Source organism: Artibeus jamaicensis, unplaced genomic scaffold (genome assembly GCF_021234435.1).
Source record: "Artibeus jamaicensis isolate MK-2021 breed Jamaican fruit bat unplaced genomic scaffold, CSHL_Jam_final contig_887, whole genome shotgun sequence".
NCBI lineage: Eukaryota > Metazoa > Chordata > Mammalia > Chiroptera > Phyllostomidae > Artibeus > Artibeus jamaicensis.
The window spans coordinates 836,741-939,399 of record NW_026522003.1 but is presented as its reverse complement, the minus strand read 5'-3'; the positions used below and the strand labels follow the sequence as shown (position 1 = coordinate 939,399).

The following is a 102,659-nucleotide window of genomic DNA, read 5'->3' as shown; positions in this document are numbered from 1 at the left end:
CTGTACGTGGGGGCGGGTCAGAGAGAGGCCACCCAGGTCACTGGTTTGTGATGCTGTGTGTGGGGGCGGGGTCAGAGAGGGACAATAGCGGTCCCCTCTGCTGCTTCCCACCGCTGGGGCCTGAGTGGTCCGTCTCACTGCTCGCTCCTTCACTGGTTTATCTGCACGTGAATGTGTGACTGCGGTCAGCCCTCAGTGTGTCCACCACCTTGCGCCCTCAGTGGGTCCACCCGCTGCTACTCCACACCTGGGATCTGCCCACGCCTGCTGGCACACCTGGGTCACGCGCCCAGATTGGTCTGGTGGATCTTTCCTGCCCGACCCTACTCTGCTGCTGGCTCTGCCCCTCTTATCGGTTTGGCTGAAGGGTTCATTGTTGTCAGACTTCCGTATAGTTCAATTTTCTGTGGTTTGGCTGCATTTTTGTTGCTAAAACTTTGTTGTTTTTAAACTTGGTTGTGCAAGAAGGTGCAGTGCTTCCACCTACGCCTCCATCTTGGCGGAAGTCTAATTATTGTATTATTTTCCATACAACTGTACACCTTCTTTGGTCCCACCTGTATATACTCAGCTTTAGAGTTGAAGTTTTTGCTCCCTCAGGGTTTAAGCCAGGGCTAGTGGTATATACCAGGACCTTCTCAATCATGACTATTACAAGGCTGCAATGGGCAGCAGCAGGGAGGCAGTGGAGAGGTCATTCTCTCATAATCCAAAATAATTTAATTAGATTAAATTGACTGGGAAGAATTTGTACTTGTTTGGCTTGAAAGCCAGGCAGGAACTGGCTGTGGTAATTTAGTATCTGACCCTGGAGGATTCAGTCATTCTGAGCAGAATCAAAGACATATTTAGTTCTGGAGTACAGGCTGATACCTCCCTCTTTTCTGTGGATTTCACTCTAAAGCTTTAGAAGATGGAGTGGACTGGATTGGGGGAATGAAAGAAAGAAAGAGGCTGACAATTTGGAAAAGGACAGCTCCCACGTTTAGCAACGCCGTAACACTCCCAGTTCTTCCAGGGACTAATGCTGAAGAGGGGGAATTCATTCTATCTTCCTCAATGCAGAAATGTTAATTCCGCGTGATTGGCAGAAATCCTCTCTCCCTAATGGCTCAGACATTAGGAGAACTGACCAGAGGCACATTTACCCTCTAGAAAATGAAGATGAGTTTCATAGACCATTTCCAAAAGCACTGGAGGAGCCCCAGCAATGCATTAACATGGTCATAGGTTTTTGTAAAATTTGAAAAAAATACTTAAACTGCAATTGAGGCAGGAAAGTTAGCCCAGGGAGCAAAAGCCTCGAAATTCTAGCCTCCCTCCCCTTCTCCATCTTGGCTGGAAAATTGCAGATGTCATCTTCACTGACCAGCTGTTTCCCCGCTTCCCCTCCCCCATTTCCTATAATTGAGAGGACAAAAAAAATCCATATCTGGAGAGGAGGGACAAGAAACCAAGGACCATCCTTGCCCACATTTAATGAAAACCTCCTATCAAGACCCCACTGGGTCATCCCATTCTCCGAGATTGCCCACTCTCATTTCTTGAGTACGTACTATCACTTTACTAAAATTGCTATACTTTGCTAAATCATCACACTCTTGAGTTTTTTCTTGTTCCCTGACACGAACCGAGACCCTGCTATCAGGCTGAGGCCACCCTTGGCCTCCTGGGTGCCTCCTGGCATCACAACTGGTTAAGATCGATGTCTCTTTCCTTTCTGACTTTCCTTCCATCACACTCTATTCTGTCAGGAATAAGTAGAAGGGCCTTGGGCATTTGGGGATTAGCTAGGGAAATTGAATTAGGGATACATTTAGCTTGGGTTTTGTAGGTACACATCTGTGATTTGCAATGACTTCTATGATTAAATAGTAGGTATAGTGTTATGGGTTGCACTGTGTCCTCCTCCAAAAAAATTCTTACATTAAAGTCCTAACTCCCAGAATCTAAGAATATAACTGTTTTTAGAGATAAGGTCTATAAAGAAATAATTAAGTTAAAATGAGGTTTTAGGGTGAGTCCTAATCCAACATGACTGGTGTCCTTACGATAATAGGAAATTTGGACACTGACATACACACAGGAAAGACCATGTGAAGACATAGCAAGAGAATGGCTACCATAAGCCAAGGAGAGAGGAACCTCCAGATGAAACCAGCTCTGCTGACACCTTGATCTGACTTCTAGCTTCTAGTGCTGGGAGAGAATTTCTGTTGTTTAAGCCACCAGTCTAGTATTTTGTTAAGGCAGCCCTAGAAAACTAATACACATATATACAGTAGCTTCCCAGAATACTCCCTAATGTCAACTATTTAGAGCCTATCAGGTCCTTGAATAACATGTGGTTCAACATCATTTTGTTGTAACATTGGTGAGGTGACATTGGAACTGAACTCTTGTTTACACATATATCAGTAAGCCTATGGTAAACTTGGTTTCATTATATCTTGTTTCTTTAAAGTTGCAGCACCTATCAACACATTAAGTGGGCTTACTGTATATGACATCAGTTACTTCACATTCGAAATGCTCCAAAATCTTATACCACATATACCAAAGAAATTTGATAGTTTTTTCCGAGTCTGACAAAAACCTTAAAAATTATGTCATTATCATTTACAAGGTGTGCTGAAATATTCCTGTGCTATCGATTTTAAAAAGGAATCATGTAGCCCTGGTTGGTGTGGCTCAGTGGGTTGAGATGGGAGCCGGCCTGCAAACCATCAGGTCGCTGGTTTGATTCTCAGTCAGGGCACATGCCTGGGTTGTGGGTCAGGTTCCCTGGTGCAGGGCTCACAAGAGGAAACCACACATTGATGTTTATATCCCTATCTTTCTCCCTCCATTCCTCACAGTCTAAAAATAAAATCTTTTTTAAAAAGTGATCATGTAGAAGACAATTACATTTCTCCACTCTTTATAGAAAACATTAAATACAATCATATGAAAATGTGATTAAAGAGTGTTCAGCCAAAAACAAAACTGTAGGAAAAAATAGGTTTGCCAGGCAGATACATTTTTAAATGTATTTTTAAAGTTTGTGTTACTGTGCTGTTTCTTAGCTTTTTTAAAATTGTAATTTGTTCATCTTTTCTCATTCTAGAATATATTATTTTGTGCCTAACATACTTATTTTCCTTTAAAAAAGCCCCAAAGGCCCTGGTCAAGTGGCTTGGTTAGAGTGTCCTCCCATACACCAAAAGTCTTCGGGTTTGATCCCCACACAGGACACACACCTGGGTTGCCAGTTTGATCCCTGGTTGGGGCATGTGTGGGAGGCACCTGATCCATGTTTCTCTCTCTCCCCTTTCCTTTCTCTCTAAAATCAATAAATATATCCTCAGGTGAGGATTAAAAAATAATATAAAATTAATCAAAAAGCCCCAAAGTTGTTTGCTTAAGGAACCCCAAAAGTTGGATCTACCCCGAGATTAACTAATGGGAATGAGTGAGTTTCTGCCCTATTTAGGAACCCTGCCACATTCTGGGCCCTGTCTCCCAGGAAATACCAGAGTTAAGGGCTGACCCACTGGAACTGCAAATACTGAGGGTTTGGGATAGCAAACGCTGAAATGAATGAGTATGTGGAAGAAAGGATTCAGACTGACTTACTGCCAAACTAAAATGTAAGAAGTCTGGAAAGACATTTGGGCCATGGAGGAACTGTAGGCAATAACCCCTGGAAAACATCTACTTACCTCTCCTTGGATGTCTGCTCCTCATGCTGACTCCTCTTCAGCATCTGTAAGTACTGAACAGTGGATACTCTGCAGTGACATCGCAACTTGGCTATTATGATGTAATGAAGAGGCATCTGATTCTTCTCAGGCTAGGGCTCCCTTACTGTGAATATTGTCTCAGTTTGTGCGTAATTGGATTCTTCTATCATTCAGATGATGTGGGAGTCAATACTGTTGGAAGTTGACCCTTTTCAAGGATGCTTCCCTTTAATATCTATTTCTATTGCTCCATTCTGGATTAGACAAAGGTCCTTGCTTTTCCTTACTGTCATATTTCTCATCTTTGGCTTTAGGGTTACCCTTGATAGGGAAAACTGCTTTGTTCTTCTCTCCAGTGCTTGGGGAGCATAATGTAATTTAGATGGCCCCTTTAAGAAAGAATAGCCCTCATCCAAGGGGAAACACAGGACTTATACTCAAGCTGTTCTCTTTAACTGCAACAGCAACTGCTGTTAGGTGCCAGGGAACTGAAGTACTGGGCCCTGATAACTTTCCCTACCTTTATGCTCCCTACCCCAAATCATGGTGGGAGTGTATTGGTATCATACACCTGGGTGGCTGTTGGGGACCACTTTGTGGGTATCAGAGACTATAGCCCTGCATGGCCAAGGCCTTGAAAGAGGCCTGTAAGTCTCGACCGGAATGTTGGGAATGCTGGAGGCAGGCATGACCCGATACTAGTACCAAGGGTTCCAGTGTGAGATCAGGCCTGAAGAATGCATTACACTCTTTGAGGCCTACCTTGCTTTGTATAGCCCTGTTGCCATGAATCAGATATCTAAATCCAAAGCAGGACAGAACTCCTAACCTCATGAATCAAGCCTTAATAATCATCTGGCGTCAGCATGTCTAACAGACCCTGACCTAAAGCAGATCTTCTGTTTCTTCAGTTGCCATCTACAGATAATGTCTGTTTTCTATAACTATAACCTCAGGGCATTGATAAGCTGTGCCTGCATGCTGGACACCCCTACACATACCAATCTCAATAAAAGCTGTTTTGGAGAAGGGCTGGGGGCATTCTCCACTACAGGAAATCACCACCCCCTTCCCCACTGGCACAGATTGTATCTGAGATGACTCATTTTATCCTCACCTGGGAGGACTACTCAGGATGGAATTCCCCACAGGTGGCCCAACGCCTTCCCACCCAACTTTTGCATAGCCGGAGGACTTCAGTAGGCAGGGAATAGGACTTTTTAAAAAAATGAGATGATCAGAAATTGGGAATGGGGGAGGATCTTGCCTCTGAGTCTCTTGTCATCCTCAGCGCCGCCCCCAGAAAAAACCCACCACCAAAGAACAGTATCTCTCAATAACCGATGATATTTTTTTTTATATTTCAACTTTATTTAAAACACGAGGTCTTTTATCTGGAAGGGAAGGCTGGTGCAAGAAGCAGCCAACAGTGAGGCGCGCTACTAGTGGGTTTGGGGCCCGGTGAATAGGGCTGCACTATGAAGAGACTGAGGAGGCTCTGGGACGGCCTGATAACAGTGGTTTGCAGGGGGATTCACATAGCAAACTTTCCTGTCCAGGTTAGCTATTCAATGGGTGGACTATTCAATCATTGTAGCAACTTTACTTTTCTTTACCAATATTACCAAACGAAGTGCCAAGGCTGGGAACAGAGAAAAAACTTAAGTCTCTTGTTTCTCCTTATGGCTAGATAGGAAAAGGGATAGAAAGTAGTAGCAGAAAATGAAACATTTTTAATGTTATATCCCTTGCCATGAAAAACTGACTTACGGGAACTAGTGTAAAGGACACATGCACAAAAACTAAGGGGGGTGGAAATGGGAGGGAGGTGGGGAGCATGGGGGGAGGGGCTGGGATGGGAGTAAAAGACAGAAAACTAATTGAACAATTAATTAACTAATTAATTAAAAACAAATCATATATAAGAAAAAATAAGTCAAATGACTTTTTCAGATAAACAAAAAACATACAGGAACAACAACAAAAAAACTGTGGGTCTGATTGTGCAGAGGCCTGTTTCATAGCCTGGACATGAGTTGTGGTTAGGAGGCCTGGGTTTAAGCTGTCTTGAGCTGTACTAAAGAAAATTCTCTGCCCCTTCTCATCGCTGGATCTACATCCCTATCTGTACAGGAGCCTGGACCCAATGATCTCTAAAGGTAAGTCTTTTTTCAGGTCTGATTCTATGACCTGTGCATTGCAAGGATCCAGAAGAGCTCCAGAGAAACAGGAATTAGAAGCACAGCATGTGAAAGTTAAGATTGGAAGTTGAGAAATTAGGGCTTGTTATGAAGAGAAATGCTCAGGTACACTAAAACAAACAAAGAACAAGGAAGGCTATTAGTCATCTGAGGTGTGGATGAGAGGAAGGGGCAACAGTGTACCTACTGAGTTGCTTCAAGGATCCAAGCCCCTGATTATGCTAATAGTTTCCCTACAGCACTTCCCAGTCCACAGCTGACTTGTTATCCTGTTAATGGCTCCCATTCATAGTTATCAGCCATTAGAGGAGAGTCCCCTCCACAATGCCTAACACTCCTAGTGTTTCCTAAGTCAGATTAGGCTATCAGCTTACTTCCAGGTCCTGGGGCATCTCTATAGGGAAAGAACCAGGAGACTCATGTGTTGGGACTATAAAGCTGAGAGTGGAGGCATAATTGAGCCACAGTACTTCTTTCAGGGAAAGGTTCCCTGCCCCCAATCAGCTTGCATTTATCCACTAATACCAGGGCTCTCAGAGAGGGCCCAAGCACAGAGCATCCAGCAATTGTCTCAGGGATCCCTGTAGCAGAAAATTTAGACAACAAGGCTAGTGGGGAGAGTGTTAAGGGGAGTGGCACACCAATAGGCATGAAGGGCTGGCTAGGACCAGGGAATCCAACTGTATGGGTTCAAATGGGTTTCAAGTTCTCTAGCAGGCAGGTGGTTTGGTCCCTTGCTGATCTTGCAGAACTGGGACGTTGGTACAGGAGGTAGCAGTAGCTCCTGGGAGGAGATTAAGCTTGGGACCCTCAGTGTTTTCCTTTCTCCAAGCTAGTTCAGGAGACTGGGAGGATGGGAAGTTAGAATACAATTAGAAACTGTCCCCCTACCCAATCCTGCTTAGACAGGCTATATGGCAAGGTTTTTGTTTTATTTTTTTAATCTTCACCTGAGGATGGATACATTCATTAATCTTAGAGAGAAGGGATGAATGTATATGTGTGTGTGTGTGTGTGTGTGTGTGTGCACACGCGCGTGCCGTGTATGGGGGCGGTGGGAAGGAGGGAGAGGGAAGCACCAATGGGAAACATCCATCGATTGCCTCCCATACCCACCCTGACAAGGGACTGAAACTGCAACTCAGGTATATGTCCCGAGAATCAAATCTGCGACCTCTCAGGGCATGGGGACGATGCTCCAAGCAAGTGAGCCATACCAGCCAGGGCTAATTTTGTTTTTAAGGAAACAAATATATCGTGGTTACTCAGAGGCTCTAGCAGGGGTGTTCAACCTTTTGGGGTCTCTGGGCCACACATTAAACACACAAACACTAATGAAAACTGATGAGCCAAAAAAAAGGGTTTAAGTAAATTTACGATTTTGTGTTGGGCTGCATTCATAGCCATCCCAGGCCTAGAGACTTCCTGGGTTCACAATCCGAGCTCTGCCATTTACTAGCTATGTGATCTTGAACAAATTACTTAGTTTTTCTGAGCTGTTTCCTCATCTCTACAACAGGGATAATATTACTCAACTCATATGGTTTTGAGGATTATAATGCATTCAAAACACCTGATTTTAGTGGCTAAGTAAAGAAATGTGAGCTATTACAACTGTTAATATAACATAACAGTAACACAAACACATTAAGCAAGAGATGAACTTCGATCCACTCCCCCTCTCCATTATCCTTCCTTGGGCTCTTCATTGATAACTATTAAATGCATGGCGTGGTGGCTTCCAGTCGTCTCTCTCTTCACCCCACTGGAACTTTGACCTGAAGGTGATCCTTAAGATGCACAAAATTGTTTTCTTCACCACATAAGGATGGTGTTCATACGGGCATTTATTGTTTGAGGAAAGACTGAGTTCCTCTCTTTCAGCCACCCTTCTTCAAAAGATTAAGGCTTTGGACAGGAGAAGCATGGTAAAAAAAACCCATACTGTATTCCAAATAGTGTATATGGGTATATGTGCATGCACTCTCTCTCACTCACTAAGGAAGAGGAGATTCTGAAAATTTTCCTTTGAGAAATCACTAACAGAAAGGGGGTGGGGTGCTGGTTACCTGGGAGCTCCTTGTTCATCTCCCTCAGAAACTGCTTTCCCCTCTTTTCCCTTCTAGAAGACTGTCAGGAAGGAGCCTGAGGGAGGAAAGTGGATCAACCATGGTCTTGTAAAAAAGAAGAGGGAAAAGGAGGAAGAAGGAATAGCAGACAAACAAAGATGAAGGACAATGGAAATACGAGAAAATGAAGGTAAATACTACACATTCTAAATTAAAAATATAAGTGATGAGGGACAACAAACAAGAAAAGCAAAGAGCTATGGAACAGGGTAAGAGGAAAAGAAAAACAACTGGCAGCGGTTAATCTGCAGGAGAAACACAGGAACGTGAATGGGTGAGTCCAGCTTCCCCATTTCACCCGTTCAGGATATGGAGCAGATTGCCATCTTCTGGTGCCATTCAATTTTCAAGCTTTAAAAAAAAAAAAAATCCTCACCCAGGGATATGTTTATTGATTTTAGAAAGGGAGAAACATTGATATGAGAAACAGCAATTGGTGACCTCTTGAACTTGACCCAGCCAGGAATCAAACCTGCATGGTAGGTTTGTGCTCTGACCAGGAATTAAACTCACAACCTTTTGGTGTACAGGACGATACTCTTAAACAATTGAGCCACTCGGCCAGGGCTAATTTTCAAGTTGCTTTGATTCTTGATTTGAAATGTTTTCTTATACCCATAATTCTTTACTATCAAGACAAACCCCAACATCGTTTCCTTTCATCTTTGGGACTCCCCAGCATCATTTTCTCCAAGAGAGATGCACCTCTTCAAAGCTGTCTCAGAGAACCCAGGCTGGGACCAGAGCAAAAAGCAAGGACAGAGAACGGGTTGTGGTTTGAGAGAGGCCTGAATACCGAGGTTGTGGGCTGTGAAGGACCTATCCTCAGCTCCAACCAGACACGAGGACTGCTGTGTTCTGAACTGTAGCACTCCAACTGTAGGTTGGAGAATGTGGCTTCTAATCTGCACTGCACCACTCACAGAGGGCAAGAAGGGTCATAAGAGATCACCCAATGCAAATCCAATTTCCCCAAGAGGAAACTGGGCCCCAGAGAGGTGAAGGAACCTGCCCTAAGTTATACAGCTAGCCAGTGCCTTCCTTGTCTCCTGAAGCAGATTCAGACTAGTGATTCTTGTGACTTACTGTCCCTTAACAAGTCCCACCCATAAAGTGCTTAAAGGTCATTAGAAGGCACCCCAAAAAGGTAAACTTGGCATTTCCCTGGAAGCCCCTGAGTGTACACACCCTTTAGGCGCTGCATTATTTGGCTATGAGAATAAGCCTGGAGTTGATTTTGCCTTCATTTTAACTCCCAAGGGCTGCCAGGAGTCCGGAGGAAGGATCTCTGATTGCTACCTGCCATCACTCCCCAGCCAGTTCTCAGAGAATGAAGCCAGGGACAACAAGGGGTGACAATGAAATCTTGTCAAAATGCCAGGGACTAGGGAGCAACGGCCAAGTTCCTGGGACTCTAGCAAGGCAATCATGGCAGAGCTAAAACTAGGATGGGCAGGGCTTGGATACCTGAGGTGGCAAAGCTAGGTAACAAAAAGGGATGCACCTGCAATCGAAATGACGTCAACTGCGGTGGACTGCTAATTCACACAAAATACCCCCTCAATGGAGAAGTATCTTAACCTTTCTACTAAGCCCAATGAACCTTCTCCCAGTGCCCACTCACGTAAAGAGAATGTCACCATCACCCCCATTCTTTTGCTAGTTTCTAATCCTTTCAAGGCCCTTCCCGGCCTCCTTCCCTTATGCCTTGGTTTCTTTCACTCACACTCAACTGGTGTTTTCCACCCTAGCTTCCCGACCTTAATTGATCCCACCCACTTCCACTCGGTTTCTCCCGTTCCTCCACCCGTTCCTCCTCCCCAAATCTTCGGGCTCCTCCAGTCCGCGAGTGCTTTTGGTAATTTCGCAGTCGGCCGCAGGCGTCTCAGATAAAGTGGATCCAGCTCTGCTGCTCCGGGATTCCGCCACGGCCCGGGTGCTCGGGTCCACGCAGGGAATAGTCACGGCCTTCGTTGTTGTCCCAGAACTCCTGGCCGGTCACGCGGTAGCGCAAAGCGAAAAGCAGGGCTCCGCCAATCGGCGGTGCGGGCAGACGGAAAGCAAAGCGGTCGGCGCGTGGCGGGGGCGGGGCCGGGCCAGCGTAGGCTGCGGGCGCCTCGCGTTGGCTCCGCCAGCCGTCTGAGCTCCAGCGTACGCTCACCCGCTTCTCGTAGGCCAAGTCCAGCACGCGCGCGCTCCCGGCCACGCCCAGCGGGCCGGCCTCGGCGCGTTCCAGGCAGATTCGCTGCGCTTGCAAACGGGCAGCGAAGCCGGGTTCGCTGGCAGGATCCAGGGCAGCGCGCGCCTCCTGGAAACCAAAAAGGGAGAGGGAGGACAGAGTTCGGTACACCTGAAAGCACAGGCAGGGGGCGGGGTCGAAGCAAGGAACTGGACCTATCTGAGCCGTATCTCAGGGTCTGGGCCCAGTGCTGCCCGAACTGCGAAAGTAACCTAGAGCCCCTCAACAAAAGGAAAGTGCAAGAGCAAGCCCTGGGTTGAGGGTTAAGATGGGTATTCCTTGATAGATGGACACCCCCACGCCTGCAGCGGCAGAGATGGGGAGGTCCCAGGGAAGGGGCGTGCCTCTGCTTCCTACCTGGAGGCCGCGAGCACGCGGCTGGCAAGGTGCAAAGTGGCGGAGGGCGTCCCTCTGTAGCTGGATTTGCACGTGGCGAGGCACCCGGGGCAGCTCTCCGGGGCAGAAGCGGCGCACGGCGGCTAGCTCTAGCCCCAACGCGTCGGCGAAACGCACTCTTTTGCGGGTGTCGGGACTGCAGCTTCGGGGCACCTGGGCCCTGCCGCCTCCCGCAGGTGCAGAGCGAGCCCGGCGCCCCCGACTGGAAGCTTGAGCGCGGGATCGGGCCCCGAGGCGTGTCCCGGCCTCTGCTGGCCCCTTCTCCGGCTCCTCCTCCAGGCTGGGCCGCTGACTGCGGTAGTAGGCACGCTCCGTCAGTGCGGCAATGAAGCTCAGGTTGCGGGGGATGTCGGTGCGCTGGGGGCGCTCTCGAGACATGGCACGTCCGCCCCGCAGCGCCGCCGGGTTGCCTTGGCTCCCAATGGCCAGCCTGCCGGGCGTTGTCCCCACAGAGGCAGCCAGCTCCGCTTTTGCCGACCCTTGCGGTTGCGTCCTCTCCTTGCAGTCACCTCCAGGATCCTCCACTTTCCGTAGCTCTACCTCGGTTCTGTGACTACCTTTCCCTCCCTCTGGCTGTCATCTCCCAGAAGTCAGACGATCACCTCTCTTGCGAGCTGTTTGCTCTAAGCGTGCGCTCAGCTTCACACACCCTCGGGTCTCTAGGCCTTAGAGGCCCTGATCGCCGCCGCCGCGCCCCCCCCCCCCCACAGCCCTGACAGGTGGCTCCCTATCCTCTCTTCGCTGCTGCTGCAGCAGCAGCTGCTGCTGCTGCTGCTGCTGGTGGTACTGGTGCAGCACCAGGGGGCGGGGACTCCACCCCTTCGGTCCTAAGTGAGACCACTTTGCCATTTTTTTTTTTTAAACTGTCTCAGTCTTGCTGAAAGAGTTAACACGGGAGGTAAAGAGTAACGTTTCTTTTTCTTGCAGTGGAAGGTCCAAAATACCCAGTGTGTGACTTTTTCTTAAGGGCTTATCTTTTTCTTTTCTGAACCCTAGCCTCCAGGTTTGGGAGCAGGGTAGCCGGTGGGTAGAAAGAAGGAAAGGTAATGAAAACCGGGTAGAGTCCCAAATAGAAGCTGAAATGTGCTCACAAGAATGCGTGACCATTGGAAAGAGTTCTGAACTGAGAGTTGTGGAAAGACAGCTTCTGGTCTCACCTCTGGTGCTATTTAGCTGCATGACCTTGAGCAAGGCACTTCTCTGTACCTGAGTTTTTTCATCTGTAAAAAAAAAAAGTGGATTAGAGTTCGGATTTCTAACAGGACTGTAAGCCCTTTGATGACCATGGCTGCGTCAGATTCATAGTTTCTTCACATACTAGGCTCTCAAATTACTGAATAAATAAGCAAACCCCTTTCTTGGAGTTGGGACTGTAGGGTTCTAGTTCCAGTGGGAACTTCCAAAAAGGGCACAGAACTGGCGTTTTTCTTCATTTTTTTTTCTGTTAGAAAAACATGTCAAGTTTTATTTAGTTTTTCCCCAGCTTATCTACTTATCTTACATATAGCACTTACAATGTGCTATGGCTGTAAGAGTTTAAAAACATTAACTCATAGCTATCATAGGAGCAGAGTATTATTACGGATGGCTATTTTACAAATGAGAAAAATGGACGGAGAGAAGAGCTAGGACTCTTGCCCAGGATCACATAGGTAATAACTGGGGAGCTTGGATGAGAACCTCAGCAGTCTGGCTCTAGAGTGCACTCTCTTGTATAAGATTATATAGGATTAAAATGCTTAGTTGTAATATAGTTAACATCTTTAGAAATGGAGACTCTTAGAATAGAAATGGAATCTCTAAATTTAAAGCAGCAGGAGAGTGTAACTGTAACATCCCAAGTGACCAAATTGGAAATAAACAGTGGACATATACTATCTTACTATTGTACAATTCATTCCTGTTTGCATTTTAACTCCAGCAGTGCTGTTGTATTAAGCACAGCAATGCTATTTAGCCAGACTAATTTTTAAAGTGACACTGAGATTTGCTTTCTTATTTAATATATGTATATATAAATCCATGGACAACTTTTTTTCATATTTTGCTGTAAAATAATGTTCTACTAACTTGTTTTACTGTCAACTAATTTGATTCTTTTTAAAGATTTTACCAATTTTTAGAAGAATGGAGGGAGAGAAATATGAATGTGTGTTTGTCTCTCAAATGCTCCTTACTGGGGACTTGGCCCATAACCCAGGCATGTGCCCTAGACTGGAACTCAAACCAGTGACCCTATGGTTCAAAGGCCAGTGCTCAGTCCATTGAACCATCCCAGCCAGGGCCAGTCAACCCGTTTAAAATGGTCTTCCTTGCTCTGGTGAAATATATCATTAATGGAATAAATAACTGCAAGGTTATCCTACATGGCCCGAGGTTTTCTGATAAAAGCTCTCTTGCCTTGTCTACAGTTTGAGCTTCCATTCCTTGGCTGTGTAGTGTTAGTTTGAGAAGATTCTTGAGGTACAGAGCTTTGGGCCTCGTATAATTCGTGCTGGTCCAGCAGCTCTGTTCTCTTGGCTGCTCAGACTGACACTGAACCTTTATTCCAAACAAGCCTTTGTTTCTTCGCCATCTACTGCAGTTATTTTCAAACATCTGACTGGGCCTGCTCAGTAACTGGTCAGAGGCATGGAGTGATTCATTCATTCAATCAACATTTACTGAGAGTCTGTTAGTTTTTGAGGACATAAAAGTAAATAAAATTCATTTCCTGCTCTCAAAGAGCTTACAAATAAATGGGCAGCAGACAGAAATATATTTGGATCCTGAAACTTAAGAACGTTTTCATATTAAGCACATGTTTTAGAAGAAGTCAGGATTGCAAATGAAGGACTAGACTAGGTTATTCTTAAAAGAAGGAAGCAACCTTGCTGGTAGCAGGTGAATGATCAGCCCAAGAGCAAAGAAGCAATGAGGGTGGTTGAAAGGATACAGTTATAAAGGAGTAGAATAAGCTGTGCATTGGGAATACTGGGAGAACTGAGTTGGGGCTTACAAACGGTATGGAATCAGTTTGGACTTGTAAATAGCATGATAACAGCATTGATGACCTGCAGTGAAGCGGGACCTCGAAGCAATACAGTGTTGAGACAAGCTTTCAAGTCAGAATTAGATTGAGTCCCAGTTGTTCAGTAAATGACTTAACCTCTCCAAGCCTCGCTTTCCCATTCATCGAATGAGGATAAAACAAAGTAAGGACTGGTGTGAGGATAAAATAATCACACAAATAAAGAAAGCACTTAGCATCTAGTAAGTCTTCAAAATGTGTTAGTTGTTACTATTATTGTTACAGAAAAGACCTTGCTTGTCCAGTGGCCATAGGGGGCAGATGGGAATACCAAGGCTTGGTCTAAAGGGAGAAGGAAATGGAACCAGGAAAGGAGAATTGGGCTACCTCGTTCTGGTTTTTGGTTGGAGATCTCTCCAAATGGAGCAGAAGGAAGCGTGAGCTGCAAGACTGGGTGGGCCCATCGGGATTGCCAGAGAGCGTGGTCAGGTGGCTTTACATCCTGTAAACTGCCTGGTGTAAATGTACTGCCATGTATAAATAATATACACACATAAATATGAACATAAATGTAATCTGAAAGGATAAACATCAATCTTGATTGGCAACCTCCAGGAAGGAAGGAGGAATTGTGGGAGGGGCCCAGGGAGGGAGACTGAGGACTTGTATTTTTTTTCTCTATACCTCTATACTGTTTGACTTTCTCATAATCAAAATAACTTCATGTGTTGGGTAAAAAGAATTAAAAAAGAAAACCAATCTGATTACAAAAAGAAGAAACGAAAGGTTAGTTACCTGCAGAAATTCTTTGCGATCCAAGTTCTGGCTCCCCGATGCCTAGCTAAAGCTCCAGCCCACAGACCACTAGGAGAAAGGTCCTGGAAAAAAGAGGAAGTGAAATGTGTGGTGTCCATGTTCTGCCTGTCATTCTCACAGGGAGAGGCACCTGGCAGGTAAGTAGTTCCCACTGGTACGGGAACTGCTTCTCTTTTCCAGGTACCCACTCCAAGGCCAGAAAAGTTCAACAAGTGTGTGGAACATCAGAGACTTCTGCAAATGCTGAATTTGCTCTGAGGTTTGCTGAGGCCCAGGCTGCTTCTCTGGGCAGCTTCCAGGGTCAGGACCCAGGCCAGCCCTCGGTGCCTTCTCCGCCTTGCTCCTCTTGGCCTCCAGCAACCCTCTCTTCCCCAGTTGTGGCCCTTCCCAAGCTTGCGTCCCAGCCCCGCCTCTCTCTCTGGACGCATCTCTGGGCCCCATCATCACCAGGCGCCGGGCCCTCCCTCCCGCCCCCCCCTTCTCCTCCCTCCCTCCCTCCCTCTTTCCTTCCCTCCCTTCCTCTCTCTCTCCCTCCCTCCCAGCTCCTGCACCAGGAAACGGCCTGGATCCCGGCAGCGCGCCTGACCCGTGAGATCCCTAACCTGGCAGGCGGGAGGGATTGGAGACTAGCTGAGGGTGGGGGTGAGGGAGGAGCTGGGCCTTTGGGCTGCACTAGAGGGGAGCCGGGAGTAGAGATGGTCGGTAGAAAGCCCTTGGCCCTTGGTTTCCCGTGAGGACAGTCATTAAACATGGATTCGGCCACACAGCTGGTAGAGCGTTGGGGGCAGGGGCCCGGTCCTGGGAGCTGCAACCCCAGCCTTTCTCAGCCCAGACCCTGATCCCTGCCTGGCCTTCTTTGCCTGCCTAGCTCAGATCTCCTCCTCCCCTTCCCAGGGCTCCACGCTGGCCAAGAGGATGAAAGGCTCCGGCCGGGGGCTCCTCGCCACCAGCGCTGGGTCCTAAGAGCTGCCATCCAGGCTGGGTGAGTGTGCCCTTCCTTCTCTGTCCCTGGCAACCCTTTGCTTCCCCCCCCCCCACCTTTCCCTTCAGCCCCTATCTCCTCCCCCATCTTGTACCTCTGCTAGCGTCTTCGCATCTTATCTCTGGGGAGGTCCTAAGCCTCTTCTCTTGCCAAAAGGTGTGCACTGTGCAGAGGGGGTTTGTAGGGGTGTCATAGAACTGTTGTTGTCTTATTATGAGAAAAACCTAAAGTAGTTTTAAATTTACCTGTTTACATTTAATTCAGCATATTACAAATTTAATGGCCAGCCCCCTCATACCCTCACATAACTTAATTTTCTTGTTCTTGCCTCTCCCTGCCTAGTGGCCTCTGAGCGTTCTCTCCCACTTCCCTGTCTCACTGGGTTGGCCAAACCTGAAATGCCCCATCCTGGGTCTCTGACCATGTTATATTCATGCCAGTCTTTCATCCTTGACTGTTACAGCCGCCCGGATGGCGACCCCAGCCTCGGCCCCAGACACCCGGGCTCTAGTGGCAGACTTTGTAGGCTATAAGCTGAGGCAAAAGGGTTATGTTTGCGGAGCCGGCCCTGGGGAGGGCCCAGCAGCTGACCCGTTGCACCAAGCCATGCGGGCAGCTGGAGATGAGTTTGAGACCCGCTTCCGTCGAACCTTCTCTGATCTGGCGGCTCAGCTGCATGTGACCCCGGGCTCAGCCCAGCAACGCTTCACCCAGGTCTCTGATGAACTCTTCCAAGGGGGCCCCAACTGGGGCCGCCTTGTGGCCTTCTTTGTCTTTGGAGCTGCTCTGTGTGCTGAGAGTGTCAACAAGGAGATGGAGCCACTTGTGGGACAAGTGCAGGAGTGGATGGTGGCCTACCTGGAGACACGGCTGGCAGACTGGATCCACAGCAGTGGGGGCTGGGTAAGAAGCTTCTCAATTGCTGCTCTGCACATCCCTCTGCAAAGCTGGTCTCCAAGGGAAGGGGGGCTTTGGCTGAGAATGAATGAGGCATGGGGGCTGAGACTACCTATGTGGGTGGAATCAGGTGCCTGCTCTGTGGGCATCATGCTGGACTCTGCACTCCAGGGCTGCCATGCAGTCATCACTGGATGGGCTCATGGTCTAAAGCAGAGGTCAGAATCCACACTACCTATGGGAGTGCCAACAGGGAAGTGGCATCCAGTTGTCAGGAACATTTTACACTTGAGTATGTGGCATGGGGGCAGGAATCAGGGGTGGGTGGAGGTCAGGCAAGCCTTAGCAAAGGGTGTCTGTTCTGAGCAGCATTTTTAGCCAAGCAAAGGAAGGGATTCACTCTAGGCAGGGAAGGCAGATGAGCCAGGTGCTCATGGTGGGTGAGGGGGGATTGCAGCCAGTCGTGGCCGGAGAGGGGCTAGGTGTGGGCTAGTGCTTGCAATGGATGGTACTGGAACACTTCCTTTCCTCTTTTCTCTGCTCTTTCCTCTCCTGATATCCCTTTCTCCTTCTTTCTCTCCTACTTCCCTTCTCTCCCACAGGCGGAGTTCACAGCTCTATACGGGGACGGGGCCCTGGAGGAGGCTCGGCGCCTGCGGGAGGGGAACTGGGCCTCAGTGAGGACAGTGCTGACAGGGGCCGTGGCACTGGGGGCCCTGGTAACTGTAGGGGCCTTTTTTGCTAGCAAGTGAGAAAGTCCAAGGCCAGGTGGGGATAGGTGTGGCTGGAGGACAGGCGAGCAGGAACAGAACAGAGAAATGCCCTGGAAAGAAGTGGGGTGAATGGATGGATTGGTATGGAGCAGGGATGGGAAGGGGCAGGGATAGTGTGTGAGGGAGCTGAGTGTGCCAGGCATGCAGCTGGAAGAGTGAGTGAACTGGAGACCTTGGGGAATGTATTAGGAAAGTCAGGGGGTCAGGAGATGGAGTCATTCCCAGATTGGGGGGAGGTGGGAGGAATCATGCCTCTAGGTATAGGCACAGGAAATTAGCTGGAGCTCCGTGTGCAGCCCTGAAGAAGGTGGACTTGCATAAGGGGTTGGCGTCTCCATTGGATGAGTGGATTTGGGGGAAAACACAGAAGGCACATGCTTTTGAATGGAAGCTTGGATTCTCGGGTGATAGGGAGAGGTGGCGGTGACAATGGGCTGCTTGGATGTGCGTGTGCATGTGCACGCGTGCTCATGTGCATGCTGGGCTGCTTGTCTAATCTGGTGGCAGTGGGAGTCTTTAACGAGAAAACATTCCCTCTTGCAGTGGCAAGAACAAGGGGCAGTTCTCTGCTTTCCTCCCAACCCCCTCCTCCCTCCTCCTCTTGTCCTGGTGCCTCAAGGCTGAGGGAGAAACACTGTATCCAGGTGAGGGCTTTGGGCACTTCTCTGCAGAAAATCATTAGTAGGGTTTTGGAGAGAAGAGCAGTTCTGTAGCTGGCCTTGTTCTTTCACGGTCCTCCTTCCTTGTGCATCACGCACTTGCTGCTGCCTCCTGGGCTCTGGCAGAAAGGCAGGGCTGTTGAGCCTGCAGTGGGTAGAAGCTCTGGTAGCTGGACTTGCCTGCTGCCTTCTTCTCCCACTGAAGCACACTGGTGCCTAAAGTGTTCCCTATCTCTGGGACCTTCTGTACCCAAACTTAAACTCTAAATTGGAGCTCTAATTTTCCTTTTGAGTGTGGACGTAAATGCTGATCTAGAATACAGTGTGAGTCCTGCACTATGTCTTAGTGAGACTGTTGATGCCTTGAGAGGAACATTCCAGCTCTGAACCCCATGGGTGTGAGGGTGACATGTATTCCATGACTGGCCTGTTCCGTGTGGTGGGCTTTGGTGCTGCTTTATCAAGAGTCAGATGTATGGGTTCTAGAATACCTACCATGATCCGGAAGCATTTATGTTTTCATTGAAGCCACGCTGTTTGCATGGGTGTTACTTCTCTGTATCTCAGAGTCTGCGAATGTTAACCTTAGAGCTCACAGTCCTCTAGAACAGATTCAGATTACAGCTTTTCTTTTGAGAAAGAAATGATTTCACTCCAAATGCATGCCCTGAGCCAGACCTCACTGCTGCACTTTCTAAGGTGCTAAAATTGCTGCTCTCCAATGCTGACTTCTTCAGACAGTGCTCTAGAACCCTGCCCTTGATCATGAGCACTGATCAGCTTAGTTAGACCATGGTTGACTCTTCTTGGAGATTTTTCACTTGGTCCCAGAAGGTGGCAACATAGTTGTACTCACTAGAATGTGGGACCTAAATTGGCCTCAGGTGTTTAGCCCAGACTTTTGTGCTTGAGAGAGGGCTGCACTTTTTAATGGTATTTACGGGGGAGGTGGTAGGCTGCATGTGCCACTTGGTCTGTCATGAGTGAGTATGCTGATACTGGAAACTCAGAGCTGCTCTGTGGCAGGCAGTTGGGGTGGGGGTGGGGGGGTCTCTGACTTGCTCAGGACAAACTAGGCCAGTGGTTTTCAATCTGCTTGGCAGATCCCCAGTTTCCTAGGGGTTGCCTCAGGAGTCCTAGGGGGAGATGAAGGTAAAGGGGGGGGTGCTGAGCAGGCTGGGCTACTTGCCCTCAAGCAGAACAGCTCTCGTTGTAGCTGTCTTTATATCGGGGTTCAGGGTAAGATTTTATTTGCATTAAGGGGATTGCTGCTGAAAAAAGTTGGAAAACCACTGACTAGACCATCAGCTCCAAATTGGAGCCTGTGCTCTCCCAGGTTTGGGGCAGACTCATCACCCTACCCTCTACCACAGGACGCCTATCCCTGTTAGCTCTTCTAGGGGGCCTTTAGCAAACAGGGCGGCAGGGACCACAGTTACCGAAATGCCCTGCTCTGAGGCCTTCACACCTGGGTGGAAGAAGGGGCTGTTTTCTGAAAGTGTAAGGGGCTTAGTCTGGATTCCTGGAAGCATAGCTTAGATGGGACCACAGTGGGCTGTTTTGAACTATCCTGCCCTTGTTAGCTTGAGGGGCAATGGAAACCCCCGAGACTCTTCCATCAGGGAAAAGTAGAGACTCTCTTCTAGAGCCATATAGTTCCTTGGGATTAGCTCTTGGCCAGGAAGGCTGAGTATGGCTCCCAATTTTTATATCCATTTCCTTTAAAACAAAAAAAGGTAAATATATCTAATTGCCAGTTTTCAGCAATTTAATAGGTGGAGAGGGTGTTTCCTTCTCTCCAGAGCCCAAAGGGACAAATAGGGACATGCTTAGGCCAAGGAAGGAGCAGAAGTAGGGCAACTGGGTCCTGTGATTATTAAGCCCACCCCCCACTTATTCTAGGGCATACACTATTTTACTTTTTTAAATCATAAAATGGCGGGAGAACAGATTTGGTTAGTTTAGAAGAAAAGAAAAAGCTCTATAAATATAAATATATATTCCTGTATTTTTATTTAATAATTTATAAATACCAAGTTCATTTGACTTTTATTTTTGTGTAATATGTAATGGTCGTATTAAAAATAAATAAATGAATAAATGAACAAATAAATAAATAAATAAATAAAGCCCAGAAGTTTAATGAGAAGCACTGAACAGGATTTGTGACTTCTACACTGTATAGCTTGGGGTCAGGATATTTCTTGATCCAATCATCTCTTCTTGCCCTTGTTAAAGGCGAGAATTAAGAGTAATAGAGATTTTGGAAGGTGTTGAGATTAAAAAAAGAAACTCAGAATTGTTCTCCTACCCCTGCCCCCAACCTCAGCCAAATGCCCAAAGCCAAGAACTCCATCTGAGGCAGCCCAAGCCTTAAGAGGGTGTGTGTGTGTGGTACTTTGGGATGGTCGCAAAGAAGAGCCAAAAGAAAATGAACCAAAAATCTTTGTGTGATGATAATCAAGTCCCCAGTCATGGTGTCACCTCTAATCAGAAGTGTGATAATGAGCATATCTCCTCACTACACTCTGCTGCCTACTTCAGACTTAAAATAAGTCTGGCAAAAATGGAGTCCCTGCTTCCTTTCTTGGTCCCCTGAGACATTTGGTTTCAGATATTTTAATGCAAACTGCTAAGTTGGATGGAAATTACAGGAATTATTCAGCCCATCCTTCTGTAGCTCTAGTCTAGGACCACATCAAAATGATGTCTGACAAAAATAGTGATCCTAATTTTAAATTACAATCAGGAATTTTCTACTCTTTCTATAATCCAGTACAATAAAATGGCATTTGGGTTTATGCATTAAATTGCAGTGAGAAATATACTGCTTAGAGGAATCCAGGGTTGTGTTTCCATTCTCTAAAAAAATATACAGGGCAGGCCATCTTAAAATCCAAGAGTGGCTTAATGAACATAGCACTAGGGGAAAGGGGATTTAGATGCTCTTAGTAGTTAATATCAGGCTGTAAGAGCTAATGCATTTATCTCCACCGTCCTTTTATTGGTTTAATGACTGATTGATTGATATTTGCCAAAAAGCATTTGCAACATCTAGAATATTCAAAAGACAAAACAGGAAAATACAGATTTTTTAAAGTAGGGAAAAATTGAAATATTACAATAAAATGAAAGCAAAATAAAAATTAATGCACAGAAAGGAATTCTATAAGCAGTTTTTCCAAATACTAAAGTTTGGTGAATTCAGTTCTGACTTCTTGGAAGCTAAAGCAAATGAGAAAACATAATGAAATTCACGTACCTCTTAGGATTTATAAAAGCCTATCAATTCCCAAGATGGGGAAAGTTTTGTGGCTCTTCTGAGAAGACACTGAGTGATATAGAGGACACCACCATCTATAATACCTGAGAGGAAATACATTGAGTTTTGCACCATTTTTTCTTATAGAAACACCAAGTGGGGCTTCAGTAGGTGCTAAGCTAGTTCTATCAGGATCATCTCAGTTTAGCTCAAGTATGCTCTGTGTTGCTATAGTTTAACATAGGGCTAAATTTTAGACTATCTAAATGGGCAAATGGATTGTTTATCCTTCAGAGAGTTTTCTGTAAATGTTATTTCCCCAAATGACACTTTTGATAAAAGTTAAGTAATAGTTAACATTTTTAGCAAATTGATGGATTGTAGATATTTTGTGTTTTTACTTAAGACCACATCCTTTGAAAGCTTTCAAAGCTGCCTTAAATGTGGATACAGGCAAAATATAAATAACAGTATTTTAAAAATTAACCAAAAACCTAATAAGATGAAATGCTATACAGTTATTCATTCAGTCATTCATGCAGCAAACATTTAAGCATCTTCTGTGTGCTAAGCACAGTTGTAGTCACTGAGTTAAAGAGAACAAAGAGGCACAGATTTCTGCCTTCATGATACTTACATTCTAGTAAGAGAAATAATAAATGTCATAGTATTCACTAACATAACATTTCATGTTAGGTGACAAATGCTATGAAGAAAAATAATTCATTAGCAAAGGATTGGAAGATATACGTATATATAGATTTCAACGTATAGTAGAGTGGTCAGTGAAGGCCTCATTTCTTTAAAAAGATTTTATTTTTAGAGAGAGGGTAAGGGAGGGAGAAAGAGGGAGACAAACATTAATGTGTTAGAGATACATTGATAGGCTGCCTGTTGCATGCCCCGAACTGGGGACCTGGCCTGCAACCCAGTCACGTGCCCTGACTGGGAATGGAACCCACAACCTTTCAGTTCAAAGGCTGGCACTCAATCCACTGAGCCACACCAGCCAGGGCAGCCCTCATTTCTAAGGTAACTTTTACGTAAAGTCTTGGAAAATGAAATTGGAAAAATATTTTTATTGATGTGGAGAGATGTTTCCATATCTTATTAGATAAAAATAGATTAGAAAATAATATATAAATCCCCCCCAATAAATAAATAAATAAATAAATAAATAAATAAATAAATAAATAAATAAATGTGTGCCTGTGGCTCTACGTATTTTTGTGTTGAAAATTTCAGGAAGGGTACTAAGTATACATCGAAATGTTGGTAGTGATTATCTCAGGATGATGATTTTATGGGTGATTTTGCTTTATTCTTTTTGCTTTATTACTATTTTCTGATTTTTTGATAAGGAATACATATCTCTGGTATAGTATATTAAATCACGTGTTTCAGGTACAAAGATTTTAACCAAGCAGAATGAAAATTAAGCAGTGCAACAGAGGTTCCTTCTCATTTAAATGGCTACCCTACATCCATACAGTGGCAGACCGTAGGGAGTTAAAGTAGGTAGGGCCAGAATTTGATTAGAAAGAATTGGAGTCTGCTCCAAAATAGAGTGAATAAATGGGCTTCAAGGTTTTGTATCTATCCACACCATCCCATATCAATATAATGCAAGCCACATATGTGGTTTTACATTTTACAGTAACCTCATAAAAAAGCAAAAAGAAAAAAAAAGATAAAATTATTTTATTTTAATTTTTTAAAGATTTTATTTATTTATTTTTACAGAGGGGAAGGGAAGGAGAAAGAGAGGGAGAGAAACATCAATGTGTGGTTGCCCCTCACATGTCCTAACGGGGGACCTGGCCCACACAAACCAGGCAAGTGCCCTGACTGGGAATTGAACTGGTGACCCCTTGGTTCACAGGCTGGTGCTCAAACCACCGACCCACACCAGCCATGGCGCAACTAATTTTAATAATATTTTATTTAACTTAATATATAATTTTAACCTATAATTAGTATTAAACACGTTATTTTACAGTTGTTTTTTCATACTAAGTCATTGAAATCTGGTGTATATTTGATACTTCCAGCACGTAATTTGGATTACTCGTTTGAAGTGCTCAGTAGCAATATGTGACTACCATATTAAACAGTGCAGTTCTAGATTATAGAGAATTATTGTAGTCAGTAAAAATTTCAAAGCAGGAGTCAAAAACAGGCATGAAACTACCAAGAAGCCAAATATTTATGTTCAGTGGGAAAACTGTTCTTTTCTGGACAAAACTGGAGATGCCCTCATCCATGTTATTGATTTAATTCTTTTCTCAACTGCACTGACCATTCACTTCTATTAACACATTTTTTATTCTAGGGCACATCACCGACTTTCAGTTTTCCCAAATTTCCACAGCGTCTGTTGACAGGTTATAACTGAAGGAAAATTACACTGAGATGGGTGAACCTCACATCACTACACACTAATTTTAAAAAATTCATTCTCAGAGGGAAACATCTCTTTCATGTTCTCTATACATCAATAACAGGCAAGATACTACATCAGATTATTACAGAGGATGATTCATTCAGTTAGCACTTACTGAGCATGCTGTGGTAGGCAATGGGCAAATATCAGTAGGATGGTGTCCATGCCTTCTAATAGGGTAGTATCTTTACAAGTCACCATTCAAACATCTTTTTAAATGTGTTTGTAAAAATAATCATGCTTATAAGAGTAAGTTTGGAAGTTGGAAGTATTTTTTAAAATTTAAATAAAAATAACATGGAAAAATTGTAGAACATAGAAAATTATAAAGAAGATCAATCATAATCCTACTACCCAGAGAGAACCACTACATTTTGGCATATTTCTTTCCCATTTTTATCCATGCTTATATTTATGATCATACTGTATACATAAGGTCATACTCCTCCTCAAATATTTTTCCAGTTTTTAGATTATTTCTTTCAAACTGATCATAAGATATACAATTACTAACATTTTAAAAGCTTTAGGTACATGATGCCAAAGATGAGACTCTAGTGGTTCTTGTTCCTTCCCCCTCCCATGTCCAGGTTTTTTTTTTCTTAAAGAAGATATAATTGTTTTAATCATTCTTTCTATATAATTTTATATTCTAGTTTTTGGACTAACAACTTTTTTGCATGTTACCACACACTATGTATAAACCTTTTAACAGATGCATAATCTTTTTCCCCCAATTTCAGCATCATACATAATGTAATCTTTGTGTTTTAAAACAGACCTTACAGTAATTTCTATCAATCTGAGCTTTGACAGATGGCTTTGGCCCTGGCTGGTGTGACTCAGTGGATTGAGCGCAGGCCTGTGAACCCAAAGGGTCACCTGTTTGATTCCCAGTCAGGGCACATGCCTGGGTTGCAGGCCAGATTCCCAGTTCAGGATGCGCAAGAGGCAACCACATACTGATGTTTCTCTCTCTCTCTTCTTCCTTCCCTTCTCTCTCTCTAAAAATAAATAAAATATTTTAAAAAAAGAATCTTTAAAAAAAAGTTGGCTTTGAATTCCCTGTCCACTTCTAATTAGTTCCATGACTTAGGCAACTTACTTCACTTTTTCCTCAACCCTAAAAAAGGTTATGGTTTTAGAAATACTTCATAGGGTTGCAAGGAGATAATATAGTAAGGAGGCTTAAATAGTGCCTGTTACAAAATCAAGTGCTCAACAAACTTAGGATTCAAGGCATTTTTTAAAAATCACATTTTCCTTAATTGGTTTGCTTAAACTACATTCCAATAAAATATCCAAATCTTGATTATAGTAAAAAGATTTTTCTGCCCTGACTAGTGTGGCTCAGTTCATTGAGCAGCTTTCCTCAAAGTTCAAGGACGCTGGCTTCATTCCAGTCAGGGCATATGCGTGGGTTGCAGTTCCGTCCCACGTAAGGGCGGGTAGGAGAAGCAACCAAACGATGTTCCTCTCCTCCTATCTAAAAATATAAAAATATTTGTTATTTATATTTTTTAAAAAACTTTTAAAATCTTAAAAGTTTTTTTCTTTCAACGAACCCACAACCTTTTGGAGCTTGTCTTCCGTGCTCAATTTAGCTCTTCCAGACCACTGAAGCTGTCTGATGAAGTAATTTTCAGTGAAATTTTAAGCGGCTGTGACTTGGCACCAAATTCCCCTGTTCCTGAAGTAAGGATTTGTGAGAAAAAGTGAGGGTGAGGGGGGAAGAACAGGTTTACTGAGAAGCTTTTGGATTTGCAAATAGGGATCTCCTGTAATCCAAATCCCTCTGCTCCACCCATGCACATCCTGTTGGCCTTGTTTAACCATTTAGTTGGACTCGTGTTAATCTGGCTCAAACCATAGCATGGTTTGGCTACAATCACCCTCTTGCAGACGTAGCACCGCCGTTCGTTCCTTTTTAATAAATGCATAGAATCACTACTAAAACAAGGCAAGCCTGCTTTCCAGGAGTAGGTATTATTGGTATCTTCGAGTACAATGGTGTGCTGGGAACCTGACTATAGAAACTCCTCTGGAATCAGAAGGAGGGCTTGGGGGCTGAGAAAGCACTGAAGATGACGGGTGGTATCCAGGTCCCCAGTCAATGCATCCTTTGCTCAGCAAACATTATTGGACACTTAACTATATCTAGGCACATTGCCCCACAGTGGAGATGCAAATATAAATAGGATCCAGCAGCCTCTTACCTCCAAGCTCTCACAACCTAGTTAGGAGATGCAGCACAAAATGATTAAGCGCACAGTGAAGTAGGCCCACTTATCACGGGAGAGGAAGGGAGGCTAGTAGAAGGCTTTTCAAGAGAGGTGATGCTGAAGTTTGCGACGTCTTGTTGAAGGGGGACTGCATGTAAAGAGGCAGTGATGGGTGCAGGTACACTCTCGAACGAGTGCGGAAGTAACATTTGCAAAGTAGCCTAGTCCTGAGGTCTCTAAGCCACAGTAAGGAGTTTTGAGACTAACTGGACAGCAAACTCAGTCTGGGAGTGGTGTATGGACTGGAGGGGCAACGTTGGATGCTGAGAGACCCATTAAGGGGCCCTAGCAAACGATCCAAGCAAGAGAAGGAACATGCGCAGAGGGGGGCACGCGCAGAGGGCTTGGAAAAATATACCTCTGTAGGAAGAACGTACAGGATTCGTGCCTGGTAGCTCAGGAATGAGGATTCCTTCCTGCTTTCTGGTTTGGAAGACCCGGTGGGTGGTAGTACCAATAACTTGAATGGGAAAAGTAAGCTTCTTCCCGGGGAGCTCCATTCGGGACGCTCCATTTCCAGCAACCTACCATCTACTGGTTCTTCTCTGGTTAGGAGAACAGTTTCCAGAAACCGCCGTTATGTTTCTGGCTTCTGCTTTCCAACAGCTCACCAGTTGGCAACCAGTAGTATCAAGATGGCGGCCACCTTGACACTAGTCATGTGACCTCGGTTTTCCCTTGCTATAAGCCCGGCAGGCTGTCGGGGGGCAAGGTTCAACTGTCACAAAAACGTCAATCCTTCACGAGCCAATCGACATCTGAGACTGGACCACTGCAGCAAGGCAATCGGAAGATTGGTCTAGTCAACGGCCAATCACGGAGTGTCATATACTTCGCGGACCCGCCCTTAGACAAGAGAAATAGGATTGTCGTCACAGCGCGGCGGTATTGTTACCTAAGGACTTGAGAAGAGGTGGGACGTGGTTGATTGACAGGCCGACTTCACCTATCGGGATCTAAGAATTTGGCGCAATATTCCCGCCTCAGGGGAGGGGTCTTATTTGATTGCCAGGTAATATTCCCCAATGAAGTCCTAGCTCATGGTGACGGGCAGGCTGCTTGACTAATGAGTCGTTGGCGTAGCCCGCGCAGCTCTCCAATCGCTGGGCGGCGGGCCCCAGTCTGAGCGGCGATGGCGGCGGCGGCGGCGGCGGCAGCGGCAGCGGGGGCTGCGGGCGGTCGGGGCTCCGGGCCGGGGCGGCGGCGCCATCTTGTGCCCGGGGCCGGTGGGGAGGCCGGGGAGGGGGCCCCGGGGGGCGCAGGGGACTACGGGAACGGCCTGGAGTCTGAGGAACTGGAGCCTGAGGAGCTGCTGCTTGAACCCGAGCCGGAGCCCGAGCCTGAAGAGGAGCCGCCCCGGCCCCGCGCCCCACCGGGAGCTTCGGGCCCCGGGCCTGGCTCGGGAGTCCCTGGCAGTCAGGAGGAGGAGGAGGAGTCGGGACTGGTCGAGGGTGACCCGGGGGACGGCGCCATTGAAGACCCGGTGAGGGAAGGAGGGCGAACGAGCTGGGCGCCAACCGGCCGGGTCACGGGAGGCCCGGAGCTCAGGCTAGCGGGAGGCAGGCGGGGGTGCGGGTGGGCGGGGAATAACGTGGCTGGGGCCGGGCCTGGATCCTCGACCGCCTGGGGAGGCCCAGCGGGGTTGATTCGGGCATCATGGGTGTCTAGCGTTCTACAGAAGGTAGCTTGCATTTTTTCTCACAATGATCCTCGCATGGTGTGAGGGAAATGGTCGAGCATGGCTGGGGCCGCACGCGGTGCGAGTGCAGGGGCAGAGCCCCTGCGGTAGTTCCTCTTAAGCTCTTCTCCATACCTCCCCCGCTCATTGTAGGAGCTGGAAGCGATCAAAGCTCGAGTCAGGGAAATGGAGGAAGAAGCGGAAAAGCTAAAGGAGCTACAGAACGAGGTAGAGAAGCAGATGAATATGAGTCCACCTCCAGGCAATGGTGAGTAACTGGCGGTTGCACGCAGAGCCAGGGTAGCGGGATTGGAAGAGTCGTGGGAGCACGGGTTATATGGGATTAGGTGCTTGGACCTTGGAGCTGCTTGTCTGAGCAATTACTGGTCGGGTGCCGCGGTCATAATCCATTGTGTAGTCAGTCCTCTGACCTTTGTGAGACAGAGCAACGTTTTGGTGAGGTAGTCTTGTGCCTCCCTTTGTTCGTGTTATAAAAATGTTTCTCTTTGTTCTTAGTCTATATCCTTTGTAGAGATTGCCAGCTGGCATTTGACCTTCAAGTCTAATAGTTCTTCCTTAAGTTGAAGACCCTTAGTTAGAAGTCCTGAGAGAAACTGCCCAGCTGCAGAGGGTTCCCCTTTAATGTAGAAATGTCAGGTTTCAGCCCACTTAATTGTGTTCACTTTTCAAATCATTTCAACCGAAGCTATTCAGTAGGGACTTGATTTGGGAAGGGATTTCGGTATTGTTTTTTTCTTTCCTTTTTAAAATGTATTAATCTGCTTAATTTGTTTTAATTAGTATCTACTGTATGCTAAACACTATTCTAGGTAATGGTGACTGTTTCTTATTTTTCCCCCAAGCTGGTCCAGTGATCATGTCTATTGAGGAGAAGATGGAGGCTGATGCCCGTTCCATCTATGTTGGCAATGTATGTACTAGGGCCCAGATTGGGGTTGGTGGAAGCTCTTATTTCAAGGGATTATTTAACAGGAGTCTTGAAAGGGTATCTCTAGAATAGGTGGTGGATTTGGGATGTGAAGGGATGGTTGGGAGGAAGTGAAAGTTAATGGTAATCAGCAGAGGCTCTGGGTTTGGAAAGAAAAAAGATATTATTTCCTTAGAGAACCAGATTTGGTGTGCCTTAGTCTATACGATGTGGGTGGCCTAGCCCAAAGGCTAAGCAGGGTATCTGTTAAGGTAGGAGTTTGTCCAGTATCTTTAAAATGTACCCCCCCCCACATACATGTATATACCCCCACAGGTGGACTATGGTGCAACAGCAGAAGAGCTGGAAGCTCACTTTCATGGCTGTGGTTCAGTTAACCGTGTTACCATACTCTGTGACAAATTTAGTGGCCATCCCAAAGGGTAAGTATGGAAGTAAGTTGAAGTTATATTAATCACAGTTTAAGAACAAATTTTTCATATTGAGCTCCTAGTTCACTTGGTATCTAAAACAAGTTGTCTTTGTCTTTTAAAATAAGGCATTAACATTGATACACAGGGCTAGGCAAAAGTCGGTTTACAGTGGGTTATATGAAAAAACATAAGAATAAACTATTTCATGTACTCGCAACTGTAAACCTACTTTTGCTCAACCCTGCATATCAGGGGTTGCACAAAAATGCTTTCAGAGGCCAGACAAAACACAGATGAAGTCTAGGAATAGATTTCAGGGAAGGGGCAGCTTTCATTTGGCCCTGCCTGGTTCTGTCACATGGAAATTTAGTCCCCATATATCCTGTTTTATTATTTTCCAAGAGTAGCTGGAAATTAAAAGTTTTTCATTAACAACATTTTTGGGACCACGAATTTAAAACGTGAACACATTGTACTTAAAGCATGTCTGCAAGTTGGGTTTGACCTGTGAGCTACTGTTTGTAATCTCAAGTAGCTAAAGTGACACTTTTTCCAGGTTTGCATATATAGAGTTTTCAGACAAAGAGTCGGTGAGGACTTCCCTGGCCTTAGATGAGTCCCTATTTAGAGGAAGACAAATCAAGGTAAGCTTCGTGCTCGTTGCTGTTTTCGGTTCTATGTAAATTCTCCAGGTTGACTAAAGTTCTGTTGTATATCCCTCACTCACAGGTGATCCCCAAACGAACCAACAGACCAGGCATCAGCACAACAGACCGAGGTTTCCCACGAGCCAGATACCGTGCCCGGACCACTAACTACAACAGTTCCCGATCTCGATTCTACAGTGGTTTTAACAGCAGGCCCCGGGGGCGCGTCTACAGGTCAGGATAGATGGGCTGCTCCTCTCCCCCGCCTCCCATGAGCCCTATATGCTTCCTTCTCTCCTGATCTGAGGAATCTCCCTCCCTAACCCTCCCCTTGGTCTCCAGGGACTTGGTCTTCTGCCTGTGCAGGGTGAGGAAGGTAGTTGCAGGCCAGGAGGCCAATCTCGACATCTTTTTCTGGAGCAGGAATTGGTGATAAGGGCTGGATCTCTCCACTCTGTTCTGAGAGATGCTTCTTTTTCAGCCTTATTTTCCTTGAGAGTTGGTGGCAGTGAATGTGTTTACACAGGTCTGGAAGAAGAGGGCCTCAGAGCAGTGAAAGTGCTGCTTGGACATTTTTTACTTTTCCTAGAGTTAGCAGGGGGTTGACATTTGAGTATCCCTTGGAAGAATATTAGAGACTAGTAGATCATTCTTATCAGCCAGGTGGGAGGATATTGAGATAATTTACTCTTTCACTGAGTCAGTCTTTTGCAGGGTTTCTTTTCTCACTAAGCCTAGTATGCTGTCCGTGTTGTTGCTTTGCCTTATTTCTGTGTCTTTTTTTTTTTTTAAATAGGTAAGTTAGGCATGTAGACCTGGGATTTTTATGATATTTACCTATTTGCTCCCAGGAGTTAGGGTATGTTGATGAGGGCCTAGGGTTTAAGAGCTGTAAAGAATTGAAAACTGTACACAATGAGTCCTTTTTCTTGCCCCATTGTCTCAGATGTACTTCTCTATTGCCACTGTTTGGGGAAGTGTTTTGTTAATTCCACCCCCTCCTCCCGTTTGCTGGCTGTTGTCACTGTTTCTGGGATCGAGGGGTCAGTTTTAGGACACTTGGAAACTTCTTGCCCGTTCCCTTCACAGTAACTGGGGCGAGGGCCCATGGGGAGGGGCTTGTACTGAACTATCTAGTGATCATGTTAACACCTAACTCTCCTTCTTTCTTCCAGGGGCCGGGCTAGAGCGACTTCATGGTATTCCCCTTACTAAAAAAAAATGTGTATTAGGAGGAGAGAGAGGAAAAAAAGAGGAAAGAAGGAAAAAAAAAGAATTAAAAAAAAAAAAGAAAAACAGAAGATGACCTTGATGGAAAAAATATTTAAAAAAAAAAAAAGATATACTGTGGAAGGGGGGAGAATTCCATAACTAACTGCTGAGGAGGGACCTGCTTTGGGGAGTAGGGGAAGGCCCAGGGAGTGGGGCAGGGGGCTGCTCATTCACTCTGGGGATTCGCCATGGACTCGACTCAACTGCGCAAGCTGCTCCCCCTGTTTCCCTGTCCCACTTCACCCCTTTGGGGGCTGCTCAAGGGTAGGTGGGCATGGATGGTAGGAGGGTTTTGGTTTTGGTTTTTGTTTTTTTACCCAGGGCTCTGGAAGGACACCAAACTGTTCTGCTTGTTACCTTCCCTCCATCTTCTCCCTCACTTTCACAGTACCCTCCTGCCTGCTCCTGTCCTGCCAGGTCAACCACCCGCCCCGCCCCTCTTTTCTGGCTCCCTGTTCCTCCAGATTGCCTGGTGATCTATTTTGTTTCCTTTTGTGTTTCTTTTTCTGTTTTGAGTGTCTTTCTTTGCAGGTTTCTGTAGCCGGAAGATCTCCGTTCCGCTCCCAGCGGCTCCAGTGTAAATTCCCCTATCCCCTGGGGGAATGCACTACCTTGTTTTGGGGGGTTTGGGGCGTTTTTTTTGTTTTTTAGTTTTTTTTTCTTTGCCTTCCCCCCCCCCCTTTTATTTGGAGGGAATGGGAGGAAGTGGGCACAGGGAGGTGGGAGGTGGATTTTGTTTATTTTTTTAGCTCATTTCCAGCGGGTGGGAGTTTTTTAAAAATATGTGTCATGAATAAAGTTGTTTTTGAAAATAAAAATTGTTTGGCCTTTTGAGGGTAAGGATTATTTATCTACCTGTTCTCTCTTAGATCCCAGATGGTGGTTAATTCTCCTTTGTGAAAGTGCTGGTGTTGTGGAAGGGAAGTTCTCATTTACAAATTAAGGTTGTAGGAGTTAAATTGCAACTAGCAGCAACAGTATGTGTTCAGTTGAGAAGGATGGGGTTTCTGGATAGCATGTAGCCCTGCTCTGATTAACATTTGGGAGGTAAATTAAATGAGCCTGGGAAAGTGAAAGAATGGCCAGATTAGAGTTATCTAATAACATTTCTGTGTGTGTTCCTGATGAAACTTATGTGCAGATGAATTATCCATATCAGCAGTGCTCAATTCTTAGATTGGAGTCTGGGTAGCCTTTCTTGTCTTCACCCTAAACAAAGTAGGTTCAAGGAAAAGATGGCATTTAGTTAACAGGCAGTTGCAAAGTTTCTGTTGTAGCCGTGCAGTGACCACATAACATCAGCTAACTTATTTTGGATCTTTCCATTCATGAGGACTTCAAAACTGGCTTTCATTGACCATTTTAATATACTTAAATTTAGTAATTTAGTTACTTGGTCATACTAATAAACTAGTTTCTCCAGTTTATATTCTAATGTTACATTGGTCTTAAAATCCATGGGTGCTATAATCACCCTATACTCGAGCCTTCATAGATTCTACATAACAGTTTCAAATCTTTAAACATACATGTGCCATTTGCTCATGTCCCCAGGGTATTTTGTTCATGGTTGCCTCTGATCTAGATTCTCTAAAATGTGTTTTAAATGGCTCTCCTATGTCCGTGAATCCTGAACCCTTGTCTTAAATGGCTGTGTTCTGAATTCTCAGGTCATTAGTTGACCACTTAACATTAATCTATTATACTTAACTCCTATTATGTGATGTGTTGGATTCAACTAAAATATTATAATCTGAGTGGAGATTTCTGCAAAAGCTGATTTTAGCAAGAGACTGGGAAAAGGTAATTTTTACTAGAAAAAACATCCCAAGTGGCTTGGTGCTATAAATGCTGGGAAGGTTTCATCTATCCACCAGGGGGCACTAAGTGGCTGTCATTCCTATAAATTTGTTGGATCTTGGAGGATGTCATTCTGTGGACCCTTTGTTTTTAGTTTTGTATGTTAAGTCCTCAATATCCTGTCCATTCTCTCAATTCTTCAACTGCTTGAGCAACCCTTCATCTTCACTGCATTTAGCTCCTGGCAGATGTCTCTGGCTCCAAACTTGATGCCAGAAATGCCCCTATGCAGCCACCAGTAAGTATAGACTCAAGTGCAGCACTAAGGCCTTTTCCAGTTTGATCCTGATTAAGTGTCCTTGCCATATCCATGAATTTTATTTTCATATATTGCCCATGCTGTTAGGCCTGCATTGCCCAACCTATCAGAATCATAAACCAAGTGCTACAGTCGATAAACCTTGATTTCTTAGAATGAATCACTGAGTCATTTCCATACTCGGGACAAATTTTTTCTGTCTCTACCATGGTCTTAGAATAATTACATCCAGTGTCTCTACTAGACTGCAAGCTCCTCGAGGACAAGGGTTTTATACAAGTTTGCAGTGCCTGTCACATATGCTCAGAAGATGTTAAACAGTGGGTCTCTTCATCCTGAACCTGCTGGTTTCTACCCTTCTAGGAATCAGATTTTCTACTTTTTATCTGGTCTCTTCTTTCTCCCTGTGGTATCCTCAGTGATTTCAAAGGAAGAGGCGGGGGGGGGGGGGGGGAGTAGCTTTCTTTGGGAAAGACTGGTTGGTTTTCCGTCCGTTACTCCTGATAAACTCCCTCTTAAGGAATAGGAACGAGCTCAGTCTCTGGGATTCTGTAGGAGGGTAGTGTCTTCAAAGAAGAGAGATTGGGGGAGCCTGTCTATAAGATGCCTTCCCTGGGGTAAGGGTCTGAATCAGAGATCCTTTGAGGGACTTTGGCTGATGCAAAATGAGAAGACCACCCAGTGCTTTTTTAGGCATTTACCCAACCTGACAGCAATAGAGAGATGCAGTTGCTAGTTTTTTTCAATCATAACTTTCATCCTGACTGGTGTGGCTCAGTGGGTTGGGCAGCATCCCACAAACTCAAAGGTTGGCATCTTCTTTCCTTGTCAGGGTACGTGCCTGGGTTGCAGGCTGGGTCCAATGTTGGGGCATGTGCAAGAGACAACTGATGGATGCTTCCCTCACATACCAATGTTTCTGTTTCTCCCTCCCTTCCTCTCTCTAAAAATAAAATCTTTAAAAAATATACACCTTTTCTTGCTTTCATATGGCTTAAATGAGCAGGCTTTCTCAAATCATGACCCAAATTTAAAGTGTCTTTCAACCCTATTAATTTCCCACACCTCTTTCCCCCTTTTTTATGTTTATGGTAATCATTCACTGAGTACTTACCAAGTGCTGGGGACTGTTTTAGGTGCTAGAGTTCCAGAAAAAGTCATTTAGTAAGGAAACTAATTTTATTTACTAAGGCATTTGTTTGCCATATCTCTCTGACTTGCATCTCACCAAAAAGCTCAAGTTTTTTTTAAATTAGATATAATTCACATACCATAAAACCTACCTTTTAAGTATACAATTTAGTGGGGGGTATGTGTGTGTGTATATATAATTATATATATAATTTTTCCCTCCCCCCAGCTCTTAGCAACCACTAATTTTACTTTTTTCTCTATGGATTTGCTTATTCTGAATATTTTATATAAATGGAATCATGTGGCTTTTTGTGTCTGGCTTTCACTTAGCATAATGTTTTCAAGATTCATCCATATGCCCTGGCTGATGTAGCTCAGTGGATTGAGTGCCGGCCTGCAAACCAAAGGGTCACTGGTTCAATTCCCAGTCAGGGCACATGTCTGGGTTGTGGGCCAATTGATGTCTCTCACACATCGATGTTTCTCCCTCTTTCTCCCTCCTTTTCCCTCTCTCTAGAAATAAATAAATGAGTAAATAATAATAAATAAAATCTTAAAAAGATTCATACATGTGGTAGCATACATCAGTACTTCACTTCTTTTTATGGCTGAATAATATTTCATTATGTAGATATGCTACACACCCCATTTTGCTTATCCATTCATCAGTTGATGGACCTCTGGGTTTCCATCTTTTGACTAAGAAATAGTGTTGCTACAAACATCTGTGTACAAGTTTTTGTGTGAATGTACCTTTTCATTTCTCTTGGGTATATACTTAGGAGTGGAGTTGCTAGGTCATAGGTAACTATTTTTAGCCTTCTGAAGAACTGCCAGACTTCTAAAGCTGCTGCATCATTTTATGTTCCAACCAGCAGTTTCTGAAGGTTCCAATTTTTCCACATCCTCCCAAAATTTGTCCATTTAAAAAATACAGTTCATATTTTTAAAGAATTTTATTTATTTACTTTTATTAAAGAGAGGGAAAGGGAGAAAAAGAGAAACATCAATAAGTTACCTCTCAGAGGTCCCCAACAGGCTAAGCATGTGCCTTGATTAGGATTCAAACCAGTGACCTTTCAGTTTGCAAGATGGTGCTCAATCCACTGAGCCATACCAGTCAGAGCTATTTTTCCTAATGGTGTGAGGTAGTATCTCAGGTTCTTGATTTGCATTTACCTAATGACTAATGATATTCAGCATTTTTTAGAGAGAAGGGGAGGGAGAAAGAGGGAGAGAAACATCCATGTGTGAGAGACACATTGATCAGTTGCCTGGCACAACCTCAAGTAGGGGCCTGGCCTGCAACCTGCAACACAGGCATGGGCACTGACTGGAAATTGAACCAGCGACCTTTGGGTTCACGGGCCAGCACTCAATCCACTGAGCCACACTATCTGGGGCTGTACATCTTCTATGAAGACATGTCTATCCAGATCCTTGCCCATTAAAATTGGGTTATTTATCTTTCTATCGTTGAGTTGTAAAAGTTCTTTGTATACTAGATCCTTATCAGTTATATATAATTTACAAATATTTTCTCCCATTTTGTGGAGTTTTTTTTTTTACTTTCTTGATGGTGTCCTTTGAAGCACAAAAATTACAAAGATTGACACCTATTTTAAGAGTTTTATAGTTTCAACTCTCATATTTGGATCTTTGATCCATTGTAAATTGTTTTTCGTGTAAGGTAGTGAGCGGTTCAACTTCACTCTTCTGCATGCAGCTATATGTTCGTTTGTACCAGCACCATTTCTTTAAAAGGCTTTCCCCACCAAATGGTTTGGCACCTTTGTCGAAAATCAACGGACTGTAAACGTGTGGGTTTATTTCTGTAGTCTCCGTTTTATCCCACTGATCTGTATGTCTGTCCTTATGCCAGTACCACACTGTCCTCACTACTGCAGGCTTTTACTGAGTTTTGAAAATGAGTAGTGTGAGTTTTCTAATTTTTCTTCTTTCCAAGATTGTTTAGCTATTCTGAGACTTTGACATTTCCATGTGAATTTTAGAATCATCTTGTCAACTTTTACAAAAACAAAAAGATAGCTGGGATTGTCATAGGGATTACAGTGAGTTTGTAGATCAGTTTGGGGAGGAATGCCATCTTAACAATATTGTCTTCCAATCCATGAACATAGTATGCCTTCACATTAATTTCTTTTTAAAATATGTGTGTGTATATATATATATTAACATTTATTGATGAGAGAGAGAGAGAGAGAAACATCAATTTGTTGTTCCACTTATTTATGCAATCATTGGTTGATTCTTGTATGCGGCCTGACTGGGGAGTGAACCCACAACCTTCGCGTTATCAACTGAGCTACTTGACCAGGGTCTCACTGGTTTCTTTCAACAATGTTTTTTGTAGTTTCCAGCGTATGAGTCTTATGTGTCTTTCGTTAAGTTTAGTCCTACGTATTTTGGGTTTTGCTATTTTATTTTACCACTTTTGATTACTGAAGGAATTCTTTATTTTATTGACAAAAAGTAGGTTGCAATTCTCTTTGCATACACAAATCTTTTTTGATTTTCTCTCACATAAAGGTAGGTATATCACAAAGAGAAAAAAACTAAATTTTTTTTTGCAATATTATAGTGTTGAAAATGTTGATGTAAGAACTTCCAAACTTGTGGAGAATTTTTATAAGCATTTACTTGAGTCTGTTTGAACCAAACATATTACATGCCTGAAAGCGAGAGAGATCTCAGATGCTCCTAGTTTTTGCTATTTTAAGTGAAATTATTTTCTTAATTTTGTTTTCAGATTATTCATTGCTACTGAATAGAAATAGATTTTCTTGTCTGTTAATCTTGTATCCTGCAAGTTTAAGTTTAGTAACCTTGCTGAACTTAATTTAGTTCTTTAAAATTTTTTTTGTTATTATTTTTAGAGATAGGAAAAGAAAGGGAAAGAAACATCAATGTGAGAGAGAAACATCAATCAGCTGCCTCTCTCTCTTATCGCTTCTCGGCCTTTTGGCTAAGATTAAGTGCAATCAGCTGCCTCTCATGCAAGCCCCAACCTGGGACCAAACCCACAACACAGGCATGTGCCCTGACCAGGAATAGAACCTGCGACCTTTCACTTTGTGGGAAGATGCCCACAACTACCTGAGACACACCGGTCAGGGAAAACTTTAGTTCTAATAGGTTTTTTTTGGAGAGTGTGTGTGTGTGATTCTTTAGGATTTTCTGTTTACAAGGTCATGTCATCGGCAAAGATAGAGTTTTACGCTGTCCTTTTCAGTCTAGGTACATTTTATTTCATTTTCTTGCCTCATTTCCTGGCTAGAACCTCCAGTACAAGGTTAAATAGAAATGGTGATGGCAGACATCCTTGCCTTTTTCCTGATGTTAGGAGGAAGGCTTTAAGCCTTCCACTGATAAAGATGATGTTAGCCGTGGGTGTTTCATAGGTGCCCTTTATTCCATGGATGTTAAAAGTAAATACTTGTTTCCCATGCACACCATGTTCTGTTATGCCTCTAGGCTTTGCACTATTTCTTCCTCCCTTACATCTCTGGCAAACTCAAGGTTCAGTCCAAATATCTGAGACACTTTCCTTGACTGTCTCCAATAGAGTATATCCTTCCATTCTCAGAGGTGCTGCAGCACTTTTTGCATTTCCCCTTGTTTTTCATATAGGACTGTAATGGTTTGACTCAAGTTTTCTGAGCTCTCACAGGCAAGGACCATAGAAGCCCTCCCTCAAATCTGAGGCCGCATCAGACAGTAGTGGATAATCAGAAAGAATTGGTTGTTTGTTGGCTAGGCCAGGTTGACTGAATGAGAGGAATGGGAGTGACCTTCATTGTCTTCATGAAATCTTCTGAGGTTAGAAATGTATCCTATAGGCCCTGGCCAGGCAGCTCAGTTGGTTAGAGTGTTGTCCTGATATGACAAAGTTATGGGTTCAATCCCTGGTCGGCATATACAAGAATCAACAATGAATGCATAAATAAGTGGAACAACAAATTGATGGTTCTCTCTTCCCTCTCTCTCCCTTCCTCTCTCTTTGTAATCAGTCAGTTGAAAAATAAATGTATCCCATATATCCTTTTAATGTCCCCCTCAGTAATACAATATGGCTTTTAGTTGTGAATCCAACTAAAAACACTTGTAAAATCTGTTCATTTCAATCAGTCCAACCTCTCCAAGGAGAGTAGTCATTTCCTTGTTGGCCTGAAAACTCCAAGTTCCTGGGCTACTTTCTAAACTTACTATTACAGGGTAAGTAATACATTCGTTCACAGTGTTTAGACATAGTTTCTGTCTGGTGTACAGTAAGAAGATTGTAGGCTCTCAGTTCTTGACATTTGGCCACTCTAATTGCTTACCAGTCATGTAAACTTGAATAAGTTACTTCTCCAAACCTCAGTAAAAGCCCCCCAAATAATTGTTTTTTCTTTGGGCTAATGACGAGGATCCAATGAGACTGTGTAGTTGGTGAATTTTAGAGCAACTGAAAATATCTTAGGTGTTTAAGTTATATTTTACCCTTTCCACCTAGACTGTGAATTGCCTGGGGACAAGGGTCTGTGTCCTTTTTGTGCTTCATTAATTCTCCACAAATGTTCCCATTTCTTTTGTCTTCACCTCTTCTGTCAACGTCAGAGAATCTTGCTCTCTTCCACTTACCTTCCTACAGGAGCTCCTCTAGCATTGTGAGTGTTATTTTCCTTCCCTGTCCTTCTTCCCAGATGGTATGCAAAGAGTGGGTTCATTGAAATGCCCCTTTGATACATTACTCACAGTGTGTATTGGACAGTATCATTAGCATATAACTCCTTGGCCTTACATGGGCTCTTCCAAAAAGTACAAGTGTTTTCTTATGTCCCATCCTGTTGGTTCTCACAGAACACTGGAGACAGCGGAGAGTATGTTCTGTTTTACCACCGGCTACCCAAAGTTAAAATGTCAATATTGGAATCAGTTAAAACCCCACAGACTTTCTACAGAACATGCAGTGCACAGTTCATAATAGCGAAGGAGCTGTGGCATTGAAAGAGCATCGAAAAGGGGTTAGAGTCCAGGCTCTGCCACTGAATTTCACTCATTTCTGTCTTCTCCGTAGTTAAACAAGGGACTGGAGACTAAATGAGAAAGATTATTAGAGTTCTCTAGTGCCATGATTATCACTGAGCCCAGTAGCAAGGGCTCAGACATGGATCAGCAGGAGCGGAAGGAGATAGGAACACGAGTGCTGTGAGAATCTGTGGGTAACGGTCCTCCCCTTCTCTGGGAGATGCTGGCCTCAAATTTTTTACTTTTCTAAGAAAACCCCTCTCCAGGGACCACCCTATGCTCTCCTTTTATCCTTTTTTATTTACTTAGGGGGAGGGAAGGAGAAAGAGAGGGAGGCATTGATGTGTGAGAGAAACATCAGTTGCCTCTCACACATCTGCAACCAGGGACCTGGCCGACAACCCAGGCATGTGCCCTGACAGGGAGTTGAACCAGCAACCCTTGGGATCACAGGCCAGCAATGAATCCACTCAGCCACATCAGCCAGAGCTCCCTTTATCCTTTGAGTTGAGAGTCCTGTACCCGTCTCCTTGGCTCTTGCCTGAGGGCTTCCTGCCTCTAGGTGAAGTCTCACCTCCTTTGGGATGCAGCTTTTTGGTACTCCAAACCACTGGCGTCTTCCTCCTCTTTAATATTCTGAGTATTCAATGGACTTGAGGCTCTCTGAAGGATGGTGTTTGCCCTAAATACCCAGAATGGTACTGATCTGTAAAACAGGCACTGTTTGCTAAAAGAATGAACAAATATTAACTTTGAACATCTATCATGAGTCAGACTTTGGAGTTTCAAAGCTGAGTAAGACAGCCCAGTCCAGTGTGTCTCAGTCAGTTGGGCATCGTCTGATAAACCTAAGTCGTTGGTTTGATTCCTGGCCAGGGCACATGGCTGAGTTGCAGGTTCGGTCCTCCAGTTGAGGCACATATGGAAAGCAGCCAATGGATGTTTCTCTTGCACATGGATGTTTCTCTCCCTCTCCTCCCTCCTTTCCCATCTCTCTTAAAAAAAAAAAAAAAAAAGTTGAGTAAGACAAAGTTCCTGCCCTCAAGGAGGTTACCATCTAGTGGAGTAATTTAACAGGCACTTGAATTGTCTCGTTTAATCCTCATAGCAACCCTTGAAGGAAGCTGGAGGTTAAGAGATTTGCCTGAAGTGGTAAAGCCAGGCCAGGACTGGTCTGACCTAGAGGCAGAAATTCTAGTCTTCTACTTCCACCACCGAGTGCCTAGAGGCTCACCCCTCACTTCCAAGGGTAGCACCCAAAGCTTGGATGGAGCTGGGAGGGTGGCCACAGCATGGGTCAGCGAAGAGCTCCAGTAGTAGATCCAATCGTGTCCCAGCTCTGTCACTCGTTAGCTTTGTGGCCTTGGGCAAGTGACCGAGTATCTCAGAGCAAGTTTTCTCCTCTGTGATGGCAGAATGCTGCAGTGGGCACCCATTGTTTTTACCTGTACAACATCCAGTCCTATTTCTGGTCACAGCACTCAGGTGTTGCTTTCCCACTACCCAGCTGTCAGTAATATGGCGGAGGGGAGGGGTATGTTACTCAAGCTAGCCAGTCACTTGCTCTCTGGAAATGAATCTTCAGTGGGGAGACCCCAAAACTGAATGTCACTGGAGTTCATTCACAGGTGAAGCCCTGAAAAAATATTACTGGTTCCTACTCCCTCTGGTTTGTGAACTTTTTTTGACTAGTTCTGCTTCTTCTAACCTCCTCTCAGCTCCCCACCACATCCCCTATTTTCCCTTTTGTTTATTAGAGTCAGTCAGTTTTCATTGCTTGCAACAACAACAAAAAACTTTAATTGATCCAAACACCTACCTTGCAGTGTTGTAAGGATTAAGTGATTAAATGGAGTTTGTAAAGTGCTTAGCCCAGTCCTAGAAGCATAGCAAGCAATCAGTGAAGGAGGTAGTTGTCTGGAAGTTAATTCGGGGTGGGGGGAGGAGGGGGCGGGGCAAGGGCGGGGCACAGGGAGTGGAGGGATATTGTTATTGGTTTCAGTTCCACTGAGAAACCTTCCCCTCAAGAGGTACTTAGAAGGACAACAGGAGGGAGGGAAGTCCAGGCTAAGGTATGCTCATTTATTCAAAATGTCTTTATTGAAATAGAATGATAGAGCAAGAAAGAATGAGGTCTGGGAGGATGTCTTTGGGCACAGGATGAAGCCCAGCCCTGGTGCTTACACTGTGGAGCTCTCTCCCTGTCCCCTGACTCTTGCTAAGGAAGTGAACACAAAGCAGCAGGGAAGAGATAGGGTAAGGACAGCCCTCTGGGCTCTCCTTGTTGGCTGGCGTGAGCTGCCTCTGAGCCTTCTGGGCAGCCTGCCTTCCTCACTCAGTCCTCCCAATCTCCTTGCTAGGGCCTTATGTCACCTTTCTGTATGGGCCAGCCTCCTGCCAAGGTGCTCAGAGGCCACTCAGAGGGCAGGGTTGGGGGTGGCAAGCAGCGGAACATGGTCACAGCGGTTAGGGGGTGGCTGCCTCAGCAGAGAAGGTCGGCGGCACAGCTCCCCATCCCGGAGCACCTCAGGCAGGAACTTGCGCTTGGTTTCTGGCAGAAGCATGATACTGAGGATGCAGAGGAGAGCACAGGCCGCCAGCACTACATGCTGCAGGAAGGCTCCGTGGCCCATGTGGAGGCGCTGGGCTGGGCCACTCAGTCCTCCAAGTGCCCCCAGTGCCATGATCAGGCCCAGACCTCGGCCCCTGGGAAAGATGGAGTAGGCACTCATCCTCCAGCTGTGGGCCTCACCCCGACTTTTCTCCAGCAGCATTCCCACCTTCACCCCTCAGGCCCTGTCCTTGGTGGGAGACCGGGAGGCCTGGCCCTGCCCCTGGGAGCACCCCTGCTCTCACCGGACAGTGGTAGGGATGACTTCAGCAGCAAGGAGGGTACTGAGGAGGCCAGCAGCTTGGGAAGAGAAGAGACCAAGGACAGAGAAGGTGGTGATGGCGGCCTCATTCAGATCTAGAGGACCAAGAGGGAGGTGTGAATGGAGGCTGGAGATCGTGTTTGGCTAAGCCCCTGGCTTCAGAGCCCCCTTGCTCTCTGATCCTATGGCTCTAGCTAGGTGGGCTCTGGGCATTCACTAGTTGACTGGTAGAACAGACAGGGTGTGTGGCCAGGGGAAGGACTGTGGAGATCTGGGCAGGGGCTGGTTTTGTTTTAGGAGACTTGTGCCAGAAGCAGTGCCTGAACCTGTCTGAGGCACCTCTGCCAGGGTTCGTTTGCTGAGCTCGCACTGTGGGGAAGGGAGGATGCTCACAATCCCACAGGCCCAGCAGGACCAGGGACGCGATGCCAGTGAGGGTCATCGAGAGAAGCAGGATGCCGCGGCGGCCAAATCGGTCCACGGTGACCCCCAGGAAGACACAGGCCAGGGCCGCTGTGCCACTGGCCAACAGGGAACACAGGTAGAATTCCGATGGGCTCCCTCCTCCTCCCACAGGCTGGTAACAGTGGCGAATGGCGTGGGCAATAAAGCTGTGAGAAGGGGTGGAAAAGCAAAGAAGGGTGCCTGCATCCTCACCTGCAGCCTTCCACAGCTCCAGTCGCCCTCTGTGTGGCTCCTCAGGCCTTCCCCACCCAGCCAGCCCCCATCCCAGCTACTGGCCTGGCCCTGGGCTCGGACACCCAGGCTCACTTGGTGAAGCCCAAGATAAGCAGATTTTTCCAGATGTTTCGGTAGTTGAGGAGGGATGTGAGGGAAAAGGAGGATGCTGCAGGGAGAGGGCAGGTGTTCTCCAGGTCTTCGGGAGAAAGAGAGAGAGGGAGGAACTGTCCGTTAGAAGGAGCAGCAGAGAACCCAGGGTCCTCCCACAGGAGTGGTGGGGACCCTGGGAGAAGGTGGATCAGCTATAGCCATGAAAAGGGCACCAAAAGGGCACATGAGAGATCATCTGTAAGGACCCCTGTATCTTACCCTGCAGGGCCTCCTGGGCCTCCTGTCCCAGCATCTGCCCATGGGGACGGTTCCTCTCAGCCAGGATTCTCAGCACTGACTGGGCCTCCTCAATCTGTCGCTTCACTATCAGCCACCGTGCAGACTCCAGAAACAGACCAGGCCAGCTGGGAGCAGGGTTGCAGGGTACATGGTGAAGCCTCCCATCTCCTGACACAGGGATGGGAACCTGCCCTCTCTGAGTGGCTGGAGCTAGGGCAGGACTGGACGAGGGGCAGTGGAAGAGGGGGTTCTCTGGGCTAGAGCTAAGGACTAGAGGGAGAGATGAGTATGGCCAGATAGCAGGTAAAGGGTGATACTGACCCATAAAACAGGAAGAGGATGCAGGGAGCGGTGATCATTCTCTGCAGAAATCGCCAGTCCTTAGAGACAAGGGCCAGGCCCAGGAACAGGAAGTGCCCCCCCACCCCCACCAACTCCCCTGCCAGGGCCACCCGAAGCCTCTGAGTTGGGTCACACAGCTCCAGGCCTAGAGATGCAGCAGGAACGGGGAGGAGAGGTCAGGGAAGAAGGAGGTATGGGAAAGAAGAGGAGAGAGGGAGGGAGGAGGAGAGAGAATGAGGTCAGACCCTGAATGGAGGCTGCAGCTGTCAACTCCCACAGAATAACCTCTGAATGGCAAAGAATGGAGAGATTGTTCAGTCCTCTCTCCTCTCCTGCTCAAACCTGGGGGGAGGGCTCAAGAGTCAGAGCCCTTGGTGGGTGTTCAACATTTCCACTTACAGGCCTTTTCACATCAGACCTTATTGGACCTTTATATCAACACTTGTTCAAGGTCACACAGCTAGTAGGTTTTTGTTTTCTAAATAAAACTCTATTCCTTGACAGCAGTAAGTCTATGGCAAGGAATTCCTTAGAGATAGTGAAGGGAGGGGGTGTGGAAAGAAGTAAGGCCCTGGATCTTTCAAAGGCCCAGGCAGAAAGACAGCTGAGACGCTGGACAGCTGAAATTTAGAGCTAAAGAAGGGATTTGAGAGGACCCTAGGGAACAATCAGAATGGCCTAAGATGCAGACAGACAGGAGTGAGCCCCAAGGGGAAGGATTTCTTGGAGGGTGCCACTTACGCATCAGGTAGACACCAAGGTCAACACCAGCAAGCAGAAAGCCCAGGAGGAATCGAAGAGCCATGACACCTGTGGACGAGCCTGCAGCAGCCCCACCCACTCCGCAGGGGCCCACCAGCCCCAGGGTCAGCAACACGATCCCACGACGGCCAAACCTGGAAAGTGCGGAGAGCCTCTGGTCACCCAGACTCCCTGGGAGAGGCAATGCTGTGTGGGACCTGCTCCCCAATTCACAGCCGGAGGTATGAGGATGAGGCCTTGGGAACAAGAGTTGGATTGAGGCTAGAGGAGATGGAAGGGATTGGGACCATGGGTTAGGTGATGTCTGACAACTAGGCACTAGTGTATGGCTATGGTTCTTCAAGGATGGGACCAGCCTCTTGTGGATGGGGCTATTGGACAGTGCTGATGGCATTTCCCCATGGAAATGAGACCAACTATCAGAGGGCATGGGGATATTGCTTAGGGGACTTGGAACCATTGATCCTTGGTGACACAGGTGAGTGGGATGGAGTTTCTCTCACTCAGACTGGTCAGAGAAGATGGGGTCATTGATATATGGGGTTGTAGCTACTGATCATTGGCCACTTGTGCACAGAAATAGTATTGGTCATCGGAGATGGAGTTATTGATCCTAGGGGACTGAGTAATTGATTCGGGGGAGATGAGGCCATTGTCCCGTGGGGTTGGGGCATGGGTCTACTAGTCCACAAGGATGGTCAGTGGGGACGGGGCCACTGGCTAGAAGATGGAGCCACTGATCTATGGGCATTAATCCATGGGGTAGGACTATGGATCAGTAAGGATAATCCCTAATCTTGAAGATTAAACATTTTATCTTTGGGGATAGAGCCATTGACTCATGAGATGAGGATCTTAGTTCATATGGGTTGGCCAAATGGTCAGTAGGGATGAATCTATTAATCCTTGGGGATAATAAGTAAGGGGGAGTGGTCACAGGCCAGGGGAATTAGACTGCTGGTCAGTGATGATGAACAGGGTATCTGATCCTTGGCCGCCAGGCTGTGATCTTTGGGGGTGAATGAAGCTTGGGATCACTGGTCGTTAGGAAAGAGGCCTGATCCCTGAGAGAAAAGCTACTGACCATTAGACTGGGGTCTTATTTCCATGGGGATAAGCTTATTGGTTAATGGGACTAAGGCTACTGAATTTAGGAGACTAAATTATTGGTCTTAGGGGATGAGGCTGGGCTATTGATCTATGGGTTTAGGATAATTCACCGACAAGGATGTGTGACTACTGGGCAGTGAGATTAGGTACTCCTTTTAAAGAACCGGACTATTGAATGTTGGGTTGCCTTTGATCCATGGGAGTTGGGCTATTACTCCATTTGAATAGAACTGTAGATCAGTGGAGACGAGTCTAAGAATCATGGGGACGGCCAATGGAGGTGGAGCACTTGGTCAGTGGTGATGTGTCCAGAATCAGAGGAGGTGGAAGTTTTGATCCCTGGGGAGAGCTATTGGTTGGTGGGAATGAGCTGATTTCGAGATGAGGCCACTGATTCATAGAAATGAGGCTTTTCGTTTGCCAGGATCGGAGAGCACTGACGCCCTATGAGGATGGGACTCCCAGTTCCTGGGAGAGTGGTGCTATTGCGGTCACCGATCTACGGGGGTTGGACTACTGGCCTATGAGGATGGAATCATTTGTTTGTAGATGAACTATTGGCTAGTTGGTTACTGTTGATAGTTAGGAACTAACATGATGATCTTTAGAAGGGAGGCCATTGAGATGGAGCTGACAGTCCACATGGAAGGGGCTGTTAATGGGGATGAGCCTATTAATTTACGAAGTAAATTAAAACCAAAAGTAGGGGAGGCAGGTGGTTAGTGGTGCTAGGAACACAGAGGAAGAGCTAGGACTTCTGATGTGTAGAGATAGGGGTTTTGGTCACTGGGGATGGGGCTGTTGTCTTTGGAGATGACGTGGTTGGTCAGCGGATATGGGGGTTGGGGGGTGAAGCATTCCCTATGCAACAGAGATGTGGAAGGAGTACTTCCTGATGGGAGTGCAGTTGAGACAGGGGTGGGGCTGCCTATCACTGAACACAAGAGATCTGGAGAAGGCTGCTGAGTCCAAAGCCTCCTCTTCAGCCTCTTGCCAACACCAGCTGCCTGGGCTGGCCTCCTAGCACCCTCTTATCTCTGCTTGCCTTGTCCCTGTTAGCCCTCACCTGTCCGCAGGGTAGCCCAGGAACAAGTAGCCAGAGGCAAAGCCCAAGATGAAGAGGATCTGCTCCAGGATCACCTGCCAGCCCAGGTCACACACCAGATCCCACTGGGAATGTGAGAGGGATGGAGTGGGTGTGAGGCCCTGCGCTGGTGAACCTTAGCCCACCTGCCCCCAGACCCGCAGCCTATCCAGGCGCCTCACCTGGCCAATGGCGTTGGTGGTGAGCACTGGCAGGCCGTTATAGTCCCAATCCTTGAGACAGTGGTTGAAGTCCGGCGGGGCAAAGCCGCTGCACGAAGGGTCTGTACTGGTGGCGACGCGGCTGGCGGTGCTGGCGGCGCTGGCGGCAAGCGCCTCACTGGCGACGCCAACACCGCTGGCGTTGGGGGGCTGCTCCCAGCCAGAGGTGTTGGGGGCAAAGTCTCCGTAGTGGCAATGCAGTGGGGGCGCCAGCGTGAAGATGGGGTCCGAGGCCAGGCCCAGAGCCACGAAGAGCACGGGCAGGCAGCAGAGGCCGAGCTGTAGCTGCTGCCCCCCGCCCAGCGCCCCTACCTGGGCGAGCAGTGCCTCGAAGCTGAGGGGGCCGGAGGGCACGCCCAGCGACAGACCGCTGCCCAGCCTGTCGCCGCCCGCATCGCCCTCCCCATCTCGCTCGCGCTCCCGCTCACCCTGCAGCTGCTCGGCGGGCACCACATCTCCGAGGGTCCCGACCTGCTGGGGGCGGGGGAGGGGCGGGGAGAGGCAGAAGACGGTTGAATCGTAGAAAAGCGAAAAGCAAGGGAGGAAGGTGGGTGAGCGCGCGCGCGCGCGAGCAAGACAGTTAGGGGCTGAGGATGAGCAGAGGAAAAGGCCAGGCGTTTGTCCCGGGTGCAGGGAGGTAATGGCGTAGTCCTCAGGGCGTGGACACTTACTCCGTTGGGGCTGGGGGTGATCTCTACAGTGCTGTCGATTTTGCTGCCGCCCCCGCCATTGGGCTCGGGGGTCCCGGTGGCCACCCGGGGAGCCAGCTTGCAGACCGCAGGGGCCCTGCCGGGCCTCACCGAAAGGATGCGCTGTCCTCCTCTGGCCTAGTGGTGCGCTGGTGCTGGACACAGACACCGGAGAGACCCCGTTCTGCAGCTCTGGAGCCGCGGGCGCCTCCTTCGTCTCTGCGATCTTGCGCCGATTTCCCCTCCCCTTCCTCCAGACTCTCCTCCCCTTCTCACGTCAGCAGGTCCAGACTCTTCATCAGAGAGAGGAAGGGGGGTCAGGGCTGAGGAGAGGGAGGGGATGGGGCTCTGTCTCTGTTCCCTGGGTCTGCGGGCCATTGCGGTAAAAAGGAAAAAAAGCTGAAGGATAGTAGCTAAGCCAGGCAGATGCCAGAGATTCCTTTTTTGCTTCCAATTCTTCCTCCTCATCCATCCACCGATCCATCCATCCACTCATTCATCGGTAAAATTTATGAAGCTTCTCTTCTGTGGTTGGCCTCATGTGCTAGGCTTGGGGGATAAAAGAATGGACACGACAACCTAGAGTAGCTTAGTGGCTTCCTGGGACACAGATGAGTGTACTGGCAATGACAGTACGTGGAGCGTGGGGATGGACGCGCTACTCAGCCCTGGCTGCTCTCCTGTATGCAAACACTTCTCCGGGTTTCTCTCTGCTTGAGTCACCATTTCTCAACAGTATTTGGCACTGTTGACCAATTCCCTCCCTCTAAATACTTTCTTCTTTGGCTACTAAGTCTCACACTCCCCTGTTTTGTTTTTTCCCCCTTGCTTCTTTAATCTCCACTGCAGGCTCACCCTCCTCTTCCTCATCATCACTCAGTGTCTGATCCTCAGAGGCTTAGTTTAGTCCTAAGGCTTCCTCTTCTCTTATCTCACACTGCTCTCTGCACCTGGGGATCTCACCCATGCCCCACGGCTTCACCTTTGGTATAAACAATACAAACCAATACAAACCTGGTCCCCAGATTTACATTTCCAGCTCCTGTTACTGAACCACCTCCCAAAAGTCAGATCTGTGTGCCTAATGCGCTACTAAGCCAAACACTGAGATCTGGGGGCTTGGGGACAGAGGTTTGTTTATTTGATTTGACCAAATCAAGAGGATAGGAGAGCAAGATCTCTCAAATTCGTCTTCCTCAAAAACCAAAAGTAGGGAGTTTCTATGCAGCTAAGGAGTAGGGGATGGTGTGTGTCAGTGACCTGAGGGTGAAATTTGTTTATTCAGTCACTGCTGAGTGTTAGTTTAACTTCCACCTATCTTCTGAGCCCCAGACCTTTAAAGCCACTTCTTTGACTTCTTACCTTGGATGACCCATAGGGTCCTCCAACTCAGCATGCCCAAGGCCGAACTCATGCTCTTCCCCCAGTAACCTGGTTGTCTCTGTGTGTATCCTCAGTGCGTGGCACCCTCATCATCCAACTGTGGCCAGTTCTTTTGGTGATGGCCCTTAAGGTGCCCTCTTTCTGACCTCCAGTCCTTTACAAGGCCCTGTCCATTTTACTTCCTATATAATTCTCTGGTGTTCCCCTTCTCCCCATCTCTTAGAACCATTAATTAATCAAGCCTGTCACACAGACTGTTTTAGCCTCCCAACTCCTAGCTGCTGCTCTCTGTCCACTGGTTTTCGATCTACTTTCCCCACCTGTTATATATAGTGCAGATGGAGTGATCTTCAAAATGCAGATCTGTTCATGTCCCTTTCCTGCTTCACAACCTTCAATGGCTTCTCCTCACCATTGAGGTAGATAATATTTTAGACATGGTCCTGCATGCTTGGCCCCATGCTCTCTGCAGCTCCATCTCACTTCCCAAACATTTATCGCAGTCACGGTGGACTTCTTTAGTTTTTTTATCAATGCCACAGGGCCCTTGCACAAACTTGTCTTTATGCTAGAAGGCTTCTCCCCGAGTCAAATTCTCACCCTTCAGCTGTCAGCTCAAGCATAATTTGCCTTGGAGAAGCCTTCCCTAACTCCCGGAATTGCTTCTCAGCGTGATTTACAGACCAGCAGCACACACATCCCCTGGGAGCTTGTTAGAAATGCAGAACCACAAGCCTTTTAGCCAGATCCCCATTAGAGATGCACTTGCCTAGATTTTATACCTATCAGGTACTTTATTCTCTAACCCCAGGCAGGGGCTGCAAAGGTGTGCCCTGTCAGTCTGTTGGGAAATCCATTCCCTCTTCTCTCCACTGAACCGAACTCCAATTTATCTCCTCTGTTCACAGATTTTCCACGTATCGGAAACTCTTCTAATGCACTTAGCAGCCTTCCACCTTCCCCTCCCACAACTCACTTCAGTACCTTTTCAGGGTTTACTTCAGTGCCGTCACCACCAACAGCACCGAATTTGAGGATTTATTTGTCTGTGTTTTTGTGTCTGTCCTGGAATTACCCCTTCACTTTGTGTGGTGTTGGGCTGTTCATACGTGTTATCTTAGGGCCTCACAAAACCCCCGTGAGACCATTATTATAAACCTCCTATCAGAGCTGAAACCGGGACTCAGATGGACTGGCAGAATCTACCGCAGACACATGGGTCTCTGGTGTGTCTGGGACTTGCACTGCAATTTCTTATTCTAGGCTGATCTCTTAAAATGCTGTCTGGATGATGGAGGGTGGCCTCTATCATGTCTTCAACACATAGGTGTAAATTTTGGTGACTCCAGAATCTGGAAATGAGTTTTGAGAGTGAAATGAGAAAGGAACCCATAATGAAAGAGGCAAATGCACAGGGGACGTCAAGACACTAGGATGTGACTGGTTTGTTTGGGGTGCTTCCAATTCAGTCATTGTGCCAGGGCATCATCCCAGGCAAGCAGGACTGAAGCAATGAAGTTGTGGCTTGGCCTTCGCTTGTGGCAAATGGCTGGAGAGACCCTTCATCTGTGCTATGACTCACTGGTTTCACCAAAGCCCCAAGCCCTATGGACTTCCAACATACTGCACTCATTAGCCCCTCAGCTTCTCTAAAAGATGGTTTGTCCAGAATGGTGGTCAGCAGAAAGTCTGGGAAGGTGAGGTTAAGGGGCTAGACCCTCTTGGGCTAACCTAAGGGGGAGGGCACGCAGGCTGGTCAGCAGCACTCTCCGGCTGACCAGAGCTATCCAGTGGCACAAGGCGGATAGTTAGGGGGACCAAGTCAGCACAGCCCTTTCGAAGGCTTGTGTGGTCAGCCACTCCATGTGTGCGGTTCTCTAACAGCATCATTTGATGAGGTCTGGAGAAGCCCCTGATCAACCATCAGTGTCTTTTGGGAATGCTGGTTGTCACTCCTCTGGGTTCTCTCATCCTTGGGGGTCTCAGCTCAGATTCCACCTCCCAACCAACCTGTCTAAAGTCTCCTTCAAACTGGAAAGCATTATGCTGAGTGAAATAGGCCAGGTGTTGAAAGACAAATACCATGTGATCTCACCTTTAACAGGAAGCTAAACAACAAAACAAACAAGCAAGCAGAATAAAAACAAAGACACTGAAATAGAGAACAAGGAGACAGTGACCAGAGGGGTGAGGGAAGGGAATTTAAGGGGAAAAAAGGGGAGGGATTTGGAGGAACAAATAGGAAGGACACAGGGACAAGAACTAAGGGGGGTGGAAATGGGAGGGAGGTGGGGAGACGGGGCGGGGGGGTGGGCCTGGGATGGGAGAAATAGACAAGAAACTGTACTTGAAAAATAACTCAACAAAATTTAAAAAATAATAAAACAAAGTCTCCTTCAGTGGCCTCTCCCCCCATCTTGTCGGTCCTTCACATCGCCCTGTTTATTTCCATTACCAGCAACTGTCAAATCTGTGGGAGATTTTTTTTTTTTTAATTTACTTATTTTTGGTGGAGAGGCTCAATCAGGACTCAGACCTCCCACGAGGGACACTGGCAGGTGGGTCTTTCATTCACCTCATTTTCTGTGCCTCACCACGGGGCAGAGATTCAGCTTTGGGCTCTTTCCTGTTCCTGGGGGAATCCTGGTTAGTTTCTTTTCCTCCACTGACTAATATGCTTAAATTCAGTGGGTTGCTGCATCTGATCTGAGGTCATATTCAATTTACTGATTTTAACTGATTAGCTTATGTCCATTCCACACCCACCATGTACTTTCAGAACTATGGCACATCACAGGAACCGAGAACCTGCTGAATGTTGTTCATGTCCCATGAACGCCTAAAGGCTTCCTGTCCACAGTGTGTGCCCCTAGGTTTGGTCAGGGCCACAGACCTGCCCTCCCCCCACCCCTCAGTCCCCCAACTCCCAAGAAGCAGTCAGGGAACCAGAAAGTAGGGTTTATTGAGGTGCATGCCCAGTGCCCGAGGCCCAGCGCTCACCAGTGTCCTGTGGGGAAGAGCCCTGGCTTCTCCCAAGGTTCACATTCCGGGCAATCCATGTCCTGCCCTCACTCTCGCCTCACAGAGAGGCGCTGATGCTCTACAGCCAAGAAAGGGTGGCCCAGCTTTCATCCACCTGGTTCTCTGTAGGGCCAAGCTTCCCGAGGTGGGCGGCAGCACCGTGACCAAGTGCCTCTGCCCTGGGCTGAGAGGAGGAAAAGTCCAGTTCCTCCTCGCCCCAGAGGGCCTAGCACCTGCTCCTGACAAAGCAGGGAGTAATATTAAATAAAAATAATTTATACAAAATGGCTCATACAAAAAGCTGTGGGATGGGGGAAGAGATGCCTCTGTGAGAGACTGAGATGACAGGAAGGGACAGGAATGGGGAAGTGTACCGCCGCCTCTCCTAGTCCCTGAGACAAAGCCCTCCAGCCGTAAGACCAGAGCGGGGCTCTGGCAGACAGGGGAGGGTGGGAGCAGGGCCACGGAGCCTCAGGGGGCTAGGCTGGTGAGCAGGGAGGTGAACTGCAGGGCCTTTCCTGCCAGCTGGGTCACACACTGCGCCATCTTTTGGGCTGCGGTACCGGATGGGTAGCCCAGGGCGGCCCCCTTGACAGCGAGCACAGTAGCCCGCAATTCCTGGCCCAGCGCTGTACCTGCAGCCCCGACCTGTGCTCGGAGAGGGGCAGAGGCTGCCAGCCGGCCCAGGGTGTCGCCAACGAACACCAGGCGGTGAGCAGCCACCACCAACCGCTTGCCGTGGGGCACGAAGAGGCGTGGGGGCTGATTGGCCCTGGTGCTGGACATCAGGGCTGCCACAGCTGCCTGCAGTGCTGAGTAGTGGCTCTGGCACTGGCCTGCGTAGAAGTGCAGGAGCTGTAGATCTCCGGCGGGCAGAACCAGCGGCTCCCCTGCGGACAGGACCTCCTAAAGGCAAGAGGAGTGGTCAGTGGGAGGGCTCTCTTTAGTGTCGCTCCTGCTCTCACGTCCTTTCTCCTCCCCCCCCTTTGTTCCTCAGTCCTTCCTTTCTAGTGCAATCCCTTTAGCTCTGACCTCTGCCATCAGAAAATTTAGATGCTCATAGTGAGCAGCAGGAAAGTGCTTGCAGTTGATGCTGGGTAAATCTGGGTTCAAACCTCAAACAAGTCTCTGAACTTTTTTGTTTGCTTATCTCTAAACTGGGGAGTCTAGTGCTGCACTTTCCAAAATAAATGTGACCTTAAATTTTATAGTAACTACCATATTAGGAAAAGAAACTGGTATGTTCCTAAACTCCAAATATAAAAAACGTTAGTTTGCAAAATCCGGTGTGCATTTTATATCACAGCACATTTCAATTCAGACTAGTCACATTTTGAGTCATCAATAGCCATATGTGGCTAGTGGCTACCATATTCGATAGTGCCAGCCTGAGTACCTGCCTCCTAAGGCCGCAAAGAAGATGAAGTGATACAATATACAGAAAAGGCTCAAAACAGAGCATCGCACACTATGTCCTGTATGAATACTTGCTATGGCTATGTTAGTGTTGACATGCGCGGTGCTTAGAACAAGGTCTGGCACTTGGTAAATACCTGATACATGGGAGCTATTGTGATGAAGGCCATTTTAGACAGTCAAGGAGACCACTGCACTTTCCTGAGGCCCAGAGAGACTTACTGGCCACTTCAGAGCCCCTGGCTTCTTCACGGTAGAGCTGGGATTAGGAGCCAGGTCTCTTAGGAGCCCAGGAATTTAGTTGGAAGGAGCCTCAGAAGTCAGCTGGCCCAGCTCTGACCCACAGCCCAGAAACTTTCTGCTCCTGGCTGCTTGGTTTTCTGATTCCTCTCCAATACATTCTTTCCCCTCTTTCTAAATTCTTGATATCTTTTTCATTTTTTATAAAGATTTTATTTATTTCAAAAGAGAGGGGAAGGGGAGAGGGAAACATCAATGTGTGGTTGCCTCTCACACGCCCCCTACTGGGGACTTGGCCTGCAACCCAAGTGCCCTGACCGGGAATCAAACTGGAGACCCTTCGGTTCACAGGCTGGCACTCAATCCACTGAGCCACACTAGCCCGAGCTGATATCATTTTCTAAACTCCAGCTCTTTCCTATTGAATTTTAACTTCTGTCTACTCCAACTGCTGTTTCACTGAACTTTTATCCAGTCCTAATCTAGTTCCCTTGATAGTTCAGTTAAGAATACTCCTCCTGTGTTCCTGCTCCTCCTTCCCCAGCCCCCCTTCTGTAGTCTAATCCCCACAGGATTACCTGCTGCTCTGGTGGGCCCTTCTCCAACAATTCAGGATCCCCAGGGAAGGTCTTATCCAGGGGCCTAGATTCTTGAGCTTTATCCACACCCTGCAGGAAGCGGTCAGGGTCTCAGTGCAGGGGTGGGGGAACAGGGCCGGGTAGCTTCCTCAGTCTACCCGGCCCTCTCCACTTCCCATTCCTTCTGCAGGAGGTCCCTCCTGCCATTGGAGATTGCAGTCCCTGGACTCCAGATCTGGGAGAGCTCTGGTGGTAAGTCAGAGGGCCCAGGACCCCAGCCTGGGTTTAGGGGGAGGAACCTGGCACTGGTACAAGTGATCCGGCCAGGTACTGGGGTCCCAGACCAGAGGGTGCAGGGCCAGTGGAGGGGTGGGAGGGAGGGGAGGAAGGGAAGCTCTGCACGTAGGCCCCAGGCCTCCTCGTTCCCTCCCATGGTTCTTCAGGGAGGTTGAGCTGGAGGTGAGCTCACCTTCAGATGGACGTAGTCGTACTCCTCGGCCATCCGGATGCCCTCATACTCATTGTGGTGTTCTGCCGAATCATCCTCTACCTCCTGGCCCTCTGAATCCCCCTCAACCTTAGAGCCCCCATAGCCAGACAGGCGGGGTGGGGGTGGAGGCAGAGGCCGGTCCTGGATGCTGCCCTTTCTGCTTGGAGCAGGAGAAGGAGCTGTGGAAGGACTGGGGGCCTCAAGGACAGGCAGGGCAGGCAGAGGGCGGCGGGACAGGCTCTCAGCAGAGGGCAGCCGGGGCCTGTGAGAGGGTGGAGGGCTTCTGGCCAGGAGCAGGGCCAAGGTGTCTGTGTCACTGGAAGCTGAGGCTCTCAGGGGCTCCGGAGAAGAGGGTATCTCTGGCCCCAGCAGAGGCACGTCGTAGATGCCCTCGTCACTGCCCCCACATTCCCCATTTGTCAGCAGTTCCTCTGGTGCTTCGTACAGATTGAGCAGGGCTGATGCCCGTTTCAGGTTGGAGGGGGCAGCATAGAGAGGGGGCCCTGGCTCTCGGCCCTCCTCCCACTCCAAATCTGGGTCCAACTCTGATGGTGGCTTCGGGGCCAGAGGCACATCATAGGGAGCTTCATCCTCTCCAGGGGGTTTTGAAGTGACTGGGGCCGGAGGGTGGGAAAAGGAGGCAGGGGAGTCATATGGGCCACTGGAGGGAACTCGGAGGGCAGAGGGGGGCACGTCGTAGACCTGGAGAAGGAATGGCTGGTTACTATCAGGTTCAGCACTGGGTTCCGTCCAGGGCTATCTGTTCCCCGTGCAACATATACGGAGACCTCTAATCCTCACCTCCAAGGCATCTCCAGGGGCAGCCAGTTGGGTCCCACTGCCTCTGGGGACCTTGTAGATGGGGTCAGGGGAGGGCAGGCAGGGTCCAGCTGGAGCTCCTGAGGTTAGGCAGGGCCGGGCTGGGGGTGGCACCACATAAACCTGGGGGATCAAGATGTGGGGGTCAGGAGAGGGACCAGGGAATCAGACAATGTGTACCTCTGACAAGTCAGCCACTTTCCAACCCCCTCCCTGTCCCGAGGGGAAGTAGAACCCAGAAAGGGTTGGCAGACAGGCTTTCTACAGCAGAGCCCTGAAGAGCTGCGTTCTTAGGGCTCTCCCTGCCCAGCCTTGCTGCGGGCACTGGCAGAAAGGGAAGGGGCTCTCCTGGCTGGGGGTTGGGAGGGCTCCAGCTCTCACCTCCTGGTCCTCATTGCTGTGCTCTGGGGCTGGATGTGGCGAGCCAGGCACCTGGGAGAGGCTGGGCTTGGGTGCCGGGCCATCAGGCAGGAGCTTCACTCTGTTGGCGGGCACAATGCCCTGCTGGCCATGCAGGGAGCAGAGGCACCAGCCGTCCAGCCCACCAGCACCCTCCCTCTGCAGTACCCGTAGGACGTCCCCTCGGCGGAAGGACAGCTCCTGGGGGGACTCGGCGGTGTTGTCGTAGAGTGCCCGGGCCAGCAGGGCCTGGTGGGTGAGGTGGGAGTGGGAAGAGGGGTCTTCACACATATATTCGGTCATGGTGCCTCCTGCTCAAAACACTTTAGAGCTCCCCATTTCCCTCGAGCTAAAAACCTGACCTCCCGTCTCAGCTCTTTCTGAGTAGGCCTTGTCTCCCACTTCATTCCCTGCACTCTCCCTCTTGCTTTCTATTTCTTGAACTAGACAAGCTCCTTCCCACCTCAGGACCTTTGCACTTGCTGTTTCTTTTACCCAGAGGGCTCTTCCTCCGACCGGCCCCTTTTCTGTGAGAACAAGGACTGCTATGCTACGTTCCTAGCCTTTGAGACAAAGCCCAACCTGGAATCAGTCCTCAATAAACATACATTAAGTGAATTTCTTCCAAAGCCTCATGTATACACGGAAGTCCTGCTAAGCTCTCCCACAGAATCTTCTTTACCTTCCTTGTTGCCGGGTCAGCATCCCCCACAGGCAAAAGGTTAGACAAAGCAGCTGCAAAGACCTCACTCTGAGAGGGACTGGGAGAGACCCAGTCCCAGCAGTTCCTCGGTATAATAAGAAAACAGAAACCCAAGCAATTGTTTTGTTCTCAGTCTGAGCAAAGAATTTTCTCAGAAGACACTGAGGTTACGACGGAGAAAAGTATACAGACTTGTGTGTGCATCGGCCTGTTTCCGGTCCTGTCTCGTAGGGACATCTAAGTGTTTTCCTTGGAGAACAACAGGCTTAGGGAGTAAGTCACAGATACCAAGGGCAAATTATGTACCCAGACACTGTGCAAGTCTCTGCACTCATCTTCTCATTTAATCCGCACAGCAACCTTAGGAGGGCAGAGCCATCCTTATCCCCACTTGGAAAGGAAACCAGAACGGAGAGGTTAGTGCTGTTTCTTATGGCAGACGGCTGGGACGGGTGGGGGGCATGATCTGAATCTTAGGCCCTTTGACTCCAGAGCCTGTATTCTCAATCACTCTTCTACCACCTCTACACAATCACAAACCTTAAGGATCTACTTTTCTTCTAATATTAGTAACAGTGGTCAAGTTAAGAAAGTCTGTGATTCAAACAAGACTCAAACACACACGAAATCCTCATTATACACAATTTCCCTTTGCCAGTCGCCCTTCACTGGGCTCTGATTTCTTGGTAGAATCTGGCTCTAACCACTCGCAGTACTGAAATATATTCCGCTTCAGTTATGTTTGCTAGGTGACTGTAAGCCACCGGTGCTGGCTTACACAGTGATGGTGGAGAACAGGGAGGAGGGCATTGTTCAGCAAGTAATCCGCTTGGGCTAATTCGGTAAAAAATCTCAAACTAAAGATCTCTGGCAGGCTGTACCTGGTCGCCAGGCCGCGGGGAAAAGGATGCCCTACTTCGCCGACAGGAGGGCACGTTTCCCTCAGTAGGGGAGGCTGTCCACCCCTTCATGGCGGGGCGATTTTGACCATTTCAACTGACTTCTCCTCTTGCCCAATTCCAAACTCATCAAACTGTTTTATGATTATACAGCCTTCTAACTGAGTGTCCCACAGAAAGAAAACATGCTAACCAGGTGACATAAATTTCTGGTTAACATGGCACTTTTCTTTCTAATTTTAAATTATAAATTGGTATTTGAGATCTAACCAAGGCTTTAAGAGTATAGTTTGGAGGCAGACAGAGCTGGGTTTGAGTCCTGGCTCTCTCCTTTTCTAACCGAGTGCCTTTGGGCAGGTTGTTAAACTCTTCTCAGGCTCACCCTGACTGGCGTGGCTCAGCTGGTGGGGCGTCATTCACAAAGCAAAAGACCTGCCAGTTTGATTCCTGGTCAGGGCATGTGCCTGGGTTGGGGGCCAGGTCCCTGGCTGGGGGTGTGCAAGAGGCAACCAGTTGATGTTTCTCTCCCTCTCTGGAATGAATGAATAAATAAATAGATACAATACAATACAAAACAATCCTTTCTGAGCTTCTTTCCTCTGCAGAATTAATTCCATGTCCAACTATCCATTTTCCGATGAGCACTATCCTCACAGATACATGGTGAAGATTGGATGAGATAATGCATTGAACAACCAGGACAAAGCTTAGGACTAGGAAATGCTCAAGAAATATTAGCCGTTTTTAGAACCTTGTGAGTTTGATTAACATAAATACCCCCACTTCTTGGTAAAAAGAAAAATCTACCTCCTGGGACTACATTGCTGACCAGCCAACCCCTGAGCCAGCATCTTTATGTCAGAGGACATCCCCTATTTTCAGGGCCTCCCCTCTCCCAACTCTGAGCACCATGATGGTTTTTCTCGCCATCATGCAGATGGAGGAACTAAGAGCAGTTTGGTCTGAGGAGTGGAAAGTAAACTCTTCCTACAGGGGTATGGCAGGATATCAGAAGCTATACTTGTCTTTCCAGCCTCTGTTTCAGAGTAACCATTCAGAGGGGGGCAAGAACACAGGTGTCAGCCTTGCTTTCACTGGGAATTCTAGGGCCTAGGGAAGGGTGGAAAGGGAACAGTTGTTTGGAATTCAAAGGAGGAGTGCAAGACAGAAAGCAGAGGTGGGGCTGTGGAGAGCTCCGCCCAGAGTTAGGTTTGAATTCTGTCCAATGGGGCCAAACTTCCGGGCCTTGCAATTGCAGGAACCCAGGCCAGAGTTGCTGATAGAGTGATTGATGATGGGTGTGGTCACCCCTGCTCTACCCCCTGCTCAGGGACCAGACTGACTTGTGAGGGAGGGGCTGCCTCAATGGGGGTGGCAGTGGGCCACATGCTCTCTGGGACTCCTCCTCCCACTGTCCCATCATGCAAGCTGTCTCCTCCCTTTGTCCCCCAAGTGGCCAGAGGCTAGCTGACATCACCTCCCCCTCCTATTTTCTCTTTCTCCTTGCAAGACCTCCCTCTCCTCCATCCCTCCTCTAGAGTAGGGCCTTCCTGGGCCCTCCCGCCTCTTCTGTTTTCCTGCAGCCACCTCCATTCTTTCGGCCCCCTCCCAACCTTTTACCAGCCTCCCAATCACGAGGCCCTGCCAGCCACCAGTGGCCATCTGTCCCCGCCAATAAATGAGCAGATAGGGCTAGACTTGCCCCCTCCCCTCTATCTAGGACAGCCTTTAGAAAGAAATCGGAGAAAGGGGACGGGGAAGGGAAAAGGGGGCACCCAGACCCAGAAGGAGCTAGGGAGGAGGAGAGAAATTGGAAAACAGAAGTGAGAGGAGAGGGACACAGCCTGCTGGAAAGGGGACCCAGGAGAGAGACAAAGAAAAGGCAGAAATTAAAGTGACAGGAGTGCAGGGCAGCTGTGGAGGTCTCTGCCCAGCAGCCTCTTCTCCTGGGTGGACTCACCGACGTGGCTATGGCCATGGCCTTGGCCTTGGCCTCCCGCGCGGCCTGCTCCAGGACAGGCTGCGTTTCGCTGACTTCAGCAGCAGCTGCCCAGCACCATGGAGGCGGCTCCCGGCTTTGGCGCCTGAGTCGTGGCCTCCGCAGAGGTTGGAGGAGGAGAAAGAAAACCCACAAAAATCCCCAAATGGGAGGCAACTTGACTTGGCAGGAGGAGGAGCAGCGGGGCGGGCTGGGGCGGGCGTCGCTGCGGGACCTCATCCAAGGGTGCGCTCTCTGTACTGTCCCCACGGCCTCCCGGGGGCCGCCGCGTTGGCCAGGCCCCGGGAGCTGCCCGCCCTAGGTCGTGGAGGCACCCCAGGTCCGCAAGGGCCGGCTCCCTTCCACAGCCGAGGCAGGCGAGGAGGGAGCTGAGGCGCTCGACGACTGTCCGGGCCACTCACGACAGCCCCGAGGGCTGGGGAAGCCGCCAGGGCGGTTGGGCTGGACGAGCAAGTTTAGGAACCAAGTCAACCGCACCCGGGTCTGAGAGCAGGGCTCCTAGGGCTGCGGTCAGGGTGCCGGGGGCAGTGCGGCAGCCGGGCTGCGGGGGAGAGCAGGAAAGCTAGAACCGAGCCCTAGGTCCCTCTTCAAACTCGCCCAACTTGGCGAAAGGAGGCCAGGCTGACGGCAAAGGCCTGCACGAGCGTGGCCGGGAGGACGCGCTGCCCGAGAGGCTGTTTTCGGCCCAGGCACGCGCACCCCCGGCGGTTCGCACTCCCGCACACTCGCTCTCAGCACGCCCAGGGTCTCGGGGAGCCGTGGTGGCACGCGGCACGGCTCAGATGGACGGGAGGGCCTTTCCAAAGCCAAAGAGGGGCTCACCGGGGCCCAGTGGCCCTCCTCCGCCACTCGGCAGCAGGGTGCAGGGCCACCTGCGCCGGCTCCCGCCCGCGGCTCCCTGCCCTCGGCGCCGGCTCGCCGTCCCGCTCCCGCGCACCCTGGACAGGTCCTCTCGGCTCCCCCCAGAGCTCGGAGGAGCTCCCGGTGTCTGGGAGCTGAGTAAAAGGCCACAAAGCAAAAGGAGCAAAGAGAGGGTGAAGGAGGGGCAGGGACCAGGGGCTTAGAGGTGGGGTGGACACTAAGAGGGCTGGGAAGGCTCTGGGGGCCGCGCGTGGCCTTTAGGCTCACCCCGGCTCTCGGCTCCCCTTCCCTCCCCTTCCCGGGCTCCAGGCTCCCTCTCAGTGCAGTTCCTTTCTCCTCCCCTCAGGCCCTCTCCGCTCCGGCGTGGGGCTCGGTCCTGGGGATTGAGAGAAAGAAGGGAGGGGAAAAGGGGGGGGAAGGGGACAGGAGGAGGAGAAAGGAGGACGCTCCCTCCGAAGGCGGGTGTTGAGTTTCAGCTCGGGACCCTCGGGCCAAACGGCACGCCCCCTCCCCGCCCCTCTCCTCGGTGTTTTCTTTCTCCAGACGTCTCGGGGGCCCTCCGGGTGGTCTAGTCCGCTCACTCCCCGGGGCTTGCCTCTCCCTGCCACGCCCCCGATCTCCGCTGCCAGTCCCGCGCCTCCCTCTGCCTCCCTTTCATTAGCCCTGCATCTGTCTTTCCCGTGGGAGGGAGCGCACTCCTTCCGCCCTTCTGGTGTCCTCCGCAGAGCCTCTCTTTTCCCTTGGCGTTGCCTTTGCAGGGGTGACAAGGTTAACGGCCTTTCCTGCGAGGGACAAGCGGGGGTCTGGGTCTGGACAGGCATCCTGGCCCTGGCGACAGAACGTAAAGCCTGAGTGTCTGGTCCCAGAGCTTCAGCCCGGCGAGTGGCGCTGCTTCTTACGCTCCTCTGCCAGTCTGGGCCTGTCCCCGGCCCTCTCCCTGGCTCACTGCTGCAGCCATGAAGAGCAAGAGAGGGGACCCCGGGCACAAAAGGGCAGAACTCTTCCAGAGGAGCTGTGATCTGGCCTTCCAGGAGTTTCAGCTGAAAGGACAGGGCTCTTGGGTCCCCACACCTCTCCTGCCATCTTACTACTCTTTGATGTGTGTGCGCCACGGTCTCTTTCTAGCTACCCTCCTCCATTCCTCCTCCCCTTTTTCCCTTTTGGGACACCGCACGCATCAAAGCCTTGCAGAGGCTGGAGGGAAGCCTTCCTCTGTTTTCGAGGTGTCTCACATTTTCAAAGTGAGATGGCAAACAGGATCGAAAACTTGTAGTCTATTTTTTAATATTTAACAAATTAACACGTCAAATTGTTGATATAAGTAAGACACATCCAGAGTGTAGGGAATTTTTAGATGTTTATTTGAGCCAAGCTGAGGACATCGTCGGGAAGCAAGATCCCAAATGCTCAGGGGAGTGACAGTTTTGCAGTTTCTTTGATACGTTTGGAATTAATGAGAGAAGTTAAGGAAGATTGCAGGAAGGTGGGAGGAAGCCAGGTCCGGAATAGTGAACTAGATTACGTGCTCCCGGCAGGGTGGCTACGCCTTCAACAGGTCTGGAAAAGAAGATTACCCTACTTCTGGCATTTCAAAGGTGTGTTAACCTAGAGCAGTGGGCAGGGCTTGCTGAAAAACCTTTACCAAAAAAGTTATGAGCCTGGGGCGTGACTACCCACTATGACCTGCTCAGTTAGGAATTTATGATCAGATCTCCCTAGGAGGTTATTTTCAGTCACTGCACTTGTTCATATCCCCCTTGTACATCCACAAAACACACACACAAAAATAGACTATGTATAACTTCCTCTGGCAATAACATCGCAAATCTAATTTAAGGCCCTTTGTGAACCTTCTGTCTTGGGTAGTTGGATAAGCCCCTCTTCACATTCCACAGGCCCACAGACATTTCCCAGTGTGGGGACAAGGTGAGAATACCAGCTTGGACTGATATTCTGAGAATACCACCCCTTCTTCCTTCCCTATTGCCTGGGCACCTGTGGAATACGTTCTGCAGCCCTGGCTGGTATGGCTCAGTGGATGGAGTGTTAGCCGGTTCGATTCCCAGTCAGGGCACATGCCTGGGTAGTGGGCTCCCCAGTAGGGAGTGCATGAGAGGCAACCACACACTGATGTTTCTCTCCCTCTCTTTCTCCCTCCCCCTCTGTCTAAAAATAAGTAAATAAAATATTTTTAAAAATAATAAAAGTAAATAAATAAAATCTTTAAAAAAGTCAGAAATATCTAAAGAAATTAATAAAGAAAGAAAGAAAGAACCCTTTGTAGAGGGAGGGGTAAAACCTATGGGATGGACAGTATTGGTTCTGGGCTTGGCTCAGAGATGGGAGGACAGTTCGGACCTGGGCATGGGCTGGGAATCCTGAACAAACTCAGCCTCTGTCAGGATGGCAGAGGAAGTTTCAAATTTCCAGGTACATCTGAAGGGAGAGTTCCCCCACGCCAGCTCCAGCCTGGTCCAACTTCCTACAGACCCCAGCCCTAGGAGGCCTGGCCGGGTGGAGCACACGCAGGAAGGCAGTGACTCTGGGATCTGCCCAGGGGACTGCGAAGGTGAACACTCTGACTGAACATTGGAAAAAGATGGAGGCCAAAAAAAGCTAAGCAGGAAGCAAGCTCCAGGACCAGGTAAAGTTGTTGTCTGGGAGGTGGGCGATGGGGTCCTGTGAGTGTGGGCAGCAGAGTGCAAATCTGCAGGAAAATAAGACTGCCCCCAAGTGGGGACTGTCAGACTTGGAAGGGAATCCCGACCGATAAGCTGTGTGATCTTGGTCAAGCTATATAACATATCTGCGTCTCAGCTCCTCATCTGTAACAGGGACTTCGGTGAAGAGTGCGTACGTGTAAAGTGCCCTGCACGGTGGTGATTTCCCTCAATGGCTTTTCCTCTTCAACCTGGCTCTCCCCCAACTTTCGCTTTTGTGGAAGATGAAAGGGTTTTTTGCTGAGGGCAGGAAGAGCCTTTCCCTCCTCAAGTACCTCGGGCTTGCCCTCTTTTTCACAGAGGTTTAAAATGATTCTAACTTGTTCAGGGAGAGCTATGGGCTCCAGGTTAAGTTAGAGAAAGCCCAGGCTGGGTGGACAGCTAAGACCGGGAGGCAGCCTTGGGCAGCCAGGCCCTCCGCTTCGAGACCTGCCTCTGCTATCTACATTCAGAGGAAGGAAGGAAGGGACCCCTCCGTCTGGCTTTCTGGGTCTCAGTCTTCTCTCCCCGTGCCAGCAGGGCCCTGCTGGTCTCTCCCTCACCCCTCCCTGACTTCCTTGACCTCTTCCTGTTCTTCCTGCTACTTGAAACTTCTCAGGTGCTCACGGATTCTTCTAGTTCTTCTTTTCTGGGGCCCCCGAGCATCCAGATTGCTTGGGTTCCAATCCTGCTTCCAACACTAGCTAGTGACTTCAGCAAGCTACACGACCTCTTGGAGTCTCTGGTTTCCTGTCTCTAAAGTGGGGTAATGGTGGAACTCATGATGTATAAATGTTGGATAAGAGCAACTGTTGTTATGTGATGTCAGCCCCAAGTCGGGGGAGCAGAATATCAAAGACACGATGCCTGCTTTGGGGAAACTCACGTTGCCAAGATCATGCCCGAATCCAGCCAGTACTTCCTGCCGACCTTGGAATGAAACCCAGTGCCCCACCATGGCACCCTATGTGATCCGGCCCTGCCCACCTCTCCCACCTCATCGCATCCCACTCTCCCCCTACCCTTTGTTTTCCATCCACATTGTCTTTTCTGTTTCTCAAATGTACCCAACTGCTTCCCGCCTCTACGACTCTGCATGTCCCTCTGCCCCTGCCTGGACCACTCGTCCTCGGAGAAGCCTTCCTTGGCTTTCAAAATTAAAGCCACCCCCTGCCCCCATAACTTCTTACCTCATAACACTGTTTCATTGTCTTCATAGCACTTATTATTATCAGAAATGATCTGTTTCCTTATTTATCATCTGTCTCCTCCTGAGATGGAAGTTTCCTGAGGCAGAAACCTTATCTGGCTTGTCCTCCTACTACTTAAAATAGTGTCTTATACTCTGGTTTCTCTTCAGATCCTATAAATCTCCCACCTCTTAAAATAGTGTCTGGTATAAAGTACAATAGATGCTCAGTACATGTTTGGTGAATGGAGAGATGAACAGGGGCAGCCCTGACTGTAGGACAGAGCTGAGTAAGCCGTGGGGCCCCACCCTCTGGGGAGATACAGGCACCCAGCTGCAGAGGGAGTTGTGGGGCTTCTTGTTCTATGCAGTTTGATTCTCTGTGTGTCTCCCAGGCCGGACGGGGTTCTCTTTGAAGGCGGGCTCCTGAGCCTAAGTGTCTTTGCAACTAAAGGTGAAGCTACAGACCACCAGCAACTGGTGCCATTACCACGGATCACTCGGTACAGGAAGCGGCTCTCTGGAGGTCCTGTCCAAGCCAGGCCATTAGTTACAGGATCACAAGGAGGCTGTAACAGGTAGGGGTGGCCCCAGGCTAAGGATATCATCAATTGACCAGCAGGGGTGGAGGTATTTCAGCATTTTACCCAACAGTGCCCCCACCTCACATCAGGCGAGTGGAGATGAGCTTCAGTAAATCCTGCTGAGTTCTGTGGCTTCAGCACTATTTCAGGAGCTGAGGTCCAGAGCAGCTAAGCTGGTTGGCACTTTCATGGCCATCCAGGTTAAACCCCTGCCCACCCCCAACACACATACACTTCTGCAAATAAGGAGAAAGGACCAGAGAAGGCCCAAGGTCAAGAGCTGATCGGAGGGAGGGTCAAGACTTCAAGGCAGCAGGTGAAGATGTGTGAGTGACTTTCTGAGGAAGGGCAGGACAGCCATGCTCTAGCTTTCCTCACGCCCCAAGCGCTTTTCCTGACCAAGGGCTGCGTCTTCTCTGCCCTTTCCTGCTGGGCACTTATCTCTCTTCCCAGGGGCACAGGTGTGGGTCTCCCACCAGGTCAGGCCCAGGCAGGTGAGAACAACACTGGGAGGCGGCCCTGCTGTCAGGTGCTGGGTGAACCTTGCTTCGCTCCCACCTCCAGCAGTGTCCCCATTGCTATACCATCTCCCACACCCCCAAGGATTCCCTGGAAGCTGAAGTGACTCAGGGATTCCAAAACTAGTCACTCCAGGAGGAAAACCCTCTGGAAAATGTTTCTCATGGCAGGGAGTTACCCTAAGGAGTCCCACAGAGACACTGCTGAGATAAGAGCAGAGGCTGAGTGGGCAGGCGGGGCGGGGGGGTGTGGCTCAGAGCACACTTCTCTGTCGGGCCTGATCACCCCTAGGGGAGACTCTGTGTGTGGAGGGGACCTCCCTCTGCCTTTCAAGGGGTTTCCTCAGAGAAAGTCCTGCTACAGAGGCAGGGGGACACCCCAAAGGCCTTTCCTGAAGGTCAATGTCCTGGGCAAACATGTGGGGTTTTTGCAACACCAGCAAGTAATGAGTATCTAGGATCACTTCCAGCTCTTTTGAGCACCCCTCCCTGGACTGGGGCAAGGAGTAGGGGTGCAGGTTTGGGCTGATGACAGGCTCTGGGGCTTTGATTGTTCTGGGGGCGACCCATACGGATTCAGGTCTTCTGCAAGAGCACTGCTCTCGCAGAGCCTTTTCTGGGGGCGGCAGTTGCTCGTACCAGACCCGAGGCTGGGGATGGCGGTGAGGAGTGGCAGATCCCAGCCAGCGGGGCTGACAGCCTGATTGGCAGGAATGGCCTGTGGCCTCAGACAGGTTTAGGTGAGACCTGTCCCAGCCGAAAGTCCAGGTGAGGAGTAGAAGAGCACTTATGCGGGGACCTCCCTTCCCTTTGCAGCCAACCAGGGGCCGCACAGTGTGGCTCCTCCATGCCAGGAGCTCGGGTTTGGAGTGGGTCAAGGCTGGAGTGGAAAACCAGCTCTGCCCCTTCCTGAGTGACCTTGAGGAGGCTACTAAATTTCTGTGGGTCTCAATTTCCTCATCTTAACATGAGATAATAGGGATAAGAGTTTCCGCCACATGGTGTTACTGGAAAGTGCAATGAGCTGATGCATGTACAGGCCTTGACACCATCCTGGCACATGACACCAGAGCTGAGGGATCAACAGAGTGTGGGAGTGAGCGTGTCTGGGAGCTCACGGGTGAAGAGGCGGGCAGTGGGAGCAGGGTGACGGGCTCCCGACTCTGTGCTCTCTTAAGTGCTCCTGCCTTCCCAACAGCCACTTGTTTGCCCAGAGCCCTGCCCCACTCCCAGGTCCAGGGCCCTCACCAGACAGCTTCTTCCAATCCTCCAGCATGCCCCTTGACCTCGTCACTACCATGCTTTGGCGCTGCTTTGCCCCGAAGCAGCGATTTTCAACAGGTGCACAGAGACACGCTGGTGTGCTGCAAGAATTTGTGAAACATGCAATGCCTGACTATTTAGTCAGGGGCACTGACCGCTCTTCACTTAGACTGTCAAATTCAAAATGACAACAGCTGACACAAAAATAGTCATCAGTGTGAATAAATCAAAATTATACCTAATTTTTTTTGTCGGAATGGAAAAAATATAATATAGTTTTTTGTGTGCTGCAGAATTTTAGTAATTAGTTATGTGTGCCACAAGATGAAGAAGGTTGAAAATCGCTGCCCTTAAAGCATTTGAAGGATTCCCCTTCACTCTACGGTTAGTTATTCCTGGTTCTCTTTGTTTATTTCCTATGTCCTTGGTTACAAGAGGAGTATTTTCTAAGGGAAAGCACATGCAAATCAGGAAACATCATTCTAGAGACAGTGTCAATATGCGGTGTGTGTACGAGTGGGGGTGGGTAACTGGTGTGGGGTTTGGAGGTGTCAGTGGCGGGCATGAGGGAAAAAGCATGGAGGGAAGAAGGCTCTAGCTGGCCTGCCCTCAGCACCGTGCCTCTCAGGCTGGGTGGTCCCTGGGGTCAGGCCCAGCTTGAGCCATTGTGAACAGAGTTTTGCCCCCTCACCCCATGGCCCCAAGCCCCAGCCAGGTGGGCTCATCTCACGGCCTGAGAGCAGCAGCCACCCCTACCAAGACCTTGTCCCCAAGGCCCTGTGAGTGGGGGTGGGGACAGGCTGATCCATGAAACCGGGACCTCCTGTGGGGTCTTTGATGAGTCAGTTACCGAGCCCCTCCTCTTCTTGGCTCTACCTTCTCACCTGTGCAATGGGACAGTCACCCACAGCTTCTGCCATCAGATCTTGCACATCCAGCCACCACGCTGATGGGGTGGGGTTTTTCTGGCAGTCCTGTGGGGTCATGGAAAGGGCAGGGATGGGGGTTTGGGTGGCCACTGGAGAGGGTGAGGGTGAGTTAGGGAGCAGGTGACAGACAGTGGGGAGAGTCATAGATGATGGGGGTCATAGAAGGTGGGGTCATTGAAAATGAGGAAGGGGTCAGAGAACAGAAGGGTTGATGGTTACAAGGGGTAGAGTGGAAATGTGCGCTTAGGTGGCTGATCAGGAGGGCTTCTGGGAAGAAAGGGAATGGTGCAGACAAGAGGCTAAGTGGGAGCAGCAGAGACCACGAAAACGAGGCCCCTTGAAGAGAGGCCAGATAATGTTCCCTAATTCTGGCTACCAAGCTAATCAGAGAAATTCCCATAATGCCAGTTTTCAAAGTCTCAGAGGAACAGAATGCTATTGCGTTGAGTCCACGCAGAGAACAAGGTTTACCTGATTCGTTTCCAGGCTTGTGACGACATTCATCACAACTTCCATGAGTACGGCATTTTAAACAGCTTTGGAAACCCTGTTGAGTTTTCTTTGGTTTTGTTTTGTTTCTTTTTTAATCTCAGGTTACTCCCTCCAAAAGGTAGTGGAAATAAATTTGAATAAACAAAACAGGTTTGCTGAAAATAAAACCAGGACTCCTCAACTGCTCTAGCCAGCCTGCTTCCACAGGGCCCTGCCTGTCAGCCTGTACAGCACCTTGCTGGGCGAGCGGCATCTGGCATCCGGCATGTACCAGGTGAGCGTGCAGAGGCCGGGTGGGGACGGCGCCAAGTGGGAAAGCGGCAGGGAGGTTGGGCTCCGTGGTTTGGGGCTGAAGATCAGGTGGAGCTAGAAACTAGGATCTCAGGGAGTAGCTGGGAGAGGGGCACCTGGGCTAGATGGGAGCAGTTGTCTCACCGGCCTTTTCCTACAGGTGGTTGCCTTCTTAGCAGTAGTCATGGGAGCACATGCCCTCAATCTGCGGCTTCAGAAAGACTGCATCCTCTGGCCCAACTGCTTCCCCAGCCAAGGACAGGACCCCACCGAAGAGCTGCTGAAGTTGGACACGGTGCGCATGCCTCCCCCAGAGGCTGGCAGCCTTGCCCGCCACCCAGTGACCTGCAGGGCCAGTGAAGATGGACCCCTCAACAGCAGGTCCATCTCCCCCTGGAGATATGAGTGAGTCTGCCGTCCCCTCCTGAGTTCTTGCATATGTGCCAGGCAGGGTATGTGTGAGGGGCCAAGGGAGATCTACCCAGTTCCAGCCTACCGGCCCCATTTTATCTCAGAGAGGCCATGAAGGTTTGGGCGTTAGTCTGAGAAGGTTTGGGTCCTAGCTCTGACTCTTATGGGGCAACCTCGAGCCCGTTACGCAAGGTTTCAAAGTTCAGGTTATTTTTCATCTATAAAGTGAGATAATACCGCATAGGCTCATGTAAAGATCATATGAAATAATATCTGTAGAATCTATATTTAGTACATAGAATGTTGTTTCTCTCCTTTTCTCCTCCTCCATCCCTACAGCAACCATGCTTTTGTAACTAGAATATCAGGGAATGATGGGAATATCAGGGAATGATGGTATGACACAGGCGAGAAGCATCCCAATATCAAATGCTTTGCCCTGGGATGTGAGTGGGTTATAAATATACCACGATAAGAAAACCCTCAACTCGGGGGGCAGCTAGAGGGCTGGAGCACCCGGTTGCTTACCTTGGAACATGGGCAGTCTTAGTCTTTCACTCAGTGTGCCACGATGTGAGAAATATCAGGAAGCACTGAAATAGAGACAATGAAACAAACTACTAGAAATTAGGCCGCAGGGGTCCTAAACACATTTCTCCTTCTGTCCTGTCCTCACAGGGTGTCTGTGTTTTCACTCCTCACAAGTCTAGTCTGGCTTAACCTTAGCTTTGGGGATGAAGGGAGAAGTTCAGTAGGTAGGGAGGGGGTTAGCTCTCATTGAGACTAGATCCAGGGTGGAGACTGCTAATCACCACGCTCTGAAGTGGTTTCAGATGGCCGGTGGGGTACTGGGCTAAATGTGAAGGATGGGAGCCCCTTTGGGAAGGCTGGGAGTCAGCGGGCTAACTGGGCTAGGGTCCAGATTAGCTCCTTGTTGGGAGGCTGTGAGCCCCCGATAACCGCTCAGGTGGTCTTCCCCCAAGGTTTTTTGCAACACTCGTCCCACAAGCTGCTCCTCAGGGAAAAACTGATGATGTCCAAGTGTGGTGGGTAAAGCTGCTCCAGCCCTGGCCCCTTGTAGACTCACAATGTGCTCAGCACATTAAAGTCTGCCTTAAGTCAGCAGGAAAGAAACCATTAAACTCATTTGATCACAGACCCCTTTTCTTACAAGGTACTTGTAAGGGAACCCACTTTGGAAAATTCCATCCTAGCTGAGCCCTAACTTCTGAGGGCTTGTCTACATGGACAATGGTCTTGCAACCCAGCAGCTATTTCTTGCTGGGCTTCCGGAGTCCCAGACCTATGGAACATCTATTTTTCACTGTTTTTAGACCACCAGATCCTTTCGGAATAACTAAATAAGTCCCTCCATGCACTCCATCCAACCTGCACTTACACTGCCTGCACAGCCCGTGTCTGCAGGAAGTGCGCAAAGTGCAGAACCGGCTGACAGTGGCGCCCTCTGGGGAGTGGGACTGGTGGGCAGCTGCACTATTAATCTTCATTTGACACTTTTTAATGTGAGGGCAGCTTTTACTTGTATAATTAAAAACACCCTAAAATGTAATAACAATCGCGAAGACAAACCTCACGCCGGAGCCCAGTGTGCGTTTCGGACAGCGGAGCTGGACTGGTGGAGGCTCGGGCAGGAGCCCGCTCGATTTTGCTCTGCCCCCCTTAGGGTTCCGGGGCCAGCTGGCAGCGAGGCTGCCCTGCTCCCCCTCACAGTGGGGGAAGAGAAACCCCAGAGAGAAGGGGGTGATTTTTTCAAAGTCACGCAGCAACTGGGTGCCAGAGATAGGGCAAGAAGCCAGGCCTCCCGACCACACCATTTCCTTCCTCTGGCATTTCCATCCTCCCTGGGCGCTCCCTGCTCTGGCCCAGGCCCTCCTGCCTGGCCAGCTTCCCTCCGGGGCCTGACTGACTGGTGCCATCCCCACAGGTTGGACAGGGACTTGAACCGGCTCCCCCAGGACCTGTACCACGCCCGCTGCCTGTGTCCACACTGTGTCAGCCTGCAGACAGGCTCCCACATGGACCCCCTGGGCAACTCGGAGCTGCTCTACCACAACCAGACCGTCTTCTATCGCCGGCCATGCCCTGGAGAGCGCGGTGCAAGTGATGGCTACTGCCTGGAGCGCAGGCTCTACCGTGTCTCCTTGGCTTGCGTGTGCGTGCGGCCCCGTGTGATGGCCTAGTCACGCTGCCCGCGGCTGGGCCCCAGTGGAACGCTGGAGCTGGTGTGCAACTGTCTACTGGGGTGAGCCCGGACGCCGCAGTGCTCACCCCTCCGAAGTATCACCTGGCGCAGCAGGATCATGGGACAGGATGGGAACTTTAGAGGAAAACACACTTCGTACTTTCTGGAGTGGATGGGAAATGCAGGCGAAGTGAACTGAGCAGTGGCTGCAGTGGCCTCTGGAAGCTGGTGTCCGGTATCCTGGCATTTCTTCTCAAAAAGGCTTCAAAGCTCTGCCCGTTCGTGGAGGCCACCGCCCCATCTCTTCCCTTCCTTCCACCCCAGCTGTCATCGTGAGCACAGGCACTTTCTCGATATTTCCCCCCTTGCGAACAGAGAGCCCCTCATTTCATTTATTTGCTCATTTGTTCATTCACTCATTCATTCATTCACCCATCAAACACTCAACAAATACGTTACTGGTCTTCTGACATGGGTGACTCTGAGGAAGAGGCTGTTATTGAGCACGGAGAGACTTATCCAAATAAATAATCTATGTTTAAAAGTGGCTTAATTTGTCTTTGGCATCCTGGTGCCTGAAAACATCTTGTGGTCCCCGGCCCAGTCCCTTTTCTGCCCCATGGTCAGCCCTCACCTATCGCTGTCTCCAGAGTTTCCGCCGTGGCCTCCCATCCTTCTCCTTCTCTGGCTCCCCAGTCCGCCCTTGGACACCAGGGTGGGGGTCAGGCCACCCTCCTGGTTTACTGGAGAGACAGAGGCCCATTGAGGCACTGCAGCAGGAACAGAGCACCCCCTTGTCCCCCCAACAATCTGCCTTTGTCCTCCGTCTTGGCTGCTACGGCTGGGCCCTGGGGGTGCTGCTGGGCCTGCTCCAGCTCCCACCCTCCCTAAAAGGAAAAGGGAGAAAAGATGGGCCAAGGAAGAGGGTTAAGGTTAGGGGAGGGGATGCAAACTTCTTCAGGCTTAGGTCCTTGGGGGTTCCTAGTCCAGCCCTGTTTCTTGGCTCCACTCCCAGCTCCTCCTGGTGGCCACAGACCTCCTCCCCCTCCTCCCTTGTCCAAGTAAGGGGAGGTTTGGCCACTCCTCCCCCGCCTCTCCCCTCCCCATGTGCCTCCTGGGGGTTGGTGCAGACACTGGCGGGGCAGCTGAGTGGAAGGCCCATCTGGGCAGGCCTCCCCGGCGGCTGCCTTCTCCCAGGACCTCACAGCAGGGCTGCGCGCTTCGCTTTCAGGTTCCTCCAAGAGCTTTCCTTCTTCTGTCTGCTTCTCTGTCCTGCCAGGTTTCCATCTTCCTGTTCCCCTTCCTGGGCCGCTGGCCGTGAGGGGCTGTGCCCAGCGGGCCTGTGGAGATGCTCAGTGCTCTGGATCGCCGGGACCGGCCTCCTGAGGAGGGGCCAGCGGCAGGGCTCCAGGGCTTTGCCGTGGACAAGACCTTCCTCTCTTCCCTGAAGGGCATCCTGCTGGAAACTGAGCTGGTAACAACAGCTACCCCAACCTGGTGCTTCCACATCTCCTAGCCCTGGCCCCCCTGCCCCGCCCCCCCCCCCCCCCCTTCCCAGGCTTTCTGGGCACCACCTGTCCCCAGCTGCCCCTCCTTCATCACCTCCCTGCCTTCATCATCTCTGCATCTGGAGGTAGTTACAGTGGGTCTCAGGTGGGGCGGCCAGGACTGAAGTTAGACAGGACAGCTTTGTGGGACACTGAGGGAGTGCAAGACACAGGGACGGGGTGAAGGTACCGGCAGCCTCTTTCCTGGGCTCTACGATGGCCACTTCCTGGCATGTCCGAGGAGTCCAGCTATCTGAAACGGCAGAGTTCCTCAACCCTGTTGCTTCTGTTTCTGCTCCCCGCGAACATCTGCTCCCAGGAAAGGATCTTCCCCTAGTCACTTAGCAAGGCCTTGGTGTAAAGGCAATAATTCTGCACATATGCCATCGTCCTGCAGGGCCAGAGCTGAAGGAACCCCCGGGATCCACCGTGGAGCATTTGTCTTCTAAACCTTGTATTTTGCATGGAGCCGCAGGCTTCGGACCTCGTTAGAGGAGTCTGAGGCATCCGAAAGAAAGGATCACGGGGCACGGGCTGACGCCTGGGGTGCGGGGCTGGTGCAGCATGCCCCTGGGGGTGGCATTCACAGTGGGTTCTGCACCCCAGCAGGACACCACACGGTCAGGCCTGCTGGGATGCTGGGGCAGGAGGCAGCTTGTTGTCCCTAAACTGAAAGGTTTGAATCATCCTGGGCTGGCAGAGGTGGGAGCCTGCCCCTGGCCAAAAGCCATGGAATATGGTTCCTGCCATGAGGGATGGGGAGACCTCCAAGGACAGGTGGTGGGGGCCAGCCTGGGGGGGGCTCCTGAGGAGAGGAAGGCCAAGGTCAGGCCATGCCTGTGTCTCCTTCCTGGCAAGTCCACACACTTGGTCCTGCAGGCCCTGACCTTCATCATCTTCATCTGTTTCACCGCCTCCATCTCCGCCTACATGGCCGCGGCGCTGCTCGAGTTCTTTATCACCCTCGCCTTCCTCTTCCTCTATGCCACCCAGTACTACCAGCGTTTTGATCGGCTGAACTGGCCCTGTCTGGTGAGGGACCCTGCCTACCCCACCCCATTCTGCTCCCTTTCTTCTCCTCTGAACTTGGGAGTTTCCCTTTCCTCTCCCAGCCTCTCTCCTTCACTTGGGCCCCTCAACCCCAGCTGGGCTTTGCCCCAAGCTGTGCCCTGTACTCAAAAACTGCTTTGACCTACACAGATTCACAGCTCCTGGGTCACTGATGGTGAGGACACACATCCTTTAGATATGCTCTCCCACCTGTTAAAGTCCCAGCCCCAGCCCTGCCCTGCTCTCCCGCACCTCCTGGCTGGCATCCCCAAGATGTGGCCCTTGGCTCCAGCTGCCGCACCCAGACCCCTGGCTTTCTGTCCTGGTCACTCTGCATTCACTTACATCCCTTCCCTGGATAATATGTGAACTCCCTCCCTCTTTTTCTCTCTTTAGTGCTTTATCTAGTGTTCAGGGGTATCTTTATGCAGGAATTCAGTGCCTGAGGGCCAAGTGCTGACTAGCCTGGAAAGTTCAGGGGGATAACTCTGTACTCTGACTTCCCTTTGACCTGGAATCTTGGCCCCTCCAGGACTTCCTCCGCTGTATCAGCGCCATCATCATCTTCCTAGTGGTCTCCTTTGCAGCTGTGACCTCCCGAGATGGAGCTGCCATTGCTGCTTTTGTGAGTCCAGTGCCCCCAAATCTCTTCAGTTCCCTAAGGACCTCTAACTGGTGTTGCCCACTTCCTGTGCCTCCCCCACCCAGGCCCCTCTCCCGAATACCAGCGGCCCTTGTGATGCCACCCCCACTCCCGTTCCACAGGTTTTTGGCATCATCCTGGTTTCCGTCTTTGCCTACGATGCCTTCAAGATTTACCGAACTGACATTGTGCCCAGGGCCACCCAGGGTGAGTGCCCGTGCTCTGGAATAGGAGGTGCCCCTCTGCCCCTGCCCCGGCTGTCCCAGCCTGATGTGCCCTTCCCTGCCTGGCTCCATTTTCACAGGGGACCAACAGTGACCCCAAGGCTACAGCCAGACCAAGGGGACAGTGGAGCTCAGGCACATCTCTCATGGATTCACTAAGCCTGCTGTCTTCCACCCCAGACCTGCAGAGATGAAGGCTGGCCCAAGAAGCCACAGGGACTTGTTTGTGAGCCTGATGCTCTCAGATATGGCTCCTGATGAAGCTGGACTGAAGAGGGGTATTCTGGAGAGGGGAGTGGGCAGGAGAAAGCTGGTCATTCCCAAATTAAAAGATTCGAATCCTAATGGTCAGTCTTTTCCTTCCCTGGGAAATAAGCATGTCAGGAATCCAAGGAGTATTCATGAAAATGTTGCCTGGAGCAGGTCATGGTCCTTCTCCGGGACCAGGTCTCGGTAATGAGGAAGTGGGGGGCTAGAATAAAGATGCTGAAGACATTCTCAACGCAACTTTCATACTGCAGCCTCTTGTGTGCAAGGCCACTTTGTGGTGTGCCTGGTGGCTGGGCACCTGGAGTTCTGTGTCTGAGAAGAACAGCTTTCCCAATGTGAGTGCCCACCTGCCACTCCTGTACACACAGATTTGTTAGTGGGCTTGAGGCTGGGTGCAAGCCTGGGCTGTGTGTAGAGCTCCCCCTTGTGGTGTGGGGAAGACTTGGCCTGCAGGTCACAGGGAAGAAGTCAGCCTGTGGTGTCAGAAGAGGGCAGAAGTTCCCAAAAAGCAGTCACTAGAAGAGCCCTTAAATATCAGCCCTCATGCCACATAAGAGAAAGCAGGCCTGTTAAGGAGAGTGACATTCTTATTTGTGATGGGGCTGGGACTAGAACCCAGTGCTCCTAGCACTCAATCGGTGTTCTGGATACTGTACAGAACCCACTTGTATTGGCTCAGAAAACATGGCCCAACCTCATCCCCAGTTCCCTCCACCAGCATGTCCATCTTCCCAGCTTGCCAGCACCCAGCAAACACTTCCTGAGCATTTCCTGTGTGCAGACCTGTACTGGGCCCCAGGGATTCAGTGGTGACAAGCTGGGGAAGAGGCGGGCTAGTGAAAGGTGGTTGTGATTCTCCCAGACAAATGCCCTGGGGAGATCTGCTCAGGGGGAGTTTGGAGCAGGCACTGCCACAGCCCAGAATCAGCCTCGCGGGGCCCATGATAGTTCAGTGCAGCCAGGCTGTCCCTGCCCAGCCCCACAGAACCCAGTGTGACCTAGCTCAGCAGCTCATCCAAGCAGACTTGCTATCTCCTCTCTCTAATGCTTGTTTGCTCCTATCCTGAAATGACTTCCTTCTTCTGGGGTGCTCCTTCCAGATGCAGGCTCCAGCCCCTAAGCCCTGCTCGAGCCCCGGGACTATAGTAGAGGCACTTTGCTTCCCTTGGTGTTAACCAGGGGTCTCTTGGTCTGGTTTCTCTGGCCTTCTGCTTCTTGTTCTCCTAGCCTCACGTCCTGGTTCCTCGCCAGGGATGGAACCAGCATTTCTGTTGATCAATATGTTCTTCTGGTCTCTGCTCACAGTGGTCAGGGCTTTACACACAGACCATTCTGAAGACTTGTGGTTGAGCTTTGAGGGGCAGGGTCAAGGCCTCGGTCTCAGAGGAGGGCTAGAAGGGGCTTAGCCAGGGGCTTCTGGGAGATGGGGTGCCAGGTGAGGGGATGAGAAGGTGGTCAGGAGAGCCTGGCTGTAAAGCCCAGGTAGGGGCAGGGGTTTGCGTGGAACAGAATGGGGGGAGGACTAGCCCCATTCCCTGAGCAGCAGTGTGACTCAGACCAGTCTCCAGTGAGGTGTCAGAGACAGTGTAAGTGCCATCATGGTGTGTACCTGCATGTGCACCTGTGCTCACCTGTGTCTGTGGGAGAGGTCAAAATGAGAGAAGCAGTGCCCAGGTTTGGTCTACACTGCATGTTGGTTTGGCTCATCGTCTACTGGCCCCAGAGCCTCAGGCAGCCCTCCTCATGAGGAGCTGAGCCAGAGCCTGGGGCGGTCCTTGGCCCCAGCTGACTGTTCCTGGGGCCGATGGGGAGAAGAACTCCTTGTGGGTTTCTTCTGAGGGGCTGCTGAGCACAGTGGGATCTGTCCCACCTTTTCATCTGCCTCTGCATCCCAGCCAGCCCTGCACCTCTCCTGGTGCCAGTGGGAAATTCATGGGGGTGGAAATGGGTGTTCCGGGACATTTTAACCCCTGTGGCCTCAGAGGTGGTGTAGGTGGAGGGTGGCTTCAGTTCTGGCACCAAAATTCTGTCTCCCAGTGTCTAGAACTGGCTCGCCCTTCTGGTGATTTTTTCTCCACTACTGAAATTTCTCCCTCTCATTCCTTATCTGGTTGACTTTGCAGAACTGAGACTCATGGCTCTGCTACCTCAGAAAAGACACCTCACTTCTTGGGGCCCAGCTTCCTCCTCTATAGATTGGAAACCTTGGTTACCACAGGTCAGGCACAGGGCAGGGCTGCCCTCAGAGCTCAGGGCAGAAATGACAAGGGCTCAGGCAGAGTCTGGCATTCAGATTTATTATAGGTGAGCAAGAGCAAGGTCCTGAAGGCAGCATCACTCTTCATCGTGCAATTTTTGCTGAGAAAGGAATAAAATGTGTGAGCTGGACAAGTTTGAGGAGGGTACCAAACCAGGAGTAGGCAGGAGTAGGGCAGCTGGCAGGAGGGAGGACCAATGTGGGGAGAAATCCCCAGGGCTTAAAGGGGCCTAAGGGAGATGACTTAGAGGGAGAGGTTCAGGCCTCAAATCTCGGAGTTTCATGTAAGGGGTCCTTGTGGTTTAGGATCCCTTAAATGGAACCCTGAGGTACTGGGGTTCTGTAGAGGTCCAGTCAGTAAGGGTGCTCTGAGCAGGAAGGGGAGTCTCACGAATGGGTGCTCTGGGACCCTCGCGTTTGTCCAAATACAGGGTAAGAAGAGCCCACTCAGAGTGGTCCTGATGTTGGGGGGAAGCTGCTGTGGGGGAAACTAGCCAGGCCTGGGGAAGGGGCCCACCTTGGCACCGATGTCACGGCTCCTGGCCCGCAGCTTGTTGACCTGGGACTCAGCGATGTCCGCCCGCTCCTCCGCCTCATCCAGCTCGTGCTGCACCTTGCGGAACTTGGACAGGTTGGTGTTGGCCTGCTCCTCCTGTGGGGGTTCAGGGGGTGGGAGTGTGAGGTGGGAGTGGGCAGGGGAATGGGGCTCAGTACTGTCACCTTTCACCCACATTCCTGCAAAAGCTCTGCCTACTCCTGGTTTGGCACCCTCCTCAGACTTGTCCAGCACTCAGAATCCTTCATGGTCATCCACTGCCCAAGATGAATCCCATGCAGCCTGGTCCAACCCCACTCAAAACCAGCTTCACTGCACCTGTGCCGCTGTGAGTGTGATACATGCTCCCGGCCCTGGGGTTTCCTGCACAGGTGTGCTCAGCAACACCTCACACCCACACTTTTCTGCCCACCCAGATGTCTTCTTCACTGCACTATGCCCGGGCAGTTTCCTTTCCAGGCTCAATTTCACTGCCACCTTTCAGCCTGTAGCATTGTCTGGCCCCCTGACCCCCAGTGGCAGCTGCACTGCCTTCTCTCGGGCTCACTGGCCTATGAATTATAAGCAGCTTGTGGGCAAGTCCTGGGTCAAATAAGCACTGTTTTTGTTAACTCAGAGTGCCTGACACACCTCTGAGCACACTGGACATATATAACAAATGTTTGAGAGTTAAAGTTTATAGCAAACCCATTGTCCCGGCCCCATGCTGGGTGGATACTCATTGGTTTGAACGCACAGGGACTGTGTTTATTTGAGTGGACAAAATCATGAGCTCACCGCTTCCTCAGCCTGGCGCTTGTAGGCCTTGACCTTCAGCTGCAGCTTGTCTACTAGGTCCTGTAGCCGGAGCAGGTTCTTCTTGTCCTCCTCCGTCTGGGGGTGGATGGGCAGGTGAAGTCAGTTTGCGGGGAGGAACAAGTGCAATCATGTTTCCCTCCCTCACCACTCCACTCTTCTCCCCTTGCCTTAGCTGCTCCTCCCTTGAACTGGCCAGAATAAAAAGGTGGTGGAAAAAGCTCTCTCTGACACTACTTGTAGGTCAAGGGGCCCAGGCAAAGTCCTCAGTCTGAGATCTAAAAAGCAATGAGAGCTGGCCCTGGCCGAGTAGCTCAGTTGGTTAGAGGATTGTCCTAATACACCAAGGCTGTGGATTCAGTTCCCATCAGGGCACATATGAGTCAACCAACGAATGCATAAACAAACGGAACAACAAATCAATGTTTCTCTTTCTCTCTGTCCCCTCCTTCCTCTCTCTCTCTCTCAAAATCAATAAATAATTTTTTTAAATAGCAACAAGAACTGCCACCTTAAAGCTGGAAGTTGAGGGAGGGGCTCAGAACCAAATGGAATTCCATCATCTAATGATATGGAGACAGTGGGCTGTTCCAGCTCCAACTGACCAGTCCCACCAGCATGACTGGAAAGAAGGCAGGGGAATGCAGAAAGAAGAGGGTGTTGTGGTTCAAGTCATTCCAGTCTATCATAACTCAATATTCTTCTTCTTTTTTTTTAATCTTTAGAGGGGAAGGGAAGGAGAGAGGGAGAGAAATATCAATGAATGGTTGCCTCTCGTGAGTCTCCTACTGGGAACTGGCCTGAAACCCAGGCATGTGTTCTGACTGGGAATCAAACCACAATCCTCTGGTTTGCAGGCCTGTGCTCAATCCACTGAGCTACACCAGCCAGGGATCAATATTCTAATATGCTGTACGGGGCCAGATTTTGGCACTAGGATCACTGACTCCGATGTCACCTGATGTTTCTTGTGTTTTCATCGTTATATGTGCTGGGCTGACATTTCCTAGGCTGATATTACGTCCATAGTACATCTGCAGTTCTACATCTGTAGCTCCTTCCCGTGCCTTGTATTCAGTGTCAAATGAACCAATACCCCTTTCTCTGTCTTTTGTTATCAGGCATATTGGTCAAGGGCAAAAACTATGAGCTATGCAGATACAGGTCTTAGAATATTTTGAGATCCTCTTTCTCTAAGGCCTTCTCTCTATTGTCCCAGGAGTTCCATGAAAGATCTGTCTTTTCCGATCCCTAAAGAGCCACACAATGTCCCTCCCGATCAGGCCTCTAGAAGGTGCAGAGCTCCCTGGACTATTCTGAAGCCTTCATGGTAGATCTTCAGGTTATTAACAAACCTGAGAAAATTCTGGTTAAAAAGACTTTCAAAAAGCAGTAGATTCTCTTCCATTCACAAGAAAAATTCATGGACTTAAGCCAAACTGACTCTGAAGTACATGAAAGGAAGTTAATCTAAAGACAGCTTCTTTAAAAAGCAGGAGCCAGGAGGGCCAGGTGGCATTTCCTGGATGGTGATTTGGCATGGGATCTGTGGGGGCCAGGAGGTGGGGCTAGGGCAATACTTCTACTCCTTAAGGCCCCACCCCAGAGCAGCCACCTGCCGCACCTGGTAGGTGAGCTCCTTGATGCGCCGCTCACTCTTCCTCATGCCTTTGATCGATTCTGCATTGCGCCTCTGCTCGGCCTCCAGCTCGTTCTCCAGCTCCCGCACCCGGGCCTCCAGCTTCTGCAGCTGCTTCTTGCCGCCCTTGAGGGCGATCTGCTCAGCTTCATCCAGCCGGTGCTGCAGGTCCTTGATGGTCTGCTCCATGTTCTTCTTCATGCGCTCCAGGTGGGCGCTGGTGTCCTGCTCCTTCTTCAGCTCCTCTGCCATCATGGCGGCCTGTGGACAGGAGAGAAGTGAGACATGGTGTGGCCGAGTCCTCTCACACTCATGGCCCAGCAAGGAAACGCTGGTCTGGAGCAGGCGGGTGGGGTGGTGGCACTTACATCTGTGATGGCTTTCTTGGCCTTCTCCTCGGCGTTCCTGCACTCCTGCACCGCCTCCTCCACTTCTGACTGAAGTTGGGTCAGATCTGACTCCATCTTCTTCTTCTGATTGATGAGGCTGGTGTTCTAGATATGGGCAGAGAAAACTATGGAATGTATACTTTGTTGCCTGATTCTGCACCTTTATCCAGAGAGAATTAAAACTGGTCATTTGTTAAAAACATGTCTTACTGCAGTATATTCCTTGTTTTTCATCTGCTTTCCATTTTCTTATGAAAATAGGTATGTTCTAAATGTTATACTTAAAATTATCAGCTCTGAAGAAAAACTTAAAGCAGTAAAAGGTTTGCAGTTCTGCTCTTGAGCTCTCTAGTAACATGTCTATGCAAGAGCATGAAAATATTTCAAGGAGAACAGGAATAACTTTTTACCAGGACAATGTCCTGGAAGTAATTACAGTTCCAGGGAGAATGCAGTAGGGTGAGGAACAGAGGCCCAGGTCAGTGCGTGGTACTGTTCCCACTCATACCAGATGTGGAACAAACTCTGCAGGGCGCTGTGGTGAGATGGGTGCAAAGCTCACTGCAGAGTGCAGCAGTGTGTATGGGGCTGCAAAAGAATAGTGTTCTGTCGAGAATTTGGTTTGCAAATAGGTGCAGTTGGGCTCCTTTAAATTTCCAGGGTCCCATCTTTTACAGAGCAAGATGGAAGTGGCTTCTAGATAAAGGATATCAAATAACAGCATGTATTCCACTACTCCCAGATTTGTGACCCTGGCAGCCATCACTAATTAATCACAACATGCCTGGGGGTGGGGTGCTGGGTGCGGGCGGGCAAAGTGAGAAATAGTGGGGACAACTGAAATAGCATACACAATAAAACACAATTTAAAAAATCATGACTCTCTCAGCTTTTAAGTATAGACCCCCTGCTCAGGTAGTGGTTTCATAGCCATGACTAACAAATGAGGGTTGGCTCAAGAGATCATTTATGATCTTGGTCAGACATGCTCACTCAGAACCTCTGGTTCAGAACATCTATGTCCCAGGCTCTGCTACTCAGCAGCTTTCTCCATGGTGACCCCTGACCTCCTCACCTGGGAGTGGAGCAGCTGCACCCGCTCACTGGTCTCAATCAGCTCCTGCTCAGCCAGCTTCCGAGACCTCTCTGTCTGCTCCACCACAGACCGCAGCTCCTCCAGCTCAGCCTGCAGCAGGTTGTTGCGCCTCTCCACAATGGCAATGTTCTCCTTCAGGTCATCGTTGGCCCGCACTGCGTCGTCCAGCTGGATCTGAGTGTCCTGTGAATCAGGAGATTGGGTATCAGAGAGGCAGCTGGCCTTTGGGCTCATCAGAAAGTTGTTACACCAAACTGGATGCTGATGGGGAGCCCATTGTGGTGGCTCAGGAGGAGCCTGTGGGTTGTCTCTGCAATGGCCCTGGGGCAGGAGGGATCTGGAGCTGTGATGGGACACCACCACCCAACTTGGTCACGTGGAGGCCATCTCCTCTCTGGGGAGCTGACTTTCTGCTTCCAAGAGTCACTGTGTACCTTCAGCAAGCCCTGGAGGTTCTTGAGTTGCTTCTGGGCCTCAGCAGCCATGCGGTTGGCATGGCTGAGTTGGATCTCCATCTCGTTGAGGTCACCCTCCATCTTCTTCTTCACACGCAGGGCCTCATTGCGGCTGCGTGTCTCTGCGTCCAGGGAGGTCTGCAGTGAGTCCACCATTCGCAGGTGGTTGCGCTTGGCCTGCTCCATCTCCTCGTCCTTCTCAGCCAGCTTCCGCTCCATCTCTGCCTTGATCTGGTTGAACTCCAGCTGGGCCCGAAGGATCTTGCCCTCCTCATGCTCCAGGGAGGCCTGGGAGAGGGGTGGGGTGAGAGGGTTGAGGCAGAGAGTCAGGGCATGGGGTGGGGTAAAGTGTGGGGATAGGTGTGGGTGGCAATCAGAACTATGGCCTGGAGAGGAGAGCTGGGAAGAGATGAGGGGTGGGCACTACCTTTTAGGCCACCTGGGTGCTCTGGCGGAAGGAGAGGCCAGATGCCCTGGGCTTCCTCTGTCAAGGAAAGTGCTTGGGCCTCACAATTGCCAAGACCCTCCTGCACTAACACTGTCTGGTCCTGATTCATATAAAATGTCATAGAAAAAGGAGGGAGTTTTATAACCACAAATTCAAAACTTTACCTTTGTTTCCCAGGCTCCTCACCCTTTAGTGAAAAAAGTTAGAAGACCCAAAACTCAGGGCTATTCCTAGGTTCTTAAAAATGAATAGTAACAATAGATCATATATATTAAGTGCTTAACTGTGTTACCTCATTAATTTTCATAATAATCATGCATAAATCTTATGAGGTATATACAATTAATTTCATTTTCCAGATAAGACAACTGTGGTACAGAGAGGTTAAGGAACTTGCCCAATGATGCGGTGGAGGTCCTGAAGCCAAGTTTCAAACTCAGGTCTGTTTGACTCTAGAGCCACACACCGTATGAGGAGTTATTATGACAGCCAGGATTAAATTTTATAAACCTCACGGGGAACCAAACCTGATGGCCTATGATTAGGTTGTGATGTTTTCTTTGTGCAGACCTTGGTTTTGGGGGTAGTCATGGATAGTTGGTAGACAACCTTGAACTAAGAATAAGGAGCTAATAGCTTAGTCTTGGGGTCATGGTGAGGAAGACTTGGTAGTCAGAGATAGTAGGGTTGGAGGGAACGGGAGAGGGTTCAAGGCAGGTGTGCAGGTGGAGCCAGGCCTTCACCTCCGCCTCCTCCAGGGCCGACTGCAACTCCAGCTTCTCTCCCTCCAGCTGCTTGCGGATCTTCTCCAGCTCGTGAACATTCTTTCCTCCTTCTCCTAGCTGCTCGGTCAGATCAGAGATCTCCTCTGGGGGTCAGAGGAACAAAGAGCTCAAAGCCTGTGCTCTTCCTGACCCTTAATGGTCTTCTTTGCCCTCTCCCTTCCCCAGCCATGGGCCTCAGCACACCTTGAAGGTTCTTGTTTTCCCTCTTGAAGGTCTCCAGGTGCTCCAAGGACTCCTCATAGGCATTCTTGAGCTTGAAGAGCTCGGTGCTGAGGGAGCGAGCCTCCTTCTGTGAGGACTCCAGCTCCGACTGAGACTCCTCATACTTCTGCTTCCATTCGGCCAAGATCTGCAGGGACAGGGTTGGGGCTCAGTGTGCAGTCCTGCCCCACCTCCAGAGGCTGCCCAGGACCCTTGCCTGGGCTCAGCCTCCTCCCTGCCTCTAAGGAGGATGTTCCTGGCCTCACACTGATGCAGGTACCCCTGGCCTGCCCCCTGGCTGCAGCCCCCACCAAGTCCCACCTTGTCGAAGTTCCTCTGCTTCTTGTCCAGGGCTGCGGCTGCTGCGTTGGAGCGCTCCACGTCCACCATCAGGTCCTCGATCTCATTCTGCAGCCGGTGTTTGGTCTTCTCCAGTGATGAGCACTTGGCATTGACGGCCTCCACGGCCTCCTCAGCATCCTGAAGCCTCTGGGCCAGCTTCTTCCTGCCAGGTTGGTTGGGTGTGTGTGTGTAACTCTACCCAGGAATAGTGGGGCCTCGGGACCACCCCCTTTCCTGGACTGCCACATGAGGAGTACCCACTCCTTTCCCACAGCTCCTTGGGATGATAAGCAGTTCCTTTAGGTCCTGGGACTCTTGCCTTGAGGGAGCCAAACCTACAGGGTGCCTAAAACAGTCTCATTCCCACATGCACATCAACTGGGTGGCAGCCCCCACCTGTCCCCATGCCAGGCTGATCGGTGGTAGCTCCTCTGACCAACAAGCTTTTTGCTCGTCTTATACGTGAGCATCAGGTATAACCCGGGCCAAAAGCTCGCCCGTCACAGGAAGTGAGCCAGGGCCAGTCAGGGTTTACTCAGAGTGCAGGACCCATGCACCTCTATTTTCTATCACATTTCTCCCATCCTCTTCTCTCTCTTACCCCAAATCCCCTTCCCATTCTCACTTTGCCTGTTTCACCCCATGTGCTCTGGCTCCTTCCATTCTTAGATTCAATGGGGAGGACCAGGACTTACTTGGCTTCCTCAAGCTCCTCGGTCCGCTGGATGGCATCCGTCTCATACTTGGTCCTCCACTGGGCCACTTCTGAGTTGGCCTTGGACAGGACACGCTGAAGCTCGGCCTTGGCCTCTATCTCCTCCTCATACTGCTCCCTGAGCAGATCACAGTCGTGCCGGGCTGATTGCACTGCATGGGCCAGGGCGTTCTTCGCCTGGGGAGGTGAACACCAGGAGTGGGTTCAGCTCCCAGGCAACTCCCAGGATTTGCCTTCTGCCAATCCTTTTCATATCTATGAACTTCAACTAAGCCCTAGCCACATTCAGGGTGTGGAATGTCAATGTCCTGGAGTAGCTTCCCAGTTTGCTTGTCCTATCCCCTTACAAATAAGAAATGAGGCATTTGCTGATGCAGGTGTGGCTTAGCTGAAGACTAGAAGAACCTAGACTAGAAGTCTTCCCAATACAGGGGCCTCTCTTTAGCCTCTTTCTGGTGTTGATGCTAACTTCCCCAGGGCTGCCATCAAGCCTGTCCAGCTGCTTCCTTGCTGGGCCTTACCTTAACTTCCTCCTCCAACTGCCTCTTGAGGTCTTCCATTTGCTGGGTGTAGGAGAGCTTCCCTCGGGTCAGCTGGGAGATCAGTGCCTCCTTTTCTTCCAGTTGCCGGGACAGCTCACCTGGAGGTGGGAATGTGGGTTTGTATGCCACAGAAGAAGGTAAATGATGGGCTATCCTGGGCAGACACAGGGCTGGTTAGGGATACCCACCATTCTCAGTCTGCAGTTTAGCTCTCTGAGTGGTGAAGTCATTGAGGGAGCGTTGGGCCTCTTCCAGCTTCATGCGGTACTCATTGGCCTGGTCTTCCAATGTCCGAGACATTTTCTCCAGGTTTGCCTTTAGGCAGTAAAAGGACAGGGAATGGTGAATGTGGGAGGGGCTGGAGTTGTCAGGGAGTAGGAGCCAGGTGGACTAAAGGAGGGAAGGGAGGACCAAGATTGGGGGAACACAGAGGGCGGGGGGGGGTGTGAAATGGGGTGGTGCTGGAGAGGCACAATCTGAAGAGGGTGCATGAGTTAAAGAAGGGAAGAATGGTGAGGAGACAGAAATGTGGATGGCAAGGGAGGGGCAAGGGCGCAAGAGAGAGAGAGAGACCAAAGGGTGATGGAGGGAGTGACAATGACAAGAGAGATGGCACATAGAGAAAGTAAAAGGAAGGCACAAGCTGTTAGGGAGAAGAGGGTGAGGAGAAGCTAAGCATAAGCCTACCTTGGCCTTGATGACCTGCTCCATATTGGAGGTGACATCATCCAGCTCCAGCTTGAACTCACTCTTCTCCTTCTCCAGCTTCTGCTTCACACGCTGCAGGTTGTCAATCTGCTCGCTCAGCTCGGCCACACTGTCAGCGTGCTTCTTGCGCAGGGCTGCTGCTGTGGCCTCATGCTGCAGTGTGGCCTCTTCCAGGTCCCTCCTCATCTTCTGGAACTCAGCCTCACGCTTCTTGTTCATCTCAATCTGGGCAGATGTGGCCCCGCCAGCCTCTTCCAGGCGCTCACTGATCTCCTCCAGCTCCCTGGACAGGTCTGAGCGCAGCTTCTCCACCTTGGCTCTGGCCGTGCGTTCAGCCTCCAGCTCTTCCTCCAGCTCCTCAATGCGTGCCTAGGCCCAGACACTAAGGGCTCAGACCCATTGCCTGGAACTCTCCATCAGAATCCCCTCCCCCTGTTCCAGAAGACTCCTGGCTCAAGTACTCAGGCCTTGTAGAGCAACAGTTCTCTAGGGGTCAGTTGGCGATGTCTGGAGACATTTTGGTCATGACACTGGGGAGGGGGGTTGCCACTAGCATCTAGGGGCCAGAAGCCAAGGATGCTACTAAACAACGTACAATGTAGAAGCCATCCATATGAATTTGGTTGAAGCCTGAACTTCAAGGCACTTCCAAGGGACATCTCAAACCCAGTCTGAGAATCTGCAGCTCTGAGTCCTGAGAATATGTGTTTGGGAGGAGATTGTAAGATCTTGTAAGATCCTGAATCTCATAGATTCCAGAGATGCAGTAGAGTCTGCTCTTCTAACCATAAGGTAGGAAAGCAGGTGCTTGCATTTTACAAATATTTGCTACAACATGCCTCACAACAATGTAGTTTTCCAAGTTGACCACAAAGTTCATTCAACCATATTCCTAACTCTCCAGGTTTTGCTTTACTTATACCAGGGCTGGGCTCCAGTTTTATTGTTTCCTTCCAGGCCAGCTGAGTGCCTTCTTCTGCCTCTACCTCATTTTTCTGGCCTTAGCTTTGACTAAATTGGAATAATGTCTCATCTACCATTTTGATCTGTTGTCTAAATAGTCATGAGCAAAGGGAAGAATTGGTGGGATCCCCTCATCTGTGGTTATGGATAATGTTAATGGAATGTGCATGGGTAGATCCTGGGAGCAGGAGAGAGAGGACCACCAGGCCTCTGCTCCAAGGCTGGAGAATTTGGGACTATGTGCAAGAGCTTGAATAGGAGGAAAAAGGGCCTGTTGCCAAGACCTCATGAGGATAAGAGTACTATTTTTCTGGGTCCATGAGTCAAAGAAGTTGCCTAGATCCATGGTAGAAGAATCTGAGGATATATAACTTTCTGGCTAAAACCCAGAAGAGGCACCAAAGGAGATGGGAAGACACATTATCATTGATGTCAGGTCAGCTCCTGAGCAGCCCCTAGAGCAGTGGAACTGTGTTTGTGTGTCACTTGCCCCCTGCGCCATGAGCTCCAAAGGCTGAAGGGGGAGATGAGCTATCTCCACTAGCTGTCATCTGACTAGAAAATGAAAGGATAAGGCCCTGCCCCCAGTAGTCGAATGCCTGTTGTCTTTGGGATCACTATGTCTAGAGCAAGCCTTGAAGCTTCTACAGTTATAAAAAGGGGATGGCAGTACCTGCCTTCTTTGTTTCCAGGGTTCTGACGAACACAGGACTAAAAACACACTAAAATTTGGGGTACACTAAAGAGTAAGGTAGACTATGGCTCTTAATTTAATCTCCTCCTGTAGAGGGATGAAAAGGCCATGGGAAGAAAAAAGAACCTGTCCTTGCCAGTTGGCTGGCTGGCTTCTAGTTGACAGAATGGTTTCACACACACTTTTTCCTCTGGTCCCCTGTAAGCCAGGGGTTATTAGTCCCATCTGACAATTGGTAAGAGACCCTGAGACTGTGAGGCTCTGAGGGGAAGTGACTTGCTCAAAGTTGTAGGAGTTCACACGTATCATGGGTACTCTATGGGGATTTAGCCTGCGTTAGTTGTGGGGGTCAGGACCCAGGAAGAATATAAACAGAGCAGCCTATAGAAGGGGCTCCATGAAGGCACTTCTCACTCTCATACGGGGCTAGAGGAATATTGAATGCTAGCATTTGTCCCAGATCAGAAAACTCAAAAAGCAGAGCATAGCCCAGAAAGAGAACCCCTTTTGATAGGTATGATTCCCGCTCCCCCCACCTCTACATGCAAAATAGTCTTGCTTCAGTAAGACATTATTGTTCTAATGGGAGAAGGCTGGTGTTTCCAAGTGCCAATAAATCAGAACTGGTGGGACCTTTGGGGTGACCAGGAATTGTAGATACTGTTTATAGCCCTAAGCAGCTTCTGAAGCCACAGCTCCCTCAGGGCCATTGAGTACCCATTGCCCGCACTGGGAAGAACTTACCTGGTTTTCCTTCAGTTTCTTCTGCAGCTGAAGGGCCAGTGCCTGTTCATCCTCAATTTTACTATTCTGCTGGTTAATTTCAAACTCCTTCCTGGAGGAGAAGCAAGGTGGTAGGTGGTCTTTCTTTATCTGTGCCCATTTTCTTCTCTCGCCTCAACAAGCCAGCATCAGCATCCCCTCCCCCACCCAGGCCAGGAGGATGAAGGAAAGAGGGATATGATTGACACCTTATTCCCACTGTGCTCAAAGCAATCATGGCTAGTGGGGGTACAGCACCCTACATTCTAGCCCTCCAGCCAGCCCCTCCATTAGCCCTTCCTAGCCACTGTAGGCTCCTACTTCTTGAGCTTTTCTTCCAGTTGCTGCTTGTCATTCTCCAGGTCCATGATGCTCTCCTGAGTCATCTTCAGGTCACCCTCCAGCTTCCTCTTTGCTCGTTCCAGGTCCATGCGCACTTTCTTCTCCTGCTCCAGGGATCCTTCCAGCTGGTGGAGAGTAGAAAACAAACAGGGTATGGATAACCTGAGATCTACATTGCATGCTTACCTGGCCCCCTCCAAACTCAAAGTCCAGAGTATTGGAAGTCGAAGCCAGTAGAGAAATCCCTGCAAGCACAAAAGATTCAGAGACCCCGACTAGGGAGGAGCTACAGAGAACAAAAAGGCCCCAGGAGTCATAGAAGTTATTTCTAGGGATCAGGAACCCATTGGCCATTGGTGTTGCCTGCAAAATCCTGACCTGAGAGAGATGAATCATGGTTTGAATTACTCACATCGTCCACCTGCTGCTCCAGCTTGACCTTAGATTTGGTCAGGGTGTTGACCTTGTCCTCTTCAGCCTGGAGGTCATCCAGGGCCTGTTGATGGGCCTCTTGCAGAGCTTTCTTCTCCTTGGTCAGCTTGGCAATGATCTCATCCAGCCCAGCCATCTCCTCTGTCAGGTTCTTCACCTGTCAACCAAGAACCTCATCCCTTTTAGGGTCAAGGGTCACCAGCCTGGAGACATCTATGGAGATCTCCAATGTCAAGGACCACACTGTATCAGGATCCCCTGAATGGCTTTGTCATTGGTTAAGGTCAGTGTGGTCTTTGAATCCTGAGGAGACCCAGGCTGAAACCAGAGGGAACTGCCCTCACCTTGTTCTCTGTTGCATGCTTCTCTTTCTCCACTTTGGCCAGTGTCAGCTCCAGGTCATCAATGTCCTTCTTGAGCTCAGAACACTCATCTTCCAGCTTGCGCTTCTTGGCAGTGAGCTCGGCATTCATCTCCTCCTCGTCCTCCAGCCTCTCAGTCATCTCCTTCACTTTGGCCTCCAGCTGGATCTTGTTCTTGATCAGCTGGTCGCAGCGTTCCTCTGCATCATTGAGGTTGTCTTGTTCCTGGAAGAAGAGCACAGAGAAAAGAGCTGGTGATTAAAGACAGTAGAGATTCAGGGTCTTAGTCCCTGGTGATGAGATGGTCTGTAATCTTGGGGAGAGGAGATGAGAGTTGTAGAGATAATCATGTGGTCTCACCGCCTGCACTTGGAGCTGTAGGTCATTCTTCTCCTGCAGCAGGGACACCATCTTCTCCTCCAGCTCCTTCCGGCGAGCCTCTGACTTCTCCAGGGCCTCTTTGATGCGATCAAACTCCTCCTTCATGTTGGCCATCTCCTTCTCTGTCTCTGCACTCTTCAGCAGGGGCTTGATCTTGAAGTACAGCTTCATCCAGGGCCAGTTCTTGACTCCCATGAAGGCACGAATGTTCCACTGGATTACCAGCAAAGCATCTCTGGCAAAGAGGTATGGAGGAAGGGAGGGGCACTATGAAAGAGCCCACTCAATTATGGAGCCAACTTCACTTGTCTCTCAGGCCTTCTAAGCAACTTTGTAGGCATCTGTGGGCAGGAACTGTGTCTTGTAGCCTTGATAAATACCGCCACCCCAACACTAGCACACTGAACATGAAATTGCTCAATAAACACTTATTAGCTGATCATTTAAACAAAAGGGCCCTGGCTGGTGTGGCTCAGTGGATTGAGCACCAGCCTCCAAACTGAAAGGTCACAAATTCCCAGTCAGCGCAAATGCCTGGGTTGTGGGCCAGGTCTCCAGTTGGGGGTGTGTGACAGGCAACCCTATATTGATGTTTCTCTCACACAGTCTCTACCTCTCTTTCTCCCTGCCTTCCCCTCTCTCTGAAAATAAATAAATAAAATCTTTGAAAAATAAATAAAGAAACAAAAGGGCAGATTACATCTTCCCTACTGGGGCCTTAGTAATAATGAAAGCTACCACCTACAAAGTGTTTACTAAACCCAGTGTTTGTAATCTTATTAGAACCTCAAGCATGTTAAAAGTTTTATCTTACATGTAAGGATATCTATATTATATAAGTTATTGAGCATGAAACAAAATGACTTTCCATGAACCTACTGTCCAGATGAGAACTAGAGCATCACTAGCGGTGACTCTGCCCATGTACTCCTTCCCCTCCCTTTCCCTAGCACCCCCACCCGAGGCAGCCACTGTCTTGAATCTTGTGGTTTTCATTTCCTAGCCTTTTCAAAAATACTTTAACCTTATATATATGTATCACTAAATAATAGGCCATCATTTCTATTATTTCTGAGCTTTATGAAAATTGCATCGCACCGTATGTATCCTTCTATGACTTGTTTTTGTTTACTGAACAATATGCTTTTAAGGTTCAAACATACTGCACTACATAGTTGTAGTTCCCTCCTTTTTTTTGCTGTGTAATGTTCTACCAGATGACTATGCTGTTTACCCACTCCCCTGTAGATGGGAAATAGACTTGTTTCCAGATTTTTGCTATCTTTAGCAATGCTGCTATGAAGATTCCTTTGTTGTCTTGTGTTGTATACCTGCAGGAGCTTCTCTGTGGACATGTACCCAGGAGTGGAATTGAAAGGTGTGCAACTGTTTATCTTTAAAATATGATAAATTGTTATTCAAAGAGGGTGCACTAAATTGCACAGGTGTAAGTGGTGAATAACACTTCTTGATTTTTTTATAAATCTAGTGTGTTTAAATGGAATCTTATCAAGATATTAACTGGCATTTCTCAATGAAAAACACTTTTTTTAAGAGTTCAACATGAGAGCCAGAGTGGTAAAACCATTTGCCCAGGCCAGCTGGTAAGTGATAGAGCCAGGATTTGAACTCAAGTCTTCTGACCCATGCCAGTTGATACTATTTGTCTGCCCCTTACATCTCTGGGAGCACATCTCCCTTCCCTCATGCCTCACCTGCGCTCCACGATTTTCTTGAACTCAATGCGCATGAGCAGGCCCCGGGACTGGGCCTGGATGCGGGTGATGATGCGGCTCAGCCTCTCATCTCGCATCTCTTCCAGCAGCCCCAGCAGCCCCGCCTTGAAGAACACCTGTGGCAAGGGGGAGAGCCAAGGGGACCACAGCCTCAGAAAAGGGTATCTAGGGTAGAGGAAGAGGGTGGGAGACCCAGGCTGAGCTCCCAAGGGACCCATCACCTGCTCATTCTACACCTTGGAGTAAAATATGAAAGACCAGAGAGAAAGGAAGCCTGGATTCCAGCCTTTGGGTTGACACAGAGAACCAGGAATCAGGGGTCTGCCTTCTGAACTCCCAGATGCTCCACTCATGATGGCTGCACACCCTACAGTTCCACCCCATGGAGCTCTAGACTGACCTTGGTGTGGCCGAACTTGTACTGGTTGTGGTCAATGTCCAGGGAGCCCAGCAGCTTCTCTGCTCCTTTTCTGCTGTCAATGAACTGCCCTTCAGGGATGGCTGATGGGTTTAGGATACGGTATCTGGGAAGGAGGTGCCCAGAATCACCCATGGCTGCACTGATCCAGTCTGCCCACAGAATCTGGGGCCACCTGCAGACTTCCCTCCTCACCAAGGCTGCCTAGGCTTCCCCTGTTCCCTGAGCCCTGGGGCGTCCTGTACCCACCTCTGCCTGAAGTCCCCATAGAGGATGCGGTTGGGGAAGCCTTTTCTGCAGATGCGAATGCCCTCCAGCACTCCATTGCAGCGTAGCTGGTGCATGACCAGGGGGTTGTCCATCACCCCTGCAGCAGTGGGGAGGAGAGAGGGGTCAGCCTCAGGGTAAATGATGTCAAGGAACCTCCCTAGACTAGACCCTTCCTCATGTCTCACCGGGAGCCTTCCGTTCATTGGGGATGATGCAGCGCACAAAGTGAGGGTGCGTGGTCTTCAGGTTGGCCATCAGCTTGTTCAGATTCTCCTGGGGGTGGGTAAGAGAGAGGAGTCAGGAGCCACAAAGACCATCCCTTTGGTCCCTGAACCATGAGCACCAGACAGCCTGTTACCAGAACCCACAAAGAGTAAAGAGTTGACACATAATTTATGATGTGAGTTCAAGCTTGTATAGAATTAACATGTCACAAATGGCCATGCAGCTCAGATTTATTCCCCCACCACCCCAAAAGCATAGCATCAGTTTAGGGAGGTGCACCAAAGGCTCTGGGCTGGGCCTGCCCACCACAGGTGTCTGGATTCTTCTTACCCGGTGGAGGGCCGACACTGTCTGAAAAGATGAGCCTTTTTTCTTGCCTCCTTTGCCTTTACCGCTATCTGATAATAAGAAGGAATGATGAACAAGAGCTTTAAACAGATGAGCTTTCAGGCAGGGACAGGACTCTGCCCTTACTAGCGTGTGACTTCTTATTTCCAATCTCAGTTTTTCTGTGAGGAGGATAGTAACTACCTCTAAAAGTGTGAAGATTAGATAAGATCAGCATGTAAGCCAGTGCTTGCCACCTAGCAGCAGGTGATGAAATAGTATCAGCTCTCTTCTCCCACCTCTTCTAACCCCGCACTTCATGCTTACATCTTTCCACTTTATGTTTTTCTTCTTGTATTTCATCCTCCTCATTTCAGACCACACTCTTCGTCTTCTTCTCCTGACCTAGAGGCTCATTCATTCAGTGATCCTCTCAAAGTTCCCCGAAACCTCCTGCAGGCACACTCTAATGCTGGGTCTGGTACAGTGGTGCGTGTGCTACCCTCACTGACCTCCAGGTGCTCAGTCTTGATCTGAGACACGACATATACACTGATATCCACAACACAAAGTAGAACATGGCACTTTCACAGAAGGGGTACAGATGGACTGCTGTGAGATCTTCTGGCCCCCACCTCATGGCTCACAGGCTCCCTCCTGCCTCTAGAGTCTGAGCTTTGAAGCAGTAGGTCCCTGGCCACTTGCACCTTCAGAAGTGCTCTGGCCCAGTGCAAAGGCTGCCCTCTTACCAGAATCGGCGGAAGCATATGAGGAGAAGAGTGTGGCCAAAAGCTTGAGGGAGGACTTCTGGTACAGGCCCACCACCGTCTCATTGAGTGGATCTTTGTTCTTCTCCAGCCAGCCTATGATGTTGTAGTCCACAGTGCCAGCATAATGGACCAGGGAGAAGTGGGCTTCCTGCTTCCCCTTGACATTGCGTGGCTTCTGGAAGTTGTTGGACTTGCCCAGGTGGTTGTCGTACAGCTTGGACTTGAAGGTCATGTCAGTGGCCTTAGGGAACATGCATTCTTCCTCCAGGATGGACATGATGCCCATAGGCTGAGAGCAGGGTGGGAGGTAGAAAGAGCATCATTGAGCACATAGCAGGTTTCCAGAGTCCCACACCCTGACAAAGTATGAGCCCAGTATAACTGACAAGCCACAGAGAGCCTGCTGGTGTCTCTTGTCCTCGTAGACAAGATGATATCCTTGAAATTAACCTAATTCAATTATATTCAAATCTGGCCTATATAATCTCTTTCTACCCCAGAGTACCCAGTGAAGAGCCATGTACCCCTAGCCACCCTGTGAGGCCCCCAAGCACAACACAACATCCCAGCACAACATTTCCTTCTTGGACAGCTCCTGCCCCAGAGGCTGGTGAGGGCAGGGACAGTTGTATGTCAGAGACACCAAGCTGCAGGGATGGTCAGACTCCTATCTACACAACAGGTAACAATTCTTCAAGGGATGATTAGTGGGATCCAGATTCTGCATAATATCCTGCTCTTCAGAAAGCATGGAGGTTCTTGTCTTTTCTTGGGGCAAGGATCTTATCGAAAATTTGAGGAAGCAGGGACTGCCTCCCCAGAAAAATGCATGTATACACATACACTCTCTCTTTTCCATACAATTACAGGGATTTTGAGGCCTCTGGAAGACCAGTACCCTAGATTACCACCCACAGCCTATGGGAAGCTCTCCTGAAGGACCGTGGATGAGAGTCAGTCCATCTAGATTCTGGTCCTTAGCAAAGCCCAAGAACACCCTGAGGGCAAGTCAGCAATGGATGCCTCCCACAAGCTTCATCCTTGTCTCCTGAGTATGTAGATAAGAGGGGCTGAACACAAGCTTATTCTACATGAACAGGAAAAGGATGGAAAGCCAACATCTCTAGTTTCAGCCCAGGATCTTTCCATGAATGGTGCTTCTCATGGCATTTCGGAGGGGCCAGGAGTCCTCTCCTGCACTACATCCCCTTCTTAAGAGACTGAGATATGACCACTGTGAGGACAAGTTCTCAGGAACAGAAGGGAAGGTCTTGGCCTATCTATGCCTGTGACTCCATGGTGGGTGAAAGCTGGGCCTGGAGAGAGGATTAGGATTTTAGAGACTCTGGTTTCTTGGATGTGAAAGGAATGGGCCTGTCATTTTGTCTGCATGGTGAGGGAAGGGAACAGGTGATGGGGCTGAGGCTGCACCTTCTCTATGAGGTCAATGCAGGCCTGCAGGTCCATGCCAAAGTCGATGAACTCCCACTCGATGCCCTCCTTCTTATACTCCTCCTGCTCCAGCACGAACATGTGGTGGTTGAAGAACTGCTGCAGCTTCTCATTGGTGAAGTTGATGCAGAGCTGCTCGAAGCTGTTGAACTGCAGGGGGGAATGAGGGCAGAGCCAGGTCAGATAGGCAGGTGTCTGAGTGGCCAGTGGGCTCAGCTCAGGGCTGTGTCCAGCCCAGTGAGGGGTATGGCTGGTCTTCTCCCCTGTGAGAGCAGGGAGGGAGCGCCCCTGAAGGCAGGATGATGACTGCCTCCATCACTGCTGAAGGCCACTGCCTTCCCAGCACTGGTTGATGGTCATCCTGTTATATGTGAAAACGAGTGCATTATTGTTCTCCCCACTCCCCACTCACGTCGAAGATCTCAAAGCCAGCAATGTCCAGGACACCGATGAAATACTGGCGTGGCTGCTTGGTCTCCAGGGTGGCATTGATCCGTGTCACCATCCAGTTGAACATCTTTTCATACACTGCCTTGGCCAGAGCCCCAATGGAGTAGTACACCTGCTGCACGTTCTGCCCCTTGGTGACATACTCATTGCCCACTTTCACCCGAGGGTGGCACAGCCCCTTGAGCAGGTCAGCTGAGTTCAGCCCCATGAGGTAGGCAGACTTGTCGGCATCTGGTGGGGAAGGAAAGGAGTAAGTGAATGCTTTCAACAGACTCTTCTTCCCTGCCCAGGGCCAGAGCCTTTCTGAAGCATCACATCCCTCTCATTAAGTAGCTGCAATGGAGGCCTGGAAGGGCACAAGGCTTGCTGTGGTCGCACCAGCAGCGTGTGTCTGAGTCAGCCTGAAGCCCAGACCCCTGCATTCACCTGGGGCCTCCCACAACACAGCAGCTTCTCTTGCTCCATCTTTATGTCTGCTGGATGTCGCTGGTCTAGGCTCTTCACTAGCCCTGCTGTTAGCATGTTTCTGAGCTCTCTGTACCCCTGCGTCTCTCCAGGGCAGGGATGGGAGATGTACTCTGCTCCCTTCCTCCTTTGTTCCATCTCAGGACTGGCCCAGGATTGGGTACACTCTACTCAGTCCACGTTTTGACCAACTTGACTGGCTGGGAAATTAAGTTCCTAATGCCATGTTGAACAGCTTCCTTGCCCGCAACTCCCAGCTCTCCAAATGTGCCTTCCCTATTTAGAGGATATTTATTTGTTTTAATTTCAAGCATTTTGTGATAATGAGTGACATGGCTGTCATGACACCTGGGCTTGCATTTTGGTCTGGACAGACACAGAGAACGGCTCCTCAAAGCCAGGTCAAGAGGAATGTCTCAGGTGTTTGTCTATCAGTGTTCACACCTTCCTATCTCTTTCTGAAAGAATCCTTGCAACTGCCCCAGAGAGAGCTGGGAAGGACTGTCCTCCATTTTACTGAAGAAGAAACTGAGGGCCAGAGAGTGGGTGACACCAATGCTGTGAGCTGCGCCCTGACCTCTGGCCCACTGCCTCCTAAACAACGTGACAGAACCTGTGAGGGGTGCCCTCATAAACATACTGCATCAATGATGTGAATGTGTGAAGCTCAGGGTCTGTGTTTTCCTGGGCTTTGGTGATATTTGGGCACAAGAGGAAAAAATTCTCAACCCACTTCTGGTCAGTGCCGCTGGTATTGAGAACTTGGGGTGGTGGGGGGCCTCCCTCCTCACTGTCTGCCCACCTCTCCCAGTCCCTTTCCCTCCTCAGCCCTCACCACACCCATCTACCCCATGAGCCACAGGTCCTTTCTCGGGACAGTGGGTGGCCAGGGGCCTGGCCAGCCTGGCACAGAGCCTGGAGGCCTGGTTGAACAGGGAGGGGGCAGGGCGGATCCTACCCCTTGGGAAAGGCATCTCCCTCTGACTACCTGCTTCTCAAACTTCTGGTTTCCTCTCACTTTCTCTATTGTTGTCAACCTCACTCCTTAAGAACTGTTAGAAGGTGCCACTTTGGGGCTGTGTGGGAGACCCTGCTCTGAGAGGACTGTTTTCTCTTGATGGGTGAGAAACCCAGCACCTGAGGCCCTCCTGACCCTCGAACCTTCGGTGCCGTCAGGCTCTGCCTGTTCCTCTCGCTGCTTCTGCTTGAACTTCATGTTTCCATAGTGCATGATGGCACCTGTGAGCTTGTAGACACAGGATTTCTCCTCAGCAGTGAACCCCAGCACATCAAAGGCATTCTGGATAGAGCGAGGGAGGCAAAGAAGTGGTTGGAGTCGGTGGCTCAGGAGTCCTCAGGAGCCCTCTGGAGCCCTCTGGAGCCCTCACTCACATCTGTGGCCATGAGCTCCTCAGAGTCATCAATGGAGGCCACGGACACCTCTCCCTGTGACACGAAGGCGTAGTCGTAGGGGTTGGTGGTGACCAGCAGCATTTCTGTCCAGGCAAGGGGCAGGGCAGGAGACAAGGGGATGGGAGAGGGTGGCAGGGGGAAGAGAGGGGTCGAGAGGAGGAAGGAGAGTACCAAGAACAGGTAGAGAGGAAGAGAGTCAGCAAGAACCCTGGAAAGACTCCAAAAGAAATGAAAAGGTAGGTGGGAGGGGCAGGTGACCCATGGAGGGAGAACAGTGAGGAGATGTCATCTGTGAGTAGAAGAAGCAAACAAAGAGGAGCAGGAGAAAGCTAACAAATAAGAGGAGAAAAGTACAAAAGGGAAAGGGTAGAAAGGTAGGCAAGAGGAGATGCAGGAAGACCGAAGGTGGGGCAGGAAGGGAAAGCCACTGAGAAGATGGAGGAAGTGGGGAGGCAAGCAGAGCAGTGGGACAGGGCAAGGAGGTGGAGGGAGCCTGCCCTGTCTGGGGACAGCGGTGGGACAGCAGGGGCATGGGGCCAGGCTCACCCAGCAGTTCTGGCTTCTTGTTGGACAGGATCTGGTAGAAGATGTGGTAGTTCCTCTCAGCCTTGAGCTGGAAGATCACCCGGGACTTCTCTAGGAGATCTGAAGTGAGGAGAGGAGAAGGTGGGTAAGGAAGGGGAGAGTCGATCCAGCAAAAGGGTGGAGATTAGGCTCCCACGGCAAGATAGAGAGAGTCAGGGGAAAACCACGGTTTGAGGAACGAAGGACTAAACTAAAGCCAAGAGTCAGATGCAGACAAAGACAGAAGATGGAGGGGAAATGATGAAATAGGGCCACCCACAAGGCAAAGAGGCAGCGGAGGAGGACCTGGAGTGGTGGGCAGGGGCTGTCTGCATACTCACAGGTCTCTATGTCGGCAGAAGCCAGCTTTCCAGTGGCTCCAAAGTGGATTCTGATGAATTTCCCCTGGGGGCAGATGGGGCAGAGAGTGAGGGAACTGGCCAGAAGAGACAGAGTAAGGATTTTAGACCTCAACACAACTCAGAATGCCCTGCAAATGTAAACGACTGACTTGGGGTCCTAGTTCAGTATCAGTAAAATGACTTAGGGAGAGGATGTCTATACCCACATCCGTCCAGAAACAACGGCGCAGGAATGAGAACAGAGAGAATGCCTCCTGTTTGTACTTTTGATTTGACCTCATGTAATCCTCTCAGTGACTATTAGGACCTGTTCCACAGATGGAGGGACTAGACCTGACAGGTGTGGGACTTGCTGGGCAAGTGTAAAGCTGGGGAATTGGCTCCAATGCCTATGCTCCCTTCCCATTGTAACGTGGAAGAGCTCTGGAAACAGACATAAGGGAAATCTAGAATGCACCCAAATCCACTCTTTTTCTTGGCTAGAAAACAGCTGTGGTGACTCTGGTCTGATTTCTTGAGTTCCCAGAGCCAGGCTGAGTCAGGAGGGTTGTGTGTGTGTACACACACACTTGTTGATATTCCAAAGCCAAACACAGGACAATCAGTTGGGCGTGGTTAGTAGTAGTAAAACAGCTCCCCCTTTTTTGGTTAAGGTCAGATGAAGCCAGTTGGCGGTGGTCAAGGGCACTCACAAATCGGGAGGAGTTGTCATTCCGGACGGTCTTGGCGTTGCCGAAGGCCTCCAGGGCAGGGTTGGCCTGGATGATCTGGTCCTCCAGGGTGCCCTGCAGAGGGAGCAGAACCTTGGGAGTTCATCTTCTGTCTACCTTTGGGTACTGGTAGTGAGGGCAGGGGGCTGCTCTGGGAAATGAGGATGGGGCTGGGTGGGCTGCTAAGGAGGTTGCAGCTCCAAAGGGCCGTATTTGGACCTCAGAGTGTGTGACTTTTGCCAGGAAGGTCTTGAGCACTGGTCTCAGTGCTGCTGCCACCACCGTTCCCCAGGTCAGGGCTCAGGAACAGCAGGGTCTGTCTGCCCCAGACCCCTTCTGCTGAGCCTCTAGCCCAGTCCGCACCTTGTTTGCATTGGGATTTTCCTTCTTGCCACGGTCACCTATGGCTGCGATGCTGGCAAAATACTGGATGACACGTTTTGTGTTCACAGTCTTCCCTGCCCCGGATTCTCCGCTGCAGGCAACAGAGACCTATCAAAATCTAGGGGAATATTCATACTGCTCTTCACTTGGGGCTTAACACTGCCCCATCCTCCACCAGGAGAATTTGCCCAACACCATTGGTCACTCTGAGAGCTTAGTGCCACACACTTCTTGCAATCACAACCTTAAGTATTTCCTCCACCCACCCTGGCTCTCAAGAATCAGCCTGGGTTTGCCCAAGTCCCTCTGTGGATAGATGGCGCTCACTCACGTAATGAGGATGGACTGGTTCTCCCGATCTGGAAGAGAAAAGAAGGCAGGCAGTGGAGTCAGGGCTGAGGGCCTAGGCCCATGGCTGTGGGGCTGAGGGGGCAGAGGTCAGGGTCACAGGGCTCACCTGTCAGCATGTACTGATAGGCATTGTCAGAGATGGAGAAGATGTGGGGCGGTGCCTCGCTCCTCTTCTTGCCCCGGTAGGCAGCCACCACCTCAGCGTTGTATACCGGCAGCCACTTGTAGGGATTGACGGTGACACAGAAGAGGCCTGAATAGGTCTGGAGCAGGAGATAGGCAGGCATGAGAGGCTGGAAGGGAGAACCCGGGATGGGCAGTGGTGACAGGCAGGAGAGTCCCTAGTCACCCCAGCTGGCTCTTCTCTTCTTGCAGCTGACCAAGGGTTAGGAAGGGGGGGTGTCTCTTGGGAGAGTTTTGACCTTCTCGTCTTCAGAATGTTGCCCTGGCCTACTTAGGTTTTGGTCCAGGACGGGCTCTCTGCCATGTGCAGAATGCACTCACGTAAATCATCCAGGCTGCATAGCGCTCCTTGAGGTTGAAGAGCACAGCGGGCTCGTGCAGGAAGGTCAGCATGGCCATGTCCTCGATCTTGTCGAACTTGGGTGGGTTCTGCTGCAACACCTGGTCCTCCTTCACGGTCACTGTCTAGGGAGGGACATGGGCAGTAGGACAGGATGAGTATGCCTTCCAGTCTGTGGTCACCAGCCTTGCCCACTTACCTCCTCCCAGAGCGCAGGCCACTACCTGGCCTTGCTCCCCCAGCTCTTCTCTGACCAGTACCCAGGTCCTACTTCAGAGCTTCCTAGAAAATTTGCCCACCCACTATCTCTCCCACTCTAAGGATAGTCCTAGAGTCCCTGCATCTTGTTAATACCCTAGATCCTGTGCCCCTGAGTATTGCTTTTCAGTCCCTGCTTCAAGTGTCTAGGGGCAAACTTGGAGGACTACCAGCTCTGCCATCTGTGCACATAACCTTACCATGACCCCTAGGGGCCGTGCTCGAGGCAAGACTTCACCTCTACTGGAAAAATGTCTCACACATCTACTCTGTTTCCCCAAAGGCCACTGTCACTGGTTGGATTGGCACGGGTCAGTTTTCCATGCCCTGGCATCATTAGATCCTGTGGGCAGGTATTCCAGCATTTGCTACAGTGGAGGACACTGTGTCTTAGATGAAATGATTTCCTGGCATAGTGGCTAGTTCAAGGCAGAGGTAGAAGAGTCAGAACCCACAGTGGGCTGTGGCCACAATTCCTACCTCCATGGGATGCAACATTCAGTAAGTGTGTCTGTGAGGCATATGACTCTGAGCTGTTGCTGGTGACCAGTGCCAATTCTCACAGCTGGTATGAGAGACCAGGGACTGGGGGCTTCTGAGAGCAAATCATTAGCCCCAAAACTGAGCATTCAGCTTAAGAGTTCCTGCTCTTTGTGTTCATCTGAGTCTATGAGTTTACTCTCGGTTTGGGTGAGGAGAATTAGGGGGAGCTTGTTTGTGGAGGAACTGAGTCACAGAGAAACTGGATACAAATCGGAGAAGGAAACTTTCATGGTATGTTGTGACAATGCCCTCTGTCAACAAGATCCCTCTGAGGAGGAAACCAGCTGAGGTTTCCAGCATCCTCTCTGGCAAGAAAGGGGTGTGCAATGTTGGGATGGTGACCTGTCACACCTGCGCATGTCCACCTGAGAAGGTCAGAGTTCTCACTCAGATACAGGGCTCCTCAAGGGAGCATGTCCTGCCACCCTGCTGGCTTTGGCTCTTCTCCAGGATCCTTCAGCTCCCACTGAAAGTGGCCCCACCCTGCATCTCCCCAGAAACTTTTCTTCTCCTTCCCTTGGCCCTGTGCTTCACACACCTTGCCGTTCTCGGTGTCTGCAGTGACCTTGCCCCCTTCTCGGGATGTAATCTTGGCCTTGACATACTCCTCCTTGTCATCAGGCACAAAGCACTCAGTGCGGATGTCGAAAGGCCGTGTCTGGGCCTCCAGACGCTCCTTCTCTGACTTGCGGAGGTACTGGGCCGCCTCCCCGAAATCGGCCATCTGGGCATCGTCACTCATCTTGCTGCTCCTCTATGGCTGAGATAGGAGGTCCCAGGCCTTAGTAGGTGGCACTGCTCTCTGTACCCCACTCCCTGCCCCACCCTCTCACCGCCTGGGTCCTGTCGCTCTTCCAGCCCCTCCCTTGAGAGCCCCTCAGTCCAGTCCTCCTTGCTCAAGTTCTGTTCCCTTGCCCTCTCAAGTGGCACTGAAGAAGAATCTCTGTGAGGGGTTTGCAGGGGGTGGAACTGGCTGCAGTCTGCTAAGGAAGGGTCCTGAGCTGCTCCGAGGACAGACAGTGAGCCCCTGTTCTAGCAACCTGGTTTCCGGGAGAAAACTGAGTGGTTCTCACCTGGTTACCACTTCACAAAGAATTCTGGAGTCTGGACCATGGGTGGAGCCACAGAGGCGCAGGCAGACAGAGAGAAGAGACAGAGGATGAGGAACCATGGCAGCGGCCCGCCGGGGAGAAGTGAGCAATCGGTGTGGAATCAGAGTGGAGAACAGAGAGAAGCAAGGAGATTAGAACACACAACCAGGAAGGAAGAGCAAGGGGGACAGACGAAGAAGTACTGATGGGTATTGACAAAGATGAAGAAGTGAAATAAAACCAAACAAAGAGAGGAAAGCCATTAGAGGAGGGACAATGATGGAGACAGTTGGGGGGAGGACACAGAAAGCAGGAGACGACAGTTGCAGGAAAGAAAGGCAGATGGGAGAGGAAAAGGTTTCTGATTTTTCCATTGAAACCTCCTCTCTGTCAGTGGGAACTTCCCAGGGCTGGAGAAAGGCAGTTCTAGCAGCACCCTGGGGCCTCCAGTCGACTTGGCCCCACTCTCCCGTGAAGACAGAGTCTCTCAAGGTAGGAGCTCTAGGAATGGGCCACAGAGCCCCCACCCAACCCCACCTCTTACCTGGTTCAAAGGAGCATCTGTCTGTCCTTGCAGCCTGCTCCTTTTATATCCTGCTGCCCCCACCCCCTGCCTAATTTGGAGTCCTTCCGGAGGGACCCTCCCTCCCACCTCTCTCCTCTTCTAGCTCCTCCTCCCTTGATCCTTTGGCTCTGGAGGTGAGAGAAGGACAACTGGGCTTCCAGATTTGCCCATGAAAGGTCTGTTGCCCTAGCCCCTCTGGTTCCAGGACCTTTTTTTAGTCCTTGTGCACATTCCTCCCCTCCACAGGGCTGATGGGCAGATAGTGGGAAGAGAGCACCTTCTCACACCACCTCCCCCTCCCTTACTTTGGTTATTTTTAACCTGAAGGGTGAGTTGAGCACACTGGGTGAGGGTCACCTTCTCCTGCAGGCCAGATGATTGTCCCCTGCCCTCCAACCACAGGCTCCCCCCATCTTTTTCACCCTCTCCTTTTCACTCTGGCTTGTCCTCACACAGCGCCAGGCTGGGAGCATCTCCCACTCTCCCACCTGGAGTCCTACAGTGCTAGGGACTAGGAGCTGAAGCCATGATGCCCAGGGAAAGGGTCTGCTGATCAGCTCCATGATGTCTGTGCCGCTGTCTCTCAGCACA

The 102,659-nt window shown here is 49.8% G+C and overlaps 7 protein-coding genes and 1 long non-coding RNA gene across 18 annotated transcripts; 3 read left to right on the top strand and 5 right to left on the bottom strand.

The window, feature by feature from the left end:
• Positions 1-5,109: 5,109 nt before the first annotated feature.
• Positions 5,110-14,948, bottom strand: PPP1R3E (protein phosphatase 1 regulatory subunit 3E). 4 transcript variants are annotated; one of them, XM_053654851.1, is made up of 4 exons: positions 14,493-14,948; positions 14,085-14,224; positions 10,649-11,907; positions 5,110-10,360 (listed from the first exon to the last, which is right to left on the bottom strand). In XM_053654851.1, exons 3-4 carry the CDS (start codon positions 11,063-11,065, stop codon positions 9,938-9,940), a joined length of 840 nt encoding a protein of 279 aa, XP_053510826.1. In that variant the 5' UTR covers positions 11,066-11,907; positions 14,085-14,224; positions 14,493-14,948; the 3' UTR covers positions 5,110-9,937. The 4 variants fall into 4 exon arrangements, with proteins under 4 accessions (XP_053510826.1, XP_053510825.1, XP_053510823.1 ...); XM_053654850.1 differs by having other exon boundaries at positions 14,085-14,210; XM_053654848.1 differs by having other exon boundaries at positions 14,085-14,199.
• A 45-nt stretch (positions 14,949-14,993) lies between these two features.
• On the top strand, positions 14,994-30,863 carry LOC119037239 (bcl-2-like protein 2). Of its 3 annotated transcripts, XM_037129341.2 has the most exons (7): positions 26,929-27,294; positions 27,643-27,757; positions 28,353-28,420; positions 28,754-28,860; positions 29,408-29,495; positions 29,581-29,732; positions 30,674-30,863. In XM_037129341.2, exons 1-7 carry the CDS (start codon positions 26,944-26,946, stop codon positions 30,711-30,713), a joined length of 921 nt encoding a protein of 306 aa, XP_036985236.1. In that variant the 5' UTR covers positions 26,929-26,943; the 3' UTR covers positions 30,714-30,863. The 3 variants fall into 3 exon arrangements, with proteins under 3 accessions (XP_053510820.1, XP_053510821.1, XP_036985236.1); XM_053654845.1 differs by lacking the exons at positions 26,929-27,294; positions 27,643-27,757; positions 28,353-28,420; ... (2 more) ...; positions 29,581-29,732; positions 30,674-30,863 and adding exons at positions 14,994-15,101; positions 15,408-15,495; positions 15,959-16,398; positions 16,995-19,973; XM_053654846.1 differs by lacking the exons at positions 26,929-27,294; positions 27,643-27,757; positions 28,353-28,420; ... (2 more) ...; positions 29,581-29,732; positions 30,674-30,863 and adding exons at positions 15,138-15,283; positions 15,408-15,495; positions 15,959-16,398; positions 16,995-19,973.
• On the bottom strand, positions 20,040-26,509 carry LOC128625793 (uncharacterized). The gene is made up of 3 exons (XR_008389619.1): positions 26,170-26,509; positions 25,102-25,219; positions 20,040-25,015 (listed from the first exon to the last, which is right to left on the bottom strand). It is a non-coding gene; the product is annotated as an uncharacterized LOC128625793 (long non-coding RNA).
• A 10,269-nt stretch (positions 30,864-41,132) lies between the features above and the next one.
• Positions 41,133-46,819, bottom strand: SLC22A17 (solute carrier family 22 member 17). Of its 2 annotated transcripts, XM_037129472.2 has the most exons (8): positions 46,479-46,819; positions 44,082-44,236; positions 43,320-43,485; positions 42,978-43,123; positions 42,699-42,804; positions 42,321-42,538; positions 41,911-42,022; positions 41,133-41,760 (listed from the first exon to the last, which is right to left on the bottom strand). In XM_037129472.2, exons 2-8 carry the CDS (start codon positions 44,143-44,145, stop codon positions 41,472-41,474), a joined length of 1,101 nt encoding a protein of 366 aa, XP_036985367.2. In that variant the 5' UTR covers positions 44,146-44,236; positions 46,479-46,819; the 3' UTR covers positions 41,133-41,471. The 2 variants fall into 2 exon arrangements, with proteins under 2 accessions (XP_036985367.2, XP_036985368.2); XM_037129473.2 differs by lacking the exon at positions 46,479-46,819 and having other exon boundaries at positions 43,320-43,360; positions 44,082-44,171.
• Positions 46,820-51,533: 4,714 nt separating this feature from the next.
• Positions 51,534-60,526, bottom strand: EFS (embryonal Fyn-associated substrate). Its single transcript, XM_037129461.2, has 6 exons — positions 59,115-60,526; positions 55,535-55,801; positions 55,136-55,276; positions 54,314-55,036; positions 53,845-53,934; positions 51,534-52,516 (listed from the first exon to the last, which is right to left on the bottom strand). Exons 1-6 carry the CDS (start codon positions 59,370-59,372, stop codon positions 52,082-52,084), a joined length of 1,914 nt encoding a protein of 637 aa, XP_036985356.2. The 5' UTR covers positions 59,373-60,526; the 3' UTR covers positions 51,534-52,081.
• A 7,290-nt stretch (positions 60,527-67,816) lies between these two features.
• On the top strand, positions 67,817-71,079 carry IL25 (interleukin 25). The gene is made up of 3 exons (XM_037129486.2): positions 67,817-67,962; positions 68,140-68,384; positions 70,336-71,079. Exons 1-3 carry the CDS (start codon positions 67,954-67,956, stop codon positions 70,589-70,591), a joined length of 510 nt encoding a protein of 169 aa, XP_036985381.1. The 5' UTR covers positions 67,817-67,953; the 3' UTR covers positions 70,592-71,079.
• Positions 71,080-71,725: 646 nt separating this feature from the next.
• On the top strand, positions 71,726-74,402 carry CMTM5 (CKLF like MARVEL transmembrane domain containing 5). 5 transcript variants are annotated; one of them, XM_037129423.2, is made up of 5 exons: positions 71,726-72,067; positions 73,134-73,172; positions 73,723-73,815; positions 73,956-74,040; positions 74,138-74,402. In XM_037129423.2, the coding sequence occupies exons 1-5, from the start codon at positions 71,942-71,944 to the stop codon at positions 74,149-74,151; spliced, it is 357 nt and encodes a 118-aa protein (XP_036985318.1). In that variant the 5' UTR covers positions 71,726-71,941; the 3' UTR covers positions 74,152-74,402. The 5 variants fall into 5 exon arrangements, with proteins under 5 accessions (XP_036985318.1, XP_036985316.1, XP_036985315.1 ...); XM_037129421.2 differs by having other exon boundaries at positions 73,020-73,172; XM_037129420.2 differs by having other exon boundaries at positions 72,999-73,172; positions 74,238-74,402.
• Positions 74,403-76,608: 2,206 nt separating this feature from the next.
• On the bottom strand, positions 76,609-101,569 carry LOC119037272 (myosin-6). Its single transcript, XM_053654877.1, has 38 exons — positions 101,486-101,569; positions 100,951-101,172; positions 99,593-99,736; positions 99,195-99,351; positions 99,069-99,096; positions 98,717-98,828; positions 98,336-98,428; positions 97,623-97,686; positions 97,264-97,362; positions 96,697-96,800; positions 96,466-96,604; positions 94,802-95,070; positions 94,369-94,539; positions 92,917-93,226; positions 92,171-92,238; positions 91,801-91,888; positions 91,595-91,712; positions 91,328-91,451; positions 90,907-91,043; positions 89,171-89,426; positions 88,793-89,035; positions 88,429-88,605; positions 87,996-88,141; positions 87,657-87,747; positions 85,235-85,624; positions 84,736-84,862; positions 84,527-84,645; positions 83,986-84,182; positions 83,270-83,453; positions 82,931-83,096; positions 82,706-82,830; positions 81,494-81,802; positions 81,039-81,242; positions 79,943-80,068; positions 79,560-79,835; positions 77,918-78,013; positions 77,102-77,236; positions 76,609-76,685 (listed from the first exon to the last, which is right to left on the bottom strand). Exons 2-38 carry the CDS (start codon positions 101,152-101,154, stop codon positions 76,662-76,664), a joined length of 5,820 nt encoding a protein of 1,939 aa, XP_053510852.1. The 5' UTR covers positions 101,155-101,172; positions 101,486-101,569; the 3' UTR covers positions 76,609-76,661.
• Positions 101,570-102,659: the final 1,090 nt, after the last annotated feature.

Bases quoted from the DNA above. Each gene is read 5' to 3' on its own strand.
- CMTM5 (XM_037129420.2), top strand. From the start codon at position 71,942: ATGCTCAGTGCTCTGGATCGCCGGGACCGGCCTCCTGAGGAGGGGCCA. The intron at 73,173-73,722 runs GTGAGGGACCCT...TGGCCCCTCCAG, and splicing joins GGCTGAACTGGCCCTGTCTG to GACTTCCTCCGCTGTATCAG. The intron at 73,816-73,955 runs GTGAGTCCAGTG...CCCGTTCCACAG, and splicing joins GAGCTGCCATTGCTGCTTTT to GTTTTTGGCATCATCCTGGT.
- IL25 (XM_037129486.2), top strand. The intron at 68,385-70,335 runs GTGAGTCTGCCG...CCATCCCCACAG, and splicing joins ATCTCCCCCTGGAGATATGA to GTTGGACAGGGACTTGAACC.
- SLC22A17 (XM_037129472.2), bottom strand. From the start codon at position 44,145: ATGGCTCTTCGATTCCTCCTGGGCTTTCTGCTTGCTGGTGTTGACCTT. The intron at 43,124-43,319 runs GTCAGTATCACC...CCCTGCTCCCAG, and splicing joins ATCCTCTTCCTGTTTTATGG to CTGGCCTGGTCTGTTTCTGG. The intron at 41,761-41,910 runs GTGAGAGCAGGG...CATCTTTCCCAG, and splicing joins GTCATCCCTACCACTGTCCG to GGGCCGAGGTCTGGGCCTGA.
- PPP1R3E (XM_053654851.1), bottom strand. From the start codon at position 11,065: ATGTCTCGAGAGCGCCCCCAGCGCACCGACATCCCCCGCAACCTGAGC. The intron at 10,361-10,648 runs GTAGGAAGCAGA...TTTGGTTTCCAG, and splicing joins CGCGTGCTCGCGGCCTCCAG to GAGGCGCGCGCTGCCCTGGA.
- LOC119037239 (XM_037129341.2), top strand. From the start codon at position 26,944: ATGGCGGCGGCGGCGGCGGCGGCAGCGGCAGCGGGGGCTGCGGGCGGT. The intron at 27,295-27,642 runs GTGAGGGAAGGA...CGCTCATTGTAG, and splicing joins ACGGCGCCATTGAAGACCCG to GAGCTGGAAGCGATCAAAGC. The intron at 28,421-28,753 runs GTATGTACTAGG...ATACCCCCACAG, and splicing joins GTTCCATCTATGTTGGCAAT to GTGGACTATGGTGCAACAGC.
- EFS (XM_037129461.2), bottom strand. From the start codon at position 59,372: ATGAGGTCCCGCAGCGACGCCCGCCCCAGCCCGCCCCGCTGCTCCTCC. The intron at 55,277-55,534 runs GTGAGAGCTGGA...TTGATCCCCCAG, and splicing joins ACAGCAATGAGGACCAGGAG to GTTTATGTGGTGCCACCCCC. The intron at 55,037-55,135 runs GTGAGGATTAGA...TTCCTTCTCCAG, and splicing joins CCCCTGGAGATGCCTTGGAG to GTCTACGACGTGCCCCCCTC.
- LOC119037272 (XM_053654877.1), bottom strand. From the start codon at position 101,154: ATGAGTGACGATGCCCAGATGGCCGATTTCGGGGAGGCGGCCCAGTAC. The intron at 84,646-84,735 runs GTGGGTATCCCT...TCCCACCTCCAG, and splicing joins TAAACTGCAGACTGAGAATG to GTGAGCTGTCCCGGCAACTG. The intron at 84,183-84,526 runs GTAAGGCCCAGC...TCACCTCCCCAG, and splicing joins AGTTGGAGGAGGAAGTTAAG to GCGAAGAACGCCCTGGCCCA.